Genomic DNA, 113,526 nt, shown 5'->3' on the forward strand with positions numbered 1-113,526 from the left:
ATTTTTTAATTATCGTCAATTGTAGATGGAATAATGTGTATTTGTCAATAAAATGAATGAATTGAACGGTTCATTATATTAATTATTTGTGATTTTAGTATTCAATTATCAATTATATCTTCCATTTTAAAACATTTTTTTAATAATCCTTGTATTTTTATTTCATATTTAATGTATTTACACAAGTAAATATTGAACCATTTTGACTAATTAATTGTATTATGCCCTCAATGTTTAGTAAGCTTGAACATTTTTGTGTTCTCAAATCTCAATAATAAAACGTAATTATTATGGATTAATGGAATCTTTTCAATTGAAGTTATAGAAAAAATAATTATTGATAATATTATGAATTAATGGGATCTTTTCAATTGAAAATGAAAGGGATTAAATGAGATAATAGTTGTAGATGGATAGTAGATGTCAGAAGGGGTAATGAAAAATACGGAATATTTTGGGGGAATAAAATCCAGATTTCAAGGCCTAATTCAGACAGGAGGAGAATCTAGGATGCTTTGGATAGAATGATTTCGATACTAGACAATCTTTGTATGTATGTTAACTTGGCCTGGTTAATCTTTATGTTCATAATTAGAGGGCAAATCAGTGAATTCACATGTTGATAGCATAATACTCCGTATGAAGTATGTACTCCATCCATCTCTATTATTTTTCCCATTTAACTTTTTAAAATGATTTTATCTCTATTTTAATACGTGTAAATTAGATACAGAATAAAAAAATAAAATATTCCGTATTAAATACAGTATATATTCATCACTTTTAATTGGAATTTGGTTGTTTCTTACTCCGTACTCCATACTATAAATTGTTGAAAATTCCAATACACCGTAAATCTATCTTCAATGTTTTGAATGTGGTTTATAATGGAAAATAATAATTTTTAAAAGTATGCTATATAAAAATTGTAGGAGTATATTTTTTTATATTGTGTTTGAGATTACTTACAATTTTTGAGCTAGTAGTCGTCTTAGATTTTCTTGTGAGGAGTATGCACCCAAGAACATGTAATTGTGAATATTTTAGCTTGCATGGGGGAGTAAATTTCCAACCAATCACGTCTAATTGTATAATATACGTAGTATATTTAACTTTTAAATTTGAGCATGATGCACCTTTCTTTTGCTGGCTTGGACCAACATAGTCTCCCTAGATAAAATGCTTTGATCAGCAATAATAAGGTGGTCTAAATTGCATTTAAGGTGATTTGAAATCGAGTCGGGAACAATTTGAGTTGAATTTAAGTCGGGTCAATAACAAGTCGTGTTAATTTCGAGTCGGATTAGTAACAGATCGGGTTGAATTTTTGGGTCGGGTAAGTAATAGATCTGGTAAAATTCGGGTTGGGTCAATAACAAGTCGAGGTTGAATTTGGGTCAGGTCAATAACAAGTCGGGTTGATTTTAGGTCGGAATTGAAATAGGTTGGGTTAAATTCGGATCGGGTTAGGAACGGGTTGGGTTGAATTCAGGTCGGGTTAGTAATTTTAGGTCGGGATTGTAACAAGTTGGGTTAAATTCGGATCGGGTTAGGAACGGGTTAGGTTGAATTCAGGTCGGGTTAGTAACAAGTCAGGTTAATTCGGGTTTTGACGAGTTCAAACAGGTTAGGGTCAATTTCGTTTCAAGTCGGGTTTGGTGCAAGTTAATTAAATTGGCCGTTGTAAACCGGTAAATTGGTGCTAGTTGTAAACCGCTAAATTGGCAGTGTAACAGCAAATTGGATGGTTCCACACACCCAGTCGGACTTCCGTAGGGTATTAAGGACCATGGTAAACATTTCGCTAATTTTTATTTTCGGGCAAAAAAAAAAAGTAAAAAAATTCCAAACATGAAGGCTAATTATCCACGTTTTTTGAGAAATTTTGAAGGTTTCGGGGACCGGTGTCAAAAAAGTCTTGAAATTCTATGGCATACATCTCGACGTCATATAATGTCATTTGGAAACATATATGATCATTATTTGTTTTCATAAATGTTCGCGGTAGGCTTGAATTAATGAAATCGGTGCAAGTTGTAAACCGGTAAATTGGCCGTTAAAAGGCTAGGATAGTTCCACCCACCCAATTGGACTCACGGAGGGTATTAGGGATCGTGGTAAACATTTCGGCAATTTTAATACTGGGCGAAAAAAAAGTAAAAAAAAAATCCAAAATTGAAGGCTAATTAAAATCCTCGATTTTTTGAGAAATTTAGGAGGTTTTGGAGCCCGGTGTCTAAAAGTCTTGAAATTATATGGGGTACATCTCAGGGTCATATAATACCGTTTGGAACCATATATGATCATTATTTGTTGTCATAAATGTTCGTGGTAGGCTTGAATTAATGAAATAGGTGCAAGTTATAAACCGGTAAATTGGACGTGTAAAGGCAAATTGGATGGTTCAACCCACCTAATTGGACTCACGGAGGGTATTAGGGACCATGGTAAACATTTCGGCAATTTTTATTTCCGAGTGAAAAAAGTCGAAAAATATCCATGTTTTTTGAAAATTTTTGGAGGTTTTGGGGCCCAGTGTAGAAAAGTCTTGATATTTTAGGAGATACTTCTTGGGGTCATATAATACCGTTTAGAACCATATAAGATCATTATATGTTGTCATAAATGTTCGTAGTATGCTTGAGTTGATGAAATCCATGCAAGTTGTAAACCGGCAAATTGGTCGTTTAAAGGCAAATTAGATAGTTCCACCAACCCAATTGGACTCCCGGAGGTTATAAGGGACCATGTAAAACATTTCGACAATTTTTATTTCCAGGTGAAAAAAGTTAAAAAAATTCCAAAATTGAAGACTAATATCCACTCTTTTTGAGAAATTTTGGAGGTTCCGGGGGCCCGATGTCGAAAAATCTTGAAATTCTAGGGGATATATCTTGGGGTTATATAATGTCATTTGGAACCATATATGATCATTATTTGTTATCATAAATGTTCGTGGTAGGCTTAGGTTAATGAAATCGGTGCAAGTTGTAAACAGGTAAATTAGTCGTTTAAAGGCAAATTGGATGGTTCCATCCACCCAAATGGACTTCCGGAGGCTATTAGGGACCACAGTAAACATTTCAAAATTGAAGGTTAATATCCATTTTTTTTAGAAATTTTGGAGGATTCGGGGTCCGGTGTCGAAAAGTCTTGAAATTTTAGGGGATACGTCTCGAGGACATGTAATGTCGTTGGGAATGAACCAATGATCATAATATGTTGTCATAGATCTTCGTAGTATGCTTGAGTTAATGAAATCGGAGCAAGTTGTAAACCGGTAAATTGGCCGTTTAAAGGTTAATCGGATGGTTCCACCGACCCAAATGGACTTCCGGAGGTTATTAGGGACCACGGTAACATTTCATTAAATTTTATTTCTGGGCGAAAAAAGTCAAAAAATTCCAAAATTTAAGACATTATCCACGCTTTTTTAGAAATTTTGGAGGTTTCGGGGCCCAGTGTCGAAAAGTCTTAAAATTCTAAAGGATACATCTCGGGATCATATAATACCGTTTGGAACTGTATATGATCATTATTTGTTGTCATAAATGTTGGTGGTAGGCTTGAGTTACAGAAATTGGTGCAAGTTGTAAACCGGTAAATTGGTCTTTTAAATGCAAATTGGATGGTCTCACCCACCCAATGGGACTTCTGGACAGTATTACGGATCATGGTAAACATTTCTGTAATTTTTATTTTCGGGCGAAAAAAACTCAAAAACTTCAAAATTGAATGCTAATATCCACGTTTTTTGAGAAATTTTGGAAGATTCAAGGCCCGGTTTCGAAAAGTCTTGAAATTCCAGGAAATACATCTCGGAGTCATATAATGCCGTTTGGAACCATTTATGATCATTACATGTTGTCATAAATGTTCGTAGTAGGCATGATTTAATGAAATCGGTGTAAGTTGTAAACCGATAAATTGACCGTTTAAAAACAAATTGGATAGTTCAACCCGCCCAGTTGGAATCCCGGAGGGTATTAGGGAACATTGAAAAAAATTTGGCAATTTTTATTTACGGGCAAAAAAATGTCAAAAAAATTCCAAAATTGAATGCATATATCCTCGCTTTTTGAAATTTTAGTGAATACATCTCGAGGTCATATAATGTCATTTGGAAAAATATATGGTCATTATTTGTTGTCATAAATGTTTGTGGTAAGCTTAAGTTAATAAAATCGGTGCAAGTTTTAAAATGGTAAATTGGTCGTTTAAAGGCAAATTGGATGGTTCTACGACTTCTACCCACCTAATTGGACACCCGTAGGATACTAGGGACCGTGGTAAACATTTCGACAATTTTTATTTTCAAGCAAAAAAAAGTCAAAAAATTCTAAAATTGCACGCATATCCACGCTTTTTGAGAAATTTTATAGGTTTCGGGGTCTGGTGTCAAAAATCAATGAGATTTTAGGGAGTACATCTCGGGGTCATATAATGTCGTTTGGAACCATATATGATCATTATTTGTTGTCATAAATGTTCATGGTAGTCTTAAGTTAATGAAATCGGTGCAAGTTGTGAAAAGGTAAATTGGTCGTTTAAAGGAAAATTGGATGATTCCATCTACCCAATGGGACTCCTGGACGATATTAGGGTTCATGGGATATATTTAGGCAATTTTTATTTCCGAGCAAAAAAAAGTCAAAAATTTCAAAATTGAAGGTTAATATCCACGTTTTTTTAGAAATTTTGGAGGAGTCGGGGCCCGGTGTCGAAAAGTCCTAAAATTCTAGGGGATACATCTTAGGGTCATGTAATGCCATTTGGAACCATTATGATCATAATATGTTGTCATAAATGTTCGTAGTATCCTTGAGTTAATGAAATCCGTGCAAGTTGTAAACCGATAAATTGGCCGTTTAAAGGTTAATCGGATGGTTCCACCGACCCAAATGGACTTCCGGAGTCTATTAGAGACCATGGTAAACATTTCAGTAAATTTTATTTCTGGGCGAAAATGGTCAAAAAATTCCAAAATTTAAGACTGATATCCACGCTTTTTGAGAAATTTTGGAGGTTTCGAGGCCCGGTGTCGAAAAGTCTTGAAATTCTAAAGGATACATCTCGGGCTCATATAATACCGTTTGAAACTATATATGATCATTATTTGTTGTCATAAATGTTGGTGGTAGGCTTGAGTTAAAGAAATCGGTGCAAGTTTAAACCGGTGAATTGGTCGTTTAAATGCAAATTGGATGGTCTCACCCACCCAATGGGACTCCCGGACAGTATTACGGATCCTGGTAAACATTTCAGTAATTTTTATGTTCGTGGTAGGCTTGATTTAATGAAATCGGTGTAAGTTGTAAACTGGTAAATTGGCCGTTTAAAGGCAAATTAGATACTTCAACCCACCCAATTGGACTCCCAGTGGGTATTAGGGACCATTGTAAAAATTTCGACAATTTATATTTACGGGCTAAAAAAATTCAAAAAATTCCAAAATTGAAGGCTTATATCCACAGTTTTTGAGAAATTTTGGAGGTTTCGGGGCACGGTGTCGGAAATTCTTGATATTTTAGTGAATACATCTCATGGTCATATAATGTCGTTTGGAACCATATATGATATTATTTGTTGTCATAAATGTTCGTGGTAAGCTTAAGTTAATGAAATCGGTGCAAGTTTTAAACCGGTAAATTGGCCGTTTAAAGGTAAATTGGATGGTTCTACGACTTCTAACCACCTAATTGGACACCCGGAGGACACTAGGGACCGTGGTAAACATTTCGGCAATTTTTATTTTCAAGCGAAAAAAAGTCAAAAAATTCTAAAATTGAAGGCTAATATCCACGCTTTTTGAGAAATTTTGGGCGTTTCGGGGCCTAGTGTCAAAAAGCAATGAGATTTTAGGGATTACATATTGTGGTCATTTAATGTCGTTTTGAACCATATATTATCATTATTTGTTGTCATAAATTTTCGTGGTAGACTTGAGTTAATGAAATCGGTGCAAGGTGTAAGCCCGTAAATTGGTCGTTAAAAGGCAAATTGGATGGTTCTACCCACCTAATTGGATTCCCGGAGGGTATTCGGGACTATGGTAAACATTTTGGCAATTTCCACGCGAAAAAAAAGTCAAAAAATTCCAAAATTAAAGACTAATATCCACGCTTTTTGAGAAATTTTGGAGGTTTCGAGGCCCGGTATTGAAAAGCCTTAAAAATTTAAGGGATACATCTTGAGATCATATAATGCCGTTTGGAATCATATAAAATCATTATATGTTGGTATAAATGTTCGTGGTAGTATCGAGTTAATGAAATCGATGCTAGTTGTAAACCGGTAAATTGGTCGTTTAAAGGAAAATGGGATGGTTCCACCCACCCAATTGTACTCCTGGAGGGTATTAGGGACCATGATAATCATTTCGACAATTTTTATTTCTGGGCCAAAAAAGTTTTTTTTTTTTAAAAAAAAAAAAAAAAAAAAAAACCAAAATTGAAGACTAATATCAACCATTTTGAGAAATTTTAGAGTATTCGGTGCCCGGTGTCTAAAAGTCTCGAAATTTTAGGAAATACATATCGGGGTCATATAATGTCGTTTGGAACCATATGTGATCATTATTTGTCGTCATAAATGTTCGTGGTAGGCTTTTGTTAATAAAATTGGTGCAAGTTGTAAACCGATAAATTGTTCGTTTAAAGGCAAATTGAACGGTTCCACCCACCCAATTGGACTCTCGGAGGGTATTATGGACCATGGTAAACATTTCAGCAATTTTTTATTTCCAAACGAAAAAAAGTCAAAAAAATCCAAAATTAAAGGCTAATATCCACGCTTTTTATTTCGAATGTTTCGGGGCTCGGTGTCGAAAAGAAATGAGATTTTTGGGGATAAATCTCGGGGTTGTATAATGCTGCTTGAAACCATAAATGATTATTATATGTTGTCATAAATGTTCGTGGTAGACTTGAGTTAATGAAATTAGTGCAATTTGTAAACTGGTAAATTGGTCGTTTAAAGGCAAATTGGATGGTTCCACCCAACCAATTGGACAACCGGAGGGTATTAAGGAACATGGTTAACATTTCGGCAATTTTTATTTCCGGGCGAAAAAAAGTCAAAAAAATTAAAAATTGAAGGCTATATCCAGGCTTTTACAGATTTTTTGGAGTTTTCGGGGTCCGGTGTCGAAAAGTCTTGAAATTCTAGGGAATACATCTTGGGGTCATATAATGTCGTGTGGAACCATATATGATCATTATTTGGTTTTATAAATGTTTGTGGTAGGCTTGAATTAATGAAATCGATGCAAGTTGTAAACCAGTAAATTGGTCGTTTAAAGGAAAATTGGATGGTTCCACCAACCCAATTGGACTCCCGGAGGGTATTAGGGACCATGGTAGACGTATCGGAACTTTTTATTTTCGGGCGAAAAAAAGTCAAAAAATTCCAAAATTGAAGGCTTATATCCACGGTTTTTGAGAAATTTTGGTTGTTTCGGGGCACTGTGTCGAAAATTCTTGAAATTTTAGTGAATACATCTCGTGGTCATATAATGTCGTTTGGACCATATATGATCATTATTTGTTGTCATAAATGTTCGTGGTAAGCTTAAGTTAATGAAATCGATGCAATTTTTAAACCGGTAAATTCGACATTTAAATGTAAATGGGATGGTCCCACCTCCCTAATTGAACTCCCGGAGAGCATTAGTGACCATGGTATACATTTTGTCAAATCAATTTTTATTTACAGGCGGAAAATTGTCAAAAAATTACAAAATTTAAGGCTAATATTCACCTTTTTTGAGAAATTTTGGAGGTTTCGAGGCCCGGTGTCGAAAAGGCTTGAGATTTTAGAGGATAAATCTCAGGGTCATATAATACCATTTGGAACCATATATGATTATTATATGTTGTCATTAATGTTTGTAGTAGATTTGAGTTAATGAAATCAGCGCAAGTTGTAAACCGGTAAATTGATCGTTTAAAGGTTAATTGGTTGGTTCCACCCACCCAATTGGACCCCCGAAGGGTATTAGAGACTATGGTAAACATTTCGGCAATTTTTATTTCCGGGCGAAAAAAAGTCAAAAATTCATAAATTGAAGGCTATATAGACGCTTTTAGAGAATTTTTGGAGTCTACGGGACGGTGTCGAAAAGTCTTGAAATTCTAGGGAATACATCTTGGGGTCATATAATGTTGTTTAAAACCATATATGATCATTATTTGGTTTTATAAATGTTCGTGGTATGCTAGAATTAATGTAATCGGTGCAAGTTGTAAACTTGCAAATTGGTCTTTTAAAAGCAAATTGGATGGTTCCACCCACCCAATTGGACCCCCAGAGGGTATTATGGAGCACAGTAAACATTTCAGCAATTTTTATATCCGGGCAAAAAATAGTCAAGAAATTTCTAAATTGAAGGCTAATATCCACGCTTTTGGGAAATTTCGAATGTTTCGGGGCGCGGTGTTTAAAACAATTGAGATTTTAGGGGATACATCTCGGGGTCATATAAATTTTTTTGGAACCATATATGATCATTATTATATGTTGTCATAAATGTTCGTGGTAGGATTGAGTTAATGAAATTGGTGCAAGTTGTAAACCTGTAAATTGGTCGTTTATTAATAGCAAATTGGATAGTTCCACCCAACCAATTGGACTCCTGAAGGGTATTAGAGAACATGGTAAACATTTTGGAAATTTTTATTTCGGTGCGAAAAAAAAATATCAAAATTGAAGTCTAATATCCATGCTTTTTAAGAAATTTCGAAGGTTTCGGGGCCCGTTGTTGAAAAGAAATAAGATTTTAAGGGATATATCTCGGGGTCATATAATGTCGTTTGGAACCATAAATGATCATTATATGTTGTCAGAAATGTTCGTGGTAGGCTTGAGTTAATGAAATCGAAACAAGTTGTAAACCGGTAATTTGGCCGTTTAAAGGCAAATTGGATGATTCCACCCAACCAATTGGACACCCGGAGGGTATAAGGGACCATGGAAAACATTTCGGCAATTTTTATTTCTGGGCGAAAAGAAGTCAAAAATTCCAAAATTGAAGGCTAATATCCACCCTTTTTGAGAAATTTTTGAATTTTCGGGGTTCGGTGTCGAAAAGGCTTGAGATTTAAGGGATACATCTCGGGGTCATATAATGCTGTTTGGAACCATATATGATCATTATATATTGTCATAAATGTTCGTGGTAGGCTTGAATTGATGAAGCAAGTTGTAAATCGAAAATTTTACCAGACGTAATTTGATTCCAAGAGGGTTTAAGGGACCATGGTAAACATTTCGTCAGTTATTATTTTCGGGTGAAAAAAAGTAAAAAAATTCCAAAATTGAAGGCTATATCCACACTTTTTTAGAAATTTTGGAGGTTTCGAGGTCCGGTGGCGAAAAGTGTTGAAATTCTAGGGGATATATCTCGGGGAACACCATATAAGTAGAAGTGTTTGAAATTGATTTACTTGTACATCATAATATGTGTTGATAAGAACGTGTTCTCTTTAGCTTAATTTCAGCTCAGTTCAGCTCCAATCAGTTAAGTTCAGTTCCTAATTTTCTTCTCTCGATCTCATAAATAGTTCAGTTCAGTAAATTAAAACAGACCCTCAATCTAAACTATATGTCTATATTGAACAACTCTTTGCATGATTTCAATTAAGAAAGTAAAGAGATGTAAAGTAGAAGAGGTCTATAACCTTGCCATGCCTATTTGATTGGTAAAAAAAAAATCTTTATTTTCACTATGGATCCTCATTTTTGTGCCATGCTTGGTAGCCAAGTTTAACTTTGGGCTAATCCAAGCCAAAACTTTTTCTAGTTCATTTCCTATACATTAGGAAAAGTTACACTCCGTAATCCGAATTCCAAAAATTAAAGTCTATAATCTGAAACCTCCATTTGATTTTTAGGTGGTCAATACACTTCACGCGGTAATTCTCGTCAAAAAACGCAGTAACTGCTTCTTCCCCTAAAACACGTTATAAAAAAATTTGATATGCCAGAGTCAAAAATGTCAAACCACCTCCAATTCTAATTCTACTCAAACCACAGACCAATTATCTGCAGCCACGTGTTGAACCTCCTGAGCTGTCATCTCTTAAAATTTAAACAACCAGTAACTTTAACCTTCCTAGTTCCTACTCAGCTTAAAATTAAAATGTTGTTAATCTTAGGTGCACAACTACCCCCAATTATTTATTTTTAGGTTGAACAATTCATTTTCTTCTCCTTATCTTCCTACTCTCAATTAAATTATTATAAAAAAAATTAAAATCTATTTTTTGTTTTTTTAATTTTTACGAAATATTGTAAGAATTTAGACAGAGTTTAGAAGAGAGGAGACAGAAGAAGATAGATAGACAAGAATCTTCTTCTTCTTCTCTTCTTCTACCTCTTAAAAAAAAATCAATTAAAAAACCTAGCTCTTTAGGGTTTTTACAGGAATTCAAAATTTGAAAATTCCCAGAAAAATTGGGGATTAATTGGTGCAGAAAAATGAAGAATATGAACAGGGATTTGTTCGATCCAAGAACGGTGATGGAATCAGAATATGATAGGTCACCGAAAGAGGGGAATTTCGGGTTTGCTTTTAATGATAGCAATTTTTCGGACCGTGTTCTTCGGATCGAGGTTATGGCCGGACCTTCCGATTCTAAATCCGACGCCGATGGTTGTTGTAGTCTCTTTGATTGGGCTCGTCATCGCAAGCGTAGGCGTGAGGATTTTAAGAAAGATGTTCTCATTGATGATCATAACATTGATGGTATGATTATTTTCAATTTGTTCTTTTGGAATTGAACTGGGTTTTGATGAAATTGGTTGTTCATTTGATTTTTGCGTACGTTAGGTGTAATGATTTTCTGGGTTGTTTTTTATTTGGTGGAAATGAAATTAGGTGAATTAGAGATTTAGAGTGGTTATTGAATTACAAACCAATTGCATGTTTAATGAATGAAATTAACGGAAATGAGGGAAAATTTTGAGTGTTATTGGAAGGATGAAGCTTAAATTTGGTTCATAGAGGAGCATTGTTAGGATTATGAAGTGGGAAGTTTACATAAGCTGCTACTTAATCCGTGGTTTGATTACATGTTGAATATCTCTTTAGTTGGTGTGGGTAATTGCTCTTGTTTCGGGTGCGAAATGTTTGATTGACTGAAGGGCTGAGGAATTTAGGTTCCGCATAGGAGTAATGTGCAGCCCCTTTTGAATGTAGTTACGTCTTGGTTCTGAGGGTTTGACATTGTATTTGTGTTGTGTCTTGCAAGTATGAAATGCTGCTCCATATCTTCCATTTTACGCAGTTAATCATCGTTTAATCTGTTTGTATATTTGTTGTTGTGTCCTGTGCATGAAATTGTTAAGGCAAAGGACTTCTCATATACTATCTCCGTTTCATATTATTTGCAACGATTAGACATTTTTCCTCTCTACTTTATGTCAAATCGTTGCAAATAATATGAAGCGGAGGTAGTATATGACGTGTGTGGTTTAGTTTAATTTTCTTCAGGAATGTGGAAATAAAGAGAAATGAGTAAGGATCTTATGTTGGGGAATACTTGTGGTAACTTTTCTTCTGTATGTTTAGCAGTAACTTGTTCAAAATTTCTTTACTTAGAATATACCTTGACAATGTATATCAATTAATGGATTAGCGCTTTTATTTCTTTGAATTGTATGTTCGGCTTCATGTGTTTAACTAAGGTTATGTATGTGATCATTGTTAACTTATCATTGTCTCATCAGGTACAGAAGTTACTGTGTGTCCTGAGGAGCAGGTTTTGAATCAATATGATGGCGATGATGGTTTAGCATGTGAAAATGATGATGAGGAAGCTGTTGCGATGGTTGAAGAAGTACCTTCAGGTGGTTGAATATTTCAACTCTTATTTGCACAATTTCAGCTCTGAATTTAAATTCATTTTGAAAATTAAATTTACTATACTGCTGATCTTTTTAGTGATGTTTAATTTCTATATTTGAGGAGAATTGCAAGATTTGTTTGCATAAAGATCAAATATTGTCTTGTTAGTACTTTCCAGTTACAAGGTCATTATCTGGAATCTGATGAAAAGTACAGATTATAGAACTGCTGGCTTCATGATTATTTCATGAGTATCTATACATCTTTGTTCTTCTTGCTCTGAAGTCTCCATTAAACTCTGAATTGTAGACAGTTAGACACCTGATAAATATATGCTTAGTGTAGATACAACTGATGGAGTTGGTATCACCTTCTGAGTGAACACTTGAGCCCTAAACATAATAACATGCAAGAGATGTTGGTGTTACTATTATATAATGATCAACTATTCCAATAGCAACGGTCTTAATTGTTGTTTTATCATTGTAATGCTTTCCTAATGAGAACCCATTTTGATGTGATGGAAGGAATTTTCCCATTTGATCCTTATTATCTTCGTGCTCTAGGAACTTTATTAAGATCTTCTTGCACAACTCCTTTCATCCAAGGTCCACAAGCCTGCCTCTGGGGGAAGGAGCTGAAGCTGTAATTCAGTTTAATTCAGTTCCTACATTGTTAATCTTTCTGAAAAACCTATATTTAATTAGACATCATACTTTTTTTTGTTCTATTCTCGGTGTAGGTTGTTATATTCATAGTTTCCTTGTGTGACTGTATAGGAGATGAAGGGGCCAATAGCAATGATTCATCATGGAGCATGGAATGTTCAACAATCGTGAATGTGCAAACCTTGCATATCAGTTCTCCTATCTTAGCAGCCAAAAGTCCTTTTTTCTATAAGGTAGCTTAAACTTTCTCAGTTACTAGTCACACCACGTCAAATCTACTTGTACAAGTCCTAGTTGGTGATACTTTAATTTCTTATTGTTTATTTTGGTGCAGCTATTCTCGAATGGTATGAGGGAGTCTGAACAGAGGCATGTGACTTTACGCATTAATGCATCCGGTATGCTCTCAAGCCTTGCTGATTTATTATCCAGCGCCTTTTAAGTTTTGTTTAGATGCATTTCAGTGACATCTTCTTACCCCTCCCTTGCGAAAAACTGGTTGGCTGACCATCTTGCTTTGAAGTGAAAGATTTATTTTTACTTAAAATTATTTTCTCACAATATGTTTCTGCTTTTTTTTATGACAGAGGAAGCTGCTCTAATGGAGCTTCTAAACTTCATGTACAGCAACACCTTATCTGCAAATACAGCCCCAGCCTTGCTTGACGTATTAATGGCTGCGGATAAATTTGAGGTTGCTTCATGTATGAGATATTGTAGTCGTTTGTTGCGTAATTTGCCTATGTCCCCTGAGTCTGCTCTACTTTATCTTGAGCTTCCGTCCAGTGTTTTAATGGCCGAGGCAGTTCAGCCATTGACTGATGCAGCAAAGCAATACCTTGCTGATCGTTACAAGGATATTTCCAAGTATGTTTTTTTCTCACTTCTGTAGAATGTAGAATCTAGGCTATTCACTGTTCTGCTCCAAATAAGAGCTCCGTTAATGCTGTAATTCCAAATATGTTATTCCCCCCTTTGTTTTGAGCATGCCTTTCTTGCATGAGTGATTTTTTTTTTATTTGATGAAATGCCTTAATGAGAGTTTTATTCTTTGAAGGTTCCAAGAAGAGGTCATGGCTTTACCCATTGCTGGAATTGAGGCTATTCTTTGCAGTGATGATCTTCAGGTGGCATCTGAGGATGCAGTTTATGACTTTGTCTTGAAGTGGGCCAGGGCTCAATTCCCGAAACTAGAAGAGCGCCGCGAAATTTTGGCCACCCGTCTCGGTCGATTCATTCGCTTTCCATACATGACCTGCCGGAAGTTGAGAAAGGTTCTAAGCTGTCCAGACTTTGATCATGAGGTGTCATCCAAACTTGTTCTTGAGGCACTCTTCTTCAAGGCTGAGGCTCCACATCGACAACGAATATTGGCTGCAGAAGAATCAGCCTCCACAAACCGTCGCTTTTTAGAACGTGCTTACAAGTATCGCCCTGTTAAGGTGGTTGAGTTTGAACTTCCCCGCCAGCAGTGTGTTGTGTACTTGGATTTGAAGAGGGAGGAGTGTGCAAATCTATTCCCATCTGGTCGAGTATATTCTCAAGCGTTTCATTTAGGTGGGCAAGGATTCTTTCTGTCAGCCCATTGCAACATGGATCAGCAGAGCTCCTTTCATTGCTTTGGGTTGTTCCTGGGAATGCAGGAGAAAGGGTCAGTAACATTTGCAGTTGACTATGAGTTTGCTGCAAGGTCGAAGCCCACAGAAGACTTTCAGAGCAAATACAAAGGAAACTACACATTTATGGGGGGTAAAGCAGTTGGTTACAGAAATCTGTTTGGGATACCATGGACCTCGTTTATGGCAGACGATAGCCTTTATTTCATCAATGGCATCCTGCATCTTAGAGCCGAGCTCACCATTAGGCATTGACTTGAATTTGTGTCTTCCTCAAAAAACTTTTGGCAATCTTTGCTATCCTTGAAAACTTTTGTGTTATTGTAACTTTCCCTTTCTTAGGGCTTCACAGGAACCGTACATTTTAGGGCAATATAGACGAGCTAACATGTAACTTATCGTTTTAGTATGTGAGAGATCAAAATTAATGGGATCTCACAATGTTGTCCTTGCGGATAGGCCTGTAAAGCAGAGGAGATTCAATGTAAATGTGCTTGAGATGTTGTATTAACCACCAACTTGTTATGCTGCTCCAGTATGGGGTTACTCATTCTTCATTTCTACATGAAATGCCTATGAAGTATTAAAGCCTTGCCTTATTCTTTGTTTACGGAGGGTTATAATCGTTTATGGTATATATACAATGAAGTCGATGTTACCAAAATTAGAGATTTCATTTCAAAATACTCTTCATCTAATTCTCCTGGAAATTGGGCTACTCTAGGCACAAATTGAAGTGTATGTAGTATGGTTTCCTAAGGTCACTCAAGTGTTAATGGAAGTTTAATTTCCTTTGAAGGCTTATCTTTCATACGAGTACTTGTCATAATATTCGAGAAGAGAAGTGTATATTACACTCAAGTACAGATTGCTTACCACCTTTCAAGCATTGTCGTTCGGAATTGATTCTTTATCAATGGTCACCCTTTTTCGAGCGTTGTCATATCAAACATTAACATATAAACCTATAAAAAATGTATACGTTAAACTTGTTATATTTAAAAATTAAACTTGTGTAATCTTTATAAGAGTTTATCGGGAATTATTATTCTTGAAGTTAAATAATCCGAACTTTATAAATCCTTAACTTTTTAAGAGTTAAAATAAGGTGAAATGAATTGGGTCTGAGTATTCTTAAATTCGGAATCGGGTTCGACACAAGAAGCCCACAAACAAAACCGACACAAACTAGTCCAATAAGAAAAAGCATAACCGACCCAAGCTGAGATACTCCGTGGCCTCCACGCTATCTATATAAACCCCCACAATCCGATTTGAACACGAATTAAAATTAAAAAACAATATAAAATCGACCTCATCTATTTTATTACTCGTATTTCTATTCTGAATTCCGAATTGAAAGAAAGAAGAAAAGAGGGAAAGGAAAACCTAGAAACACCCAAATCAATCAGAACCGTCCTTTCTAGGGTTTACTGTTAGAGAGAGAAAGCCCAAGCGAAAGAGAAGAGAGAGAAAGAGTCGAAGATGCCGAAGAACAAGGGAAAGGGAGGAAAGAACAGGAAGAGAGGTAAGAACGAAGCCGATGATGAAAAGAGAGAACTTGTATTTAAAGAAGATGGACAGGAATACGCTCAAGTTCTTCGTATGCTTGGTAATGGCCGATGTGAAGCCATGTGTATTGATAATGCTAAGCGTCTTTGTCATATTCGTGGTAAGATGCATAAGAAAGTTTGGATCGCTGCTGGTGATATCATCCTCGTTGGTCTCCGTGATTATCAGGTTTTTTTCTTCAATTAATTCATTGATTTTTTTTTTTTTTTTTTTTTTTTTTTTGTCTAGGGTTTGGTTGTTGTTGTTGTTGAATTGATTGATTGATTTTCCGTGGTGGTTTCGAATTTTGATTGGATTTAAGAAATTCAAAGAGATGAAGAAATTGTGTTTGAATTTTTTTTTTTTTATTACGAGCTAGATTATTGTTCAATTTAACGTGTTTTATGCTTTGATTTATATTATATGTTCGTTATAATATAAATCATTAACCTATAGATGTGAAATTCTGGAAAATACGAAAGCTTTTGTCAATTTAACACGGAATTAACTGTCTTTATGGTATAGTTCAATCATTTGAACGCTATTCTGCTTGTAATTGATGATGATTGTGTTAGTATTATATTCAATAATTGAGCAAAAAAGAGGATTATTTTGATTGCGTTTTATGGCCATCAATATTGACTAGTAATTTTGAAGGGTACGCTTTTCAGCTTGCTTTTAGGTAATTAATCTTTAATCGTACTTATGAGTTTTAAATTGGTTGTGCAATTGAGACTAAACTCTGTTTTTGATTGTATATTCGTCGCAATGACCATCAATACTGACTAGAGTGTTGATGTAGAGTTTTGTCTTGCTTTAATGCAAGTAATCATACATATGAGAATGGATTCGTGGATTGATCGATTGTTCAATTGACACTAAACGCGGTTATTGATTGTGTTTTTGTCGCAATGACTGGAGTGTAGATGTGTAGTTCTGTCTTGCTAAATTGTTTGAAGTAATACGGTGTAATAGGTACTTGTGAGGATGGATTGATTGATTGTTTGCTTGGTTGTGCAATTGAGACCAACTTTGCTTTTGCTTGTGTGTATAGGATGACAAGGCCGATGTTATCCTTAAGTACATGCCCGATGAAGCCAGGTTGCTGAAGGCTTATGGTGAGTTGCCCGACAACATCAGGCTTAACGAAGGTATCAGCAATACCATGGATGAGGACGAAGAGGGTGATGGTGAAGAATACATTGAGTTTGAGGATGAAGATATTGATAAGATATGAGCAATCTAAGTTTGTTCTGCTTAAAATGCAATTTTACTTCTGCCGAACCTTTGTTGTCAACTACATTTTCTGAGTTTGATTAAAAGAAATTGATGTACTAATCTCTTTACATGCGTGAATTACTATTCGAGTGGTAATTGTTTGATATTTATGCTCAAGGCATTTGATGGCTCAATAAATATACAGTCCATCTCTAGACTATCCTCCTTGTGTAGTTGTATGTGTCAAAAATATTGCTCCAGTCTTCAATTGATTTAAAGAATTTACTTGCCTAGAATGTGTAATTGTCAAAATTCAATTACAAATTAACAGCCCTAATTTGGTATATTGGTGAAAGTGAGATGTTGAATTCAAAATCGAGGATAGTTGAGAAAGACTTGGTTCTCAACGTTGGGCAAATTATGAATGTAATAAATTGTCTCTCATTGTTCCTGTCATTGAGGTTAGATTAACTTCGATCAAAAATATCATACACTATGAGTTAAGAATTTAGATTAACTTGCTCAACAAATACGATACAATGTGAGTTTTGGTTACTCAAATGTGTAGTTCAGTATGTTATTTGGCAATCCTTGGGAGGTGCTAATTCAGATAACATGTCGGAGTGGTTTGAAATGTAACTGAGGTACTACTTTGACAAGTAACTATCAAATGTTCTTCTTACCTCTTATAGCAAAAAATAATTTAAAAAATAATCTTACTTTAATATACCAGTAACAAAATAAAGGCAAGAGAAACCAAGGTTTGTGATAAGAATGCAGCATGCTAAGCACCACAAAAACTGTGCTGTAGAACAAGATTATCAATATGAAAGGATAAATGGTCTATCCCTAATAAGCACCAAGTTATTCAATTTGCAACTCCAATGTCGTAAGCCAGGTACACTCTTAATGCTTGCCTTGCGCAATAGTCTGAGGCTCCATTTCATCGGAATCTGAAATACAGGGATCTGCAAGATGTCAGTTAAAATAAAAAAAAAGCTAGAATTTTGGAGGCATAAAAATACAATGAAAGCATTAAATGTTGATAGTATTCTCGTTTGAGTACAGTCATCTTTGTTATCTTGGATTTACATCAATCAACAACTCCGGCACTATAATGCAACACACAGCTGACTCAACTGTCTGCAACTTGACTTAAATGACTCTATCAGCATGACAAAGAAGATGGCATTAAATCTGTAGAACAACCTACAAATCATAACATTGGCCAATTTATAATATCACTCTGTACGATCAAAGTCATCAAACAACATGATGAATTGATGATATGTTTCTCTTACTGACTCATGGGGTCTCATGGCTCTCACACCATGGACATAAGTGTTGATCATGGTTTGAGATCAGATGCAGATTCAATAAAATTCTTCACAAGAATAGGCAGTTGTCCCTACAAAAGGATTGGATCTAATACCAGAGTTTTAAGCTTCTAAGTTAGGCCTTGGAATGCCTGCATGAGAGGCCAATTTTCTACAGATGTTCCACCATTTGTTTAGGACAGAAAAAGTTGGATTAGGTGATAATAAAACTAGACATTATTCAACATTTCCAACTTTCTAATGACTCGACGTTGAGATTTGTCGTGTCCCTGGAAGAGGGCATAAATTACGACCTTCACTCCGTCTGCCCCTTAATATAGTGTTACACAGAGAAATGGCACGGAGATTATAAGGTGAATGAAAAGAACTAAGTTACAAAGTGGGTAGGTGGGTGTGCAGTCAAGCTTTAGTGAAACTATAGAGAGGAAAATCTTACTATAACTGTCGTTTAGCATGAAAATTCAAAATGAGTCCTTACAAGAGTCCCAAGAATGAATGAGATTTCTAGGGCCAACCCAGGTCAAACTACGGTGGAAACTAGCACATGTAATTCCCAATCTTTCAACAGAGTGTTCTAAAGGTTCTTTCGGTGGGGCCTATGACTTTACCTGGTCTCGGGTCTTGTGTCAACTTCATTCTCAAAGGTTAATCTTCATTCTCTAAGGTGATTAGGCCAATTATTAAGGCACCCTTCCTATTTCCGCTCTAAATTAAACATTGAGCTTTAAATTAAACAGCGAGTTTAATGTCATAATTGAGAATCCTGATGTAATTTCAGGATTGGTGTCATAAATATAAATAGATGAACAATATGGTAGATCTTGGAATGCCACCAGGGGAGCAGGAACCTTCCCTTTGTTCTTTCTCAGATTTTCTCCCAGATATTCCAACCCCTAAGCAAGTTCCACAATGACCACAACATGGCTCATGACTTTAGTCAAACTGAAGTAATGTTAGTTAATTTGTTTGTTCATAAAAAACAAGAGTGTAATAACTTCCCTCTAATTCATGGAAAAAAATTGTCAGCTTCCGTTTGGCTCTTGCATGAGGTAGCCTTCAAGAGGGGATCTTAATAGGCGGTACATATGACAAGGGTAGTTAGAGAGTTGAGGCATAACTATTCCTACCTTAAAAGCACATGTCAAGCACAAATACTAAAAACAAGTACAGTCCACTTGTGTAATCAAAATCTAATGCATAGACATAAAGTAAACATCTCATCTCAGGAGCCTTTCTACAACCCTCTAAGTACATAACGGATTGCAGGAAATCCACCAGTTTTGCTTTAATGCAGAGGGAGGTTTGCAACTGTATTTAACCATTTTAGTCTCTACTTTTGCAATATCACAGTTTTCCTGTTAAACTGTTTGAAATGTGTGTTAAGTATAGCTCTACCCGGGAAAATGGGGTAGCGGTGATAGGTGGAATGGGGTAATATTGTAATACATCCCATTTCTTCTTTCCCCAGCATTATAATACATCCCTTCTACCACTCTCTAATCCCATCATTCTCATCATCAGTTCTTTTTTCCCTATAGCCCAAGCATGCCGTGTGAAAGACAAAAAATTGATTATGTAATTTCCATTCCTTAATATCACCATCTATTTTCTGAGTTTCAGAACCAATTCTTTCTTCACTTTAAGCCTAAAAGGAAACTGATGCTTGCTACACAGGTTTAAGAAACTATACCTTTCCCAACTCACATTCATGTTTCAACTTCAGCTAAGTGCCTCCAAAACCTATTATCTCCTTTATGTAGTCATTGTGCATAACTGTACCAATTTTAAAGTAAATATTATTTAAACATGAAGGGTAAAGTGTGATAATGATTCACTGTTTTATTAAATTAGACTTTAAGCGCAGCTTTATATCCCTGCTCATAATTTTTTTTTTTGCTGATTTATGAAATGATGTCTGTAAGGGGCAGCAACTACCCACTTTGGTTGCTAGAAGAAGTGAAGTACAAAGATAGCAAGACACAGTAATATATGCAAACACAAGAATTTACCAGATATAATTAGAGCTGTCAAAAGTTGACCCGACCCGAAATACAGACTCAAACCCGAATATTAACCAACCCATCTGAACCCGAAAAAATGGTGACCCAAACCCGACCTGAAACAAACCCTAGACCCGAGTTGACCCGAGTATGTGAGACCCGAACCCGAACATGAAATGACCTGAAGATGACCCGACCCGAATGTAACCCGTAAATTATTGACCTGAACCGAACCCGACTTGAACCAAAATTGACCCAAACTCGTTTTAACCGGTCAAAACCCGAATTTAACCCGACTTGTTACTAACCTGACCTAAATTCAACCCGACCCGTTCCCAACCCAACCAGTTACAAACTCAACCCGAAATCAACCCGACTTATTATTGACCTGACCCAAATTCAACCCGACTTGTTATTGACCCGACCCGACCCAAATTTTACCAGAACTATTATTAACCCGACCCAAAAATTAAACCTGATCTGTTACTAACCCGACTCGATATCAACACGACTTGTTGTTGACCTAAATTCCACCCAAATTGTTCCTGACCCGATTTGAAATCACCTTAAACGCAATTTAGACCACCTTATTATTGTTAACCAAAGCATTTTGTCTAGGAAGACCAAGTCGGTCCAGGCCAGCAAAAGAAAGGAGCATCATCCTCAAATTTAAGAGTTAATATAGTATATATTTGTTGTATGGTCAAAGGAGATAATTATCTTCATAAATTATAAACTATAATTCCCTAGTATATTGCCATATATATTATAGTCAAAAGAAATAATTAGCTGGATAAAAATGATAATTATCTATTTATAATTAGTTGAACCCGAATATGACCTGACTTGGAAATGACTCGACCTGATTGTCACAGGCAAATTATTAACTTGAACATAACCCGACTTGACTCCGAGAATGATCCGACTTGAATTGACCCAACCTGATTATAGTCCGTAAATTATTGATTTGAATCGAACCCAACTTGAACCCGAGAATGACCCGACTTGAAAATGACCCGACCTGATTATAACCCGCAAATTATTGACTTGAACCGAACTCGACTCAAACTCGAGAATGACCCGACCTGATTCTAACCCGCAAATTATTGACTTGAACCGATTCCGACTTGAACCCGAGAGTTACCCTAATCCGTTTTAACCCGTGAAAACTCGAATAAAACCCAACCTATTATGCACCCCGTCCGAATAGAACCCGACCTAAACCCGATAAGTATGACCTAACGTGACCCGATTAAAGCATAACCCAACCCAAACCCGACCCGCATAGGTTATGAAATTAATTCGAATTGACCGGACCCGAGTTGACCCGACCCACTCTTACCGACCCAAACATGACCCGTTTATCCAAATTAACAGCTCTACCCGAAACCTCCAAAAATTTTCAAAAAGCGTGGATACTAGTCTTCAATTTTAGAATTTTTTGACATTTTTTCACCCGAAAATAAAAATTGCCGAAGCGTTACTATGGTCCCTAATACCCGCTTGGAGTCCAATTGGCTTGGTGGAATCATCCAATTTGCCTTTAAACGATCAATTTACCGGTTTACAACTTGCACCGATTTCAATAACTCAAGCTTACCACGAACATTTATGACAACATTCAAAGATCACACATGGATCCAAACGACATTATATGACCCCGAGATGTATCCCTCAAAATCTCAATGCTTTTCGACACCGGGCTCTGAAACAATCGAAATTTCTCAAAATCCGTGGATATAAGCCTTCAATTTTGGAATTTTTTGACTTTTTTTCGCCCGGATATAAAAATTGACGAAATGGTTACCATGGTCCCAAATACCCTTCGTGAGTCCAATTGGGTGGGTGGAACCATCCAATTTGCCTTTAAACGACCAAATTACCGGTTTACAACTTACACAGATTTCATTAATTCAAGCCTAACGAACATTTATGACAACAAATAATGATCATATATGGTTCCAAACGACATTATATGACCATGAGATGTATTCCCTAAAATTTCAAGACTTTTCGACACCAGAGCCCTAAAGACTCCAAAAATTCTCAAAACCGTGGATATAAGCCTTCAATTTTTTAATTTTTTGACTTTTTTTTAGCCCGTAAATAAAAATTGCCGAAATGTTTACCATGGTCTCAAGTACCCTTCGGGAGTCTAATTAGGTGGGTGGAACCACACAATTTGCCTTTAAACGGCCAATTTATCGGTTCACAACTTGCACCGATTTCATTAACTCAAGCATACCACAAACATTTATAACAACATATAATGATCATCTATAGCTCCAAACGACATTATATGACCCCGAGATGTATCCACTAAAATCTAAAGGCTTTTCGACACCAGGCCCCGAAACCTCCAAAATTTTTCAAAAATCGTGGATATTAGCCTTTAATTTAAGAATTTTTTTACTTTTCTTTGCCCAGAAATAAAAATTGGCGAAATGTTTACCATAGTACCTAATACCCTCCAGGAGTCCAATTGGGTGGGTGGAACCATCCCATTTGCCTTTAAATGGTGAATTTACCGGTTTTTAACTTGCACCGATTTCGTTAACTCAAGCCTACCATGAACATTTATGAGTACATATAATGAACATTTATGGTTTAAAACAGTATTATATGACCCCCGAGATGTATCCCTTAAAATCTCAAAGCTTTTCGACACCGGGCCCCGAAACCTCAAAAATTTCTCAAAAAGCGTGTATATTAGCTTTCAATTTTTGAATTTTTTGACTTTTTTACGCCCGAAAATAAAAATTGCCGTTTACCATGGTTTTTAATACCTTCCGGTAGTCCAATTAGATGGGTGTAACCATCCAATTTAGATTTAAACGGCCACCGGTTTACAATTTGCACTTATTTCATTAACTCAAGCCTACCATGAACATTTATGACAACATATAACTGTCATTATATGACCCCAAGATGTATCTAATAAAATCTCATTTCTTTTTGACACCTGCCCGAAACTTTCGAAATTTTTCAAAAAGCATGGATATTAGCTAGGGGATGCAAAAGTTGATCCGACCCGATAACCCGACACGAACCCGACCTGAAAATAGTTGGTCAGGGTTGAGATTTTCGACCCGAAAACTTAAATGGGTCAACACAAACTCGACGTGAAAATTAAATGGGTTAGGTTAAGGTTAAAAATTCCAACTCGAAAACGACTCATATAACCCGAACATTAATTAGGTCGAAATCAAGTCGGGTTAACCCAAACCTAACCTGAATAACCCAAAAACAAATTAGGAATAAATATTTTAAAAAACTCTGAAGTAACAACCCAAGCCCAAATCCATATTCTTTATAAAAAGTAAAACCCTAAGGATCTTTTTCATTAGATGTAGCCGTTGCTCCTTACTCCTCTTTTTCTAATCTTCTCTCTTTAAGGGCTTCAAAGTGTAATCTCTTAAGGTAAATCAACTATCAACATCAATTTTTTCTCTTTTCGACTCTTAAGAAATCAATTCCTAAATCCTTTGCAAGTTGCAAGTGCTAGTCCTTCATGTCTTTCTCTCCTTCACGAACATCAAGCTTTAAGTTGCAAGTGCTCAAACTTCAAGTGCTCCTCCCTTTCATAGGATAATGCTTGTTGTTTTTACTAATTTCTAATTTTATTATACGTTATTATTATACATATTGTTTTACTTTTAGATTTTTGTTGCTGTGATATTAAATTACAAGTTTAATATACTTAAAATTGTTATTAATTTCTATTATTGTTGTTTTGTTGATATAATGTATACGATTTACATAATTTCTATGGTCTTATACATTCATATAATCTATACTATTCACCTAATTGAAGTATTATTTGAAGATGAATATCTATCAGTTTTAGACTACTTTCAGTTTAAAGCAACCAGATTTAAACTAAAAAAAAGAAGGGTCAAATAAGGTCAATTTCGGGTAGACCCGAACCCGAAAATATCAGGTTCATGTTGGGTTTTGCAACCCGAAATTTTAAATAGATCAGGTTCGGGTTAGGGTTAGTGGCTGACCCGAAATTATTCGTCCAAAACATGAACCCGACACGACCTGATCCTTTTGCCAGCCCTAATCTTAGCCTTCAATTTAGGAATTCTTTCATTTTTTTTTGCCCGAAAATAAAAATTGCCGAAATATTTACCATGGTCCCTAATACCCTCTGGGGGTCCAATTGGGTGGATGGAACCATCCAATTTGCCATTAAACGACCAATTTACCGGTTTACAACTTGCACCGACTTCATTAACTCAAGCCTACAACGAACATTTATGACAACAAATAATGATCACATCTAGTTCCAAACTATTCCCTAGAATTTCGAGACTTTTAGACACCAGGTCCCGAAAACTCCAAAATTTCTCAATTTTTGAAAATTTTGACTTTTTTTCGCCCGTAAATAAAAATTGCCGAAATATTCATCATTGTTCTTAATACCCTCCAGGAGTCCAATTGTGAGGGTGGAACCATCCAATTTGCCTTTAAACGGCCTATTTACCGGTTTACAACTTGAACCGATTTCATTAACTCAATCTTACCACAAACATTTATGACAACATATAATGATCATATATGGTTCCAAACGGCATTAGCCTTTAATTTTGGAATTTTTTGACATATTTTCGCCCGGAAATAAAAAGTTTCCTAAATGTTAACCATAGTCTCTAATACCCTCCAGGCGTCCATTTGTATGGGTGGAACTATCCAATTTGCCTTTAAACGACTAATTTACCAGTTTACAACTTGCATCGATTTCATTAACTCAAGCCTACCACGAACATTTATGACAACATATAATGATCATATATGGTTCCAAACGGCATTATACGATCCTGAGAGGTATTCCCTAGAATTTCTATACTTTTCGACATCGGGCCCCGAAACATCAAAAATTTCGCAAAATCTGTGAATATTACTTTAATTTTGTAATTTTTTTTACTTTTATTCGCCTGGAAATAAAAATTACCGTAATGTTTACAATGGTCCCTAATACCCTTCTGGAGTACACCTGAATGGTTGGAACCATCCAATTTGCCTTTAAACAGCCGATTTACAGGTTTACAACTTGGACCGATTTCATTAACTCAAGCCTACCCATACATTTATGACAACAAATAATGATCATATATGGTTCCAAATGGTGAGAGAATTCCAAGATGTGTTTCGAGATGAAATTCCAGGGATGCCGCCGGTTAGGGATATGGATTTCAAAATAGACTTAGTGCCTGGGACTGGAGCTATTTCTAAAGCACCATATAGAATGGCACCAGCACAGATGAAAGAGTTGAAGGTACAGTTGCTGGAGAAGGGTTATATAAGGCCAAATGTTTCACCTTGGGGAGCACCAGTTTTGTTTGTGAGAAAGAAGGACGGATCCTTAAGGTTGTGTATTGACTACCGAGAGTTGAATAATGTCACTATAAAGAACAAATATCCATTGCCTAGGATCGAGGACTTGTTAGATCAGCTTAAAGGTTTTGGGATATTCTCAAAACTTGAGGACAGGATACCATCAGTTGAGGATTGCTGAGGAAGATATACCAAAGACAGCGTTTCGCACAAGATACGGACATTATGAGTTCACTGTTATGCCTTTTGGACTCACTAATGCGCCGACAACTTTTATGGATCTCATGAATAGAACTTTTCAGCCATATTTGGATAAATTTGTGGTGGTGTTCATAGATGATATTTTGGTGTACTCGAGGGATAGAGAAGAGCACGAAGAACATCTAAGAAAAGTGTTGGAGATTCTTAGAGAGAAGAAGTTATATGCCAAATTTTCAAAATGTGAATTTTGGCTAGAGAAGGTAGCATTTCTAGGCCATGTGATCTCAAAGGAAGGAGTTGCGGTGGACCCATCTAAGATTCGAGCAGTTTCTGATTGGCCAAGACCCAAAAGTGTCACCGAAGTGAGAAGTTTCTTAGGGCTTGCTGGATACTATAGGAGATTTGTACAAGACTTTTCGAGGATAGCTCAACCCTTGACAAATTTGATGAAGAAAACTACGAAGTTTCAGTGGGATGAGAGGTGTGAGCAATCTTTTCAAGAATTGAAGCGAAGACTCACCTCGGCACCGGTCTTAACCTTACCATCAGGGACTCAGGGGTTTGAAATCTATAGTGACGCATCTAAGAATGGCTTTGGGTGTGTATTTATGCAACATAGGAAGGTTGTAGCTTATGCATCAAGGCAACTCAAGCAACATGAATAGAATTACCCTACTCATGATTTGGAGCTAGGAGCGGTAGTGTTTGCTCTCAAGATCTGGAGACACTACTTGTATGGTGTGAGATGTAAAGTGTATACGGACCATAAGAGTCTTAAATACATATTCACACAGACTCATTTGAACATGAGGCAAAGGAGATGGCTTGAGGTGCTAACCGATTACAACCCAGACATTCTGTATCACGAAGGAAAGGCGAACAAGGTAGCTGATGCTTTGAGTAGGAAGACAAGTCATACAGTGAACTTGATGATTTTAGCCAAGGAACTTTGTGAAGAATTTAGGAAGTTGAACTTGGAGGTTGTAGAGTATGGTCAGGTGAACGCTCAGTTGAATGCAATGTCAGTTAAACCTACCATATATGATGAGATTCGTGAGAAGCAAATGTTAGATGAGTGGTTGACCAAGGTGAGGAAGATGAAAGAAGAAGGAGCGACAACTGAGTTTGATGTAGATGATAGTGGAACAGTGAAATACAAAGGGAGATGGTGTATTCCTAAAAATGAAGATCTCAAAAGAAAGATTTTAGAAGAATCTCACAACACCCCGTACTCTGTACGGATCTTAAGAAACATTTTTGGTGGCCAAACATGAAGCGTGAAGTAGCCGAGTTTGTGGCAAGGTGCCTTATATGTCAGAAAGTGAAGATACAACATATGAGACCTGGAGGGAAGCTGGAAGTGGGAGTCTATCTCTATGGATTTTGTGATGGGATTACAGCTTACAAGGGCAGCAAAGAATGCTATTTGGGTCATAGTTGATCGTTTAACGAAAACAGCAAGATTCATAGCAATAAAGGATACTTGGAATGTGAATCAGTTGGCAACTGCCTATGTGAATGAAATTGTGAGGCTGCATGGAGTTTCTAAAGATATTATTTCAGACAGAGATCCAAGATTTTTATCAAAGTTCTGGGAAATGTTTCAGCAAGCATTTGGCACTATCCTGAAGTTTAGCACAGCGATGGACAGACATAGAAAACAATTCAGACCTTGGAGGACATGTTGAGAGCTTGTGTGATGGACTTTGGCGGAGCATGGGACGAAAGATTACCTATGATCGAATTTTCATACAATAATAGCCATCATGCGAGTATAGGAATGGCACCTTATGAAGCGTTGTATGGGAGAAAATTTAGGAGTCCCTTGTGTTGGAGCGATATCAGTGAGTCTTTAACATTGGGGCCAGAAATGATCGAAGAAACAACGAAGCAAGTTAGGCTTATCCAGGCAAACATGAAGGCAGCTCAGGATCGCCAAAAGTCATATGCAGACCAAAATAGGAGAATAGTGGAATTTGAAGTCAGGGAAAAGGCTTTACTTAAGGTTTCACCTACCAAGGGAGTCATGCGGTTTGGTAAAAAACGGAACTTGAGTCCTAGATACATTGGCCCGTATGAAATATTGAAGAGAGTTGGAGAGGTAGCATATCAACTAGCCTTACCCATGGAGTTAGCCAATGTTCACAATGTTTTTCATGTTTCACAACTCCGAAAATATGTTCATGACCCTACCCATGTTATCCAACCCGAGACTATTGAGCTAGATGAGACCTTAACTTTCGAAGAACGCCCTGTGAAAATTCTCGACACCAAAACGAGAAGTACTCGAAATAAGGCGGTAAAGTTAGTTAAAGTGCTATGGTCTAATCAGAATTCTGAAGAAGCGACTTGGGAAGCTGAACATGAAATGAAAAAGCGCTACCCAGAACTTTTTTAGCAGGTACGGTGAGGTCGAAACTCTTAAAGGGGGGTAGAATGTAATACTAACTTATCTTTTATCGTCGTGTGAGCCATTTTGAGAGCTAACTTTAAAGTTCGAGGACGAACTTTCGTTTTAAGGGGGAGTAGATGTAATACCCCAAATTTTAGAGTATTAATTTTGGAGTTTTTTTTTTTAGTCAACAATTTCTTTTCGAAAATAAACTTTTAAACTAATTATTATTATTTTCAAATTGTATGACTATTATTTTTATTTTCATTTTCGGATTTAAAAAAAAAAAAAAAGAAAACTGATTTTATCAGTTTGTTGTTTTGGATTGAAACAAGAAAACAACTCCATCTTAAATTTAATCTTATCCTACATAAGAGCCTTCTAGATACTTAATTAATCCCTAACCATACTTTATGTATAAATACACCACTCCATCCCAATTGCCGTGAGAAAACCATTGAACTCTCAAGAAGCCATTTTCCTACTCTATCTTGCGTTGTTCGCTAAAACCCATCACCATAGTTGTCTTGGTATAAAGGTAAATCATGTTTCTTTTCCTCTTTCCATCCATGATTCTAAAGGAAATCTTCTACAATATATATTACCTTCTTAATCCATTGTATACAAACTCAAAGAATTGCAATATGAGTTGGCAGAATTGCAATATGAGTTGCCAGAATTATGTTCACCGATATGAATTGCAATCGATCGTCAATTTCGTTGTATTCTCCATGCCCATGCCGCCTACCCTTCTTCTCTAATAATGTCATGGAGTTGCAGCTTCTTAGTCAAATGAATTTGATAGAAAAAAAAAAAAAATTTGTTTTAATTAGTTAAATAAATTCATACATACACCCATATTGTTGTGTATTGACAACGTTAGTGGATTCTAGCACTTGGTATTATAAACTACTAATTGACTAACTATTTCGATCAATAATATAGTAAGACTAACTTGGACCTGTTTATTGGTTTATTGGTAGACGGAGGCTTGTAGGTGAACGTTCGGAGGTTAATTACCTTGAGTTTTACGCACGATCAAGGTAATTTTTAATGTCCATCATCTTTAGAATCCCGTTAGGAATTGTTTTGAAATATTATGTGTCAAATACGTGCTTATGTAATTATATGTGATGAATGTGTTATCGTATGATATTATGGAATCATATATTATATATGAGTTTTCTATTTTGTGTACTAGTATATGTAATTTCGAAAATATGATTATTTGTTATCGTATGAGTGTTTTTTTAAATATAACCTTGGGTATTGGATGATATAATCTAATAAAATGTACAGTGAAATTTAATTTAAGAAGGGAAATGAAACCCGAAAGGGTGAAGAACAGGTTGCCCACTAGTAGTGATGGTTGCTACTAGTTGGTTAAAATTATTGTATATTGTTGTTAGTCTTCCTCTAATCACTGGGTATTAGTGAGGGGTGTGCACACTAGGGACATTCTGTTTTATTTTATGGCCAATTGGGGTTACGCGCGACCCTCGTGGTGACAAGGACTAGTCCCGGCTTACTGGCGTTCTCTTTTCCTTTCTTAAATAAAGTAATAATATGTTATGTGACTATTTGAACTTGGTTGAGTATTAAAATATTTATGAGACTATATTATGTATAAAATGTTTTGAACCAAAATTATTTATTTTACGGGATGGAGTTGGAATTACTCACTTTATCTGATTTTTGGGAGTCTTCTCTCTTTTCTTGTTTCTGATTTATTTTGCAGGTTGGTAAAAAGGGTACACGTACGGTTACGTGTGAGGAGACGTTAGAATAATCACGTAGCTAAGACAATTTAGTTTATCCCCGAATTTAATTATTTCCTCTCAATTATTGGTTTCAAATAATTGCAGTTTTGATGTAATGACTATTTTATTTTGCCACAACTTAGACCACTTAGTTATTTTAAATATTATGTTATTTTTGCTTTGCATTTATTTTCTACGGAAAATAAGTGTAGCAATAACACTTCCAGAGTTCGATGGTTGGGCTTTTGAAAGTTAAAGGTTACTTATTGTTTTTAAAGACTCGAATTTTGGGGGTGTTACAAATTTTGAAATTTTTTACTTTTTTTCCGCCCAAAAAAAAATTGCCGAAATGTATACCATGGACCCTAATACCGTCCTGGAGTCCCATTGATTGGGTGGAAGTGTGGAACCATCCAATTTGCCTTTAAACCACTAATTTACGGTTTACAACTTGCGCCGATTTTATTAACTCAAGCCTACCACAAACGTTCATGACAACAAATAATGATCATATATGGTTCCAAACGGGATTATATGACCCCAAGATGTATCCCATAGAATTTCAAGACTTTTCGACACGACGACACCGGGCCCCGAAACATCCAAAATTTCTCAAAAAGCGTGGATATTAGCCTTCAAATTTAGAATTTTTTTACTTTTTTCGTCCGGAAATAAAAACTGCCGAAATGTTTACCATGGTCCATAATACCATCCGGGAGTCCCATTGGGTGGGTGAAACCATCCAATTTGCCTTTAAACGACCAATTTATCGAGTTACAACTTGCACCGATTTCATTAACTCAAGCCTACCACAAACGTTTATGACAACAAATAATGATCATATATGGTTCCAAACAGCGTTACATGACCCAGAGATGTATCCCTTAAAATTTCACGACTTTTCGACACCGGCCCTGAAAACTCCAAAATTTCTCAAAAAGCGTGGATAATAGTCTTCAATTTTTGAATTTTTTTGACTTTTTTCACCCGGAATTAAAAATGCCGAAATGTTTACCATGGTCTTTAATACCCTCCGGGTGTCCAATTGTGTTGGTGGAACCTTCCAATTTTCCTTTAAATGACCAATTTAATTACCGGTTTACAACTTGCAAGGATTTCAATAACTCAGGCCTACTACGAACATTTATGACAACAAATAATGATCATATATGGTTCCAAACGACATTATATGACTCTGAGATGTATTCCATAGAATTTCAAGACTTTTCTAAAACGGGCCCCGAAACCTCCAAAATTTCTCAAAAAACGTGGATATTAGCCTTCAATTTAAGAATTTTTATTCGCCCAAAAATAAAAATTGCCGAAATGTTTATCATGGTCCATAATACCATCTGGGAGTCCCATTGGGTGGGTGAAACCATCCAATTTGTCTTTAAACGACCAACTTACCGGTTTACAACTTGCACCGATTTTATTAACTCAAGCCTACCACGAACGTTTATGACAACAAATAATGACCATATATGGTTCCAACCAGCATTAAATTACCCCGAGATGTATCCCTTAAAATTTCAAGACTTTTCAACACCGGCCACGAAACCTCCAAAATTTCTCAAAAAGCGTGGATATTAGTCTTCAATTTTTGAATTTTTTGACTTTTTTCACTTGAAATTAAAAAATGCCGAAATGTTTTCCATGGTCCCTAATACCCTCTGGGAGTCCAATTATGTTGGTAGAACCATGTTTTTTTAAATGACCAATTTAATTACCGGTTTACAACTTGCACGGATTTCATCAACTCAAGCCTACTACAAACATTTATGACAACAAATAATGATCATATATGGTTCCAAACGACATTATATGACCCCGAGATGTATCCCATAGAATTTCAAGACTTTTGATACCGGGACCCGAAACCTCCAAAATTTCTTAAAAAGCCTTCAATTTTGGAATTTTTTGACTTTTTTCGCCCAAAAATAAAAATTGCCAAAATGTTTACCATGGTCCACAATACCATCTGGGAGTCCCATTGGGTGGGTAAAACCATCCAATTTTCCTTTAAACGACCAATTTACCGGTTTACAACTTGCACCGATTTTATTAATTCAAGCCTACCACGAACGTTTATGACAACAAATAATGATCATATATGGTTCCAAACAGCATTACATGACCCCGAGATTTATCCCTTAAAATTTCAAGACTTTTTGACACCGGCTCCGAAACCACTAAAATTTCTCAAAAAGCGTGGATATTAGTCTTCAATTTTTGAATTTTTTGACTTTTTTTCACCCGAAATTAAAAAATGCCGAAATGTTTACCATGGTCCCTAATACCCTCCGGGAGTCCAATTATGTTGGTGGAACCATTCAATTTTCCTTTAAATGACCAATTTAATTATTGGTTTACAACTTGCACGGATTTCATTAACTCAAGTCTACTACGAACATTTATGACAACAAATAATGATCATATATGGTTCTAAACGGCATTATATGACCCCGAGATGTATCTCATAGAATTTCAAGACTTTTCGATACCGGGTCCTGAAACCTCCAAAATTTCTCAATAAACGTGGATATTAGCCTTTAATTTTGGAATTTTTTTGACTTTTTTCGCCCAGAAATAAAAATTGCCGCAATGTTTACCATGGTCCCTAATACCCTCGGGGAGTCCAATTGGGTGTGTGGAATCATTCAATTTGCCTTTAAAGGCCAATTTACCGGTTTACAACTTGTACCGATTTTCCGGTTTATAACGGCCAATTTAATTAACTTATACCGAACCCAACTTGAACCGAAATTGACCAAAACCCCTTTTAACTAGGGATGCCAATGGGTAGGGTGTGGGTCGGGTCCACTGAGATCTAGACCCAGACTCGAAATTTTAAAGGTGGACCCAGATCCGACCCAGAACTGCTGGGTCTAAAAAATTCAGACCCAGATCCTTCGGGTCTAGCGGGTCTCGGGTCTAAAACGAGTCCAAAACGGGTCTAACTTAATTTTTATTAATTTTTTATAATTTTGTATATGATCATAAAAAATGCATTAAAATTTTTTTATAACTATAGTGCTATTAAAATAATAAAAGATGCAAACTTGTTCATATTTTTTACACACAAATAATTTGTTCATTAAAAAGAAAAGACAATGCAAGAAAAAAAAAAATTCGTACTCCGCAAAAACTTAATTTCTTGGTTGCTTGTTGTTTTATTTGCTCACTTTTACTAAAGTTTATCTTCTAAACCTCTAATTACGTAGTATATTATGGTCTGTTTGGTATCAAGGATTTCATTTGAAATTCTGATTTGGACCAAAAATGTTGTTTGTGTAATGCAAAAATTTGAAATCCTAATTTGGGCCAAATCCAAGCCATTGGATAATTATATCCAAATTAATGAATTACAAATTCCATCTCATATGATGTCATTTCAAATTCTCACATGTAAAAAAAAAAAAAAAAAAAAAAAAAAAAATCCCCAATTTCTCTCTCCTAGGTCTTTTAACGTTTTCCCAATTTTTTTTCTCTCTCTCCTCCATTGAAGCAACTTCTTAGTTCTTCCTCCTCCATCAATGTACTCTATATTCTCTTCTCTTCCATTGTATCAACTTCTTAGCTCTTTCTCCTCCATCAATGTACTATGTATTCTCTACCAAAGATTCTATCCTCCATTAAAGCAGCTTATGTGCGTTCGCTTCCATCGAAAAATTTCTAAGGTAGTATAATCAATTTTCTAACCACCGATCACCATTGACATGTCAATTAGAATGCCAATTCCGAATTCGCTTGGTTTGGATGCCAATTTGGGTTGATTGATGTCATAATCTAAATAATGACTGCAGATTTTGGTTGATTAATGCCGATTTCTCCCCTAATTGGGACAACAATTTGGGGATTTGGATGAACATGAAGAGAGAGATTTAGATAAACAATTGGGGGATTTGAATGTCAGGGGGAGTAGAGCAAGGAAGAGAGAATTTGATAAATTTGGAATTCTAAGTTTTTTCAAATAGAGAATTCGGAATTTAATGTCAGTAATTTAAATTCCAGATTTGAAATTATAGATTTCAAATGAAATGCTTGAATCCAAACACTACCTTAAGTGATTTGTAATAATATTATAACTGATATATGTATTTATAATTTTAAAAAAATTAAAACGAGCCCATGGGTCGGGTCTGGGTCGATAATATTTGGACCCAGACCCGACCCATTAAGCTTAGACCCACATCTAACCCAGACCTATCGGGTCTAAAATTTAAGGACCTAGACCCTAAAATATGGGTTAGGTCCAACCGAGTCTGGGTCGGGTCCAGGACCCATTGCAATCCCTAGTTTTAACCCGTCAAAACCCAACAACTTGTTACTAACCTAACCTGAATTCAACCCGACTCATTCCTAACCCGACCCGTTACAAACCAAACCCGAAATCAACCCGACTTGTTATTGACCTGATCCAAATTCAACCCGACTTATTATTGACCCGACCTGAATTTTACCATACCTATTACTTAACCAACCCAAAAAATTCAACTCGATCTGTTACTAACCCGACTCGAAATTAGCACAACTTCTTATTGACCCGACCTAAATTCAACCCAAATTGTTCTTGACCCGATTTGAAATCACCTTAAATGCAATTTAGACCACCTTATTATTGTTGATTAAAGCATTTTGTCTTAGGCGACCAAATTGTCCAGCAAAGAAAGGAGCATCATCCTCAAATTTAAGAGTTAAATATAGTATATATTTGTTGTATGGTCAAAGGAGATAATTATCTTTCTAAATTATAGACTATAGTTCCCTATTATATTGCCATATATATTATAGTCAAAGGAAATAATTAGCTTGATAAAAATGATAATTATCTATTTATAGTTAGTTGAACCAGAGTATAACCTAACTTGAAAATGACCCGATCTGATTATAACCTGCAAATTATTGACTTGAACATAACCCAACTTGAACCCGAGAATGACTCGACTTGGAAATGACCCAACCTGATTATAACCCGTAAATTATTGACTTGAACCGAACCCGACTTGAACCTGAGAATGACCCGACCTGATTATAATCCGCAAATTATTGACATGAACCGAACCCGACTCAAACCCGAGAATGACCCGACCTGATTCTAACTTGCAAATTATTGACTTGAACCGAACCCAACTCGAACCCAAGAATTACCCTAACCCGTTTTAACCCGTGAAAATCCGAATTAAACCCGACCTATTGTTCACCCGACTTGTTATTAACCCGACCCAAACCCGATAAGAAGTATGACCTAACGTGACCCGACTCAAGCATGACCCAACCCAAACCTGACCCATGAAATTAATCTAAATTGACCCGACCCGAGTTGACCCGACCCACTCATACCTGACCTAAACCCGACTCGTTTACTCGAATTGACAGCTCTAGATATAATCATGGTATTATGCATAGGTTCTTAACTGTAATGCCCAAAACATAATCATCATAGATTTCTAAAAAATCATTCACTTCTTTAATTAAAAGTTAAGCAAAAAATATTTAGCAGGAGCGATTCAGTTCTAACCATGTATTCCAAAAGTGAAGAAAATCAGTTAAAATAACATGCCCAATAATACTAAGTAGTAACAGATTACCAGCATAGCAAATTACTCAATATAACACAGTCATTAGCTAGTATATCCATGATCATCAGTCAACTGTCAAAGAAATGCAAAGCAGAATAAAATTTTGGTAATATAATACCTGAACAAAAATCATCTGAGCTTTGCCTTCCCAGATGTCCTTTCAGCTGCCTCCCTAATTTTGTCAATATACCCTTCGATTGGTGGTGTCAGTGTAGCCATAAACCGATTTGCAGGGAATGGAGCCATATCAGGTACCAAAGCTGCTGCTTTCAAAGGTTCAGGCAAAGCCTCAATCGCCTCTTTCTTCAATCTCAGAAGCGTAGTCTCTGCCTTCTGCCTCGCACGATGCCTTCTCATCAAAACCCTACTGTACTCTTTAGCAAGTCGACGACCATCTTCAACTGTCAGCTCATATTTTGGAATGGCATCAGCATCAACTATACCCAAGGAAATTAAATCCAAACCCGGGGTACCCATCATTGATGGCTTCTCAAAACCAGTTCCTTCTTTGGCTTGTTTCTTCAATATATCCATCTCCCTCTGGCGTTCTTTGCTTATAAGCCCTAATTTCTCACGAGCCGCCTCACGTGCCCTCTCCTTAGGCTTCAAAAACCTAATTGGGGTTGGAGAATTCAAGCACTTTTTGGCCATCTCTTCAAGTTCAGCAGCCAACCCGGACTTACGGCCCCCTCCGGTGTCTGCTACTGCTCCTTTTTTCGGCGCCTTCTTAGATTTCTTCTTCAATTCCTGCGCTGCCTTAACCTTTCCTTTACCTTTTGCAGTACCACTCACAGAACATCGTTGCAAAAATTGGTGGCTTAAGCTCCCAATAGTTGTATCAGAGCTGGTCAATCTTTTACTAACATAAACCCTAAACATCTTTCCCAACTACTATAAATCCTAAGCTGAAGATATGCAATTCCTTTTGATTTTCGACGGTGGGTTTTAAAGACAGACCTGATTATACAATAAAATTTCAATTTATATCAACAAATATGATGTAAAATCTCACAAAAATCCTAACTTTTTCTATAATCTAAAATACCCACAAAGAAAACATTGTCTTCTATATCCCATCAATCAACACAGGACTTATAAATCTCAAATCAGATGCTAAAAGATTATAATGAGCATATAAAATTAAAAGCAATGTGAGAAGTGAAATTAACAGAAAATGGATTTCAATTACAAAGTTACAGTCTTATTAAAAGTGAAACAAAATGCTAGTTCATCCATTTCATTGAATAATTAGAATAGGATTAAAATATTAAAGATTGGTATTGATAGAGAAGAAGAGAGAGAAAGATAGAGCAGCTTACCTTCGTCGACAGTTGAGTTAAACCCCAGCAACCTCTGCATTCACAGTCGCACCACCCCTTTAGCTTTCTTCTCTCAAAAGAGAAAATGAAGTAGAAGTTGAGTTTGGGAATTTCGGACTTTGGGAGTGTGTTTTCGGGTAGAAATTACCCGAATTTGGTTCCGGGTCAACGAAGTATCTGTTTTTTTTCGTCTAAAATAGGTGGCCTTTTTATTTTCTAAACTAATTTTTATTTTATTTTTTTTGACAAAGATCTTTCTAAACTAATTTAGAAATTATTAAACACACAAATACCAATTATAAGTTTTTGATTTGTAGTAGTGCTTCAAATTTTCATAAATCGGTAAACCTCAAGCTCGTGTTATATTGTTTTCCTTCAAAAAAAAAAGCTCGAGTTTATATTGACCTTTCTTATATTTGTACAACATGACTTCGTACTTATGTACCCTAAATTCATGCTTTGCATAATAATTGTGACACTTGACCAGAGACAATATACATATTTTTTGTATTTAATACGGATTATTGAGTACGTATTTTAATTCAAATGAAATGAGCATTCTCAATTTACTATTGATAATTGAAGTTCATTTTCAGAGCATTGGTTATTGCCTCACCAAGAGTGCATGAATGTGCACATACCTTAATGTATATGATTGATTGTTTTCTCACCAAAAAAAAAAAAGAAAGAAGTAATTATTGATAAGTTAGCTCACTCGACCATACAACCATTTCTCGTTCAGTATGCCTTTTTCCTCCACCAAATCTACCAGTAAACTAGTAAAGCACCAGGAATTCAGCAGTTAAATGAACTTTATCTTGCAGGCGTTAACAAGTCGTCAACAACGATTGTCCTCAATAGTGCAAATATAACCACGCAGATTCGCAATGTGGAAGCCAGAGGGCAACATAAGTAGAGCAAAAAAAAGCCACTTGAATTATATAAATAGCATGTATATTTATCCATATCAACATTCCAATACTAAAACTGGAGACACAAAGCAATTGGAATACATAGTAGCTCTATGGCCTATAATACAACATGGATAAGAACCAAATTTGCAATATTGCTAGTCAGATGTAGCTAAGTGTAACTCTACTCCGTTCCAGCAATTTTCTTCTTCAATGATTCGATGTCTTCTGCTAGTTCCTTTCTACTAGACTGAACCAAGACAAGAAAAGGTCAGTGTCATTTAGCTTTTAGCATAAAGATGAAGCTGTGAGTAAAATCATCAAACGACTTTTGACACAAATAAAAAACTGAATAGCAGACTTTATCATCCTAAAGACCTCCTCTGTTTCTTATAGGCTTAGTAGAAAATAATTATAAGAAAGATATGCACCAATATACAACCAACAGGTTTAGTAGCACAAGAGATCAAATATCAGTAGAAGGGTAGCACAAGGTCTTTGCATTAACTAAGCAAGTGCGAGAAAAGCAAGAGCAAGGGATAAGGTTCAGATGAGATGATGTTAACTAAAGATAGTAGGGCATTAGGCTTTATTTATTTTTCTTTAGCTGAACAGAGAAAGAAGGGTACCGGGGTTGAAGCCGAACATTGGACATACAAATATAGGAGAATTGCTTTCAATCAGTTCAGAAAGATAACAAAACTAAGCAGCTCAAATTCACTGAACAGAAAATAATAAACAGGAACATTACCTTGAAAAGAAGGTATCGGTAAACAAACCATCCAGTGTATCCGAGCCCAACCAACTCCATGATCTTAGGAAGCTGATGATATCAAACATATAAATTATGGATCAAACATACTTTCAAAAAAGCTAATTATCAGAAAATATCTGTCAAATTTGTTCTTCAAATGAACCTATTCATTCATCTTAATAAAACCCAAAAATAAACTTAGCGAGTTACCGTCTATTCACAGAGCACCTCATATTGGCTAAATAAAAAAATAAAAAGAAAAAAGAAAGAAAGACCTGAATTTTTCTTTGGTATATATCAGCTGGATCAGTAACTAGGTAAATACATGGCAAGAGTTCAGCCAACTCAAGAGGAAGCACCAAAGAAACGTAGCAAGAACTTCGAGGCACACTAAATCAATCACTCTTAAAACTTATAAAAAAATGGGATTTTTCTTTTTGGTTCGTCAAATAGGAAGGGTACAATATAATTCAGATACTACTAGAGGGAGAATACTGTTGGAGATATATATATTCGGAAAGGATTTTTATGTTTGACACAATTCAAATACTGCAAAATGTAATTAGATTTCAAGAAGACAGATCCAAGAAGGGGTATAGTAGAACAGAAAAGATCACATACCAGAGGAACAGAGTTGATAGCACCAACAAGAATGGAAGATATCCAAACTGCCACTAATGCCCCACCACCATATATAATTACTGTGGACTTATTTTCAAGTTTATCCCACTGCAGAAGTTAAATAAAAAATTAGGCCATGACAAAACACTAGCAGTGGGCATTTCATGTGAGGTCATTAGTCACACTTACCTTCTCTTTCAGGTCACTAATTAGTTCAGAGCTATCGACTGAAGTATCTTCTGTTGAGGAAGCCTTGACCTGAAGGGAAGAAAACCTTCTTGACTCTGCAGAAATTAAAAAAGAAAAACTGGCTCAGTACCAGCTATGCAAGGAAGCAGCGAAAAAAGCCAGACTGCCAGAATTCAAACATTTTACAACCACGACCAAAGAATGTAGAAACACGTCTAACAAAAAGGTTCAAATTTTAGAAAACTGTCCAATATAAATATCACTAGTTCAATTTGACCTTAGAGTCCTCACTCAGTCCCCAAGACAATGTCCAAGGGAACTCTATAGATAAATTAAGGAGTGTAAGTACAGCTTAAAAGTGAATTTAACCAACATTGCATTAGAATTAGTGAATTACAGGAATAAGGAAAGCTGATAGGTAAGGTATGCAATAGTCCTATAGATGCATTAAAGTATTTTTAGAAAAAGCAAGCAAAGGAGATTTCTCAGACATACAAAAAGGGTCATGTAAGTATCAACATTCCCGACACAAAATCAATTGCTAGACATTCCGATTCAGGAAATACACAGTGCACAACTACAAGAACTAAGGAACTCGGACACTAATAAGTAGACAGTGGAAAGACAATAACAAATTAACAAGCAAAATAATCCAGATAAAGCCCACATTGGAGGCAATACACTTGCACCAGAATGCGTGAATATTTACCATTTTCCTGATTCTTAGCCACATATTAATACTCCGTACACATATTCATATATCCTCACCCATCACATTAAGTATTAGTTGATAAATATTAATTCATGCAGAGTATGTTTATAGGTCCTCACCTTGAGTTCATCACTATAATTTACAATTTTTATGTCACAAAAAAATTCATGGCACCGTCAGGCTAGAGATAAAACCACACATAATTAAACACCTATAGCTTGCAAATGGTAATGGCAGCATAATAACTAAGACATTTACAATTGTTCGTAAAAATTGCATCCGCTACCATTTTCAACAAATTAGGCTTGGCTAAGAGGCTAATTTTAGATCTTCTCAGCAATGGACAATTAATAGGTAACCTCAACTACAATTCCTTCATATTTGAACTAGTCTGTCCTTTTTGCTTCACGCACCATCGCATAAGGATGCAAGGACCCAACCCTTCTATTTATGAAGGAAAGCCCTACGGGCACACCCTTTGACCAGAATTGAGATTCCCCATTAGAATCCCAGCTAAGCTAACATGAAGTTCTTTTATAGCTTTGAATCTCTTTACTTGGGGATAAAATTAGGTTACAAACTTACAACTCATTTGTGGTCTTGTACCAATTTCCACAAAAAACAATATGATAAGTTTCTTCTACCTTTAAATGATTAAGAACACTTCAATAGATCAATAATATGGGATTTTTAAAGTCCTCAAAACTAAGGCAAGTCTAAGAAATTATTACAAATTGCCAAGCTTTCCTTATCACTCAATCCCCACAAATAATTCTACGATTAATTCTGAAAAAATATAGTTAATTCACAGGAATATAAGAAGAAACACGACAAAACCGCTCAATTCTTATCCTTTCAGGGTTGCAAATTGCAAATTACATTGTTATACTATTAGTAACTATCTTAACAGTCAACATTTGTAGTTCAAAGACAATGACTTTGAAATTCAACTCATTCAATCAGACTACCCTTATAATTATACACTAATTATCAAACCAAAATTAATTAATACAAAAACAACATGAGTCAAAAAGGCAAAACTTGCACAAGACAGACCAGGTGTTCGACGAAATGCCGCAAAGAAAAATACCAGACAAATTGTTGGAGAAGATCCTCAAAGATGAAGTAGAGGAACGAGGAGGAAGATAAGGCAACGCTAAAAAGCGGGAAGAGTGGTTAGCGTGGACACGTGGAAGCAACCCAGTAGTTGCAGCCGCCATTGAAGATGAAGTTCCTGCATAAGCTGCTGCTGCCATTGTTTAACCTCCTTCACCCAAAATAAGGCCTTTTTCAGGCTAATTTTCTCTCTCCAGAAAATATAAAAGGTGGGTGCTTGAAAATGTGAGAGAAAATTGTTGAATTTGCTGAAATTTGGGTTTTGTTCAGTTTGGTTTTCCACCATTCGTAGCATATCCATGAGATTTTTATTTATTTTTTGTTTATTGAAGAAAGTGATTTTGTTGGGTGACACGTGGAGTGATGAGGGCTCCTGATTGGGTAATCCCTATCTCAAAATCCACGTTTGACTTCTCCTTCACTTGATTTAATTTAATTACTTTCTTAAAAGTTTTTAAACAACATTCCAAAACATAAAATTTTTAGCTAAATGGTTTTGTGGGTTTGTATTGTACAGTACTATAGATTAAGTTGACAATATCTGACATCGGGATAATGATGTAGACAAGATTTGATTTCAATACACTTTAAAAGTCTTTAACCAACTAAATTAGGTTAATTAGCTAGCACAGTAGCACCTTCAACACATCAATATTGTTATAATTGTTAAGTGTTGTTTGTATTAGTTGGTAGCTAATTATTTGGTTTGGCTATCTAGTTGTATTAGTTGTTTGTGTAAATCTGCTAATAAGAACTAACATCAGAATACTACTACATAAATTTTTAAGAATCTTTGAAAGTAAAGGTAGTAAATTGACCCCGTAAAATACTACACTACTATAGTTTACAACATTACAAACCTCTTTTCTAAAACGCTCTTACAATCAATTTTTCGACTCACACTAATGTTTCAATCCATTCTTAATGAAGACTTTCACATGAGGTTTGTACTTGGTCAAATCTCTCTTTTTGGCTCAAACAACTCTCATTAAAACAACCTTTAGCCCCATGTGTGTACTAAACCTATCTCCTCTATCACCATGGTTATTAAGCTCTAAAATCTAATTAATATAAGATTCAAGTTTTTATATAACATGGTTATCAAGCTCTAAATTGCATATCAAATGATGGATGATTGAAGTATACTTAAATTATATTATGGTAATTTTTTTTTGAGGGAAAATATTATGGTAATTTTATATCAAAATAACATTGCAATAGTTTTATTAAATTTCATATGTCAATAATTTTGAATTGTCCCACTATAAATTGGAGTATTTTATTATTTTTTTAATAGAATTGGATACAAAATATAAAATAGAAGAACGTGTCAAAATTCCAATATATATATATATATATATATATATATATAAAAAATAAAAAAAAATAAATAAAAAAAACATTGACAAGAGTTTGAATAGGAACTAGGATTGCAATGTTAAAATCTGCTATCTACAAAGAGGCTGAGCATTAAAAATGGTCATGGGTATCCAAATAACAAACTACATACTTCTGGTAAAATATTCTTTATACTACCCATCACTTGATTTAAATATCGACATATTGAAAAATATCATTATAATCCAATGCAAATTACTACCTCCGGTAACTATTATTTGCAACAAAGGGGTATTATTTATGAGATATAAAATATTCCTTTGTTGCAAATAATAGTTAACGAAGGTAGTAAATACGCTGATCTTTATCACATTCATACATCCATATTCCATAATATCATAATGCCTCTTAAAAATGTATTTGGAGTTGTCCACTCAAACGTGCATATGTAGTTTGTAGACCCAATACGTAGCACTAATAAACTATCAGTCCAAAATGCTAACACATCCACCAATGATTAAAGCTAAAATTAGTACATCATCAATATTCTCTTATTCCTCATCATCTACCAAACAAACTTATAAAATGTACCAACCTACTTATACAAATCCATTTATATAAACTACTATAAACACCCAAAACAAAACCATTATCATATTTTTATTGAAAAAAATGTTATTTAGTTGGTAAATTACGTCCGTATTCTTCGCTGACTAAGTGTCAAGAAATAAAAACCAAAACCTTTATTTTGAACAACTCAAAAAGCACCCCTTTTTCTTCTCTGGTGCTGACAGTCTAGCATGGCCCTTCTTCTACGTAATTATACTTATTAGTGTCATTTTACTTCCATTTTTATTTCCTTAATTATCACATTTTTCATCAACCATTCCCTTTTTCCTTTTTTCAAGCATATAAATTTCCATTTTCATCTTATTTTCACTAATAAAAAGTCTTAATGTTTGTATCATTATAAATCTCACTTCTCAAAGTTCTCATCTTTTTTCTGATTCAGATCATAAAACATCAAAAATCCAATATTTTTTCATCTTTATTCAAAGAAATCAGAGGATTTTCTGAAAAAGATTGAAACTTTATGATCATTTTAGATTAATTATGGAGTAATTAATCATAATGTAAGATCATAAGCAATGTGGGCTAATTTCAACATAAACTGGTATGCAATCTCTACTATATGGGTGATCATGATCTTAAATTTATCATTTTTTCCTTCATTCTCTTTATCCATAAACAATATTACACACATTAGTGATGATAATCCTACTTATTTAGATGATTATCTTTATAATTACTCCGCAAAATCATTACCCAAAAAGCCTCACACAGGTGTTCTGTACAACATTTCACTTCCTGCTAATTTTTCTGATATGAAAGTCTCATTATTAAGGTTAAGGAGAAGTGCTTTATGGAGTAAAGGTGTAAATTCAAGTAATTTTGATATACCACCAAAAATAACCACTACACCTTATGTGAAAAGATTGGAAATCATGTATGAAAACTTGGGGAATTTATCATCTCAATACTATGAATTACCTGGATATACATTTATTACAAAAGTTATTGGATTCGCGGTGTATAATGCCTCGGATTCTAGTGAAGGAACGAGCTCGAAAAGGCTTAATATCACCTTATTAGTAGGGGAGTCAATTAAGGTGAAGTTTTCTCAAGGGGAAGTTTTATTACAAGGGAGAAATAATAGTGATGATGTAAAAAATAAGCTTAAAAAGTGTGTTAGATTTGATCCATTGAGTGGTTTGGTCGAGTTGGGAGATATGTTAAGGCCTAATGTTTGTTTGTCACAAGGTGTAGGGAATTTTGCTATAGCAATGCCTAAAGTTAATGACTCGATATCACCTTCACCTCCATCTCCGCCTTTACCTAGAGGTTCGCCATTGTTCCCATCCTCTCTAGGCCACAAAAGAAGAGAAAGGAAGAAAATCATCGCGATGTGGGTGTGGTGGGTGGTTGGATTCACAGGTGGACTAGTTGGTTTAATGTTGTTAGCTTCGTGTATAGTACTTGGTTACAAAACATATAGTTCGCGAAAGATTCAAAGTATGGAAAGAACATCGGAGAAGAGTGAGTCTCTTAATACAAAATGGATTGGCAATAGTAAGTTTCCTTTGGCCCCGGTTTCTAGAACTCAAGCAGTCCTTGAAAATGACTTTGCTCCTTAAGATTGATAATAGTAAGTTTAAGTTTCATTTTTATTATATTGGTTTCTTCTATATGTTAGTGTAGTTTTAATACATGTACAATTTTTTTAGCATGGAAAACTGTAAATTGTTCATATGTATTAAAAAGAGGGTTAATTTTGCCTAAATTTGCTGATTACTGTTATACTTGGCTTGTGAAATTCCCTTGATCTTCTTGCAATATGAAAAGAGATTAGATTCTTTAACAATGTACATTCATTATGTTCATGATAAGTATATTAATCGAACCGAAACCGGCAGCTTAATTAGCAAAAACAAAAATAATCAGTTTGGTGGAATACACCCATCATTTACAGCATATGCACCAAAGAAGTTATCTGGAAATTTCAAAAGGAGACAAGCATATTATTATTGTCCACTTAGTCTATGATGACTTTGAATAATTATGGTGAAATAAACTAGTCTTGTTGACAATAAATATTTAAATCCATCAACAACTTTCAAGGACATATCTTGGAAAGATTATTTGTACTACCCAAATTCATCATTATTGATAATTCAATTTGATGCTATGCACCAATTTATCTGGCCAAAACATAACTAGTACTACTACTAATACTAATCTAAGAAGCGGCCATTTAGCTTATGCAATTTATCCAATAGGGTGGAGGTCACAAACACGATTTAGAGGGAAAGGAGGATCGAATATAGAGCCATTAAGAATAGATAAGGTGACAAGCTTATTCGCGACTTCAGTAGCATGTATGCCATCCCAACTTACATACTTGCTAGGATCTTCACAAGCTGTTGCTGTTAATGTGCTTCCATTTATGAGTTTGGTGTTCCCACAAAATACCTGAGGGTTGAAATTGTAAGGTCCACCCCCTTGACCACAACATGCTTTAGTTCCATACTTTAGGCCTGTTACACATGACAAATATATTAATATTTATTTATTTAATTAACCAAAGTTCAAAGTAAAAAAGAAAACGAAAAGCTCCTTTTTTTTTTCTCTCTCAAGGTAGGGTTATCTAAAAGTAGTTTGATTAAGAATAGCTACTTGATTAATAATGTGATTATAATGATTAAACATTTACAAGCATTTCTTAGAAAGTGATATATATTAATATACAGAGTATCAGTAAATTTGTAAAGTAGTTACATCAAGGTGAATTAGGTGAAAGTTAGATTAATAGCTAGTTTACTTAGTAAAGTGTGTCTTAGAAGCCGTACCTGAGAGATCGAACCTGTCTATAACATCATATATATCCTAAATGATTGATCAATATTGTTTGATTCTTAAAAAAGACAGGTGATTATATATTTGGTAGTTATGAAGTCATGCTCATGATTAAGATCAACCAGATTAATGCCATTTTAGCTGATGCAAGCTTACTTTATTCCCATGAACTTATCATAGGTTATATTCCTCAATATTTAATTATATACTGATCATTGCTAGCTGCCTTAATCATCACAATTCATAATCTAACTCATTATCTACTTAGCCATCATAATATGACTTGTCATGACACCTAGTCATAATACATAGAGTAATGATTTAATTAATCATTTTAATCCATAATATCTCTCTAATCACTTTTTGAGTTAAGTTGGAAATAATTAAATCATAATAACTTAACATAGCATAATTGAGTAATACCATAAGTTGTAGGGTGTTGGAAGAGGTCAAGCAATACAGAGTGAGTATCCACATAGATAATGGAAGCATTAGGGAGAACTCCTCTGGTTTGTTGGATTGCATTCTTGAGCATGTCATTGTAATCTTTCACAGCATTATTGTAGGAGATCATGCAACCGAATTCGTCGATATCCGAGCTTTTGTGTGGGAGCTCCACCAAGAATGCTGGGTAACAACCTATAGGTGCTAGATTAAGCACCCAAAATGTTCTTCCTCCTATACCATATAGTTCCTGAATTTTCATTTCATATAATTAAAGAGTTAAATCTCAAATAAGTAGTAATTGGGCTTTGTATTTGGGCCTAAGTCCTGATAATCGAGCATGATGCTATGGCCCAATAACAAATTGCTGTTTTGGGCCTTAAACCCAAAAAAAGATTAGATAATGGACTGACCTTGATAGTATAAACAATCTGGGAAATAACTTGAGGTAAAAACTGCTTCACTCCACCAATACCAAGGTTTGCTAAATTTCCAGTGAAGTCATTTTGGCCAATATAGAATGTGTAGACTGCTTTGCTAAATATGCTTTTTGAAGGAAGAGGGGTTGATACTAGCATAAAAGTTTTAATTAGCTCTCAATACAACATACAATACGTGAAATTCTACTAATACATTAATATCAAATGTTGTTACTCCCTTTGTTCCTTTTTAAACTTATTTGTAGTACATATTTAAGTGTACACTATGATTATTTATATTGGGAAAAAAGAAATATAATGAGTCATGAGAAAGTGTCAAATAATAATATTCCTACCATTAGTGGAAGAAGAGTGGGAAATTTCAAGAACTCTGGATTGTAACTCCTTCATTTGGTTAAGCTGAATGGCCAAAGAGAAAGGGCTGACACCAGTGACAAACAAGGAAGTGTTTGGCAGTCTTACTGTAGAGGCCGCTGTTGCAAAGTTTGCACCATGTCTGTAATCAGCTCCAATTGACTTCAAGTACGGGCTTATAAATGGTATCCCGATAGCTTGTGCTGAAAAAAAAAAAACATACAGAAAACATGTCTATTATACACTCGGATGTACCTAAAAATAGTTACACTCACACCTTAAGCTTTAGATTTCTCAGATACCTTTTACAACATGAAGTCGCCAAATTTAAGTCCACATTTATATTAAAACAAATCTAGTGAACTTACCTAAGAAGTCAACAATGACCCTTCCATCAGAAGCTCTACCAACAGGTTTCTTGAAATAAGTCATCCCAGAAGGCCCTCTTTGAGATGGAAATGCAGCAAAGAAACCTCCAGTATCAGTATTCGAATCCCCAAAGTTAAATATTCCCTCTATATCACACTTACCTTCACAAAAACCGGCCCTCAACACCGCCACCACTACCACCACCACAACCACCAACACGCGACCCATTATCGTGCCTAAAACAGACCAAAGACTAATGTTATGTGACAAAGAACCAACTATAAATCTAGGGCTTTAACAATTTATGTTACCCCTAGGAAAATAATGATGGTAAGGACCATAGAAGCACTTCTAAATATATGCATGCTTTGTGATCAACTGAAATTTTGATACTATTTTTGCTAGCATGCCTGCAATTTATTTTTTCTTTATTATCTTATGAAACTTTAAATCTGTGGACCACCACAAAAACATACTGGTAGTTTGCTACCATGAATTTTGGTCTCGTGGTGGATGATAATTGATAGGTGAATGGTAATCTTGGACATGTTTTTGAGTTTACCTCGATCTAGATTTTTTCTCCGAGTTTATGGATCCTAAACTCTTGGATTTTATGCATCATTCAAGTTGCATTGCCAATCATCTCAATTTCGAAAATTTAATCATCATGAATTCATGAGCTTATAAGTTGCTTGTGTTCTCTCCTTCTGAAATTAATAGTGGTTAATACAGTTATAAATTGTTCAAAAATGATTGATGCATATCTTAAAACAACAATAGTTTAATTTGTGCTCGTAATCAAATATATATCCTTACTCGAATTAGTGAAGATTGAGATTATAAAAGTAACAAATTATTCTAAATGGTCTATGCGAAGTATTGATGTCTATGCAATATTGCAATTCATACAAATTTGGAGGGCTTTTTTTTTAAGAGTTTTAAAAAAATGAAAAGGTAAGTAAGAATTAGGAATAGGAACTAAAAATTTATTCTCTCTTTGATTAGAATTTTTAGAAGGCCTAACTTTGTATTTAATTACTAATATTGTAATAGTTGGGCTTGGGCCCAACATTAATTAATATTTCGATCTAGATCTTGTCTATAACTCTATAATATCTAGCCACTTGTGATTGATGATTGGATGACCGATGAGTGTTTACGAGACTAGGGGTGTACAAAAACTGGATCGGACCTGAAACCGGACCTGAACCGACCTGATCCGGACCGGACCTGACCCAGATCTATTGATTCAGGTTCGGTCCCGGTCCTAAAAATCAAGGTTCCCGGTTCCGGTCCGGACCCGGTCTAAACCCTGGGTTTTCAGGTCCGGACCTGAAACCCGAAAAATTTGTATTTTTTTTTTTTAAAAAAAAAATAAAAATAAATCAAAAATCAAAATAACGTTGCAAGCTGCTTGAGTGACGCTTCGATTCTCTTTCATTTCATTCTAACCCTAACAAACAGCTATATGACTATCTCCATTCTCCAAGACTCCAATCTCCAAACTCCCTGGCTGTCTCCCCCTCTCCCTCACGCTCACTGTCTCCAGTCTCAGCCCAACGCGGCAACGCCCACCGCCGACACCTCCTGCCTTCCTCACTCTCTCAGGCGAAGCCCAGGCGCCCACCGGCCACCGCATGAGACAGCTACTGCGCGATTTTCCATTTCTCCGGTAAGTTATTTTTTTTTTTTAATGTAAATCTAAATTATCTAATTATGTTTGGGTATTTTGTATTCGAAATAATGAATTAAGTGTTAGAATTTATATGTTTATTCATGTTTCAATTGCTTATAATGATTATTTGATGTTTGCATGTTGAATTTCTTTTTTTTACTTCAATGTTTTCGAATTTATGTTTTTCTTTTTTGGTTTATTTTCGAATTTCTTTCGAATTTATGTTTTTTTTTTGGTTTTTTTTAGTTTAAAGTTTAGGGTTTTAGGGTTTAATGTTTAGAATTGATAACAAGTATGGTTTATCTTCGAATTTATGTTTTTTTTTTTGGTTTTTTTTGAGTTTAGGGTTTAGGTTTTAGAATTGATCACACTATCACAGATTCACAGCCTTTGAATCTCTGTTAGGCCAAATTTAAATAAATAAATAAATAAACGTAGTGCATGATTTGTAAGAGACTCAGATGATTAAATAAGTTGGCTAACTTGTATCAAAATTGATAAGACATGGTTGTATGCAGTTCAGAATTCAGATTTGAGTTGGCTAACTTGTTTAGAATTGATAAGATCATAAGACATAGTTGTATACTTGTATGCAGTTCAGGGGTTCTTATTCTTGTTCTTATTCTTGCAGACTTGCCTAGGGCTAACAAGGGAGTGGAGGAACCACGGATTCTTATTCTTGCAATGTAAGTTGCTCTTAATTTTTTTTATAAAATGGTATGTGTATATAATTGTTACTTTAAAATTACTTATATTGTCTATAATTATATTGTAGATGGAGAGCTCTCAATCCAAACGGTCTGCTTCTTTTTCTGAACAAACGTCACAGCCACTTTCTGAAAAGGATATGGAAGAATTGCAATCTACTTTGCCTCCTGATAAGAAGCTAAAAGCGGGGCGGGAGTATATATGGAACAGAAAAAGTAAGAGGAAAGCTGAGTATTGGAAATATTACTTAGAGTACGTCGAGAATGGAAAACTACGAGCTGAATGTAAGTTTTGTCCTAAAACTTTTGCTGCTGATGGTAATCTTAATGGTTCCAAAAATGTTAAAAATCATGCAGAATCATGTCTCGGTAATCCTATTAATATAGAAAAAGAAAAGGGCAAAGAAAAGCAAACTAAATTGTATTTTGATCAAGAACATGAGAGTGGTGAATTAAAGTGTGGGAGTAGGATTATTAACTTGAATGATGTTAGAGAGGCATTGGTTCACATGATTATTGTTGATGAGTTACCATTTAAGCATGTGGAAAAACCCGGTTTTAGGCACTTTGTGCAAGTTGCATGTCCACGATTTCACATTCCATCTCGTGTTACCATTGCTCGTGATTGTTTAAAGTTGTATTATAGTGAAAAAGAGAAATTGAGAGAAATGTTTAAGACATGTCAAAGAATTTCTGTGACCATTGATACCTGGACTTCAATACAAAGAATTAATTATATGTGTCTTACAGCTCATTTCATTGATAATGACTGGAAATTAAATAAAAAGATCATAAATTTTTGTCCAATTTCTAGTCATAAAGGAGAGGCTATTGGAAAAGCAGTTGAGGCATGTTTAGAGTATTGGGGTATTGATGATAAACTTTTTACTGTCACTGTTGATAATGCTTCTTCAAATGATGTTGCTTGTGCACACTTGAGTAGAATGGTTAGAAGAACAGGATGTATTAATGATGGAAAAAATCTTCATGTTAGATGCATTGCTCATATCATTAATTTAATTGTGTGGGATGGTATTAAAGAACATGGTGTGTGCATTGATAGAGTTAGAAATGCTGTGAAATATGTTAAGAACTCCCCTGCAAGAATACTTAGATTCAAAGATCTTGTGCAAAAAGCAAACATAGATTCAAAATCTTCTTTATCCTTTGATGTCCCCACTCGTTGGAACTCCACATACATAATGTTGGAAACGGCTTTGAAGTTTCGACGTGTTTTTAGTGGGTTATCTCTTCCTGATGGAGAGGATTTGAATGACAATGAAAGGCCTCCCAAACCCGAAGATTGGGAAAAAGTGGAGAGGTTAGTTTTGTTTCTAGAGGGGTTTTATCTGTTGACTAAACGAATTTCTGGTTCCCATTATGTGACAGCTAATAAAGGTTTAGGAGAAATTGCTTCTATGTATGATATGTTGAATAATTGGGAACAAAGTGAGGACTTGAATTTTCAAGCTATGGCCATTGCAATGAAAAAAAAGTTTGATAAGTATTGGGGGGATGTGGATAAGATGAATAAATTCATTTATGTTGCTCTTCTTCTCGACCCTCACTCTAAGATGATCATTGTTGAATTGACACTAACAGACATGCATGGACCGGAAAAGGGTACAAAACTTGCTAATGATGTGAAGGAGTTCGCTTACTCTTTATTTGAGGAATATAGAAAAATGTATGCTACTTCTAATATTCCAGATTGTGGAGATAATATGTCAATGGATATTGATAATAGTAAAGGAGTGGGTTCCGATTATGTGAGGAAACTAAAAGAAAGAGCAAAATGATTGAAGGGGACAAGTGGGTATGCGATAAGTGAGTTGGATAGGTACTTAAATGATCAATTAGGGCCTGAGGAGGAAGAACAAGATGCATTGACATGGTGGGGTAAGAATGGTCAGCGTTATGTGATTCTTAATCGCATGGCACGTGACATACTAGCCATCCCATTATCGACCGTTGCATCGGAATCTGCTTTTAGTACGGGAGGTCGTACTCTAGATCCATTTCGGAGTTCTTTAACTCCTAAGGTAATGCATCGTTATCTTTTTATTTTATAAAATCAAGTTTGTTTATATCTTAATATGACTTTGTTTATACATATTTGTGTAATATTTTTGTATTGAAGATGGTTCAAGCGCTACTTTGCACACAAGATTGGCTTAGAGCTAAGGAAGTGCCAATTGTTGATGTGGAAGAAACTTTGAAAGAGTTAGAGGAAATAGAGAAAGGTAGTAATAATTTTATGTACTTGAAATTTTGTTACACCAAATTTATTATTTCATTGTTATCAATCATTAATATATTTTAACATATTCTATATTGTATTTTATTTAGAGGTGCAACGTGGTGAATCTAACGATGTAGACGATGAAGTTGTTTTCGTGGACTCATTAGTGTGAATCACGCGATCAAAGGGAAAACAACTCGTTGGAGAATTTATGTATTTCTAGTACTTGAGACTTAAGAGAATTTATGTAATGTTATGAGTTTTCGTGGACTCATTTGTACTTTCGGTGGACTCATTTGTATTTTTGGTGTTTGAGAATTGGGACTTTATACTTTTATAGACTTTATGTAGTTTTGTACTTTTGTGATTAATAATTTTGGTTTGTATGTAATTATTAAATTATGCAACAGGTCTAAAAATCACAAAACAGGTCCATACGCAGGTCCATATACAGGCCCAACAGGTTTTTTATTAAAAAAAATAAAAAAAAAACGAAAAAAATCACAAAACAGGTCAATTCAGGTCCAAACCTGGACCGGACCTGATTTTTCAGGTCTAGCCCGGAACCGGACCTGTTAATTCAGGTCCGGTCCCCGATCCTCATAATTACCCAATTCAGGTCCCCGGTCCAAACAGGTCCGGTCCGGTTTTGGACCGGTGTACACCCCTATACGAGACTACAATAGCGTGTAGTCTTTCACCACAAATTATTTTATGAGCTTCATAATAACTCATTAAAGCAATGCTCTCGTAGATGTGACATCATGCTAACACAAGATGTCATTTAGCTAGACCATCAAAGTTCTGTTTCCATGACTTTTTAGTTTTTACCGAGCATATAATTAGTTTTGCGACAAAAAATGTTTGTTGGTTGAGTTTTTGTAGATTTTTCTCAATTGAATAAAGTAATTCCTCCGATCATATTATTCTCGTATTTTTATAAAAAAATATTAGTATAAAATTTCTCTTTTTGTTTTTATTTAAGTATTTAAAATTGGTTTTTGCACCATTTAGGTGCAAGTGTGCAACACATTGATAATATTTGTGTTTTATATATAAGAGTAAACTTGTTAAAATCGTCTTAATAATTTTCAAAATAAAATTTTATAATTTACACTCCCTCTGTATTTATCTAAGTGTCCTGGTTTGACTTTGACATTCACATGCACAAGTATAATCAATGTTTTTGTTTTACACTTAAAACTAAATAGAGTCATATTATTTCCCTCAAAAAAAAAATAGAGTCATATTAAGAATCGTCTTAATGCATAGTTTTCAAATATCAACTTTTTATAATTAATACTTATAAATAATTAAAAAATATTATTAGATATCTGGTAATAGGAGCATCTTGGGATAGTCTCTATTGAGATTTTATTGCCAGTTCCGCTCTTGAAACTTATTTTCTTAACAGTTATTTCTGTAAGTTAGTCAAAGTTATGCATTGACAAATTATCAATTAGAATGCTGCACTTAACTAAAAACAGAGAGAGTACACATTAGTAATACTCTGTACACTACAAGAAAAATGTCTTTTCGTAGCGATTATTTCGTAGTGATTGTACATTCGCTACAATATGCAAGTCTGTTTGTGAATTAATTAAGGAAGTCGTATCATTTTACAATCGCCATGGTTTTCCCATATAAAATCGATACGAAAAACATAATAATACATATCCACACTATTTTTACACATTTATATAATTTTGATAAATTGTATCATTTACAATCGCCACTAAATCCTTAAAATCGATACGAAAAGCCTTTTCAACACTATATATAAAAATATTGTTTGACAAAAAATACATAAAATATGTCATAGTTTATTGGTGAAACATTTAATATAATAGTTTGAGGTTGCATGTTCGAATCTTGTAAAGATCATACGCATGTTTTTTATAGTGATTGTAATCGCTACAATAATCACCACGATTGGATATAGTTTTTTGTATCAATTATTGAGGCCAACCCCGGCGATATCGAAAACCACTACTAAAGGCTAAGGCAACGGGGGATATTGTATCGAATGACCATATTCGTTGGGAAAGATTTTTGTTGCAATTACAATCGATACTAAAGGTTAAAATAATCGCTATGAAAAGGTTATTTTCTTGTAGTGGTATATGTCAGTATTCGAACTTCAACATTGACAAATATGCCGATTAAAATGAGGAATATAAAAAAATGTACTATTAGTACATAAAAGAGGAATTATATTGTTTTCTTATTAGGAAGGGTTTGTTTTTATTGACTGATGAATTGAACTAAACTGAACTTATTGGATCTGAACTGAATATTTTATGAGAGAAGAAAATTAAAAACTGAAATGAATTATACTTATAAGAGCTGAACTGAAGTGAACTAAAAAGAATCTAAAGAGAACAAGCCCTAAGTATAAGACTATATTGTCCCTCAAATTGTCCTTTCATGACCCCTCTCCTCTCCACTTACAGTCTTAGAAGGGTAGTGTCACGTTTTTAATGCTCTCTTTCGTTTTTCTTATAGAATGTGTTAGTTAGAATTGATGAAATTACATGCAATCTATTTTCAGAATAATTGACATACTTTTATCTTCCAATCATTTCAGCATAATTAACATATTACGGAGTATCATAAATAAGAAGAGATCACTATCATAAAAATATATTTACTTCACTAACTTTAGTTTTCATTAAACAACTTTTTTATGATCTTCATTGATTATAATCTTAAACTAATATAAGTACATGCTAGAGATAACATGTCCAAAAAAAAAAAAAAAAAAAAAAACCTTTTACAACACCCCATTGGAGCCTTAGAGGATAGATAAAAATATTAGAGGAGATAAAAAATTAATTAAAATAAAATCGGGTTATGTCAGGCCTTGACACTTCGTGTTTAAACCCACAAAAAAAATTAATGGGTTTGGGTTAATTTTTGAATCGGATCGGGTCGTGTCAATTTTGATCACCTAAAAAAAATATGGGTTTCTTCGGGTTTAACATATTGTAAGAAGCCTATCTAATGGGCCAATACACATGCATGCAGGCCACCTAAGCCATATACGACGGGTTGACGAAGTGTATGTATCAATACATTTTAAATACGGAGTACTACTGGTACTTCTTTCCATTAGGGGTATAAGTATAAATACGATAAAAGTTAAGGACAATTGTGTAAAATAGGTTTGAATATTCAACCGTTTAGAAATTCTAACAAAAAAAAAAAAAAATGAAGAAGATTCCCCAATATGCAGATCTGTGAGATCTGATGAGAAAAAATAGCACCCTTGCTTTTCAAAAATAAAAATGCTTAGGGTCCACGTCATACTGGGCCCCATAATTAGTTGCGTATAAGACCCTGCATCTGCATCACACGTCACCCTGTCTGTTTGAACCGCCGCGTCTTTTATTACTTTTTTATTTAAAGCTGCTACGTCAGCTAACCAATTTCGCATTTTTCGCCTTTCTTTTTCTTTTTGCGGGTAAATTTAAATTGCTGGGGTAATCCGTAATCAAATTTACTTACTGTAAATATAGATTACTGTAACCAATATAAGTACTACCTCTGTTTTATAATTTATATTATTTGTAATTATTAGATTTATTTTTTCTCTACTTTATGTTAAATCGTTACAAATAATGTAAAATAGAAGTTGTATATAACATACTTTGTATTAACAATTCAAGTAGAATTTAATGATAACAATAACAAAGAAAAACTCTAAAAATGTATGTCAATCATGATTGCATAATCTACATCGATATAAAACGTTGATATTTGGCAAATATTTACTGAAATATCTGTATAAATTGTAATAACTTTAGTTTTAGGAGTTGATATATCACGGGGTAGTATTGAACGGTTAATTTACTGTGCATTATCTTTGGCTCTTGCTACATATGATGTTGAAAAGATAAAAACTGTGAACTATTGACTTAATTAACTTGTATATGTAAATATGCAATACCTCGAAATAGTTATATACATATATACTTATTTTATTTGGATTTTTTTCATGAAAATGGTCATGCTATCGACTTTTAGTTTGTGGTTGTGAAAAACTAAGACCTTGTTTTATTTAAATTGTTTTTCTTGAATGAACTAATCAAGATTGATCTTTATTGATGTTTACTTGTAACTAATAAAACTAATTTTACTTGTCAAACTTATACTTCCTCCGTTTTTTCAATATTGCACCACTTGTCATCTAAAGAAGTATCATAAATATTGCACCATTTCTATTATAAGAAAAGAAATATTTGTATTTACATTCACACTATAAATACACTATAAATACCAAATATTTTGTACTCTTTCGATGATTGTTTTTTCATTTATTTATCAAATAAAGAGTAAAAACTAATCTTGAATTAGTTGAGTTGACAGTACACCCGAGTGTATGTAAGAAATTCTACAAATATGCTCTGCATCATTTTATTGCAATTAAAAATTAATAGAAATGCTCAATAGTAAAATCAAAAAGGCCTAAAATAGAATCAAGTACAATGTAATGGACAGACGTGGCATGCTGCACTCCCGTCCGATGAAAGTGGTGATTGGTAGGAGTTTGAAACATGCGTCAGATGTGGGCCTATTCTAAGCCCAATTGGTATAATGATGATGATAATACGGTGGTGGGTCACCACACCATTTACGTTACACGTGGGACAACAGACCGCATGACGCGGCATTTTCTCAGACCTTTATCTTTAGCTCAATCACCGGTCTAGATTTTCCGACTTCACTCTTTATTGTTTTTTTATTATTCCACCATTGTACGTATTTATGGATACGTGTCAACCGTCCGATCTGGCATCCAGTATAATCTGCAAATACTGGAACAACACTCCGTAACGTTGACTATATACCCTTAACAATTTCACAAACTTTTAAATAAAACGGATGTGTCCGTTATAAAGTGATAATAAAATATGTAAAACTTACACTAAAACGCATAAAAGTTACCCTGATATATAAGAGTTATTTATGCTTCGTTGATAAATTTGACAAAAGTGACACTAAATCTGACAAAAGTGTACCCGATATACAGTAAATTACTGAAAATTTCGAGTGTATACAAAAGTTTTCCTAACAATTTTATCGGAATATTACTATTTGGTCTCTTAATACTATTTCTGTTACATATCACTCCGTATTTGCAATGAGTAGACATTTTCTCTCTCTAATTTATGTCAAATCGTAGCAAATAATATGTAACGGAGGTAGTAATAATGTCCGTTTTATGTATTATGCAATTTTAAGGGTCTATTCATAATTATTGAAGTAAACTGATCGGAGCTAAACTGAACTAAAAGAGCTAAAATAAATATTTTATGAGAGAAGAAAATTAAGAGTTGAACATTGACTGGAGCTGAATTGAACTTAACTGGAACTGAAATTAAGCTGAAGTGAACAACCCCTAAGACTTGCTTTGACCAACAATATTTTTTTATCACATCGTTTCTAAAAATAGTACTTCATAATACGGAATTACGGAGTATAAAATTATACACAGAGGCATATTCAACAATATCTCACTTTTTTAAAAAATAATTTTATTTAGTAATGAGGATTTAATATTAGTGTTTTGAAAGTGTCGTATGACTTTATTTATGAATCAATTTTATTTCAAAAAAATAAAAATAAAAAAATAGTGTTTTAAAAGTTTGACCATAAAAACAGAAGATATAGAATGCAAAGCCTATCATTTTTAGAATTCCTCTCTATTTTTTTTATTCCTGTTATCTGTAGAACTGTAAATAAGATGATTCTTATTAAGTTTTAATTAGACCTAATAAGATTTATTAGTGTTTGACACAAGTAACACTTAAAAAAGAATAAGGCAAGTATGGATAGTGGCATAAGTATTAAGTACAGCAAGGTCATGTAATTTATGGTATGAATATGATTTAACATCAAGTCATGTTTAAAGTAAAAAAATAAAATAAAAAAATAAAAAAAATGAAGTTTTAATGTTTTCATGGACAAATAATATTATACTTGTATGTGCCAATGAATCTAAATATCCTCAACAAATTATACTTAACTATAAATCTTAATTGAACACACTTATTCTTCATTTGAATCATATCAAACCAAGTTTTCAATTGATTTGGATATAATTTTAGACTAATATACAACTATAATAACCGTGATCCATCAAAATTATACCATGTACGTTGTTACTTTTCATTATATTCTTCAATAGGACAATTTTTTTGGGGTACGAGCCTAAGAGGCCAAGAGGGGTAAAACCTAGTACAATTATCCATCTGTTCGTTAATAAATGCCTACTTTTCTTTTTGGGATTTCAAAATTAGATGTATATTTATATTTTTTTAAAATGCACACGTCTTTTTATTTTATTTTTATTTTTTTACAATATTCCCCTTTTTTGATGAGTTGTCATTAATTTTATTTTATTTATTTGTATTTTTGACATTATTTTCTAACAATTTATCTCTCTATCTCTTCAATAGTTACCAATTAATCCGCATTTTTTTTCCTCACTATATATCTCTCTCTCACCCCAAATGCGCTTTGTACTTTTCAATCATGAATTTTAAGGAATTTCTAAGTTTTCTTAATTTCCGTGTAATTTTAAAAGTAGACATATAATTAAGGGATATAGGGCTTGTTCTCATTGACTGAACTGAACTAAACTGAACTGAACTGAGATGAATTGAACTGAACTGAATTGAAATGAATATTTTATAAGAGAAGGAAATTAGGAGCTGAATTGAACTGAGCTGAAATGAATATTTTATAAGAGAAAGAAATTAGGAGCTGAATTGAACTGAGCTGAAATGAATATTTTATAAGAGAAAGAAATTAGGAGCTGAATTGAACTGAACTGAAATGAATATTTTATAAGAGAATAAAATTAGGAGCTGAAGTGAACTGAGCTGAACTGAACTGAACTGGATTTCAACGTAAGAGAACAGACATATAGAGAGTAGTATTTGGGTAGAAAATGGAAGTGGTGAAAGAAAGAAAACTTTTGCAAGAATCAACAAGCACCGTTAGCTTTGTAAGAATTGTAACCCTTGGGCAATCAGGCAAGGAAAGCCGTTTGGTAAGCGGCCAATCCCGGATGTCAAAAGACCAATTCCAATATAGTTAAATCTCACCTTTTCTAAGATACTACCTCCTTTTTTTGTTCCTGGACACCATCTGTTATCATTTTTATCACGCTTCATAACGTATGTTTTTAACGTTTAATATCTCTAACTATAAACATTGTAAAATTTTAAAAAGTGAATATTAATAAAATATACATCGAGATAATTCAAACAAGATCCCACGTGACTATATTTTATCAAATCTATAAATCACAAAAAACGAGTCAAAGTGTAATGTGTGAATAGTGTAAAAGTCAAACGGTGTCAACTAAAAAAAAAAACCGGGGGTATTATATTTTTTTTCGCCTAAAATGTTTTCATTATTAAAATTATATTTCCTTTGTATAGCTAACGCCCCTAGTGACGTTGGATAGGATAATTAAAAATAAAAATAATTATATTAAAATGAACATTAATTACATCAATTGATACGTGATTTTGGCATGTATTTTCAAATTAATATTACTTTGAGAAGTATTCTTTATTATTTTTAAATGCTCATCTATCGTTTTAGAGGCTTTAAACCGTTTGTTAGCAAGATCTTTTATTTAATTACAACACAATACTTTAACACGCTCTTCAAGAGAAAGATTACTCATATAATAGATAAAACAGATAAATTAATTGAAATAATTTTTCACGAATAAGACAAAAGTGTTGTTGGTACAGTTTTAATTTTATGCTTTAATTCGTCCATATATCTTTTCTAATCACTTTCTCAAAAATAAAACAGAGGAAGTGGAGTAATTAGCACCCTTCAAAAAAAAAAAATTGGAGTAATTAGCAAAAAAAAAAAAGAAAAAAAAAAGACAAAAATCCAAGTAAGCCACATGACATGGGTGCATGGGTGGACTTTGTTGCGTTGGCCACTCAGCATCACCACCTTCCCACAAAAATCAAGAAGATGGACGCGTAGATCGAGTAAGAAGCCACCACGTGTACGGTGAACGTGGGTATCAAATTAACTAATACCACTTCTCTGATACCCAGACACCCCTTGCCCCACCATAACGCCAACTCATCTAACCCATACACCCACACCATAAGCTCATCTCATTTTATTTTTTAAAAATACTTCCTCCTATCCAATAGTACTCCGTAACAATTAGACTTTTGCTCTATTCAACGATTCTTGTTTGACTATATAATATAATCTTGATGTTTATCAAAATATAATTACGTAGGATCTTGGTAGATTTGTCTCATAAAACACTTTCACAATATCGTATTTAACATATAAAATGTGCTTTAGGATGCGCAATTTCATCCTTGTTGCAATATTATTAAAACGGATGAAATACATACTACTCCGTACATCCATCTCATGTTACTCTGTATTAGGGATAATACCCCAAATTACAAACAAAATTAAAAAAAAAAAACCTCATACTAGGAAATTGAAAAATACAACTACTGGTATTAAGTTATTCAGATTATTACTCCATTTGTTTCATAATAATTGTAAGGCTATAACCGACATACAACACAAATTTAACCATTAATATATTTAATTATGATAAGAAGTATAATCAAAATAAGCATATATATTATGCAAAAGTCAAAGTGTTGCGATCATTACAAAATAGATAGAGTATTATTTCCCCATAAATCAGCTTTACAACCATGCTAAGTTAGACTTGGTCAAAAAATAATATATATATAGAGTTTAATCCCCACTATGGACATTTGGATACATCCACTCCCATAGTGTTTAATGACTTTACTCTGTTAACTCGTGAGGAATTGACCCATAGTAAGAAAATCCATTAATCCAATAGACCTATCTTAAAATTTAACCTAACATGTTTTCGGAGTTTTGTTATCAATATCCTTAAGAACCCCAACCTCTCAAACAAAAGACATGTAAGCAGTAAGCTATTATCCTACTTTCGATGACCTTAGAAAAGCACTGCCTACAAGTTTAATTTTTGCAATAGGTTAGCTATGAGCCTATGATCACAATGTTTCTATCCATACTCTATTCTCCTTGTATTATAAGTATGCATCTGTTTCATGATTTCATCATATCATAAAAATAAAAATAAAAATAAATAAAAAAATAAAAAAGGGAAAAGAAAGAGTATACATCTATTTCACTAGTCTAGCTAGAAAGGTTTAGTGCCAATTATTTCCTTAAAAAAAACTCAAATTGATATAGTTTAGTGCCAATTATTTCCTTTAAAAAAAATAAAAAAAAAGGTTTAGTGCCAATTAAATCTCAACTAGGTTAAGTTTAGTGCCAACAAGCTAAGGAACTATCCAAATACAAGCTATCCAAATTTAGCTTTTTCTAAAATGAATAAATAATAGGAAAAAAAGCAAGAATATTAGTAATAGAGATCCATTTCCATCAAAATTCAAAAAGCTTTGGGGAAATTGACTAATGTTAATAACATTCGAGTTTACATCAACGACCCATTGCAATAAGATGTGCAAGTGTGCAATTATATTACTCGTTCTTCTATTATGAAAACATTTAAATGAGTTAAACATCAGTACTTGATGCGCGCACACACATATACGGTATATAATCTTAAAAAATACTCAATTAATTTATTTTACAAGTAGTGTATCCAAAATAATCTAATAGAATTTGAGTATTGAACCAACTATACTAGTGGGTTTGAATCAAGTTCGTCCTTAATACATTAGACGTGTCCTATAGTTTCTTTTATTATATCTATCAGGTCGAAATTGGAGATTTACGAATGACACATGGAACAATAAAATATAACAACCCTTTTAACGTATTAGCAAAAGTATTTCGATAATTTGATAGTCGTAGAAGTGGGTCGATTAAATTATGAAGTTAACTTATTAAAAAATAAAAAAAAAATAAAAAATTATGAAGTTAATTAGTTAGATTTATTTTTCTTTGCGAGTTTGATAAATACCTAAACTAAATAATTTAAGCGGTTCGTTCTAATAAACAAAACAAGTAAGAATGAAAACCGTTCTATCAACGAGTCATCAAGATGGGATTTATTTTCCTTGACAAGTGTCATCGAACGGTATTAGCGAAACTTAATTCGTTTAAGTTAACATATACTACTTACAAAACAACACTACTAAGTAAACCTGGATTTCCCCGTAAAAAAATAAAATAAAATAAACCGAGTGTAGTATACATTCAATTAACTTTAATTTTTAATTCTCATTTGATGATTAAATGAAAATACAATCACCAAAATAAGAACAAAATACTTATTAAACGATGCACGGGATATATATAAGAATCTCTCAAATAAACCAGACACGAGATAGTCACATTTGCCGTTGATTTACAACCAATTCCATTCCAAATTTGGGATACTAGGGTAAAAAAAATGTGAATACAGAGTAGTGACACATAGAATACGGCGTATCAAAATACGGAAGTAGCCCGTTACTGAGCCCACACCTACTAACACGTGTATAATGACGTGGAATGTTAGCTTGGCGCCTCCATAATCTCCCTCTCTCTCCTCCCTCAACTTCCCCATTCTTTCTTCTTCAGCTTTTCTCCTTTCTCTCTCTACTCTCTACTTTATACTCTTCCTTTATATTTTCTCTCTCCTCCAAACTCGTCGTTTTAACAATGCTGTCAACTTAGCCAAACTTCAAGCGCTCAACAAAACAATCTCCTTCTTCATCACCATATTAGATTTTTTATTCTTATATTCCAAGGTATGTTTTTCTTCTCCTTTTTTTTTGATTGATTTTTTATTTTCCAATTAAAAAACAAAATTCTGCTGCTTCTAATTTTAATTCGATTTTTGTTTTCGAAGTTTCCATTTCTGAATTCCATGATTTCTAGTGATTTAAATTAAACGACGTCGTATTTGTTGTTGATAGGTAGTTGAATTATGGATTAGCTAAATTCATCTTACAATTGAATTGATACAACCTGCGCATAGTAGTGCAGTGTTTTATTTTTTTACAAAAAATTTATTTATTTTAATTGTTTGATAACGAAGACAAAGTAGTGATGAGGTGTGGAAAGAGAAGGGTAGTTTAGTCATTGTAACGTGGAGGTGTAACTGCCGTGTCATTCCTGCTTTTCAAGGGTCCATTACTTTTGTGTGTTCGTTCTGCTTCTAAATAGACAATTTTGCCCCTCTGATTTTATCCTATTTTCATTATTTTTCATCGTTAGTAAAAAAAAAAAAAAAAGAAAAAATTAAAACTGAAGCAATTCTGTATGCTATGATCCTAATTAATTAATATAAATCATGAATTAAATCAATTGTGATGTTAATTGTAGGAATTGTTTGCATGCAGATCTAACCAATTTACGGTGACATCATGATCTGTTTATCGTTGTAAAAAAGAGAAAGGAATTTTAATGGTAGATTCTGTTTAAGATGGCTACCTTATAAAGTTTTGATTTTTTATTTTTCCAATTGGATGATTGTCACTTTGCTAGAGATATGAGATGTAATCAATATTGGAAAATAAATTCAATGATAAAAAATACCAATAATGGAAAGTTCTAATTTTTTTTTGGATATTAACTTGAAGTTAACTGATTAAATTTGTTCCTTTTTAAGATTTAGTACCTAAATGGCTAAATTTTTAAGCTTGGTATTGGTATTAATTTAATCCAAGAAATGAAAATCATCAAGTTGATGGGATGATTGTAGAGTTTTTAGTAGTGGATAATTCATTGAATGAGGATAAAAATTTATGATGAAATTATAAGCTCCTTTTGCTTTAGGACTTTATTTGATAATTTATGGTTTGATGTTTGATCTTAGCTCGGAAGATGTTCTTTTCACCCTAAATTGACGTATCAGAACTTTGTTCTAGTCGTAAATTGAACATGGGTAACCCTTTGCCTAAACATATTAGAAGAATGGAATTTACATCAAACTATTTATATGGAATACCAGAGAACTAGAGAAGTATGTTTATCTTGAATCTAATTTCTGTTGAGGAGGCGCCGAGTAAATGTGGTGATTTTGTATATCATGTGTCTTAAAAGGATTTTATCCACACAAAATTGTGTGAGAAGTCATGATTTGAATCTATCATCTTTGTTAACACTTTTGCTTTCGAGCTACTTTATTTTTTGGACGAGGAGAGGGGGTCACTGATGTTTGTTATTGCGGAATTTTTGAATTCATGGATCATCTTTAGTTCTAATTGATTGACTTGGTTCAGATAACCAGCTGCTTTGCCAAATATTAGGCTGGAAATTTGACTTTCGTGAGTGATCATGGGAAGCAGTGATGAAGGGAAGTCTTCCAAGCCAGAAAAATCATCTCCACCTGCAACTGTAAGATGAGAATTCATGGATCATAAATATTCTGATGAATAGTATATTTTTGTTTATTAATTTATTTTTTTAATTTCTTGTTTCGAAAATATTCATAGAATGATGTAGAAACTAGAAAGAATATTTTTGATGTGTTGCAAAAGTTGCAGTCAATTTGTCTGTCTTTAATTTACCGAAACTTGAGATCCATGTTTGTTTATTTGTCTATCTCGTGTTTTTACAGGAACAGAATAGTGTTCATATGTATCCTGATTGGGCAGCCATGCAGGTTAGTTCCTTCATAGATGAAAATTAAAGTCAATACCTAAACTATATCCCGTATGCACATCTTGAATGATTCATGATCTCAAATATAAGTAGTGGATTTATTTTAAAGTGAAACAATTATTGATACTGTTCGATGTTCTATAGGCATATTATGGCCACAGAGTTGCTTTGCCACCATATTTCAACTCAGCTGTTGCGCCTGGACACCCACCTCCCCCATATATGTGGGGACCTCCACAGGTAATTTTCATCAGGATATGTAATGCATCTTATTCATCTAGGATGAATTCAGTTATCTGTAACTTTCGTATTTTTTTTCTTCCTTATTGACCAGAATGTTCATATTTTTCAGCCTATGGTACCACCATATGGAGCACCTTATGCTGCAATTTATGCACCAGGAGGAGTCTATGCGCACCCAGCTGCAATCCCTCTAGTAAGGGTCATCTCCCCTTAAAAAAATAACATTGCTGGTTTAGATGTACTTTGTAACTGAAAGATCGGTCCAATATTCAAATTCCCATGTTGCTTCTCTAGCATAGATGAAAAAGGCTTTAACAATGTTATCCTTGCCTTTTCCTGTGTGTAGGGTTCTCAGGCACATGCTCAAGGAGTTGTGACCGCTGCTGTGAGTGAACCATTGGTATGGAAATTTAAGTTTCAAAGATCTAATTCCAGTGCGGTGAAATGAAATGGCTCTGACAGCAACATGAATTTTTGTGAGTGATGCAGGTTGCTACTCCTTTGAGCATGGATACTCCTGCTAAATCTTCTGAAAATGCTGACAAAAGTTTAATAAAAAAACTCAAGGGGTTTGACGGTCTTGCAATGTCAATTGGGAATGCCAATGCTGAGAAGACTGAGGGTGATGTTGAGAATAAACTTTCACAAAGGTACATTTACTGCTAATATTCTTGTTTGCATTGATGTAAATTCAGGAGTTTATTTGGGTATTATAACAAGGATATATTGGACTAATAACTAATATTTATAAGTACAATGATTGACAGTGCTGAAACTGAGGGTTCCAGTAATGGAAGTGATGGAAACACGGAAGAAGTAAGGGGCCTAGCCACATTCTATCTTGTGGTTATTCCTACTGTTCACTTGCATGAATTTCTGTGTTTGCTTGAATTCTGATTTTGTACACTTATGCAGGATGATAAAAAATGTAACAGAAAGAGAAGCCGTGAAGGAACCCCGACTAGTGGTATGATATAGTCAAGTATTCCATTACCTTTTTAGCATTTATTTGTTTACAAACCAGAGGCAAAGAGTGTATCAGTTGGCATGTTAGAACGTGCAAGAGTGGCCTAGAAAGAGAGGAATAAAAGTATGATCTATTTTGTCCTGAAACCTAACATCAATCTCTGAATATTGTACTACCAGTTGAAGTTGAAAAAACCGAGACCAAGGCTGTTCTTTCTCCAGCTGATAAGGTGCTGGGAGTTCCCGTCACTCCGGCAAGTGCAGCAGCAGGACAAGTTGTGGGAACTGTTGTTTCACCTGCTGTGGCCACCACATTGGAGCTGAGGAATCCCGGGGTCAGTGTGAAAGTGAGTTCACCTACTGTTTCTCCTCCTAATGGACTTGTGTCATCTGAAGCTTGGTTACAGCCCTTACAGGCACAACAACCCGTTCAGGTAATTGCCCTTTTATCTGGTAGTTCTTTTTTTGTTTTCCAAGCTCTCTTTGGGCAACAATCGAGTAATCAACCTGTTAGAGAGCATATCAGAGCAGATGCTTTGGGTCAAGAGTAGTCATTTATGTGCCCTGTAATATATATTTTCTACAGAATGAGAGGGAGTTGAAGCGGGAGAGGAGAAAGCAATCCAATCGAGAATCCGCGAGAAGATCAAGGCTGAGGAAACAGGTAATGTGATACTCCGTATATATAGCTGCTAGTTTTTGATAAAACCAATCGTGAGCATCTCTTGAGATAAACTTTGTTTTCTTATTGCCTTGCTTATTTTATTGCAGGCTGAGACTGAGGAACTTGCCAGAAGAGTTGAAACCCTCAATGCTGAAAACTTGGCTCTTAAGTCAGAAATCAATCAACTGGCGGAAAACTCTCAGAAACTCCGTCTTGAAAATGCTGCATTAACGGTATAATTAAATCATATCAACTACTCTTCTTCATCTCTTAATCCATCAAGTCATTGCATTGGTTCTTATAGGCATTGGTCATCGCATATGCAGGGTAAATTAAAAAACTTGCAATCTGCACAAGGAGAAGAGAATGACTTAGCTACTATTGATGCCAAACGTAACCCATCAGACAGCACTGAAAATTTATTATCAAGGGTCAACAATTCAAGCTCTGTTGGTAGAAGCTCAGATGAAGGTGCTGACATGTTTGGGAAAAACGCCAAGTCGGGTGCCAAGTTCCATCAACTACTGGATAACCGAAGGGCTGACGCTGTGGCAGCTGGCTGAGCTGCAGACAGATCGAGAAACCTGTTAGTCATAACAATACAGGATGATCATGTAATTTTGGCATCTAATTAAAAGCCCAAAATTACTGCTAACTATGTCTTAAGTTGGAGTTAGGCAGATAGATATAATTTTCAAAACAAAATTTGTAATTGTTAGCTGAAGGTTTTCTCAATGGCAGAACTGATGTGTTTTTAAGTAGAATTCAGGGTGCCTAGATTTGACCATTAAAGAAATTGTATATTGAAGAGCTTTAGAGATTTAGAAGAGGGTTCCAGTCGGGTCGGATACTCGGCTGGACACTTATACACCTATAGACCTGTGTTTGTTTATGTATAAGTTGATATGTTGAATTACTTGAGTGGTGTATCAACATTTTATCTTGGTTTAATTACATATTTTTCTTTTTTCGTTAACAATTTTATACTACGTACCATATTTGTTTTCAGCTAAAGTAAAGTATGATTCTTGTTTATGAATTGGCAATATATTTATTTTTTCCAGCTACCTTGATTATGGCAGCAACATTCAGTTAGTAGGATAGCCTCAGTTATTGCAGGATAACCAGAACATGAAACTAGATGTATAATTTCTTATCTGTCGTGGGTTGTGCCAAAGTGATGCCGTGGGATTGTCTAGACGCAGCTCTAGAGCTACGTGTTGTGCCATATATTCCAAAGAGAGGCCGCTTGGTCCGTACCCATTTGACAATTGTGTTAAACCATGGTGCTTAAATACCTAGTCGAATTTTACTTATAATAACGTACCATACCTATCCTATTTTCATATAACATGTTTTTTTCCACGTTGAGTCGTATGTGCCCTAATCTGGCCTGGCCGGCTGGCTCAATGCCTTATTAATCAGGATTGCCAATCGACCCTCCTTTATGCACAAGAAAATAGCCTAGATAGGCTAGATTGAGGGTTTTTCAAGAACATAATTTGTATTAATTGTAAACAAAGCAAACCCATATAAAACTCTTGGGTAGTTTTTTATACTAATTTGTAATGGGAGGAATCTTCAAAAGCTTTGAGAAGAACATCAGTTATACGACTTCTTATAGCTTTGTAAGCCTGTAATCTAAATATTTCTTGACTAAAAAAAAGCTTTTAATTGTATGTTAGGCTGTTAATACAAGTAGTATGTCCTGGGTTTCACCTGGGTTTGTTTACAGGACCATAATAAATTATTGACAAACACTGCTAAATTTTATTTGACTAATCCAGAAAGTTTCACTTGATACACCTAAAATCTTGCTATTCTTGGTTAACCCCTTTTTCTCTGTCTCTATTTTTAGGAGAGACTTGACTCACTTGAGTCTTCGGCGTAGTCAGCTATATAGCCATGATATCTGTCTCGTAATATACAATTTTAACCATCAATATCGTTCAGCAATTTGTATTAATGAGAGTATTACGAATCGTTATACTACGTGTTGGAAATAATGCAAAGGAAAGTTTCTTAGTTTTGGAGGAAAACTCTTTGTCCTACATTGGTGGGATAAGGAATGTTTTACTTGGTTTAAATATGTGTGTTTATACTTTGGTATTTGAAGTGCTTCCCCTATTGTTGTGGGCTAGAAGGGGGCATCCCCATGCGCGTGCCGCCGCCTGGCCGGTTCGGTTTGTGGCACGTGCGCGGTATGGTGGGGCTTCTTTTTTGGGCCAAGTCGTAACTGACATTCAAGTTTTTATGAGATCGTTTAATTACGAAAGCTCGCAACAACGTTTGACTCGATTTTTAAACGTTTGTAACTGCCCCTGATTTTCCTCCCACGAATTATTTTGTGGCTTGATTTTCTCCATCAGTTATGCCTTCCTTCTTCTACAAAAAAACTGATTTTCGTGGCTTTCAAAACACACACAAACAATTTCCTTCCTCTCTCTATTTTTACTTCCAGTTTTCCTCTAAAATAATTCTGAGCATTTTGTGAGTTCCTAGTCTCTCTTTTTGAGTGCACATTAAGAGAGATCGCTGTGTTAATTCTTGGGGGGCAACGCCATTTCCAATTGCACCATAGTCGGGGCGAATTTTGCTTCTAAGACAATGTTATTAACACGTCACAGCGTTTTACCTACATCAATCAAATTCGGCCTACATTTCAAACCATATTTTTCTGATTTTATAGTATTTTATTTCTCACACTATGTACATAGTACATTTTTTTCCCCGGGATACACACTAGTGATTAATTAAACTACCACTACTAGAAATGAGCCATTTTCTGATGGAAAAAATCCATCGGAAAAATTATAAAAAACCATCGGTAACTTGTTTACCGATGGCTGCCATCGGTATTTGGCCATCGGATGAGAATACATCGGAAAAATCGAAATTACCGATGGAAAAGCCATCGGTAAATTTAATACCGATGGTTTTACCGATGGCTACAAACCACCAGTATCTTTTAAAATACCGATGGCAAAATCCATCGGTATTTTTTTTCCGATGGTCAAAAGCCATCGGTATTTATCGATTACCGATGGCATTTTGCCATCGGTAATTTTAAATTAAAAAAAAAAAAATGAAAACCCCTATCCTCTACCCTTGCCCCGACCTATTCCCCAACCCAAAACCACCACCACCATAAACCTCCTTCCACCCTAAATCACTTACTGCCACCACAGTGAAACAACTACCACCACCCACAACACATACCACCAACCACCGCAACCCACAAAAAAAAAAAAAAAAAAATCAACAACACAAAAAGAACAAAAAAAAAAATCAATACAAAAACAACAGAAAATTAATAAAAATCAAACATATACCCAAGAATAAGATTTCACCAAACAACCACGAAAATTAAAGGGAAAAAAAAAAATACACTCAAAATTACGGAGTACTACAGATCTAAAGCAAAATTGGTCAAATTTCACCTAATTAGCAAAAACCACAATAAATTATACACAAAAATTAACCCATAAAACCATTTCAACAATACAACCCACAAAATAAACTAAAATGAGCCAAAATCAAGTAAGTAAAGCAAAAATCAACACGAAATCAACCAAAACTAAACATACCTTTGATTTTCATGGTTCAGTTTCACCTACTTAGGTTTAAATGGTCATATTCGACCATAAAAACTCCAGATCTGGAATTTTTATGGTCGAATTTGGCCATAAAGACCGCAACAACGCCGAATTACTCACGAAATACCCGTGAACACTGTCGAATTACCCATGAACTATCAACTAAATTGAAAAAAAAAACAAAAGAGGGAGGAGAGAGAATAGGGCGACAGAAAGAAAGGAGAAAAAGAGTATAATGGAGGAGAGAGTATCATGGAGGAGAGATAGATGTAGATAGAGGGGGAGAGAGGGAGAGCAGTGTTATTAGAGGCGAAATTGAGGAGATAAGGAAAAGAACAAGGAAGGAGGTGCTAGGGTTTTAACACTGACCCTTTTTTTTTTTTTTTTTTTTTTTTTTTTTGTAAATATTTGCCGATGGCTATTTTGATTATTTTATAAAATATAAGATTTTACAGATGGAAAAAAGCCATCGGAAAAAAAATACCGATGTCTAGACCATCGATATTTCTAAAAATACCGATGGATTGATAAAACCATCGGTAATTTATAATTTTACCGATGGATTTTACCAGCCATTGGTATTTCCCATCGATAAATGGGCTTTTTCTTGTAGTATACGTACCTAGTACAATTTTTTGTGGATTGCTAAACATCGCCCGCAAATCTCCACATAAAGCCCACAAACTTATATTGAAGTTACAATATTGCCCTTGACCTTAAAAAAAAAACACAACCTCAATAAAAATCAAAGTACGGGGATGTCGAGGCTCGTGGCGGCAAGGTCGTGGCGGCAAGGTAGTGGTGTCTCGTGGCGGCAAGGTGGTGGTGGCGCCAGGTCCGGCAGCCACGTCCACCGGCCTGGCGTCTGGGCAGGACGCCCAGCCACGGTGAGTGGCGTTTGGGACAGGCGCCAGTCACTGTGGCTGGGTGTCCTGCCCAGACGCCAGGCCGGTGGACGTGGCTGCCGGACCTGGCGCCACCACCAGCCACGGGCCGTCCTGGCCAGGCGCCCCAGCTGCCTTAATTTTTTTTTTTTAATTTTTTTTTTTTTTTTTGGAAAATCAGAAAATTTTTCTAATTTTTTTTTTAATGTGTTTGATTTTTTTTTTTAATATTTATTAATTTTATGTGTTATTTTTAATAAGTCTAGTATATATATTTTTTATAAAATCAAATAAAAAACATAAATTTCCACATCCTAAATCAAAACATAAATTTAATAAACATAATTTTTTTTTTAAAAAAAAAGGCAAAAAAAATAATAATTAAAAAGTAAGGGCGGCGTCCAAACCAGACGCCAGTGCACTGGTGGTGGCGCCTGGCCTGGACGCCAGTGCACTGGTTGAGGCGCCTGGGCTAGACGCCAGTGCACTGGTTGTGGCGTCTGGCCTGGACGCCAGTGCACTGGTTGTGGCGCCTTGCCTGGACGTCCTTGCCATGGTTCCGGCGTCCAAACTAGGCGCCACCTCGTTTTCCGTCGAAGACGACGTATCTCCGGCGACCCTCGCCTCTCCGGCCTCCCTGGGCAACCCAATACGACTCCACATTTGTTAGATCGAGATTTGTTCACTTTGGGTACGATTTTAGAAATGGGCAAAATTGTCAAACCATGTCTAATTTGTGGGCTTTATGTGGAGATTTGCGGGCGATGTTTAACAAATCCCAATTTTTTTCCCCCAAGTTAGACAGCGAACCAAGGAGGTAAGGGGGAAGGTTCTTGCTGTACTTGTAACAATAAAAGAATGAAATTAAGAAATTGGATTATCTAGTGAGGGCTTCATTCAGGGGAAAAACAACGAAAATCTTAAATGTTTTGCAGTAATATAATCCATGTGCTATTTCTGAATTGATTACTTGCCAGCTTATTAGTTATTAGATTACAATTGGGTACCAAAACTTGAGTTACAAGCTGAAGACAGAAGACTCTCTTTGGACTTCTATTTCTGTCAATTAGAGGCTGTTAAACTACAAACTAGCTAGTGTTTCTCAAAAAAAATATAGCTAGTGTATGACAAAGTGTCAACCTTATATGAATTGAAATACATAGTAATATAATGTTAATGATAAATGATTAAATGTGTTTCTCTTTGTCATGTGTACTATCAAAATGGATGTCACGTTTGCGCGTTGTGTATAAATTAAAGGTAAGAGCGTACACAAGTGTGCACCTAGTCACTTACCACTCGTTATCCTCACTCATTCATACTCCAGCCGGAGGTAAGGTGGTATAAATTGGATCACCTAGCCGAAAGTGAATCATCTGAAGTTGACCCGACCCGTATCTGACCCGCACTCGATAGACCATGACCCGAATTTGACCCGAACCGACCCAACCCGAGTTAAAAGAATAATTTTGATCCGAGCAGACCCGACCCGAATAGACCCGACCCAAACTCCATCAGGTTATCCGAATTGACACCTCTATTCGTGACAGTCTTAATTCTAAGTTAACATTATTCTTTAGGTTAAAAAAAAATAAACTCTATTTTCTTTATAAAGTTAGTCCTGTACTCATCCACCAATTCGCTCTAGGATCGATCATACTATACGGAGTACATTGGTAACTTTAAGAAAATAATCGATTTTCAATGAGCATGCATGCATGCATGGGCATATAACCGCATATATGGCTTTGCTTCTTTGTTTAGCTAAATTAGCTGGTATATATCAGATTCTTCTATTTCCCAATGTTAACCCTAGTTAAGCCTAATTTGTGTAATAAATTGATGCATTTTGAGATGCATATTATAAGGTATTATATCAATATCACTAACAAAGTCAACTATACCCAAAAATAAACTACAAATACACTCAAAATGAAACCAAAACTTTATTAGTACACCATTAACCAAGCAATTTTGATGCACCAACTGTAAACGTACATCTCAAGATGTGAACCATCCTCTCCACCTTCCTTAATTAAGCCCTTACCCTCCTTATTAACTGGCTTTTTTAGGGTATAAATACCCTTTTAAGCATTAGTTAATAATCAACAAATACAACCTCCTGAAGAAAATTGTAATCCAGTAATTAAGATTAGTTAAATTAGCTAGTTAGTCCCATGGCATTTCTTTGTATTAATTATAGTATTAGAGCATTAATCGTAACGCTAATGCTATGGGTCCTTCCCTTGGTTGCCTATGCTGGTAACTTTAAGAAGAATTTCCATTCTACATGGGGTCATGACCGTGTTGGAATGTTTGATGATGGTAAGCTCCTCACCCTTACGCTTGACAAATATTCGGGTTCGGGGTTCGAGTCCAAGAGTCGATACCTATTTGGGAAGTTTGATATGAAGATCAAACTTGTTCCTCGCAACTCTGCTGGCACTGTCACAACTTTCTTTGTAAGCTTAAATTTCTTATCTTAGCGTTTCCCTTTCTTTAAATTATGTATGTATGTAGTTTATAACATGCATAGTTGAATAAAGCAAACTTATAGGTCATATTCTTATAATCATGGAAATATGGAATATACATGATCCCTAAATTTGGTTTAACCTTGAATTAGTCTAGAATAGTAGGACCAATAATATGATTAAAGTTCAGATTAACGGTATTAATTAATTAATGGTTCCTCTCTTTGTTCAAATTCACACAAGTACACAACTAATACCTGGCCTACTAAAAGTACTAATGTCATAATGTTCCTTGATTAGTACAAACTAATTGTGGATTATGATTGTTGTACATGCAGTTAGCATCAAATGGAGCTGTTCATGATGAGATAGATTTCGAGTTCTTGGGAAATGTAACGGGTGAGCCCTATACAATTCACACCAATGTATTTAGTCAAGGAAAAGGTAACCGAGAGCAACAATTCAAACTATGGTTTGATCCCACCACCGATTTTCACACTTATTCTATCACGTGGAATCCTCACAACATCATGTAAGTATAGACTTATAGACTCTTTCTCTGTTATTTTTTAATAGTAACAATCGATTTATAAACTTTTGGTTTGATGTTTGTTGGAAAAAAATATTGTGAAACGAAGGGAGTAACAATTTTAATTTGAAAACATGTGTCGCAGATTCTCAATAGATGGACTACCCATAAGGGAATTCAAGAATAGGGGATCAATAGGAGTACCATACCCAATAAGCAAACCAATGAAGATATATGCAAGTTTATGGAATGCAGATGATTGGGCTACAATGGGTGGGAGAGTCAAGACTAATTGGAAAGAAGCCCCTTTTGTTGCTTCATATGGTGGCTTCAGGATAACAGCTTGTAAGTGGGCCCGGTCAACGAAGTCAACAAATTGCATAGAGTCAAACACAAATGGAGAAAAGGATGAATGGAAAAATCAACAAGTCAACTCTTCTGAAAAAAAGTGGATGAAAATGGTGCAAAGACACTACATGGTTTACAATTATTGTACTGATTTAAATAGGTTTCCTAAAGGTTTGCCTGTTGAATGCAATTTATCTTAACATAACAAAGAGCATCTTTTAGTTCAATTGTACATTTTTTGGGGGGGGATATGTTGTTTTATGCTAAGACAAATATGTCCACATCTATATATTTTTACATCAATAAATACTAATATTCTCTCTTATATTATGGATATGGACTTATGGAGACATTGGATGCATGTTTCAACTTTCAAGTTGAAATTTAAAAGAAGGGGAGGGCTTGTCTTACATGTATTATTCTCTCTCCCTCTTTTTCTTTGCCCGAAAAAATAGTTAAAATTTCACTATCTATATTTAAACACTTAAAAAGTAAGTGATTTTAAGACACATACTAAATATTTAAGGGTCTGTTCACATTTATGAACTGAACTGAACTGAACTGAACTGAAATAAATATTTCATGAGAGAATGAAATTAGGAGCTGAACTGAACTGATTGAAGCTGAACTGAAATGAAATTAAGTAAATGTGAACATGCCCTAAATCATTAAGTGTATAAAATAATCTAAAATTTTGATCGTGGTTCATTATACATACATAATAAATATAATCATACAATAGTACTTGTACTAATTTCTATTTTCATAATTTCAATATTAATATTTTTTTAATAAATATATATACTTAGTATATATTTATTTTACAACTTAATCAATATATAGTTATACTATACTATATAAATATTAAGATCAAAGTTATATATCGATAACTATTTCATTTAAATTGTTGTGATTATGATACGAAGAGAGTAAGACCCTGTTCTTTTGAGCAACTCTGCTTTGCTCTGATGATTCTAACTGTTATGTTAAAATCTACTCTGTTCTACCCTACTTGTCCAAAAGCTTAAAAGAATATTGCCTAACTGTCAAAAATAGATAGAGTACACCTTAGGCCCACTAATCTTATCGGCCTTTTAAAGAATAGAGACAACATTCTTCCTAATAACGGGCCCGCCGGTGGAGTCACGTCGTCTCACTTTGACAAAGGCCCGTTCTACTTGCGATTCAAATTATCAAATCAAACCCAGTTAGAGAAAAAGCTCTTACAAAACTCCAAAATTAAGAATTTTTAATTTTTTTAAATTTTTTTTTATGTGGTACTAAAATTTTTAATTGGCAAACCTCGTTATAATCGTGAACAAAGCGGCCCACTATACTATCTTCTTCTCGACTTTATGTCATAACAATGAGATACACCTTCCCATTGAGAATGTGCAGCAGCTCGTATGATATGGAGAAAAGTAGTAGATGAATCGATAGCCCACAAGTTTTTTCGAGGAAATATCAAGGAGTGGATTACAGAGAATGTAAAAGAGGATGGGGTAGAGGGTAAAGAATCGTGGCCTACTTTCTTTGGAGTGGCAATATGGTGGATATGGAGGTGGAGAAATTGCTTTGTCCATAATAGAAGAGATGAACTCCCGATTGACTTTGGTGCTTTCCTCCAAGTCAGATATGATGAGGCAAGACGAGCAATTTGGGATGCTTTGGATAATCCGAGTAACGAGAAGAAATACAAGGTGCCAGCAAATATCACATGGCACGCACCCCCCTACGGATGGTATGTGCTCAACTGTGATGGGGCTGCCAAGGGTTGTCCTGGTCCAGCTGGTGGGGGTGGGATTATAAGGGACTATGCAGGTAACTTGGTGTCTTCTTTTGCTGCTAACTTTGGATATAGTACAGCCTTCAGAGCAGAGGTCCTTGCGTTGGTCAGAGGACTAGAGATTGCTAAAAGTTTGCAGATTGATAAAATTGAAATTCAGCTCGACAATTTGGCCTGTGTTCAAGCTATTCACAAGGGAAAAGTAGCTTATGGTGAGAATATTCATGATTTGCAGCAATGCTTGAAGCTAATTAATGAAGACTGTTGGCAAGTAACAGTAGCACATATATTCCGAGAAGGCAATAGAGCGGCGGATTGGTTGGCCAACCGCGGAGTCGTGCTAGACTCTCAATTAGAATATTTCAACAACAATGTTCCGATAGAGCTTAGTCGTATTTTAGAGGAGGACATTAGGGGTGTTGCCATGCCTCGCCTCATTCCTCCGTAGTAGTGTTTTAGTTTTTTTTCCTTGGAGTTTGGTTGGCTGTGTGCTTGTGTTTTTTTTCGTTATTTTTTCTTTTTCTTGAATCAAAAAAAAAAAAAAAAAAAAAAATACACCTTCCCATTTTAAATCTTACTCCATATTTTGGCGTTTTTTCATTCATAAATTGAGATGTCCAAAAAAAAATTCAAATGATACATAATGTCATCCAATCAAAGATTTAAACTACTTGTAGCTTCGTACGGAGTAGTAAACGATGATCCAATAATACTTTATATTTCGTATAATTTATGGACTATGGTTGTCATATGCAAATGGAAGACACAAAGTAGATTATACAAGTATGTACCTTTTCTTCTTTTTATTTATGTTTACATAATTCATCAATACATTTCTTACCTAAATAGGTAAATGTACACTCTAGGTCTCTAAGTACATTTTACACAGCTTTATAATATTTGGCTGACTAGAGTTGGTGACAAAGGGTTTAATATAATTGGAGCACATGTTATTGGTGTATTAAGATAATAAGACTAAATATCCTATTAAGTAAATGGACTTGCTTTTAACTAAAATAATGGAAATTGATAACACATATAGGGACCAAAGAAGTATGACTCGGATATGATTAGACTACCTATGTGCTTAGAATACCATTGTGATTAACAACCGGCATAATTAGTTGAAAAAACTAATGTTCTATTTTCCTTATTAATAACCGAAATGAAATAAACATGATATAATTTAAAATATCAAAATGACACGATCTATAAGAATGTAAATGACAATTATAAGTTCATGACACTTGTTTTATATTGTGAATCAAAATTCTTTTAACCATTTATCTGTGGCACTTCATCATTATATCCTTTTATTTACAAAGAACTGCAAATGACAAATAATGTAAATCAAATCTGATCTCCTATGTTAAAATTATTAGTCCATAAGACACTAAAACAGCTAACATAAATTAAAAATAAATAAATAAATATATATGTATATATATATATATATAGAAATAAATAAATAAAAGGATAATTTGCCAATTACTACCGCAAAAAATTTTAAGATGTTGCGATTACTACCAAACCCCCATTAAACCCAATTATGACGTCATTATATCCCTTTAACCCGTATTTGACCATGGTTAAGGGCTTAACCAGCCCCCCTAAAAAAATGATTTAGGGATATAATGACGTCATGGTTAAGGGCTTTAACCATGGGTTAAAGTGATATAATGACGTCATAGTTGGGTTTAATAGGTTTTGGTAGTAATCGCAACATCTTAAAATTTTTTGCGGTAGTAATTCACAACTTTTTTAATTTGCGGTAGTAATTTACAAAGTAGTATTAACTTGCGATGATAATTGACAAATTTTCCTAAATAAAATATGCCTACATAAAACAAAATCTCGCTTTGTTGAGCTAAGTACAAGTAGGAAGTACCTTTTGTACATATGGAGGGTAGCACCGTGGAACAAGCGATGTGCATAATTGCTCTACACATGCCTCTAACTATAGCGGTATATGTTCATAAATCACTGCCCTTTTTTTCTTTTTTTTTTTTTTTTTTTTTTTTTTTTTTTTTTTTTGTATCTGTATCGACAAAGTCTAGGGATGTTTTATTACTTCGTATTTCTTTATTATATGCCAATTCTTTTTATTTTTTGCTCCATGATTTTGGTTGCCTTATTAAGTCTGACGACATAATGATACTTTGTAATATGATTCTTTCTTCTTAGTTTCCATTAGAGTACAACACATTCACTTAGGGAGCCTTTAAAGAATTATGATGTTGCTAAATTGCTACAATATCATTTCAATCAATTGATACATTATGTCATTATAAGTTTGTGATCTTAAGATCTAACTATAACAAGTAACATAAGATTTAAGTTAGGTTGTTCCATTTAGAATACAATTTTTGTTTTTATTTTTAATTTTTATAATTAAAACCATGATGATAGGTGTATCATACTTGTATTCTAGATTAGAATATTATCCTTTCATGAGATTTATACTAGTTAGTAGATATAGTATGAACCTCACTCTAGTAGAGGCTCGGTCTCATCGCTTCCGTACATCATTTTTTCACCCTGGTAAGATTATTATGCATCCAAGTACTTTCATGGGTTCCCAAAGGGCCTTGGGAGTCATGGATGACGCCCATAACCATTTCATTCATCCTTAATCACCATGCCTTAAGGCAACGATGACATGCCCTCAAACGACAAAACTAGTTGTTTGTAATTTGTATGCCTTGTCCTTGGGTGCACATGTCTTATGCACATGCCACACGCCCCCTTGCACCATCCCACACGCCAACACTTTAGCTTTGTCACTTGTCTCAATCCACTACTTAGCATTTTTTTAGCATATAAGAAGCAACAATTGTATTTCATTAAAAGCTCAATCCCTTCAACTCATTTTTTTTCTCTTATTTTGTCCATTTATCGATAATCAAATTACATAAATTACAACAACAAAAAAAAATGTTAGATACTCAATAGTTGATAAAAATTAGTAATATTTAGTTTGTAAATAATTAAAATGAATTATAAGTTGTATTACATAAGACCGTCTTATAGACTTTTTCATCTTAACCCTGCACCCACATTCAATAATTTAACTCTACAAAACCTAATTCTACTATACAATTTTTATTACAACAAGAATAATTATTTCTATTTAAAAACTAAAATCATAAATTTGCCCTTATAGAAAAACAAACCTACAAATTAATACGGAGTATGTAGTACAATCAAACTCAAAATTAGTTACAAACCTTAAACTAATCATCTTAGGCATAAAACTCCACGAGAATAATATAAAATTAATTATCAATAACATGATTAGATCTCGCCCCATTCATACTCATCTAAAAAAAAGGAAAAAAAAAAAAAAAAGAAAATTCCATGAGCTTATTTTTAATAAATTGTACACAAAACGACACCGTTTGAAGTGAATCTAGGCTGAAGAAAATGACATGGGCCCATATGGCCATATTACATCTTAATCCAGATTTATAATTTTGACCGTTTTTGTTCAATATTTAGTTTAAACAACTTACTCATTTTTCAAAGTTATCAAATAAATAAACAAACACACATACTCCGTATAATTTACACTTTTATTTTTAATAAAAAACGTACATCTTTCATCTCTCTTCTATTACGCTTAATCCAGCTGCATTTGTGAATAACTAAGTAGTTAATTACACTAATCTCTTACTTAATCATAAATGCAGCAAGTTTTAACACCTTGAATTATTTTGTTGCTGGATTTATACATCTACTATCTTTCGATGCATTGTACTAGTTTTCGTGACTAATTTTCTCTGTGTTTTTTTAAATATAGATTTAATTTTAATATACACATTACATTTTTTTTTTTCTACTTTGACGAACAAATTTGGCAAAAGGTTAGTTTTTCTGGATTGTCATTTTTATTGAAGAAATTCAAAGAGTATTTAAAAATTTTTGGAAAAAAATTTCCCATTTATAGTAGTGGGTTGTTGGAAGTTTTGTTGCTAGTTCTTTTCTTCTTCAGTATAATTTTACTAAATTTGGGAGATAAAGATCCAAATTGGCAACTGAGTTTTAAAGAATCTTTTAAGCTAATTGCAGAAATAAAAAAGAATAGAGAAAATTAAATTTATGTGGCGTGGAAGTTTCATATACTAGTAGTGGTAAATTAAAAGTTAGAGTTAGCACATTACAATTTTTGCTACATTATTGATCAAATAAATTTAATTTTTATTCCTTTAAAATAAAAATTAAATCTTGTTGTGAGTATGCAATTTTGCCAACATCTGGCAAATTGATACCAGAAATTCAAAGAAGTGCTGTAAATTATTTTCTGGGTTTTTGCCAAATGTTGTGTTTTTATGGGTTTTAATTAATTTTTCTGGGTTCATAATTTTGAGTACCTTTGAAAATAAAAAATTTAGCAAATTTCGAGGTTATTATTTTCTGGATCTGGGTTATTTATTGTTGAAGATTATTAATTAAAGTCGAGTAAAGTAGGGATTGGTAGTTGGGATTTTTGTGAGTAATTTAATTTTTTTTTTTTTTTTTGAATTAGAAGTCACAGAATTCATAAGTTACAGTCACAAGAAAGTTGCTTAGAGTCCTGACCAATTGGGTTGTTTGCACAATCCAATTTTTAGGTCTTTAAAAGGGGAGAAATTGGAGAGAAAAAATAGAGAGAAGTTAAATTATTTTTAGAGAGAGAAAGTTTAGAGAGAGAAAATGGGACACTCTGCTGCAGTTTGGGATTACAGGCCTGCTCATGAACTCACTTCTGACTGGAATGGAAATCCTTATGTTATTCTCAGAAATCCTCAAGGTGCTTCTGCAAGGGTAAAGATTTCATCTTTTTTTATTTTTCTACTTTATTTTGTAATTTAATTGTATTTTGATTGGATTAATTTCTTTTGTGTTGTTGATTTTGATAGAATGAAATTTCATTTGTGCCATTTATTGTTTTTGTTTTATTGATGGAATTCATTTTTGTAATCTTGGTTGATGGTGATGTTTTTAGTACAAAAAATCTTGTTGGGTATTATTTTATAATATTGATTATTACATTCACAAGTTTAAACTAATTTTAAAATTAAATCAAGAGTTGTTGTAGTTTTAAGGAAAATCTTAGTTTTTGTTTGTTCTATTGAAAACGATTCTGTTTCATCTTTTTCTTTATCTCCATTTTTTTTTAAAATTAAAAATAAAATGGGGTTATTGATTTGTATGCTTTTCAATTTTACAGATTAGTTTGCACGGGGGACAAGTTATGTCATGGAAAAATGAACATGGGGAAGAACTCTTATTTACCAGCAGTAAGGTAAATGTATAAAATTTGAATTATTTGATGCTTTGTTCTTCAGTATGATTTCTGTAAGTGTTTATTGCTGAGGGTTTTGGTGCAAACAATTCGATGTAAATCGTATAGTTATATAATCAATGACATTAATTCATGCATCTAATGTGTGATTGTGAATTTGTGATTTGAAACTGGTGGAATTGATTTACTTCACTATACAACCTAATCAAGCATTCCAGCATTAATTTGTTTGTAAATAAATTTTCTTTATCATTCCATGTTTTGATCTTGAACATCATTTATCTATTGAAGTTTTGGCCAGAGCTTTGATACAAACTAATGGATTTATAGAATAAAAAATTTAGAGTTTTCTGTCTCTCTTATTGTCCCCCATTTGTGATTTGAGGTGAATTAAATCACTATCTCACCCTGCATCAACCCGTAAAAATCTGAATTATTGTCCCCCATTTGTGATTTGAGGTGAATTAAATCACTCTATCACCCTGCATGAATCCGTAAAAATCTGAATCTGTTCAAGCCTTAACATCTTTTTGATTATTTTTTTTTTTATGTATTAAAAATGGCTATGAAAACTATATTTTTGAACTTCAATTGAAAGTTGAGTTTTTTTCTGAATCACACTTCATGTGTATCCTTCACACGGGAAGTGAAAGTTCCAAGTTTTCAACTGTGAGTCCTCTCTAGTCAATAATTGAATCACTTCACTTTCTGGTGATAAATAGGCCGTCTTTAAGCCACCAAAAGCTATGAGAGGAGGAATTCCGCTTTGTTTCCCTCAGGTACATTGGTAATTTCATCTATGATTATTTAAAGTTTTTAATGTTGAGTCAGTATCTGAGTTGAATTTGAATGTCATTGAAGTTTGGGAATTGTGGATCGCTTGAGCAACATGGGTTTGCCAGGAACAAAGTCTGGGCCATCGATAACAATCCCCCTCCTCTGCCACCAAATGATTCCAATGGAAAATCCTTTGTTGATTTGATTCTGAAACCATCTGCAGAGGATCTCAAATGCTGGCCACACAGGTACCATGAAACTTTCACGAAACGTGCCTTAGTTTTCTTCCTATACTTGTTGGACCTCATAATGCTCATATGTAACCCATTTTCGTGTCACGAGTTATTGAGCTTTAGATGGTTACTAATCCGTTTTTTCCTTATTTTACTGATCTGCTTTCTATATCTTAGTTGTCATTATCCGTCACGTGTCTCAGCCTCTCAGGACATTTTTCATGCCACTTATTGATAATTAAATTAATTTTCTTATTGCAGTTTTGAGTATCGTTTGAGGGTTGCTCTTGGGGCTGATGGACGTTTGTCATTAATATCTCGCATAAGAAACGTTAATGGAAAGCCTTTTACTTTCTCATTCGCCTACCACACCTATATGTCAGTTTCTGATATCAGGTATCGAAACCTTGTTGCTTGTATTGATATTCTGACACATTCTTAATTGTCTTGTGTTCTTTACAGAATTGTGACATCTTGTTCGCCTCATTACTTTTCTTGGCCCTGTTGGTTTCTTAACTTGCCATATGATTTCTTATTCAGTTATCCTGTCTTACTTTTTTCTGTAGTGAGGTTAGGATAGAAGGATTGGAAACACTAGACTACCTTGACAACCTCTTTCACAGAGAACGCTGTACTGAGCAAGGAGATGCTTTGACATTTGAATCTGAGGTACTATATGCACCTATTTCATTAATCATATGCTAGCTTCTTTACCGAAAACTCTATTGATAAAATCTTGAGAAACTCTATCATAGACTGTGTACTCTTCTTGACTAGCCCTATATGGCACTCTTTCGATAATATTTTGCTCACTCCTTTCATACCTGCTTTTGGCTTTTTAGGTGGATCGTGTATATCTGAGTTGTCCAAACGCTATTGCTGTCATTGATCATGCAAAAAAGAGGACATATGTGATCCGAAAGGATGGCTTACCAGATGTTGGTAAGATGCACTGGCAGAAGAGCTTACATTATGTTGTATATTTTGCATTGAAAAAAACACTTGAGGTTGAATTAATATCATTGTTTTGTGATGTTTTTTCTTTCTTAATTTTGCACAGTTGTATGGAATCCATGGGATAAAAAATCAAAGGCAATGACTGATTTTGGGGACGAAGAATACAAGCACATGCTTTGTGTTGACGGAGCAGTGGTTGAGCATCCCATCACGCTGAAGCCTGGAGAAGAATGGACAGGCCGGCTAGAGATTGTAGTGGTGCCTTCAAGCTTCTGCAGTGATCATCTTGATCTGCATAAAGTGCGTTTTTAAGAAAGCTGAATTCCTATACATAAATAAGGAAGTTCCGAATTGCAAATCGATGCAGCTCAATATAGCTATTCCTAGTTTACAGTATTAGTTTAATACCGAAGTATTTCAGTTTATAATGTAAGGAATTTTGATGTCAGCAACAAAATAGATAGAAGAATAGAGTAAAATGCTGGAATCATTTTTTACTTCCAGCAGAAAATGCATTGAAGTTAATGTATGAAAAATATAGGATGACTTTGAGATTTACTATAATATTATATCTTACTTGATTTTATATTATTGCAGAAAACTGTACTTCAATTTTATATCTTGTTTTTAGACATTAAGCTATTCCTAGTGTACAGTATTAGTTTAATACCGAAGTATTTCAGTTTATAATGTAAGGAATTTTGATGTCAGCAACAAAATAGATAGAAGAAAAGAGTAAAATGCTGGAATCATTTTTTACTTCCAGCAAAAAATGTTAAAGCAGGAAGCCCTCTATAATTTATATCAGAGCCAAGTTTCGATCTTGGGACCTGTGGGTTATGGGCCCACCACGCTTCCGCTGCGCCACTCTGATTATTGTGTTGTTTTTGGTCAAATTAAAATATTTAAACATTCTTTCGTTGTTTTTTTGGAAAGTCAAGTCAAGATCTGACATAATAGTTAAAATCTCATGATTACGGATCTAATTATGTTGAGGATTATTTAACAAATAACAATACACTGTACATAGATTATTCATTTAAACTTTATAAAAACGTATAACATAATCTTAAGGTTGTTTGGTATGTGAGATTAGGGGGGAGGGAATGGGATTTATAACGTGACATAACGGGTTCATCTAGTCTTTGATACTGCAGAGCAAAGCAAGCAAATACAAGTATTATTCAATGTGAATTGTAATCCTACTCCCTAAAACCAGCAGCCAGCAGGTGATGGCTTTCGCTTTCGAATTGATCTTCCTGTGCGTGATGGTACCCTCCATCTGATAAAACCAACCCTCGTTGTATTTCAAAACCTTAAAGATTGAGTACACCATAAGCATGGAGGCGTAATATTTTGGTGACCTTACCCAGTTTTTTGAGGAATAATATTTGTTTACCAACTTTTCAGAACAAGTGGAGTCTATCAGTTTGTAAATCATTAAAATTAAACCAATGGAGAACAATTGAAACAATACTGTGCAGTTCCTTGAATTCACGTCTTTCTAATTGCCTAGGAATTACACTAAAAGCTCAAACCCATATCCGTAAGCCTCAACTATCTCCAATGGTTCAGTTCTTGCCGCTCTTAAGCTATGAACCTCGTCGATACTGAAGTTGCTTAGTGTTCTCAAGCAATATCTGTCAACCAAGTACAAATGATGCTTAGCTAGGAATATAACATGTATACACAAGCAACTATTCCTAGCATTAGCTGAATAGCTGTATATGACCATGTTTATATTTGAATAAGGCAATAAGGTTAGTAATGTTCTTACTTCACGGATGTAATTGGCAACTGCCTTGCAACCTTCTGTTGCAAGCTGCATTACAGTTTCAAATGTATCCAAGGGCAACTTTGAGTCCATCTGCATTTATTAATCAAGAGGCAGAACACAATGTTTAAGAATTTGGACTTTCAAATAACAGCACATTATTTAAACAACTAAAAGCTATCTGAGACCAAAATGCTACAGGGTCCATATTGTGTAAAAAAAAAAAAATCCCCAAAGCTCACAGGCATCGTCTAGATCAGAAGTGTTCATATGGAAGATAATCTACACATGCAAAACAGTAACTTCAAAGAGGCCAAGAATAATCCTGGCCCTCCGTAAAATTAATCTTGATAGCAAACCAAAATTAATCTTGATAGCAAACTAAAATTAATCTTGATAGCAAACAATAGATGTGGGTAACCTGAAGAAGTGTAACTTTGTCCAATTTAGGAAGAAACCCTACAGTAACATCAGGACCTCCAGCACTATCTTCTACATAATTTAGATCTGCCATCAGAAACTTTCATATTAACATAATTGCAAGCGAATGCAGATTCATTTTGATATTATATTAGAGGTAGAAAGTACCAAGGAGCGGTGTTGTATTAAGATACCCAGCACTGCATGATGTAACCAGATCACGCATTGGAATGCCAGCATCAGCTAGAGCCAATGTAGCTGCATTAATGCATGCAGATCTAGTTCCTGCAGAACAGAAAATTCAAAACTTGTTTAAACATTCTCACTGACAGAAATCAGAATACATCAAATCCTCACATAAAATCACAACCTCAGCAAATATGAAATTGCAAGGGCTCAAAAAATTATATCTGTAATCAACATTTTAGTTTTCATGATAATCAGCTACAGACTATAGAAAGTCCCCCTCTTTTTCCTAGTTGTGGAAGGGGGGGGGGGGGGGAGCTAAAACATCTGAACGTAGGGGCATTTGTAGTTCAGTTACTATAATGTAGCATCTTTAGGATAATTCTTACAAACAGAGTTCACAATCATGAAGCATATTTAAGTGGATTTCAACAATCATGTCCTTGAATGAGGAGCAGATGAATAGCAATCCATTAATACATTTACATTTTAATGACTATTGCAACTTTGTTGGTGAGAAATAGAAATCCAGAAACTATATAAATGCTGGAACCATAGTTACCGCCATCAGCTTGGAGGACTTGGACGAAAATGTCAATCTGCAACGATTTAAATTGGTCATAGAAAAAGATCAATAAATGAAAAAATATAAGGCAGTACCAAGTTTATATAAGCTTTTTAGTCATTTTCTACCTGAGAACGAGGCATTAGGTTTGTCATTATGCAAGCCTCCATAGTTTGCCGAATAACCATTGATATTTCAGTTGACCGCCTAATAAGTAGTAAATATTAAATCAGAAATACTGATACTAATAGCAATTGTTGTTAAAAGGATTCCTGGGTGCCTACAAGAGAATGGTATAACACTCTTGATGATTGTATAAGAGATACATTCGAATCGTTGAAATCATAATTTGAGCACTTCATGCAACACCGAAGGGTTGTTATTGATTACAATTTCAAAAAGCTCACTATAAAGACTTGTATGTGGTCAGATTGGGAAGTAACGGTAGTATTAATTAGTTTTGTTGGATTCAATAGCTCACAATTCTACTTCTTGCTTGGAAGCACAAGAACCGAAGAACTAAAATGAATGAAATGAAGAACGAAAAGATTTAACACGGAAGAAGAGATAAATAAAACTAGCACAGGATCCATAAAGAAGATGAACTGAAAGAGTGTAAGCACAATCATTCTAATTCAGACAGTTGAATTAAGAACAGAAACTAATAGTAGTCAGCCAGAATCGTGTCCAGCTCCTCTAAGTCCCCACTTTTTCAATTACTTTAGAAAGCCTCGGAAAAGGTTAAGAGGTAGGGCAAGATGACAGAGGGATATGTATTAAATAGATTATTGATCTGCAGACTGCAGTAGGATTTAACAACAAAGAACCGCGAAAACAAATTCAAAAACAAATTATGCTGAAACTTCAACAAGAGCAAAGATATCCTAGTATGGCTATGTATAGTTTCTAGGAACTTGCTGTTACAATAGAGTTCAGATGCTCATGCATCTAAGATTAACATGTTTCGATATGTATGAGATTCACCTAAATACGAAGCAAGGAACAGACTAACCTGTCTCCCTTTGGTTTTCTCACACGATCTCCGGTACTGAAATTAGCCATGGTGTACTCACATCGCACCTGAATATATCAGAAAATAAACGTAAAACACTCAAATCCAGAAAATTATAATCCAACATAAACACAAAGATGGAGTGTGTTAAGAGATTATTACCAATGCCTGGTCATTCATCTGCTGCGCTCTATTTTCAACCTAAAAGAGATCAACTTACATTAAACATCCATAAATTAGGCCAAAATTCAGCAATCTTCCAACCTCCAATGATCAATAACACAATCACTCGGAAAAACACGAATACAATAAACTAACAGCAGCTAAATAATCCCGTAACATGAATATTACTTTCAAAAATCAGCTAACAATTACGGTTAAAACTGAAACCAACTGCAAGGACTTGGTAGCCCTAATCATAACTTAATTTTTCTGAAATTAATTTTTGGGTAAGAAGAACAATCATAATTAAGCAGAGAAATCATCATAAATTGAATACCTAGAAATACAAATTGCAATTAACATATAAAATTATAATTCAATTAACTAAAAAGGAGAGAAGAGTACCTCTCTAGGACCATAAACGGCAGCAATGACTTTGGTGTTGCCCATTTCGAAAACAGCTGAACTAAATTCAATTACAAATTCAACAATTTCATTAAATTTCTGCTATTCAAAAAATCAATTGAAAAAAAAAATTAAAAAAAAAAAATACCCGTCAGCTTTAGACACAGCGCCAATCTGAGCTCGAAGTTGCCTCATTTCCAAAGGACGACGACCGTCTAAGCGGAGACCTTCTGGGCTGACGAACTCCATTACTGCTGCTTCTCTTCTTTCTCTTCAACTACACTGTTATTGCTTGGCTGTTGCAGACTACTCAACTAGAGAAGAGAGAGAATTAGAAAAATTGAATGAGAAATAAGGTAAGGGTTCATCAATTTTTCTTAATTTCTCATCACTGGCCCAATTAGCCTCTATTGCTCTACTTTTTTTTCTTTTTTTTCCTCGTTAGCCCATCAATGGACCCATTACTCCACCCCTAAACACATCCCTTATTCTCTTAAGTGTCAATCTAGATGACTAGGTTGGCCAATCGGGTTCGATTAAGTTAGGTTGGATTTTATTTAACTTTGAGTCATGTTAGATTGTTGTGCACATACAAGTTGAAATCTCGAGTTATTTTCGGATCAAATCAAATCAGGTCGAGTCAGGTTGGATTACTTTTTTACACCTCTGATATCTAATTATTTGGCCCAAAAATACAGATTGAAACCCAATACTATTCGAACCACATAACTTGAAGTTGACCTAACTCGACCCAACCCGCTACAAATTAACCTTAGAAATGAGAATAATTATATCTTATAGTAAAATATGTCTAGTTTATTTCATCTTAATAAGCTTATGAGTAAAATAATAGAATATGACTTGACCCAAGTAAAAAATAACCTTCAACGAGAATATTATAATACTCATTGATTTGGAATTTGGATGACGTGAATGTACTCATGTATAAGTATAAAGGGTTAGGAATGAAGGCTAGATCAATGGCTAGTAAAATATTTTTAGTGAAAAACATACTTCGAAAATTAAACTCAATGCGTGGGTACATAGTATGATAGTACATTCACAAATCACAAAATATCTTTTTTTTTTTTTTTTTTCTTTCTTTTCACATAGATGATGGGGAACCGGGGATACAACACTACTTCTATATACTTCATATGTATTATGTGGATCAGCCACTGCTATCACTATCTCAAACTAATATACATATTCATTTATTTTCAATTTTACTTCATCAATTAATGTAGTTTTCAAGTGAAGATTGGAACACAACTTAAGATAGATAATAATCATAATATCAAAGATGGGAAGAAGCTTTCATCCAAACCAAATTACAAGTACAATTGATCCAACCTTGTCGACAACCATATACAATTCCTTAATTCACAATTAAAGTTGCAAAAATCACTGTCATAATTTCAAGAATATTTACCATTGAATGAGAAAGAATAACCTTATGAACATATCTTAAGAATAATTAATTTAACAACCATGCACCTTTAATCCTTTATTAATTTTTTGACGGGTCTAATTCAATAAACATAGTACATCAGTGAATATATTACATAATCTTATAAAATAACCAGCCACCTTCTTGTTTGAGATGATTGATGATGATCTAAAATGTGGCCTCCATTAACTTGGGAGAAATAATACTGTAAATTTATATTCGGATTATATAAATATGTTATCATGTAGCCTGCAAAAATATGCTAACCACGTATTGAAATAATTCTCTTAGCTTCGTTCATATTTTATATGCTTTGTTAATTTAGAGTAATTATTGAAAGAAGCACACTCTTTTTAAAATAAACTATTTTATTCCATTAATAAAAAAAGCTATTTTATTGAATATAATGTGTGATTAATTATGATTAATTGATTTGGAGGCCGGCTTATTACTTCGGTGGTCGTTTACTGAAGTGTCACCAACTGACATGTCCAACAGTCCAAGGCTCTTTGTTCTGCTAATTTTACCGAATTACAAGTACTCTTTTACTAATAACGATTAACTTCGATTTCATTGAATAATATTAGATGTATGTAGTGATTTTTAATTTGAAACATCACAATTTTTGAGTTGAAATTTTGGTTGGAGTATGTATGATTCTGTATTCAAAGAAAGCTACCAATGTCACCCGATTTTTTTTCAACCAACCCGCATATCCATTAATAGGTATTCCGTAAAAAAAAATGAAAAAAAAAATAATGTTGGTATGAACATTTCTAATATGCGCAACATATAATAACAATAGATTCAGATAAACTCAAAATAAGAAAAATGTATCCCTTACAAATAAGGTATGAGTGGTAAAATATTTATTTATTTTAAATAATAAGAGTTCTCTAATAATTATAGCATTATTTAATTGTCACATATAATAATACGGACTAAGGGCCTGTTCATATTTACTGAACTACTGGGCTAAAATAAATATTTTATGAGAGAAGAAAGTTTAAGAGCTGAATAGAACTGAATTGAAATTAAGATGAAGTGAACAACCCTAATTATATACTTTTTTTATTTTAAATCCCCTAATTATGTACTTAATGCACAAAGTTACATGTAATTAAGTTTAATTTAGTTGTAATACCACCAATTATTGTTGGTTAATAAATGTACAATAAGAGCATGTTTGAATAGTTCACCTTGTTTTCACATATGTCAAGAAAAATAATTTCAAATAAGAGTTAAACGTTACAGTTGTTTAAACTTCAATTTACAACTCAAATAAATTATACATACATGCTAATTCCATGTAAATGAAATATTTATTTCCTTTAAACAAATAATACTCTGTAAAACAATTACGTATTTACATTCCAATAAATCACGTATTTATATTTATACATAATGAGTACGGAATAATAAATAATAAATCCCCCCCCCCAAAAAAAAAAAATTATATAAGATTATTACAAGTATATATGGCATCAATATTAAATGAAATCAAATATTTTGTAAAAAAAAATAAATAAATAAATAAATGAAATATTGCATGCTCGGCAACTCGTCCAGCTACTACAGATTTCCATTCCCCTCAAATTTATAATCCCCCACGATTTCCTCGCTCTTTCATTTCCCCTTCTTTCTCTCATTATTCTCCCTACATCCTTGTTTTCCATTCTCTCTCTTCCCTCCTACATTCTTCATCCATTCTTAATTACATACCAATAATTCATCCATCATCCATTTTAATCTTAATTAATTATTATTTACAACATATAATTTCATACAATAAATGGCAGATGTTCCATTAAAGAAACCACCTGGATTCAAAGACTCATCAACACCGCCTCCGAAACCGCCTCCTCGTGTCGCTCCTCCAAGAAAACCACCTGTTCCATCATACTACCAACCTAAGAGAAAACGAAGCAACTGTTGTTGTCGTTGCTTTTGTTGTTTCCTTTGCATCCTCCTCCTTATCCTCTTCATCCTCGTCGCTTGTTTTGGTATCTTTTACGCATGGTACCAGCCCAAACTCCCGGTCTTCCGGTTCCGTCCCATTGAATTTGACCGGTTTAATGATCGGTTAAACCGGACGGAACCGCGGTGTTGGACTCCCGGATTATTATCCGTGTTGAGGTGAAAAACCCTAATAGTAAAATGAAAATTTACTACGGTGAAACTAAGGTGAGTTTGACGGCTGATCACGAGACCGAGTTGGGGTCCGCGACCGTGGGTGCGTTTAAACAGCCTGCGAATAATGTTACGTTGTTGAAATTTACTGTGGTGGTGGCGAAAGGGGTGGTGGATTCGACGACGGGGAAGAGGTTAAAAGATAGGGTGAAAAGTGAGCAGGTGGTGGTAAATGCCGCGGTAAAAACTGTGGTTGGTATTGGGGTGTTTAAGACTAAAATTGGGATGCTTCCTGTGAATGTTAATTGTGGTGATGTTTCTTTGAAGCAACTCAATGATGGCAAAACTTCTCCTACATGTTCTTTTAATACCTTGAGATGGTAAGAAAAATTCATCGTTAATTTTTCCAAATGTTTGATTTTATTATTATTGGATAAACGAAATAATATAATCACAATAATCATTTTATCAAGGATTAATAAAATAATTAGAGATCGTAAATCAAATTAATAGAAATGCAAATATAAAATTCAATGATACTCCATTTACGTTTATATGGTACATGCGTCTTGCACATTTCCAAATCAGCTTGATTTTAATTTTTTTTTTAATGAGTATTTAAAATTTCTAGTAATTATTTTTTTTAGTGTTAAAAATTGTTATGCATGTTTTAACAAAAATGCTAATTACTGCTTAAAATTCTGTGTCATGAGCTAGAAGTCAATGGTTTTATTTTAATATACTTTTATCGGAATTTGCAATGTGAAAAGAGAAAAATAACAAATATCAACTTGTTTGGTCATGAATTTTAGGAAATGTATAACATGTATTAGTACGAGTACTAAATTACTAATTGTGACGTGATATGTTGGATAATTTTGCCTAATATAACCCAAATAGAAATAGAAATACATGGAGGGAAAAAAAACACTCTAAAACGTCAATCAATAATAGTTTTTTTAAGAAAAACTAACTCATTAATAAGTTTTTTTTTTTTTTTTTTTTTTTGGAAAAGAACTCATTAATATGGTTTTATTATTGCAGGATCAACATAAAGTCATAAAGTAGCAAATTTTCGACAACATATCATAGCACAAACCCAAATATTCTTCGTATTGTTGGATCCACACAAATTGATAGCGTGTGACAAGATCAATTTTTTTACCTTTTTTTTTCTTTTGGGTAACATTTTATCGTGTTTGGGTAATGGATTTTAGTAGCTGTTTTACATAGCATTCCAATAGTTAATGCTATAGATATTTTATATTTTTTCTTGATTGAATTACAAGTTTTGATATCTTCATTTTTTTTGTTTATCCGCTTTTGGTTATATGCCATAAAAGGTTAACATTTAGCCATTTAATCATAATTAATTGTGATTTATTACTTTGTTAAGAGATGATATTGATATATACTTTGAAATCAATGTATGAGATTGGTCTTGCTACAATAATTAGTCAAATACTTATGATGTCAAATAATATTATTATCATTTCCTTATGGAGTAATAATTTTTCGAACAGCTCACAGTGTAACATATCAATCAATAAAAAATGAGCCAGTTTTGATCCCTTTTTAAAGCTATACTTATATGTTATATGTTGTGAACTTGTGATAGGAGTAAAGGATTGGTATGCTTGAATTAGTACGGTAAGTTGTAAGTACATTTAGGATTTTAAGGTCTGTTCACATTTACTTAATTTCAGTTCAGTTCATGTCTAATCTCAGTTCAGTTTAGCTCAGCTTCAATCTGTTCAGTTCAACTCAATTCAATACATGTGAACAGACCCTTAGGTTTGTGCACCAAGTTAAAGATTAGCGCGCAGGCTTCCTTTTCATCGTCAAGTGGATACTTTTTGAAATTTAATTAATTAACAACAATAATGCCGAAAAAGTAAAATATTATATCACCACACGTATTACGAATTACTCTGTATACAAATAAGAGCACAACATTCACAAGGTTGATTAGTAGTAAATGGAATATAAAGTGTTTCTAAAATTTGTCATACTCCGTAAAATTATTTCGAGAGTACTTGTGTTGATCTATATGTATGAATTCTTAACCATTTTTAAAAGTTTATTTTATGAAATTAATACGCAAGTCTCCAATTTGTTCTGAAAATGATGCATATAGAACTATATATTAACCTCTTTGATTTTCCTTTTTATACTAGAGGTGATAAAAAATAGGGCGGGTCGGGCCTTAACACAATTCCTCGTGTACAAACCCGTAAAAAAGGTAGCGGGCTTTACTAGGCCAGGTTCGGTCTTTTGAACTAAAAATGTGTTTTTATGTTTGCCCAAACCCGCCTATTTTCGAGCTGGATCAGGCCGAACCAATGTTGATCACATCTATTTTCCTTAGAAAGAGAGAGAGAGAAAGTATTAAGAGAATCTTGATGAGAGTTGGTGAAAATTAGATGGGGAATTGATAAGAATTGATGATTAAAAACGGATGTCTAAGGACGTTATTTATAATGAAAACAGTCCGGATATGATAAAAAAGAATTGGAGTTTGCAAAGGAATAAAACATGACGCTATCGCCGCAACTGCCCTTGTCGCCGCGCGACAGGCCTGTCGTCCGGCGCTGCAGGACAGTTTTTGCGAATTTTGTTTTTATCATATATTTTGATCCAGAAGTCCAAATAAGGCATATAATGTGTCGTTAGAAAGCTTTTGAAGTCTAATTTCTAAAACAATTTCAATCAGATTAAAATCCTTTGTAGATAAAAAAAAAAGAAGGAAACCATTTGAAAAAAGTGAGTTTACAAAAAGTAATACTTACTGGATAATTAATTTTAACATATCAGTCATTTGAATTGGGATTCCATTATTATCAAGATACACCAAGCTAGAGTAATTATTGTTTATCCAAGTGGCTAAGGTCGTTCCAGAAATACGATGAGCTAAAACATATCTTATCCCAGATACAGCCGGTGGAAATACTCCTATCTGATCATGGATAGCAAATTGGTGTTGTCGAGTAAAAATGTTTGACTACCCGTACCTATCATGCATGAACTTTAATTTGTTCTAAAACATGGGTTCATATTCATGTTGGATTGTGGAGGGTTCAAAATTCACAGATTTGTGATGAAGTGAATCATCTGGCTAAGATCTCATTCATTTCAACTTAAAGTTTTTCAAAGAAAAAAATAAGTTAAGATAGTAAATACAATCAAATTCCAATAAGCTTTAGTTTTCTCTAGAACTTATTTTGTTATTCACAATTTCATATGAGTACAAAATAATGTTTTCAAAAAATAGTAGCTAGTTAAGATAAATTTCATAAATATTTAGTGCTCTAGATCAACCATTTCATTATTCACATTTACCACTTTGACCAAATAAGTTTAAATATATAGGTACTTATTAAAATAGTCTCATTGTATTTTTAAAAATCAACTTATTTATAACTCCATATTTATAATAATTTTAAAAATTATTGATTAAAGTTTCAGCGCGTCTTGTGTGCGACTGCCTACACCATGTGGTCGTTTGTAAAAGAATAAAATAACCCCTATAATACTAACCGAGTAACCCCTATAATTGTGACGAAGTGGCTCTTGTAATACTGACTAGCTAACCTCTTACCCCCATGATAATGGTGCTAGTTAAATTTTTTTGGGAGTTTAAAAAGTCATAAAGGCGGGGTGAGAATCGAAATCTCCTGGATCAGGAAAAAACTCTAATCACTTGTGCTATCCCCGTATGTGCTAGTTAAATTAAGGCATATAAATTCAAACACAATTAGGCAAACAACTATGATTAACATTGGACCGCACAACACTTGCTTTAACAAAATTATTAAAAAACCAGCCCACAAGCAAATGGTAGGATAGGAAGCAAATTAAAGATTCCATTTACAAATAATTAAATCGGATCATTTAAAAAAAAAAAATTAAAAATAAAAAAATAAAAATCGGACCGCAAATGGAAAGGAAAGAATATGGAATCAGAAAAGTAGGCCCCCCAAAAATGAGGTACGCGTAAAGAAGAAGCAGCCCTCCTCACAATTTAAAGCCTTAAATCAAATCAATCTCCCCCATAATTTTTCAACCCTCATTCAACTCTCATTTTTTCCCTCTTTCTTCAACCTCCGTCTTCTGCAATTTCCGCCGTCCTTCTCAAATCTAGGGTTTCTTCCTTCAACTATGGCGTCCAAGCGGATCTTGAAGGAGCTCAAGGATCTCCAGAAAGATCCTCCTACTTCTTGCAGCGCTGGTATTAACATTATTTTTTCGTTATTTTTGTAATTATTTCTGCTGCTGAAAATTCTTACGGAGTAGTTTTTTGTGATTTTACTTTTTTCTACGTGATTTGTTGTTGTTTATGTGAATTCGTCAATGGATTCAGAGCGTTATTGTTGTTTTTTTTCGTGTGAGATCTGGAAGAGTTATTTTTTATTTTCGTTTGATTTACGGAGTAATTATTTTTGTTTGTTTTATCTATTTTTACGCATGTAAAAATGCTCTGATTTGATTGTTTCCTTAAAAGGAAAGTGATGTCAAAAAGTAGGATTAAGATATTTAGTGACCTCAGAACTCCATTTTAAGATGTCGTCGGAATTTATAGTAATACTTTTTTTTTTTTTTCTGTTTTTTTTTTTTTAGATTGAATATTTCTTTGTTGATTATATATAGATAATCGTTCAAAGGACATCTTCAGGTTGATTTAGTATTTTAAATTAGATAAGTTTGAGCTAAGGCAAGATAAAACTAAGGATAAAATGTTAGTAGCAGGTTTGAGGAGTAACTTATGATATGAATACCGAGTTTCGCTGATACTTAGGTAGTAGGAAACACTGCATTTTTGGTTTCGCTATTGCATTTTTGCACACGAATAGCTAAATTTTTTGAGGAAGGTAGTGTGGTAATTGAGATGCTCCAGACTTTCGAAGATTGTTCTCCTTATGTCAAAGTTAATCAATCTCACTGTGCGATTTCTCAAGTATTATGAGTAGAAGCGGAAATTCCTTGCTTACGGCTTGTTTAAAATATTCCTAATGTATCATCCTGATTGGAATGCTATTGGATATTTACTTTATATTGGTTAAAAGAAGGGTTCATGATGCATGAGCATGGAGGTCATCTTGGTGATAAATTTTAGGGAACAATGTTTTTCACGAAATATAGACTTTGTTGGCAGATATTCGTGACTTCGTGAGTTAGGAGTCTAGGAGATGAGTGGGGTAAGGTAAGGAATTAAGGATTAGGAGTGTAGGGACTTAGGAGTCTAGGAGATCACAATCGACTTGAACTATTGAAACTCTGTTGATCCTTGATTTATTCTATTTACTCTAAATTTGGTAGCAAGGAAGGATAAGATCTTTGCCCATATTAAACTTATTATTGGTAAATAAATATTGATTAGCAGTTCAAAGAACGTGTTGATTTAGTAAAAGTTGCAGGACTTGCAGCTAAGGAATTTTAAAAAAGGCAAGGAAAGAATGATAACAAATTTGAGAAGTACTTTTGAGATTGATTTTAAGTTGAAGGATGGCTTAATTGAGGGGAAGATGCATCAGTGCTGGGGTAGCACCTTAAGTGCATTTTCAGTTTAGCTATATGAATAGTATAAGAAATTAGTGTGGGAATTGGGATGCCCCAGGCTGTTCTGGTTATAGTGTATAAATTTCACGTGTTCTCTCAAGTATTATCGGTGGAAGTGCAATTGCTTGCTTAGTTCGAGAAGTATTAGTGGAGTATCATCCAAAACGGAACACTCAGATTTTGTTTATATTGGTAGAAAGAACCCATGGTTTGTTACTTAGTGATAGATTTTAGTGTACAATGATTTTGTATTCCTTGTTTTGAAAGTGATTTCACGAAACATGGATGCTTGTCGGTAGATTTGTGTTTGATCTGTTGGGGGGGGGGGAGGTAAGAAAGTAATGATAGAACTTTGGAGTATAGGAGAAAAAAATGAGACATAAGCAGGATTAGTGATATTTCCCTTGCTTCATAATTTGTTCCATTACCTTTTGGCAATGAGGGATAAGAGGCTAGAAGCTTTGCCTACAGAAGTACAGAGACATAGTTTCTTCTCTTGATATTCTTGAACTGAAATTAATGATAACTCCTTTGCCTCTAAAAGGTTGGGAGTTTGCAAAAGAATCACCTTAGCTGTTTTAGTTGCGAATTTGGATATGAGATTAATCTACTTTGGAATAGGGTGAAAACTGAAATGACAAGAGTAAAAGTGTGTATGACCGTCTGAACTTACAAGGTTCATTGATGGCATCCAATATCTTCCTTGAGGTTCTTTACTATGGTTACAGGTAGAATCTAGAATGTCTGAATTTGCTTCACATAGAAAAATATATTTACGTTGGAAGTTAAATTTGTGGTTTTCAGGTGGCCATTCTTGGAAGTATTTAATTCTCAACAGGTGTTTATACATTTCCTATACCTTTTCTGTTTTTGATAGTTACTTGAGTGATCACTATTTAAAAATCTTTATAAAAGTTCAAGCTAGCTTTTGATAATTTGTTTTTATTTATTATCTTTATATTTGAAATTTTTTTGCATCATTTCTTGAATTCCTCGTCTATAGAAATATATCCTTTCAGCTGTTTCAGCTCATTGTGTGCACATTTTAGCTATTATGCTGCTTATGTTTATGAGATGGGTGGAAGGAGCTGATTACATTTATTATACGCTTAGAGAATTGTTTGACCTGAAACATGTGTAATTAATCTCTTTGTATCACAGGTCCTGTTGCTGAAGACATGTTTCATTGGCAAGCAACAATAATGGGTCCTGGAGATAGCCCATATGCTGGGGGAGTGTTTCTAGTGACAATTCATTTCCCTCCTGACTATCCATTCAAACCACCCAAGGTAATGGATGTTCCTTTGATTTGGATTGTATTCTGGTTTTTTTGGATCTCAAGTATATTGCTACTTCCTGTGCAAGAGTTGAGCTGTCATTTTGTATTTTTGATATTACCTGGAGTGGAAGCTTCTAGCTTTTTGATAGACATTTGTATCTTGGTGTCGTCATTTCACATGGATTATCATTATGTTGGTAAGATGTTTGGGTCGTAGACTCGTAGAGCTTACAAGTGATGTTTTATCCTGTGTGATCTTAGGCCGTAAAAGTCTTTCCTTGCTAGCTAACAACATTTTTATTCCTTGTTGGGTGGTTGATTGTAGAGAAGGTGGAGTTTTTTTTTAGTCAGGCTTCTTAAATTTCTGTCGATAAGTGATATGCTTTAGTCTTGCTTGTTTACCGTTTGGCCATGCTTACATCTTTGTTAATGTTTCCTTGAACAATTTTGTGCTCTTTTACTCATGCAGGTTGCCTTCAGGACAAAGGTTTTCCACCCAAATATCAACAGCAACGGTAGTATATGTCTTGACATTCTAAAGGAGCAGTGGAGTCCTGCATTGACCATATCTAAGGTTCTGCTTTAGAATTTCTATAATATTTATTGTTTATATTGTAGCTGCTCAGAGCATGTTGATTGATATTTTGTGTTTGTAGCTGCTCAGAGCATGTTGATTGATATTTTGTGTTTAGTAATTAGTGTGATTGGCTATTATTTGCAATGTATTGGGCCCAGCATTTCCCTAATTTTTATGCTATGTATGTATGTGGTAGTCTTATTACTGAATTTTCAGACCGTAGTGGCCTAGATTGAGACACTGAACGTTGTATATGGCCTTTGGAGGTTTCAAGATTTTCTAAGTAACACTTGGTTTTCGACAACATTGATGCAATTGCTGGATAGTCTGAAAATTTATAGGGATGGTGAAATACATAAAAATCAACTGGATCAAACTAATTTGGGTTTGTTCAGTCGTCTGCTACTTTCTTCCTTGCCTGCTGACAAAGACCAATTCTTGATTGTACTTAATTTTTTTTACGTCTTTTTCTTGTCCAATTTTCTTTTTGTCCCCGGAAACTGATATTTGTCTAGTGATGATGAGCCCAGCAGTTGCTTTTCAGTAATTCTCATCTTCCAGTTTGGCTAAAGTATTTTTTTTATTCTGTATTCAGGTATTACTTTCAATTTGCTCCTTGTTGACGGATCCAAACCCTGATGATCCCCTTGTGCCAGAGATCGCTCACATGTACAAGACAGACCGAGCAAAGTACGAAGCAACTGCAAGGAGCTGGACGCAGAAGTATGCTATGGGTTAGTCTGCCTTGTAGGTGGGGGCTAAGGACCCCTCCCTCCATTGTGTATAAAATGGCAACTCATTCTTCAATGTTTAACTGTTGCAGCAGACAATGAAAATTGAAATTCTTGCTACTTAAGGTCAAAGCAAACGCTTTGCATTTGTCTGTTGGAACCATTATGTTAATTTGAATTTGTTACATTTGTCTTAGTGTGTGCTTCTTTAACGGGGGAGTAATAAGAACTTCTGGTTTACAAGTTTTTTGGTAGTATGATTTCTTACAGTGTTCACAATGATCTGCTCACTTTGTCGCATTCCTTTTGGTTGTGCTGGAAGAATTAACATGAATTCTCTATTATTCTACTGCACGGTATCTAGGATTGGAATATGTTGTCCGCTTAGTGCAGATTGATCGGAAAATTTTTACCCAGCAATAAGGGCAGAAGTTTTATTTTTAGAAAATTTTCACCTAGCAATCAGGCAGAAGTATTATGTTTCGCAAAATTTCCAACTCTTTTCCGCTTTCTCCCGTATCTTTTGAAATTTCTGGGTACAATCTTGCATTCTCACCTTAAGAGGAAATCAAATTGAAACGTGCTTCTAATACTACATATGTATAATCAAATTCTTTTTATCTTGTAAGTTGCTCAAAACATTGGCCCACTTCCAATACGATAGATACTAAAAACTTCTATCTGACGGACATCATAAAATTGGTGATTTCTATTGTCTAATCATAATCAAACATAAGGAGCGAAGATAATAAACGGAAAATGACCTTAGAATCAGAGGCTCAAATCTTCTAAAGCTCTCAAGTCCAATACAAACAACAAGAACTAATGGTGTGATGTTATAGGCCACTGAATCCGTCAATATTGGTTGCCAAATGTGGCCGTGCTAGAAACGACATTTCAGGTGTCCAATTGAACCTTCTTTGCTCAATTGTTGCTGTTATCATTAGTTTCTACTGTAATTACTCCTCGAGGCGGGCCCCTCGTCTATGACCTCTCTAAGGTGTTCTTGAGAGGAGGAAACATAAGCAACTTGGTCGTATTTGAATCGATCAAAAACTTGTTGAGGACAAATTTAATCTTTCATTCAATAAGAAACCTCAAAGAAGTTCCCACCTCTTTTAATTTGAAATTTTTGCTCCATTTAAGAAGACATTTTTTCAATAATAGAGGTAATGGGGATGCATAGAAAATCTCCACTCTAAAAATCAACCACTCAAAAAAACACTAAGGTTTTGTGGTCAATATTGTCGGTTGAAATGTTCATAAGAGTTTGGTGTTTGTTTCAATCAGAAAGCACAACTCTATAAACTAAAACAGACCCTTTCTCCAATACAATTTGGCATCATTAGTAGTACGATTACTAGCTATCAGTTTAATTTATTAACATAAAGTATACTTCCAAACCCAAGAACAACTCCATTGACTTAATGATAATCTGGTTAATTTCTTGATAACTTCATATAGAAGAATTTTATTGCAGCAAGATCTAAGGATTAGTTAAGAACTAGGATACGACATCTCGATTTTATCATGTTACAAAAATCACTGTTTTTCTGTACATTGCTACATGTACTTGATGTGTTGTTTACTTGTTTATTTTTACTGTATTTGCATGCAAATATGCAATGGGCTTTGTCGGCTTATATCACATAAAATTTACCCTTATATAATCTTGACTTATATTCCATTTATGATTTAGAGAGACTTTCATGTAATACTTCTAGCACATAAACACGCTTTCAAAAACTTACTTCCTCCAATCCAAAATATTATCTGTTTGGGTCCAATTTAGTCCAATTGGGCCTGGTCACTGAATGATCCAATTAAAAGCCCAAGGTTAAGGTTCAACTCTCCAAATGTGCTAAAGTCAAAAATCAACATCCTCAAAGCCATGTCAAGGTCAGTCAACGGCCCAATCAGCTTGGCCCAGCCCAACTGACTTCCGGGCCCAATCCGCCTCCTTCATTAGCCAAGGTATAAAAGCCAACAATTTGGTCAATTCTTGGTAAGACAATAAAGCCTCAAGCAACTAAACTCTTGCACAGCTTTCTCTCTCTAATATACTGACTTAAGCATCGGAGGGGCCTTCCTCGGCGTCCCCCCCGAGGCTAGTTTACGTGTATTTGTTGTGCAGGAAACCCTCGGCTCCTGCGTCGTTCGGACCGAGACCAAGTTCCCTCAAGATAAAAGGATCTTCCGAGATTCGATTGTTTTCATCCGAAACAATTTGGCGCCGTCTGTGGGGAACGCTACTAAATTTCGCGTCAGTCATCAAACACTCCGGCAGTCGCCATGACTAAGAGTGGAAAGAGTTCCAAGAAGGCTAAGAAGGGAGGAGGCCAGATTACGGTGAGGGAACGCCAGCCGGTTTATCCCTCCCCGGAGCAAGCCTCTTCCGAATCGGAGGCCCCCATTTCTCCGGAAAGGGAAGCCTCAAGAGGTCCTAGCCTCCAGGAGGAGAACACCTCGCACCACACTCGGCAGCCGGGGCCATCCCCGAGACCGAGTGGCTCAGGTGCGAGGAACTCCCCGCCACGCCATAGCGTGCAAACCAGGTCACATCCGCGGGAGACTCCTCCCTCCGGACCCTCCACCGAGGAAGTGGCCAGAGCAGTGGCCATCTGCATGGAGTTCCTTAAAGCTCAAGGGGCTCCAATCCAGATGCCTGATGATCACCAGCCGAGAAACCTGAAAAGGAGAATCGGTCAGGATGATGGTGGACAAGTTCCACCACATAGAGAGCTCGGCCAGAGGTGGCGAGGGGACACCCTAAACTCCGGTAAGGAGAGGAGGAGGAACCCTCAACCCTCTGACCACTCTGAAGCTCAGAATTCCATGGGGCCCTCTAAGGACCCGGAATTCGCCCGCCAAAGCGTTCACGAACGCTTGGGTTCGAGGGAGGTGAGTGTGCATAGCCGCCTCACCTTCCCAGAGGATACCGGACCCCACCCAACCTTGTCTCAGCCGGGGACGAAAACCACTTCCACCTCTGAGAGAGGAGGGAGCGAGGTCCCTGAGGCCGGGTACAAGGGGAAGGCGGTCATGGTTCCATCGAACTCGCCCTTCCAGAAGTGGATTCTGGAAGAGCATGTGCCAACGGTCAAAATCCCGGCACATATTACTTACGATGGTACCTCAGATCCTAAGGATCACATTGCCTCTTACGAGGGGCACATGTATCTGAACCCGAGGTCTGAGGCTACCTGGTGTAAATACTTTCCTACGACCCTCAAAGGTGTTGCCCAATCCTGGATCACCAAAGGGCTCAAGGAAGGCTCCATAACCGGTTGGAACGACCTCTCCAACAAGTTCAAGAGCAAGTTCTCTACGGCCAACCGCCGAGAGAAGACCACTGCAGAGCTAATGAGTCTGCAGCAGGCGGAGGACGAGAGCCTCCGCGACTATCTGACTCGCTTCAGCAACGAGTCATCCGGAATCACAAGCCTGGATCAAGGCCTGGCCGTGTTCGCGCTACGGAACGGCCTCCAAGCTGGAAAGTTCCTGGACTTCATGGTCATGCATCCCCCGCAGACCCTGGAGGAAGCCTTGGAAGCATCGGATAGGTTCATCCGAGCCGAGGAGTGGAACAGATCCAGGTCTCAGTCTCGTCCGAGAATTGAGAAGCCGAAAGGGCAGCAGCCCGAAGTCTCGGCGCAGAGGAAAGGGAAGGCTAAGGCCTCAGAACCGTCCTCTGCTGCCGAGCCGAAGAAGGAAAGACACTTTCCCTACACGGGAAGGTACGATTCATACACTCCACTCTCCCTTCCCCGTGCTAAGATTTTCAGCACGACGAAGGACGAGGGGAGATTCAAAAAACCTCGTCCGTTGCCTCCCTGGCATCAGACGAGGGGAAAGGACCAGTGGTGCGAGTTCCATGACTCACCCGGACATCGCACCGAGGACTGCGTCCAGCTGAAGGACCAGATTGAGGATCTGGTCCGCAAGGGGTACCTGAGCCAATACCTCGCGGACAGGCGCGAGGAGAAAAAAGCTGAAAAAGATTCTCGGCAGGACCTCAACTTCGCTCGGAAGAAGGATAAGGGACCTCAGGGCAAGGAGTCCCTCGACATCCTAGTTATTTCCGGGGGAATCTCGCGAGGCACAGCCAAACGCCAACTGAGGGGTCTAACCCATCAGATTCATCAGGCTGAGCTTCGGCAGTCCCAGTCACCGGCGCCGAACATCCTGTTCACAGCCGAAGACTGTGAGGGGGTGGTATACCCCCACGATGACCCACTAGTAATCATTCTGGGCATCGCCAACCGCAACGTCTGGCGGACCCTCGTCGACGGCGGTAGCGGGGCGAACATCCTCTTCCGAGGAGCGTTCGACCAGCTGAGGATGGGAGCCGAGCACCTGGACCCCGCACCCTACCCGGTGTCTGGATTCAACGGCTCTTCATCGTATCCTGACGGGAAGATTACACTTCCTGTCACCATCGGCGAAGGCCGAGCAGCTAGGAATATCATGGCCGAATTTTTGGTCGTAGATGCTCCATCTGCATACAACGTGATCATGGGGAGACCCCTCATTCACGGCATTCAAGGAGTCGTCTCCACGTATCATCAAATCATGATATACGTTTCAGACGAGGGACGCTCCGAGAAAATAAAGGGCAGTCAAAAAGAAGCCCGCCGATGCAATCACCTCAAGCCATCCACGTCTCGCCGAGGCGACCGTGGCGATGGGGAGGAAAAGCACCGGGACCGAAACGCCAAAAAGCCGAGAGGCTCAGACGTTTCGGCTAATGAAGCCCCAGACAACGAGAAATCTGATGGGGGCCAAAAGGCTGACTCCGCCTCAGAGCCGAACGACTCTGATGGCCAGCCGCGGTCAGGAAAGTCTGCTAATATTGATAGCAGGCCGGAATTCGAGGAATCCAACTCTAAGAGCATGGAGACGGATGACCTGACCGAGTCAATAGAACTGACCGTAGGAGATCCGAACAGATGTGTTAGCATCGGGTCGTCACTGGAGCCAAACACCCGTGCGGCACTCGTCCAACTCCTACGGGCCAGTGGAGACGTGTTCGCCTTCTCAGCCGCAGAAATGCCCGGGATTGATCCGGACTTCGTCTCCCATAGGCTTAATGTCGACCCCTCCAGTCGACCCATTAAGCAGAAAAAGCGGAACTACTCCGCCGAAAAGAACCAGAACATCGCAGCTGAGGTCGATAAGCTCCTAGATGCTGGGTTCATTGAACCCTGTCAGTATCCGGAGTGGCTGGCCAATGTTGTAATGGTTCAGAAGGCAAATGGTAACTGGAGGATGTGCGTTGACTTCACGGACCTGAATAGGGCATGTCCCAAGGACTCCTATCCGCTGCCGAGGATCGACCAACTGGTCGACTCGACAAGCGGGCATGCTCTGCTCAGTTTCATGGACGCATTCTCGGGATACCATCAGATCTTCATGCACCCCGAGGACCGAGCTAAAACAGCGTTCATAACAAGTTCCGGGTTGTACAATTACAGAATGATGCCCTTCGGATTGAAAAATGCGGGGGCAACATATCAGAGGTTGGTTGATCAGGTTTTCGCTGAGCAAAAAGGCCGAAACATGGAGGTTTATGTTGACGACTCAATCGTCAAAAGCATAAAAGAAAAAGATCATGTCACGGACCTAGCCGAAACCTTCGCCACCCTCAGAAAATACAAAATGAAGCTGAATCCGAAGAAATGTGTCTTCGGCGTGAAGTCAGGCAAGTTCCTCGACTTCATGGTCAGCAAGAGGGGGATTGATGCAAACCCCGCCAAAGTACAAGCTGCTTTAGACCTCCCCGAGCCGAAGACAAAAAGAGATATTCAGCGTCTAGCCGGGAGAATGGCTGCCTTGTCCAGGTTCATCTCACGAGCCTCAGACAAAGGGCTCCCTTTCTTCAAGGCGCTGAAGCTCCAAAATTCAAAAGGCATTGAATGGGGAGACGAACAAAAGTCAGCCTTTCAGCAGCTCCGTGAACACCTGGCTCAACTCCCAACACTGGCAAGGCCAGTCGTAGGAGACATCCTATACTTATACGTGGCGGTCAGTCCAGCCACGGTAAGCGCGGTGCTGCTAAGGGAAGAAGAAAAAGTTCAACAGCCGATCTATTTCGTCAGCCACACCCTGACGGATGCCGAGACGCGCTACCCATTGTTAGAAAAAGTGGCTTATGCAGTGGTGGTGGCTGCTCGGAAGTTGCGACCCTATTTTGATTCTCATCAAATAGCGGTTCTAACTGATCAGCCGTTAGAGAAAGTCCTCGGCAAGGTTGAAAAATCCGGTAGACTAGCAAAGTGGGCTTTCGAGCTCACCGAGTTCACTATCGGTTATCAGCCGAGAACAGCCATCAAGGCGCAAGCCTTGGCAGACTTCTTGGCCGAGTGCTCCTATCAGGAGACTCTGGATGCAAGGAGGAAAATCTGGACCGTCTTCACGGATGGGTCCTCCACCGTGAACGGTTCGGGGGCAGGGGTCGTCATTACCTCTCCCGAAGGCAAAACCTTCGAGTATGCACTAAAATTTTCATTCAAAGCCTCTAACAACGAGGCCGAATATGAAGCAGCCATTGCTGGCTTAGACCTGTGCATATCGTTGGAAGCCGAGCATGTCTACCTCAAGACAGATTCTCAGCTGGTCGCCAATCAGATCCGGGGGGAGTATGAGGCTAAAGAGCCTTCAATGGCAGCTTACCTCACAAGGATCAAATCGACAATTGCGAAGCTGAGATCTTTCGAAGTAGAGCTGATCCCAAGGGGTCAAAATGCTCAAGCAGACGCACTCTCCAAACTTGCAAGCTCAACTCTGACTGAGTTAAGCCGTTCTGTCTATGTGGAGGTGCGCCGAGAAAAGAGTGTAGCCGAAGCAATATCAATCTGCTGCGCTGCACTCAAGCCGAGCTGGATGGATGACATCCTGGCTTATAAACTCAGGGACGAGCTCCCCGAGGATAGGAATTCGGCCTCCAAGATAAAGCGGATCAGTTCACGATTCCTCGTCTTCGGCGGCCAACTCCTCAGAAAATCCTTCTCCGCTCCATTGTTGAAATGCGTGGGTCCAACGGATGCCGACTATATTCTCCGAGAGATTCACCTCGGCATCTGCGGAAACCACATAGGAGGGAGAACCTTAGCCCACAAAGCTCTCAGGGCAGGGTATTTTTGGCCTACAATGATCTCGGATGCAAAGAACATGGTCAGAAAATGCGAGAAATGCCAAAAATTTGCACCGGTAATCCATCGGCCATGCCTAGATCTCCAGCCAATTCTTAATCCTCTTCCATTTGCACAATGGGGGTTGGATATTCTGGGACCCTTTCCCGAGGCCCCATACAAAAGAAAGTGGCTGATAGTCGGAATCGACTATTTCAGCAAATGGATTGAAGCGGAAGCTGCTTCAAGCATATCTGAGCAAACTGTCAGACAGTTCATCTGGCAGAACATAATAACTCGGTTCGGCATCCCAAAAGTTTTTGTGTTCGACCACGGCAGACAGTTTGACAACCTGCCCTTGCGCCGATACACTGATCAATTCGGGATAAAATTGGCTTACTCCGCGGTTTGCCACCCTCAGAGTAATGGCCAAGCCGAAGCCGCAAATAAACAGATCCTTAACGCTCTCAAAAAAAGAGTAGAGGATCAAAAGTCCAAGTGGGTAGAGGAACTTCCGGGAACCCTCTGGTCACTCCGGACAACCGAGAAGGAGGCAACGGGGCATTCACCTTTTCAGCTGGTGTATGGATCCGAAGCAGTGCTTCCAGTGGAAGTGGGCTCAGAAAGCCTACGAGTGAATCTCTTCTCAGCCGAGGAAAATGAGCAGCTCATGAAAGAGTCCCTCGACTTCCTTGACGAGATTAGAGATCTAGCCCGAGAAAGGATGGCTGCACACAAGCTCAGAATGAGCAAGTCCTACAACCGAAGAGTCTATCAACGACCTCTCAGAGTTGGGGATTTAGTTTTGAGGAACGCTGCAGCTGTTCAAAAAAGTCGCATTCATGGCAAACTCTCAGCATCTTGGGAGGGACCTTATGAAATTTATCAAGAGCTTCAGCCCGGTACCTTCAGACTCAAACAAATGGATGGCACCGAGCTGAAAAACCATTGGAATGCCGATGTGCTCAAAAAATACTATGTGTAAATCCTTCGGATAGTACAATCTATGTAAGTACACTGATTTTGTTTACAAAAAGGCCATCGAGCCAGTATTCATTCAGATTGCGTGTATTCTTTAAGTCTTTATGCTTTCTACGGTTTTTCAAAAATTCAAGGTTTCATTCGGCGCTGTCCGGGGTATTGCATAATGATGCCTTGTACCTCGGCAAGCCGTAAAACCTGCCAAAAAAGGATACAAGCCCGAAGTATTGCATAGTGATGCCTTGTACTTCGGAGAAGCTGTTCCTTTGGGCAAAAAGGCCATAGACTTATCCGAAACATAGCCTAAAAAATAGGAACTGATAAAGCCCCGAAGTATTGCATAGTGATGCCTTGTACTTCGGATGAATCAGTTCCGGGTGGTAGTTGCAACTCTGAAGTATTGCATGATGATGCCTCGTACTTCAGATAAACTGCTGCCCCGGCATGGTGTTTCGGATAGTTGTTCCCTTGGATGAATTGAAGAAAGTGTCACAAGAGTACCATCTCTAGAGTGAAAACTCTCAGGTGGGAAATCAGTACTTTAAAAACAGATGTAGAAAATAAAGCAAAGTGTTCAAAGATCCTCGGCTTAGCCGAGAAAAATTATCAGCCATTCCAGAATTCAGAAGACCTCATCTTCAGATTTCTGGGGGGGCAGAGGGAAATAGAGAAATGGCACAACTGATCTAATACCCTTCAGCTCAGCCGAAGTTTGATACTTATGTCAGTTTTTTTCACAAGTTGAAAACATCCGAGTACAAACGGCAAAAAGAAGTCTCAGCAGAAATGATTCTCGCTAGCCGAAGTTCTGCACTTAGCAAATATTTGAAAGATCATTCAAAGAAAGCAGTAAAGTGCGAAGACTGGTAAAGCGAAGAAAAAAAAAAATACACAAGAAAGCTGAGAAAGTGAACTTCTTTGAAATAAAAATGTTGAATTACAAAAATAGTCGGCAGCCGCCCACAAGCGGAAAGTAACAGCTGCCGAAATACGTACAGGCAAAATAAAAATATAATAAGCTGTTGTACGATAAGGCAAGCTGAAGCAAAAAAAAAACAAAAGGCAAAAACTCAGAAAGCGGCAAGTCTAAAGTTAAGCACATGATGAACCGCAAGATTCTGAAGACGACTGCCCGAGTTCCTATGCTTCAGCCGGAGGATCAGACTGATCAGCGTTGAGTCCCCTGGTGGCCTCAGCCCCAGCAGCAGAAGAGGCGGGCTTTGCACTTTGCCGAGCCTCCCTTTCCCTCTGCTCAGCTTCCAACTCCAGTCTTTCAGCTTCCTCTTCGGCTTCCTCAGCCTTAAGAATTTCAGCTTCAGCTGGAGTTGCATACTTCATGTGAGGGTCTTCGGGATTCTGGACCCACTCAGCACATTTGGACCAGTCCAGCTTCGGCTCAGCATGAAGGCAGACCCTTCGGCACACTCTGAACCCGTTTCTAAAACCCATTTCATACTCTTCTTGGGTATAGATACGGACTTTGAGTAAAGCCTCAGCATCAGCCAGCTTCTTCTGGGTCTCCTCCAAGTCTTCCTTGGATTTCTTCAGCTGTTCAGCGACTTTGGAGGAGGACCCCTTCAGCTCATTCAGCTCTTGCTGAATTTGGAAAGCCTTTGTCTGAGCTTGGGCCACTTCAACTTTCTGGATCAGCAGTTGATCCTCAGCCTCTTGGAATTTAGCTCTTTGAGCTTCAGCAGCAGCAGCAGCCTCTGAGAGTTGGACGTCTTTGGCCAAGAGCAACTCTTCAGCAGCCATTCGGCTGGCTTCAAGAGCCTCTAGACGCTGCTGCACTTCAGCTTGTGCAGCAGTTCCTTCTTGAATTCGGCTCTCAATAGCAGCCTTGAATTTGGAGACGTCCACTCCCATATGCTCCTGGAGGAATTTTTCCCCTTCCATCAGTGGGGGAAAAACCTCCATCTCCATAGCATCGCAGAAGGTTTTCAGAGCTTCGGCAGCTTTTTTACCGTACTCCTCAACCTCCTGCTGCTTCTCTTCAGCTGCTGCCTGCTTCAGCTTAGCAAGCTTTAGCTCTTCCTCGGCTACCCTTTGATCGTGCTCGGCAGCGTCCACCCTATCTTGTAGGGAATCTATCAGCTCTACAGTGAGAGTCTGATTGTGCACGAACTGAAAACAGGGGCACAAGTTAAAAAAGTAAAAAATAATAGCTGAAAGGTTGAGTTCAGAAAGAAATCAAGGCAAGGAGAATTACCTGCATCATCAGCAGTTGGTTGGACCTGGCAGGGTCAGGAACTGATCTGCTGGATTCGCCCATCCCAGCAGTGGCCTTCAGCGACCAAATCCTTGCCCTATCTACTTCGGACAGGCCAGCAAAATCGCCGAAGTAGGCTGCAGCACCTTCTCGGTTCTGACCCCATATGAGGTCCCAGATGTGGTCTGGGACTGGAATTCGGGGGGCCGAGAAACCCATTTCTCCAGACTGCAGCGTCTGGAAGGAAGGGAAGGATGACGATGGAGCCTCTTTAGCTTTGGGTGGCTCAACGTACTCCTCCTTCTCAGAAGAGTCAATTATTGTGACCTCTCCTTCTTCAGGTGTGAGGACGAAGGCCCCAACCTCTCTGGCAATGTCCGCCGTGAAACCCTCAGCACTGGGCATCACGGCGTCTCCATCCTTGTCCTCGGCGGCACTCTCTCGAGCTTCTTCCAGAACTTCTCCCTTAGGTTTGGGAGTTCTCTGATCCACCTCCATCTCGGGGGGTGGCGGAGAGGCCCTTGGGGGTGATTGGGGTGTTGGCTGGGGAACCCTCGGCGATCCATTGCCTTCCTCAGGTTCCCTTATTGCGACGCCGATGGTCATCGGCCTCTGCTGAAAGTCATGAGGGCCGATGATGGCCATCCTTCGGCGCCTTTTCAGAAGGGGCTGCTCGTCCATATCTGAGTCTGAAGACTCTTGTATTTGATCTTCGGGACGAACAGGAGCTTTGCCTTCTCTGTGTCTGTTACTCTCTTCAGACTGTAACAGACAGGGGGGAAGAAGAGTGTGAGTAAAAAAAAAAAAAAAAAGAAGAAAGACAAAGTTAAGTCTAAAGGCTCACCGAGGTCTTCAGCAAAGCCTCGTCTTCTTCAGCTGCCCTAGCCGCAGCTTCTTCAGCAACTCTGGAGGACCCTTCTCCACCTTCACAAGCTTCAATAACCCGTGCAACCTCTTCGGCTGTACGGGCAGCTTCAGCTTCTTCTTCCAGCAGCTGAAACAAGGGATCCCTCTTCTTCCACCAAGGCTTCTGCCTCTGATACAGAGCAACAGCCTCAATTTGGAAGTGGGAGGAGTCTAGGTGAACCTCTCGGCGCCTTGGTTCAGTGATAGGGGGAGCCCGATCAGTTACGACTCGTTCTCGGTTGACGCCAAGGCGAGCGTAATCAATGCCGATGTTGGTCTCGTCCCGTTCTGAAAAAGAAAAGGGGAGAAGTCAATTCAGTTAGTTCGGCACATCACAAGAAAGCAAAATGAAAGAAGAAAAGAGATAATTAAAAGGCCTCGGCCCCAGCCGAAGAAGATTACCATCCCTAAACTTTCGGCTGAGGCCGACAGCTGCCAGCATATTCTCTTGGAAAACATAGTGCGTATCGGGGAGCCAAGTCTCCGGGATATGCTGCATTCGGCCGCTGCCTCCCCGGTTCGGCAGCTTGCCGAAGATGTTCTGCTGATTAAGGTTCGGGTCTGGCCCGCTATCTTCGGGAGGACCTAAACTTCCCATATCAGGATCCGGCTCGGCAAGATACCGGGGAGCGCTGAAAACGTAAGGGTGGCTCGGCTCCGTGGGTGCCCTAACCCAAATCCATTGACCTCTCCAGTCCTTGTCTGAAGAGTCGTTCGGCCACATGGTTAGGAACGGGGGCCGAGACTCAATCCGATACCACCCAGAGCCATGGCATCCGTGCCCACTTTGAATGTTTGGCACTAGCCGATGGAGCCTTTTGAAGCAATGCAGGTTCGGCACGTACCTGAAGAATTTGCAGACCCATAAGTACGTCATTACCCTTCGGATGCTGGTGGGGGTCAGCTGGCACAGGGAAATGTTGTAATGGATCAGCAAGTCTCGGACGAAAACGTCCAAAGGGAACCTCAGCCCATACTGAAGCTGTCTCGTGTACACCCCCACATACCCCGGGGGTGGACGATGGATTCTATCGGATGCTGAGGGCATTCGGCACCAATATCCATCAGCTTCAAAAATGCCGTAGTGCAACTCAATTTGCTCGGCAAATCGATATTGATCGGCGTTCTCTACCCACCATGAGTAGGGGCGGTTCTTTATCATGGCCGAAGCGACTTCGGCATTCTCCCACTCTGAAAACCCAGGGAGGATATCCCAAAGGACAGCGGGAATTTCATCGTCCCGTCCAGAAGCACTCGGCTCATCCGTTCTCTGAGGAGGAGCCGAAGAAATGGGAGTCGCCCTAACCCCTTCAGCAGGGTCAGACTCTGTCCTTCGTCCATTCCAGGTCCCAATCCTGTCCCTGGGATCGGGGATTAGCCTTGCTCTTCTTGGAGCACGGGCTCCACCTCTAACTCCCCTCACCATTGACGAATTTCGAAGGAAAAAGTCGAAAAAGGGGAAAGAGTGCAAAGTCGAAGAAAGATGAAATAAAATCAAAGGAATTTACCTTGATCTGAAGCAAAAGCCGCCGATTTACGAATTGGTAGTGACAAGTCTCAGCTTCTAAGCTTAATGCTCGGGGAATTTGCGAAGTTTTGATGCGGGCTCTTGAGCGTTCTTGAGAATTCTGGGTTTGTGTTGATGAGTGAGTGGGGAGAGAAGACGCGCCTCTATTTATATCTCCAGAAATGGGAATTCAAGGAGTCTGCGTTTCAATTTCTCTCAAGCACCCCACTAAGTAACCGTTAAACACACGACCTTGCAGTTAAGTCGCCCACTACCCGTCCAACTTCCGCAATTATCCACATTAACTGTTGTTATCTCATTAATCATGGGTTAATTACGGTTTAAATTCACGTTTTTGGATTAACAAATCATTCACTTCCCTCCTTTTCTGGTTAAATCAAACCCGACCCGTCATCCTTCCAAATCGGGTCTGGGGGGCAAGTTGTTTGGGTCCAATTTAGTCCAATTGGGCCTGGTCACTGAATGATCCAATTAAAAGCCCAAGGTTAAGGTTCAACTCTCCAAATGTGCTAAAGTCAAAAATCAACATCCTCAAAGCCATGTCAAGGTCAGTCAACGGCCCAATCAGCTTGGCCCAGCCCAACTGACTTCCGGGCCCAATCCGCCTCCTTCATTAGCCAAGGTATAAAAGCCAACAATTTGGTCAATTCTTGGTAAGACAATAAAGCCTCAAGCAACTAAACTCTTGCACAGCTTTCTCTCTCTAATATACTGACTTAAGCATCGGAGGGGCCTTCCTCGGCGTCCCCCCCGAGGCTAGTTTACGTGTATTTGTTGTGCAGGAAACCCTCGGCTCCTGCGTCGTTCGGACCGAGACCAAGTTCCCTCAAGATAAAAGGATCTTCCGAGATTCGATTGTTTTCATCCGAAACATTATCAATAATAATTCCAAGCATAGTTTTTATTGTCATAATTCATCATATTTTTGTATAAATTATATATATTAAAAAAAAAAAAATCTTTAAATGATTATACTTGTATTATTGTATATATCTGGGCATTTTGTTAACCTTATCTGTTGAGCAATCTTCTCAAAGAGTAG

At 36.0% G+C, this 113,526-nt stretch overlaps 11 protein-coding genes, 1 non-coding gene and 1 pseudogene across 14 annotated transcripts; 8 read left to right on the forward strand and 5 right to left on the reverse strand.

Moving 5' to 3' along the window:
- The first annotated feature begins 10,476 nt into the window (after nucleotides 1–10,476).
- On the forward strand, nucleotides 10,477–14,728 carry LOC110714216 (BTB/POZ domain-containing protein POB1-like). The gene is made up of 6 exons (XM_021892706.1): nucleotides 10,477–10,744; nucleotides 11,728–11,847; nucleotides 12,625–12,746; nucleotides 12,848–12,911; nucleotides 13,101–13,380; nucleotides 13,571–14,728. Exons 1-6 carry the CDS (start codon nucleotides 10,477–10,479, stop codon nucleotides 14,382–14,384), a joined length of 1,668 nt encoding a protein of 555 aa, XP_021748398.1. The 3' UTR covers nucleotides 14,385–14,728.
- Nucleotides 14,729–15,410: 682 nt separating this feature from the next.
- LOC110714221 (eukaryotic translation initiation factor 1A-like) lies at nucleotides 15,411–17,189 on the forward strand. Its single transcript, XM_021892714.1, has 2 exons — nucleotides 15,411–15,869; nucleotides 16,735–17,189. Exons 1-2 carry the CDS (start codon nucleotides 15,615–15,617, stop codon nucleotides 16,915–16,917), a joined length of 438 nt encoding a protein of 145 aa, XP_021748406.1. The 5' UTR covers nucleotides 15,411–15,614; the 3' UTR covers nucleotides 16,918–17,189.
- A 369-nt stretch (nucleotides 17,190–17,558) lies between these two features.
- Nucleotides 17,559–37,071, reverse strand: LOC110714219. 2 transcript variants are annotated; one of them, XM_021892712.1, is made up of 3 exons: nucleotides 36,830–37,071; nucleotides 35,629–36,467; nucleotides 17,559–17,851 (listed from the first exon to the last, which is right to left on the reverse strand). In XM_021892712.1, the coding sequence occupies exon 2, from the start codon at nucleotides 36,387–36,389 to the stop codon at nucleotides 35,640–35,642; it is 750 nt and encodes a 249-aa protein (XP_021748404.1). In that variant the 5' UTR covers nucleotides 36,390–36,467; nucleotides 36,830–37,071; the 3' UTR covers nucleotides 17,559–17,851; nucleotides 35,629–35,639. The 2 variants fall into 2 exon arrangements, with proteins under 2 accessions (XP_021748404.1, XP_021748403.1); XM_021892711.1 differs by having other exon boundaries at nucleotides 17,559–17,866; nucleotides 36,830–37,069.
- A 671-nt stretch (nucleotides 37,072–37,742) lies between these two features.
- LOC110714220 (protein CURVATURE THYLAKOID 1A, chloroplastic-like) lies at nucleotides 37,743–41,425 on the reverse strand. The gene is made up of 5 exons (XM_021892713.1): nucleotides 41,107–41,425; nucleotides 39,305–39,399; nucleotides 39,116–39,223; nucleotides 38,492–38,563; nucleotides 37,743–37,990 (listed from the first exon to the last, which is right to left on the reverse strand). Exons 1-5 carry the CDS (start codon nucleotides 41,270–41,272, stop codon nucleotides 37,925–37,927), a joined length of 507 nt encoding a protein of 168 aa, XP_021748405.1. The 5' UTR covers nucleotides 41,273–41,425; the 3' UTR covers nucleotides 37,743–37,924.
- Nucleotides 41,426–42,510: 1,085 nt separating this feature from the next.
- Nucleotides 42,511–45,051, forward strand: LOC110714218. The gene has a single exon (XM_021892710.1). It carries the CDS (start codon nucleotides 43,619–43,621, stop codon nucleotides 44,663–44,665), a length of 1,047 nt encoding a protein of 348 aa, XP_021748402.1. The 5' UTR covers nucleotides 42,511–43,618; the 3' UTR covers nucleotides 44,666–45,051.
- Nucleotides 45,052–45,169: 118 nt separating this feature from the next.
- Nucleotides 45,170–48,018, reverse strand: LOC110714217 (GDSL esterase/lipase At4g01130-like). The gene is made up of 5 exons (XM_021892709.1): nucleotides 47,491–48,018; nucleotides 47,104–47,325; nucleotides 46,742–46,899; nucleotides 46,308–46,578; nucleotides 45,170–45,565 (listed from the first exon to the last, which is right to left on the reverse strand). Exons 1-5 carry the CDS (start codon nucleotides 47,717–47,719, stop codon nucleotides 45,297–45,299), a joined length of 1,149 nt encoding a protein of 382 aa, XP_021748401.1. The 5' UTR covers nucleotides 47,720–48,018; the 3' UTR covers nucleotides 45,170–45,296.
- Nucleotides 48,019–62,678: 14,660 nt separating this feature from the next.
- LOC110713909 (common plant regulatory factor 1-like) lies at nucleotides 62,679–67,594 on the forward strand. Of its 2 annotated transcripts, none has more exons than XM_021892349.1 (13): nucleotides 62,679–62,884; nucleotides 64,361–64,475; nucleotides 64,699–64,743; nucleotides 64,887–64,982; nucleotides 65,095–65,178; nucleotides 65,332–65,385; nucleotides 65,475–65,635; nucleotides 65,753–65,801; nucleotides 65,901–65,952; nucleotides 66,132–66,385; nucleotides 66,538–66,615; nucleotides 66,723–66,848; nucleotides 66,942–67,594. In XM_021892349.1, exons 2-13 carry the CDS (start codon nucleotides 64,416–64,418, stop codon nucleotides 67,176–67,178), a joined length of 1,296 nt encoding a protein of 431 aa, XP_021748041.1. In that variant the 5' UTR covers nucleotides 62,679–62,884; nucleotides 64,361–64,415; the 3' UTR covers nucleotides 67,179–67,594. The 2 variants fall into 2 exon arrangements, with proteins under 2 accessions (XP_021748041.1, XP_021748042.1); XM_021892350.1 differs by having other exon boundaries at nucleotides 64,388–64,475.
- A 5,614-nt stretch (nucleotides 67,595–73,208) lies between these two features.
- Nucleotides 73,209–74,761, forward strand: LOC110713910 (xyloglucan endotransglucosylase/hydrolase protein 22-like). The gene is made up of 3 exons (XM_021892351.1): nucleotides 73,209–73,557; nucleotides 73,908–74,101; nucleotides 74,244–74,761. Exons 1-3 carry the CDS (start codon nucleotides 73,273–73,275, stop codon nucleotides 74,644–74,646), a joined length of 882 nt encoding a protein of 293 aa, XP_021748043.1. The 5' UTR covers nucleotides 73,209–73,272; the 3' UTR covers nucleotides 74,647–74,761.
- A 4,996-nt stretch (nucleotides 74,762–79,757) lies between these two features.
- LOC110714257 (putative glucose-6-phosphate 1-epimerase) lies at nucleotides 79,758–84,070 on the forward strand. The gene is made up of 8 exons (XM_021892755.1): nucleotides 79,758–81,035; nucleotides 81,442–81,516; nucleotides 82,239–82,295; nucleotides 82,378–82,541; nucleotides 82,788–82,922; nucleotides 83,093–83,195; nucleotides 83,369–83,468; nucleotides 83,587–84,070. Exons 1-8 carry the CDS (start codon nucleotides 80,925–80,927, stop codon nucleotides 83,793–83,795), a joined length of 954 nt encoding a protein of 317 aa, XP_021748447.1. The 5' UTR covers nucleotides 79,758–80,924; the 3' UTR covers nucleotides 83,796–84,070.
- Nucleotides 84,071–84,285: 215 nt separating this feature from the next.
- Nucleotides 84,286–84,357, reverse strand: TRNAM-CAU. The gene has a single exon. It is a non-coding gene; the product is annotated as a tRNA-Met (tRNA).
- A 247-nt stretch (nucleotides 84,358–84,604) lies between these two features.
- Nucleotides 84,605–88,501, reverse strand: LOC110714286 (exosome complex component RRP41 homolog). The gene is made up of 10 exons (XM_021892789.1): nucleotides 88,156–88,501; nucleotides 88,008–88,068; nucleotides 87,603–87,641; nucleotides 87,441–87,508; nucleotides 86,557–86,635; nucleotides 86,426–86,462; nucleotides 85,846–85,962; nucleotides 85,679–85,764; nucleotides 85,261–85,350; nucleotides 84,605–85,123 (listed from the first exon to the last, which is right to left on the reverse strand). Exons 1-10 carry the CDS (start codon nucleotides 88,254–88,256, stop codon nucleotides 85,076–85,078), a joined length of 726 nt encoding a protein of 241 aa, XP_021748481.1. The 5' UTR covers nucleotides 88,257–88,501; the 3' UTR covers nucleotides 84,605–85,075.
- Nucleotides 88,502–90,545: 2,044 nt separating this feature from the next.
- Nucleotides 90,546–93,051, forward strand: LOC110714542 (annotated as a pseudogene).
- A 2,546-nt stretch (nucleotides 93,052–95,597) lies between these two features.
- On the forward strand, nucleotides 95,598–99,987 carry LOC110714615 (ubiquitin-conjugating enzyme E2 28). Its single transcript, XM_021893161.1, has 4 exons — nucleotides 95,598–95,815; nucleotides 98,305–98,432; nucleotides 98,892–98,996; nucleotides 99,595–99,987. The coding sequence occupies exons 1-4, from the start codon at nucleotides 95,746–95,748 to the stop codon at nucleotides 99,736–99,738; spliced, it is 447 nt and encodes a 148-aa protein (XP_021748853.1). The 5' UTR covers nucleotides 95,598–95,745; the 3' UTR covers nucleotides 99,739–99,987.
- Nucleotides 99,988–113,526: the final 13,539 nt, after the last annotated feature.

Source organism: Chenopodium quinoa, unplaced genomic scaffold (assembly GCF_001683475.1).
Source record: "Chenopodium quinoa cultivar QQ74 unplaced genomic scaffold, ASM168347v1, whole genome shotgun sequence".
Taxonomy (NCBI): Eukaryota; Viridiplantae; Streptophyta; class Magnoliopsida; order Caryophyllales; family Amaranthaceae; genus Chenopodium; species Chenopodium quinoa.

Excerpts from the sequence above, each read along its gene's own strand:
- LOC110714216 (XM_021892706.1), top strand. The coding sequence starts at position 10,477 with ATGAAGAATATGAACAGGGATTTGTTCGATCCAAGAACGGTGATGGAA. Across the intron at positions 11,848-12,624 it reads GGTTGAAGAAGTACCTTCAG|GAGATGAAGGGGCCAATAGC; the intron begins GTGGTTGAATAT and ends GTGACTGTATAG. Across the intron at positions 13,381-13,570 it reads CGTTACAAGGATATTTCCAA|GTTCCAAGAAGAGGTCATGG; the intron begins GTATGTTTTTTT and ends TATTCTTTGAAG.
- LOC110714221 (XM_021892714.1), top strand. The coding sequence starts at position 15,615 with ATGCCGAAGAACAAGGGAAAGGGAGGAAAGAACAGGAAGAGAGGTAAG. Across the intron at positions 15,870-16,734 it reads TTGGTCTCCGTGATTATCAG|GATGACAAGGCCGATGTTAT; the intron begins GTTTTTTTCTTC and ends TTGTGTGTATAG.
- LOC110714219 (XM_021892712.1), bottom strand. The coding sequence starts at position 36,389 with ATGTTTAGGGTTTATGTTAGTAAAAGATTGACCAGCTCTGATACAACT.
- LOC110714220 (XM_021892713.1), bottom strand. The coding sequence starts at position 41,272 with ATGGCAGCAGCAGCTTATGCAGGAACTTCATCTTCAATGGCGGCTGCA. Across the intron at positions 39,400-41,106 it reads CTTCTCCAACAATTTGTCTG|AGTCAAGAAGGTTTTCTTCC; the intron begins GTATTTTTCTTT and ends TAATTTCTGCAG. Across the intron at positions 39,224-39,304 it reads TTAGTGACCTGAAAGAGAAG|TGGGATAAACTTGAAAATAA; the intron begins GTAAGTGTGACT and ends TAACTTCTGCAG.
- LOC110714218 (XM_021892710.1), top strand. The coding sequence starts at position 43,619 with ATGTGGGCTAATTTCAACATAAACTGGTATGCAATCTCTACTATATGG.
- LOC110714217 (XM_021892709.1), bottom strand. The coding sequence starts at position 47,719 with ATGGGTCGCGTGTTGGTGGTTGTGGTGGTGGTAGTGGTGGCGGTGTTG. Across the intron at positions 46,579-46,741 it reads AGATTGTTTATACTATCAAG|GAACTATATGGTATAGGAGG; the intron begins GTCAGTCCATTA and ends ATGAAAATTCAG. Across the intron at positions 45,566-46,307 it reads CCAACACCCTACAACTTATG|GCCTAAAGTATGGAACTAAA; the intron begins GTATTACTCAAT and ends CATGTGTAACAG.
- LOC110713909 (XM_021892349.1), top strand. The coding sequence starts at position 64,416 with ATGGGAAGCAGTGATGAAGGGAAGTCTTCCAAGCCAGAAAAATCATCT. Across the intron at positions 64,476-64,698 it reads AATCATCTCCACCTGCAACT|GAACAGAATAGTGTTCATAT; the intron begins GTAAGATGAGAA and ends GTGTTTTTACAG. Across the intron at positions 65,386-65,474 it reads CTGCTGTGAGTGAACCATTG|GTTGCTACTCCTTTGAGCAT; the intron begins GTATGGAAATTT and ends TGAGTGATGCAG.
- LOC110713910 (XM_021892351.1), top strand. The coding sequence starts at position 73,273 with ATGGCATTTCTTTGTATTAATTATAGTATTAGAGCATTAATCGTAACG. Across the intron at positions 73,558-73,907 it reads GCACTGTCACAACTTTCTTT|TTAGCATCAAATGGAGCTGT; the intron begins GTAAGCTTAAAT and ends TTGTACATGCAG. Across the intron at positions 74,102-74,243 it reads TGGAATCCTCACAACATCAT|ATTCTCAATAGATGGACTAC; the intron begins GTAAGTATAGAC and ends CATGTGTCGCAG.
- LOC110714257 (XM_021892755.1), top strand. The coding sequence starts at position 80,925 with ATGGGACACTCTGCTGCAGTTTGGGATTACAGGCCTGCTCATGAACTC. Across the intron at positions 81,036-81,441 it reads CTCAAGGTGCTTCTGCAAGG|ATTAGTTTGCACGGGGGACA; the intron begins GTAAAGATTTCA and ends TCAATTTTACAG. Across the intron at positions 82,923-83,092 it reads ATGTCAGTTTCTGATATCAG|TGAGGTTAGGATAGAAGGAT; the intron begins GTATCGAAACCT and ends TTTTTTCTGTAG.
- LOC110714286 (XM_021892789.1), bottom strand. The coding sequence starts at position 88,256 with ATGGAGTTCGTCAGCCCAGAAGGTCTCCGCTTAGACGGTCGTCGTCCT. Across the intron at positions 88,069-88,155 it reads GCTGTGTCTAAAGCTGACGG|TTCAGCTGTTTTCGAAATGG; the intron begins GTATTTTTTTTT and ends AATTGAATTTAG. Across the intron at positions 85,351-85,678 it reads ACAAAGTTACACTTCTTCAG|ATGGACTCAAAGTTGCCCTT; the intron begins GTTACCCACATC and ends TAATAAATGCAG.
- LOC110714615 (XM_021893161.1), top strand. The coding sequence starts at position 95,746 with ATGGCGTCCAAGCGGATCTTGAAGGAGCTCAAGGATCTCCAGAAAGAT. Across the intron at positions 95,816-98,304 it reads TCCTACTTCTTGCAGCGCTG|GTCCTGTTGCTGAAGACATG; the intron begins GTATTAACATTA and ends TTTGTATCACAG. Across the intron at positions 98,997-99,594 it reads CTGCATTGACCATATCTAAG|GTATTACTTTCAATTTGCTC; the intron begins GTTCTGCTTTAG and ends TTCTGTATTCAG.